The sequence below is a fragment of the Protomyctophum bolini genome (genome assembly GCF_963924005.1).
Source record: "Protomyctophum bolini genome assembly, chromosome: 21".
Classification (NCBI taxonomy): Eukaryota; Metazoa; Chordata; class Actinopteri; order Myctophiformes; family Myctophidae; genus Protomyctophum; species Protomyctophum bolini.
The window spans coordinates 16,525,992-16,670,170 of NC_137882.1; the positions used below are offsets into that span (position 1 = coordinate 16,525,992).

The 144,179-nt window shown below is 42.2% G+C and overlaps 5 protein-coding genes across 7 annotated transcripts in view; all 5 read left to right on the forward strand.

Annotated features, from left to right (window-relative positions):
* Positions 1 to 711, forward strand: part of LOC308336400 (patched domain-containing protein 3-like) — a gene marked incomplete at both ends in the record, with an annotated part of 4,179 nt that extends 3,468 nt beyond the window's left edge. The window contains one exon of the mRNA XM_080793764.1: positions 1 to 711. This exon is cut by the window's left edge and continues 866 nt beyond it. Within this exon, the coding sequence (XP_080649890.1) occupies positions 1 to 711 (711 nt within the window).
* Positions 712 to 6,473: 5,762 nt separating this feature from the next.
* Positions 6,474 to 15,285, forward strand: LOC308336401 (patched domain-containing protein 3-like; the record flags this gene model as incomplete). The annotated part of the gene is made up of 6 exons (XM_080793765.1): positions 6,474 to 7,196; positions 7,438 to 7,559; positions 8,174 to 8,319; positions 9,967 to 11,543; positions 14,683 to 14,803; positions 15,233 to 15,285. The coding sequence occupies 6 exons, from the start codon at positions 6,474 to 6,476 to the stop codon at positions 15,283 to 15,285; spliced, it is 2,742 nt and encodes a 913-aa protein (XP_080649891.1).
* A 101-nt stretch (positions 15,286 to 15,386) lies between these two features.
* On the forward strand, positions 15,387 to 90,905 carry gpr158a (G protein-coupled receptor 158a; the record flags this gene model as incomplete). The annotated part of the gene is made up of 11 exons (XM_080793766.1): positions 15,387 to 16,303; positions 31,322 to 31,427; positions 54,208 to 54,310; positions 58,309 to 58,535; positions 65,821 to 65,889; positions 81,016 to 81,125; positions 81,910 to 82,148; positions 84,119 to 84,257; positions 87,294 to 87,399; positions 87,980 to 88,126; positions 89,004 to 90,905. The coding sequence occupies 11 exons, from the start codon at positions 15,387 to 15,389 to the stop codon at positions 90,843 to 90,845; spliced, it is 4,005 nt and encodes a 1,334-aa protein (XP_080649892.1). The 3' UTR covers positions 90,846 to 90,905.
* Positions 90,906 to 105,965: 15,060 nt separating this feature from the next.
* anxa13 (annexin A13) lies at positions 105,966 to 114,569 on the forward strand. 2 transcript variants are annotated; one of them, XM_080793395.1, is made up of 11 exons: positions 105,966 to 106,056; positions 107,769 to 107,844; positions 107,951 to 108,045; positions 108,544 to 108,714; positions 109,073 to 109,106; positions 110,408 to 110,487; positions 110,830 to 110,898; positions 111,666 to 111,767; positions 111,896 to 111,971; positions 112,454 to 112,566; positions 113,088 to 114,569. In XM_080793395.1, the coding sequence occupies exons 1-11, from the start codon at positions 106,042 to 106,044 to the stop codon at positions 113,205 to 113,207; spliced, it is 951 nt and encodes a 316-aa protein (XP_080649521.1). In that variant the 5' UTR covers positions 105,966 to 106,041; the 3' UTR covers positions 113,208 to 114,569. The 2 variants fall into 2 exon arrangements, with proteins under 2 accessions (XP_080649521.1, XP_080649522.1); XM_080793396.1 differs by having other exon boundaries at positions 108,547 to 108,714.
* Positions 114,570 to 116,557: 1,988 nt separating this feature from the next.
* Positions 116,558 to 124,885, forward strand: LOC308336548 (coiled-coil domain-containing protein 106-like). Of its 2 annotated transcripts, none has more exons than XM_080793942.1 (5): positions 116,558 to 116,695; positions 118,247 to 118,463; positions 120,788 to 121,000; positions 122,407 to 122,613; positions 124,220 to 124,885. In XM_080793942.1, exons 2-5 carry the CDS (start codon positions 118,259 to 118,261, stop codon positions 124,600 to 124,602), a joined length of 1,008 nt encoding a protein of 335 aa, XP_080650068.1. In that variant the 5' UTR covers positions 116,558 to 116,695; positions 118,247 to 118,258; the 3' UTR covers positions 124,603 to 124,885. The 2 variants fall into 2 exon arrangements, with proteins under 2 accessions (XP_080650068.1, XP_080650069.1); XM_080793943.1 differs by having other exon boundaries at positions 120,791 to 121,000.
* Positions 124,886 to 144,179: the final 19,294 nt, after the last annotated feature.

Here is a 144,179-nt window from a genome sequence, read left to right on the forward strand (position 1 = left end):
CAAGACGTGAACTTAACGGGAAACACCGTCCACGCCTCTCGCTTCTTCATCCAGACGATTCACATCACCGAAGCCAAGGTGGAAATTGAAATGTTCAGGGGCCTGAAGGAGGTTGCAGACCGCTGCGCCGCCACGTCTCTGCTGACCTATAACCCGGCGTTCATCTTCTACGACCAGTACGATGTGATCATCAGCAGCACTGTCAAGAACGTGGCCGTGATCACCGCCGTGATGTTCGTCGTTTCCCTGCTGCTAATCCCCAACCCGCTGTGCTCTCTGTGGGTGACGTGCTCCATCGGCTCCGTGATCACGGGCGTGACCGGCTTCATGGCACTGTGGGGCGTCACTCTGGACTCCATATCCATGATCATATTCACCATGTGCATCGGCTTCACCGTAGACTTCTCCGCCCACATGTCCTACGCCTTCGTCTCCAGCAAGAGGCCGAGTCTGGACGAGAAGGTCGTGGAGGCGCTCTCCGACTTGGGCTATCCCATCCTGCAGGGGGCCCTCTCCACCATTTTAGGCGTGGCAGTGTTGTCCACGGCGGAGTTTTACATTTTCAGGACGTTCTTTAAGATCATGTTCTTGGTGATGGTGATCGGGTTGGTCCACGGACTGGCATTCATTCCAGTGATTCTGACTTTATTCACATGCAGCTCGAAGGGCGAAGAAAAAAGAAAACAAGCAGTTTTTAGCATTAGATTTTGAGCAGACATTTGTAAAAATTATTCATGATAGACTTTATGATATTAATGGTAAATATGTTTCCTTTATATTATGTATTTAAATATTGCAATATTTGCATTGGCTGAAACGTTCCATATATTTTTGTAAATAATAATAATAAAAAGTGATATAGGGATTGATATCAAGTCCCATATAAAAGTTGTATCTATTTATGTACAGTATTATTAGCTTTTTCTGCATGAAAATAAAACAATGAATAGAAATAAAGCATTTTTCAATTAACCGTTTCACAGTTGGCTGCCCAGCATTTCATTTATGATCCCCATTACCACAGTAACAATGATTCTTCCGTGTCCACGATACGTATGAGAAAATACATAATTCTCTCACATTCATAACCTCAAACGGTAACGATTAAAATAAATGATTGAGTAAGATACGCCTGGCCCGGGCTAGAGGATGCCCCTGCCATGCATAGTCCACCATCACCATGGGCACCGTTGGAGGTGCGACGTGAGTCACGTGACCGACATCCTAGCAGGAAGACCATCCTTCTGTATGAAATAATGAATGAATGACATTTGTATTGTGTCATGCCACCATTTTGACTCATCCCATATGGGATTATATGACACATTACATAAAAAGATAAAATTGCATTATTTTTATTGACCTTTATTTATTCAGGGAAGATCATTGAGAGCATACTCTCTTCTGCAAGGACAACTTGAGTATAGGCCTACAACATACAAAAAACAAACACAATTTTAAATAACGTGCAATATAGTGAACAATATTAAAAGAAAATTATGAAATAAAAGAGTCGTTCACTGTTCATACGTTGAGTCTCAAGTCAAGTGTAATGTGTGTCTGTGTGCGTGTTATATCACATAGCATACATACAGTACAAATAAGACCCTGTCCTTTCATATTTACACAGCCCCCCTCCTCATTGACCAGGCCATATTGGAAGAGATGTTTCAGTTTCTCAGAGTTATCCAACCACACACATTGTCACGGTATGGACACAGAGGTGTAGGACTCAAATGCAGAACAACCAGGCACATTCAACTGTGAATGTTCAAGAGGCTCAAAACCCACACATGGAACTTCAAATATAATAGAAGAAGACACAATTTACGATGACGAACTGACAAGGGACACTGGGACATATAAAGGACTATAGACACAGGTGAACTGAAACAGACAATCAACACTGAGGTTTGCTAACAAGTAAACAAAACACAGGTGACTGGGGTTACATTAGTACAGGGAGGTGAGGTGACACAAGGCCAGTAAGAGCAAAGAATGCAGACAGGAAACATTACTACAAAATAAGATGCACTTAGAAAACAACAAACTACCAGAATACAAGACCAAAACGGAACAAGAATACAAGTAAAAGTCCCAAAACAAATAAACACATACAAAGTCCAAAGGCAGAGGAGCGGCCCGAGTGGGCCACACATGTATTTTTTGGAAATAGAACTGCCCATTATTGGGCATTAGAAAAATAATGTTGGTGTCAGTGGAGTGTGGCTCTGGGTTGGTTGATCTATCTGTCAAAGGGGTGTGTTTGGTCCGACGTACTAACAGTCCGACAGGCAGTAGTCCGACACCCTACCCAAAACCCAAACCCTAAACATAACCTAGCTCACAGGAAGCCGTGGGTTAGTTTTAACCTTCCATGGGTTAGTGTTAACCTGCCATGGGTTCGTTTTAACCTGCCACACATGTCGGGAGCCACGGGTGAGGTTTAACCCGCCACGGGTTCGTTGTAACCGGCCACGCATGTCGGGAGCAACTGTGTTGTCGGACTAATGCCTGTCGGACTGCATTTCTAACCAACCTCCTGTCAAACAGGTCTCTTCTGCTCTATGTGGGGTTTCAAGGTTCAATCCTGAGTCCCATTTTATGTTTTTGTTTCTATGCAACTATGCCCACCCTTGGGACATAGTGGTGGAAAAAGTACTCAAATGTTTTACTTAAGCAAAAGTATCAATACTGAAATACTCTTGTCTGAGTACTCCCATACATCTTGTTACAGTTGAAGTGACTGTCTGGGAGTACCCTTAAGTATAAAAGTCCGGAATTAAACATTTACTTGAGTAAAAGTAAGTACTAAAAGTAGAATGTACTCATTATGCAGATCAAATAACCGTATCTGTGCCAAACTGTGTGTCTCGTGAAAAGTTATTAAGGTCACCTCAGCCATCCACGAGAAAACAAGGTTTGAATTAAAAAAACATTTATAAATACTTATTTAGGCCTAGCATTTTTAACCTCAGTTTTCATCCACCGCTAGCATCCATAGGCCTCTCATTGTAGAAACAGGGTCCATGATAATCCGCGGTAGGCGTGCACACGCACAGGGTTATTAGTCCTCTTTATGCTCAGAAAGGCATAAAATGCCATCTTTATAGCCTATTAATATGTTAATCAACACCACGCTGATCAACATCGCTGATTGCGGGGCTTGTCCGCTCCCTTCCCTTCCCTATACACATTACAGAGCCAGGACTAATCACTTCTGGGACGGGCGGAAGTTTCCTATGCTTATGTCGCTGATTTGTCTGGCACTGGTGCCACGTTCTGGCCTGGAGGGCTGGCTTCTATATGACGTAATCTTCATGCATGGCTAGCGCCCCCCCCCCCCCCCCCCCCCCATTTTGGGCAGCACACCTATCTAAAATGTTCTAAATGAGACTCACAACCTAAAGCAGGTGTCATGTTGGACTCTGAGCTATCTATTCTTTGGACATTCAGGTGACCAAAGTGGTTCAGTCCTGCATCGACCAACTGAGTCATCAGAGCTAGCAAAGGTCAGGCCAGTCCTTACCCCTGCAGAGTCAGACCAAGAAAAGGTCATCCGTGCTTTTATCTCCTCCTGACTTTACTATTGCAATGCGCTTCATTCATGTATCAGCAAGGGAAAAATACAAAGAAACTAACTGATACAAAACAAATGGTGCTGCCAGACTTTTAAAACATACTAAACTGCTATTAAGTGAGCAAAATCACACAAATCCTTTCCTGTGAGTTTTTGAAGTATTTTTGTCCAACATTCAGTTTAGACATACTGTACGCTGCAGATCATTGATAGGCTCTTTGAATGTATTTTTCCCATAGCCTGTATCTGCTTAAGATTAATAATTAAATAAAATAATGCTGTCCGGCTGGCATTGCAGCCTAGGGTGCCCGGACCACCACGCCAAAGGCCCATGAATTGTCAGGCTCCTGCCCATACTGTATCTGTAAATTTTAACTCCATATGGTCACTGGTCACTGCCTGACGAGATCGTCCATTCAGGACCCTGCTAATGGTTCCAAAGTCTCAGCTTTGTCATGCACTAAGCATGACAGCTTGGGCTTTGGCAGAGCAGCCAGGGTCCCTCAGCTGTGGAACTCCCTGTCTGGGGATCTCAGGTAGGCAAACAGTGTTCTTCTCTTTAAATGAAATCTCAGCTTAAAAGACACTTCTAATGCACAGATTTATTTTTAACTTTATCTTTGTTACTGTAAAGCAAATTGTAACTTTTTTTGGCTTTCAGACATGACAAGTCTATGGACTTTTAATGTTTGTCTAATTCATGCACCACCAAAAATCAGCAAGACTGTAAAAATAAACAGCCCAGCTAAATCGCAGGTCATGAAGTCATTTGGGAGCATAGTCTATGGACTAGTCACTATGGTTTGCTTGATTGAATACTTTATTAGACAGGAATGCAAACTGGAACAGAATACAAGCAGGCTAGTCCCTGAAAGCTGAAGACCTTTCTGTTAGCTTCTGCCTTTTTAAATAATTTCTTCTGCACTGCAATTTAATTATCTTATTTTTCTGTATAATTTTAGCTTACTTTTCTCAAATGTCCTGTTTTCTTTTGCACTTGTATTACCACGGCTCTAATGTTTTGTGTAAATCACTTTGAATTTTCTTCTGTGCTATACAAAAATAACTTGCCTTGCTTTAACTCAGTGGTTCTCAACCCTTTAAGGCCATGACCCGCCAAAATAATCATATTTGAACTCCCCCCACCCCGACGAGCTTGGAATGTGGGAGTTGAGACATTACATTTGCCTTAATTGTTTTATTGACCTGTTATTTTCTTTATGTTTTATTGTCTCTGATGTTTCGATGCTTTGTTGTTTTTATGTTTTTATGATTACTGTTTTATAACCTGTAAAGCACTTTGTAACTATATGTATGGAAAGGTGCTATACAAATCAAATTCATTCATAGCCATGCGTTGCGACGTGTTGTGAGCTTGTTGTGAGCAGTTTTATAGTAGGCATAGTTTATTGTTACTTTTGATGCAGTAATGATTTGATGCAGTCTTTTCCTTTCTTTTCTTTCAAAACAAGCTATGTTTTCAACAGTTTAAAACTGACACTACAGTACGTATATTCCAGTTGGTGATTTACTAATTATTAACATAACAGTAGAGTATAGAGCCTTAATAGTTAAGCAAGATTTATGCAACAGCAATAGTTATGCAAACACATGAATAGACTACATACTTACTGTACATGTGGACTTACACTCTTTAGCATGAAACACTGAGCATTGCTGGTCATTAATGCTTATAGGCACTGTTGACATATTTGAGATGTTGTTGGCATATTGTGTATGGTTTTGCAGTACACAAGAGCTTCTCAAAGTGGGTGCTGTGGCACTCTGGGGTGCCTTAATGACGCAAGTCCAGGGGTGCCTCGGAATAATATTGATAATATATTAATATATTTGGAATTTATCAATGTCCCTTCAGTTTAAACAGACACGCTATAGTAAAACGGACCTGGGTTCAACTGTACTTGGTACGTTCTATTTCATCCTACAGTACACCAAGTCTCTTCACCAAATATAGCAGATATTAACCAGCTCACAACGCGGTATGATGAAGATCGGCTATTTTTTATAAATGTTCTTTTCAGTCTGTCCTATTCACTCCAGTTTTCCTTGTGACTTAACATAAGCTTTATGTAGGATACACACCTTTCCCCCAGAGATACAGTTATTATGACAAAAGGTGCTATAAAGTTTAATGTCATTAAGCGTTGCCATGGATGAAACAGTTATTTACAGGGTTGGGAACCCGAGCCAAAAATGTTTGAGAACCACTGCTGTAGTACACCACCACAACCTTTAAAATATTGCAAAACAACAGCTTTATGGCCTGTTCTGCCTTCCCCAGTCTGTGGAGTTCTGGCAGTAGAAGATTGGATATTAACTGACTTTAGTGTTATGATAAGTAATGTTTCGTTGGCTCATTTTTATCACCTTTTACAGCAAACATAAAGCCATGAGGACAACAGCTTCCCGGTTCCCCTAAGCTTATAATCCTATAGTAACCCTTTGAGTATGAAAGGATGGTTTGTGTGATATATTTACTAAGACTCAGCAATGGGAACACAAGACAATGCTAAGAGTTACTTTGCCTACAAAAGCATACTTGGGTTTGATACTCTGTAAACTGTGGCCAAGATGCTAAATATTGACTTTCCAAGAGTCTTTTGACTCACTAATCTGTAGTAACCCGGCCAAGCCTGTCCGTGAGCACAATTTATGGATATCTGCGAGCAACTATAGGTCATTAAGGAAGTACTTGACCCATACCATGACAAGAATGATATATTCCTGGAACACATCCCAACCTTTATTATTACTGTCAGTCACACCTTTGAGGGAAAACAATATATATAACCTTGTGCATATGGATTTTACAGGCTTCAAAGACACATGCATCAGCCTTAAGAGACCAACAGATTCTGCCAAAGCCTTTAGCATGGGATGTAAACGGACGGACTGCATTGAGAAGCCGCTCTCCCGCCTTTTTGAGAAACTTGGCTGGGCAGTGGGCTCGTACCCTGTCTGGTTTTTCATCGTACCGTTGGTGGTCTCTGCGGGTCTGGGAGGTGGCTTCTACTTTCTTAAAGACAGGGAGGACAACGACATCGAACGGCAGTTCACACCGAGGGAAGGACCCTCAAAGAAAGTTAGAGAATTCGTTGCGGAAAACTTCCCTTATGACGAGTCTTTGTTTTCGAGCCAGAGGCTGTACACAGAGGGCCACTACGCCTCTCTCATCATGGTGTCCACTGATGACTCGAACATACTGACCAAAGAAGCGTTCAAGGACATCATAACACTGGACAATAAGGTCAGTGACATCTCTGTTGTTGTGGACCAACGACATTTGAGCTTCAAGGACTTGTGTGCAAAAACAAACGGAGCGTGTGTTTCAAATGACATTCTGGGAATTATTAACTACAACGCGAGCAAAATAGAGCAAATCAACATTACGTTTCCTTTGTACACCACGGTGGAATCCAAGCAGACATTTTTGGGTTCGGCAATAGGCGGTGTTCGGAAGAATGTCAAAGGCACGGTGGAGTTTGCTAAAGCTGTGAAGCTCATGTATTTTCTGGATAATACCAAAGGCCCCGTTTTGTGGCTGAAAGAATTCCAAGACATATGTTCAAAGGAGGAAGACAATAAGAACATCAAGGTATGTCTGCAAAAATGGAAATTGTTTTATATTAACAATAACATTTTTCCACTGAATGTTCAAAGTTCAGGTTGTGTGGGTGTAATTGAGGTCATAATACCTAAAAGAAAAAAGAAAAATAAATGGAAATTAATGTCATGAAACCTTTAAAATCTCTCTAGAATCTAATTCAATAAGATTCTGAAGACATTCATAGCAGAAATATGTATAAATTACTTTTGCTTTTCATGTGCAACTATAGGTGGCCTACTATACATCCCAGTCCAAACAGGAGGAGATAGATAAACACACCCCAGATGGAATCCCGTTATTTTCCATCACATATGCTCTAGCCATCTCCTTCTCTGTCCTGTCCTGTCTGAGGTAAGACAGGTAACGGTGCAACAGCTAACAGTGAAGTAATCAATGTAATCGATTAAAAGCAGATCTACAAGCTCACAACACACCATGATGAAACTTTTTGAATGACACTGTTGTACGGTGAAATGAAAAATGTCACCGTTGTTAATCACCCTCCTATTTGATGTAGTTGATTATAAAAATAGAATAAAGAATGAATAATTTACATTGATTTGTTGAAATATAAAAGATAAAACAAATTTCATCCCATTAATCAAAAGATGAATCACTGAGAAAAAAATAGATAGTTGCAACCCTATTAGGATGTTACAACATAAGTAGCCTACAGTATATATCATTGATGTCGGGCAGAAACCTCTTATCTCCATATTTCAACTTGTTGTGTTTTTTCGTCCTATGTACGTAGTACTGGCTACAGCGTCACACAAAAGCATACAAAATAGCTGCATGCTGGAGCTATTTCTTTTAGCTATTTTTTTATCTGAATCCTGAAAAGTAACCGTTTTGGACATTCAAGGTTTCCACCCGACAGAGACAATATGAATAATAACGATGCCCAATAATATCTATGCTGACTGTGTCATTTGGTTCTGTCATTGCATGTTATGTTATTTTAGGCTGGACAACGTGAGGAATAAAGTGTGGGTGGCCGCCATCGGTGTCCTCTCCGCGGGTCTGGCTGTACTGTCCTCGTTTGGCCTGATGTTCTACATAGGAGTACCCTTTGTCATCACTGTGGCAAACTCCCCCTTTCTCATACTCGGTAAGATAAGATAAGAAGGCAATGCGTACATTTTATAATGTGCAATGAATGATGTCAAGATCGCCCTCTTTAACTTTAATGCTTAGTACTCTATACTGTACACACCACTGCTGCTCACTTGTGTGGTGCAGGTACAGTAAAGGTAAATCATATTTACCTTCAGTATATCATTGCCACCCGCAACTCATTATTGCATTATAATACGTTGCGGGTGGCATATAATGATGCTCTCAGAATCATGCTGAGGCTTCTGAGGTGGACAAATGCCAGACAGTTCCCACTCTGTCCTCAGGAATCTGATGTACAGTTTTATGTCGAGGCTGAAAGACAGATTGGTCTGTATAGTTGTTAGATGTACCTTTTTATGTTTCTTTGTTGTGTTGTCCCCTGTATTGTCTTTTATATGGATATATTAGAGTCTGAAATACAGATTGATTGATTGTATGCCAGAGCCCAGTAATTGGAGTCAAGAGACCTATTTCCTCGACCCACATTTGCTGTGGGTCATGATACCTGAATTTCCCCGCAGGATCAATAAAGGTTTATCTTATCTCATATGCTATAAAACATACACACTGCTTACATCCTCCAAGAATCAAGACAATACATGGGTTGAATTGGACTACCTACTCTGAGAAATAAATGCAATTATTGACTGCAGTGGTAGAAAAAGTACTCACATGTTTTACTTAAAGGACCACTTCACCACTTTTCAACCTATCTTCATTTAATTGGTCCTCACTCCTCAGTAATAATCATGAAAAAACAGCACATTTTTTTTCTACTCGGTCTGTGTCTCATAGGAGGGCTGTGGGCAGTTCAGAAACCGTCCTCCAGTGACATCATCGATGGGGAATACAAGCTAATAGAAACTGCAGGCTTTCTAGTCCTGAAAATTGCAATGCGAAAATGGAAGCCATCGTTCTCACGATAATGAAAATCTAAACATTTTTGTAAAAGAATCTTGTTTAAAAAACTGCCTAATGATGATGTCACTGGAGGACGGTTTCTGTGTCCACAGCCCTCCTATGAGACACAGATTGAGTAGAAACAAATCGTGCCATTTTATCATGATTATTAGTGAGGACCTATTATATGAAGATAGGTTGAAAAGTGGTGAAGTGGTCCTTTAAGTAAATAAATAAATAACACACACACACACACACACACACACACACACACACACACACACACACACACACACACACACACACACACAATACCGGTGTATATATATATATATATATATATATATATATATATATATTACTGTGTATATTACTCAGTTTAGTCTGTTACAAGTAAAAGCCTGGAATTCAAATGTATTGTTATCAAAATGTACTTAAAGTACCAAAAGTAGAAAGTACTTATTATGCAGAATGTCCCATTTCACAAATTTTCAAATGCAAAAATCTTCAAGCTCACATGAGCTTGTACTGTAGATCGTCTATTTTCAAATGGCCAAAATGTACAGGGCTGAAGCCGTTATATAATATATGTTTTGTAATAATAATCCAAATCTAACTAGCAACTAAAGTTTTCAAATAATTGTAGTGGAGTAAAAGTACAGTACTTGAGTAAATGTACGTGTTTACTTTACATTTAATTATTTAATAATCAGCTCATTGCACATTTTCTCCTCATCAGGAATTGGTGTTGACGATATGTTCATCATGGTGTCCAACTGGCAGCGCACCAAGGTGAAGGACCCGGTGCCCACAAGGATGGCCCACACCTACAAAGAGGCCGCCATGTCCATCACCATCACCACCCTGACCGACGTGCTGGGCTTCTACATCGGCCTCTTGTCCGACTTCCCTTCCGTCCAGTACTTCTGCCTGTACACGAGCACCGCCCTCGTCTTCTGCTACGTCTACAACGTCACCTTCTTCGGAGCCTTCCTGGCACTGAACGGGAGGAGAGAGGCCAGCAACAGGCACTGGCTGACGTGCATGAACGTTCCGTCCGAGAACCCTGACGACTCCTCTAAGATGTACAGCATCTGCTGTGTGGGAGGCGACTACGAACAAGTGACGGGAGCCGAGAAAGAACAGCCAGTGAATCGCTTCTTCAAGAGCTATTACGGCCCAATGTTGACCAAGCCGTGGGCCAAAGCCGTTGTGATCTTGGTATATGTGGGTTACTTGGCTGGAAGTATCTACGGATGCCTTCACCTTGAGCAGGGGACTGACCTTAAAGACTTAGCAGCTGACAATTCCTACGTCATAAAGTACTACGACAATGATAGGTGGTACTTTTCTAACTACGGTCCAAATGTGATGATTATTGTTACAGAGGAGTTCCCATACTGGGACGAAAACAAGAGGTCTGAACTTCAGGCCTGCATGGAAGACTTTAACAAACTGCAGTTTGTGGACAAGACTTTATATACATCCTGGCTTGACTCATATGGGCAATATGGAAAGAATGCAAATCTGGACCTTAACAATGAAACCATTTTCATGGCGAACCTTTCTCACTTTTTTAAATTGGCGCCAGAAATGAAGCAAGACGTCAACGTGGCAACAGGGCGAGCAATTCATGCTTCCCGTGTCTTCATCCAGACGGTTCACATCGCCAACGCCAGTATGGAAATCGAGATGGTCGAAAGTCTCGGAGAGACTACGAAGAGCTGTTCCCGAAGAAACGTGACCGTGAAGGTTTATCACCCGGCGTTCATTTATTACGACCAGTACGCCGTCATCGTGAGCAGTACCGTCCAGAACATCGGGGTCACCACCGGCGCCATGCTGTTAATCTCACTTCTGCTGATCCCCAGCCCGGTGTGCTCGCTGTGGGTGACGGTCTCCATCGGTTCGGTCATCGTGGGGGTCACGGGCTTCATGGCACTGTGGGGGGTCCGTCTGGACTCCATATCCATGATCATTCTGGTCGTTTGCATCGGCTTCACCGTGGACTTCTCCGCTCACATATCCTACAGCTTTGTCTCCAGCAAGGAGCAGAGCGCCGACGAGAGGCTGGTGGACGCTCTCTCTCTGTTGGGCTATCCCATCATGCAGGGGGCTCTGTCCACCATTCTTGGGGTCGTGGTTTTAGCCGCCTCCAAGAATCACATCTTCAGGACTTTTTTCAAAATCATGTTTTTGGTTATGATCTTCGGGCTGGTGCACGGTGTCACTTTTATCCCCGTGTTTCTCACATTGTTCACGTGCACTTCAGAGAAGCGGAAGCTTAAAGAGAGACCAGAAGAAACCCAAGCCCAAGTATTGCCATATGATGTTATGCGAGATAAAATTAAAACTGGGTCCAGTTTTGTATGTTATGACAACAAAGGTTTTATGACTGATCATTTTGGCTACTGGCAACAAAGCATTACTACGCAGCACACTAATTTCTATGTTATACAAAGCAAAATTATGAACTGTGGCAGTGATCCCGATTGTCCATAACATAATAGTTTATTTTGTATTTTGTTTATATTTGACTAAGTTATAATGAATTGCATTTTTATAATGAATGTTACATTTTTACAGTATATGAAATTAAATTCCAAATTCCATTTCCATGTTTTCTTTAAATATTTGTCATGTCATTTTGTCAGCTTTTTCATGTTTGAGCAGCTGAAATATATACAGTATATATTTGCACTTTTATGACGCTGCAAGCTTGTACTGTACATGTGTTGTTTTTGAACATTTTTTGAAGACTCTTGAAAGTGTTGATTTAGAATGCATTTGTAGAATCGGCTTCAGGTCTTAAGGGGTTGAAATAAACCAGTTAAAATATACATGTTCTATTTCACGGTGATCTTATTACCACAATATCTGCAGGTATACAGTACACATAAGGCCCCATTTCTCTAACAAGGGAGAAGCGTTTTAGAATAGGGATGACAGTCAAACCATCATGAGAGTCAATTGAACGTAAAAGTTTACCTGTGGGGCTTTTTACACATAAAGGCATGTGAGAGCTCAATGCCAGTATACATTCTCATGCATGCAGGGCCCTCGGCCATCTCCCAGCTCTGTCACCCTCCTCTGTCACGCCTGTCTTCCTTGACCGCTCCTGGCTGGGCCGAGATGTCTCTAGCCCACACAGCGTGACATGACATGCCCCTATGCACAGGAGAGAGAGAGAGAGAGAGAGAGAGAGAGAGAGAGAGGAAGAGATGGGGAAATGGATAGAGAGGGATCGAGGGTGAGAGATGGAGTGAGAGAGAGGGGGTGTATGGGTGAGGGATAAAGAGGCAGAGAAGAAAACCTGCGAGACGGAACTAATTGGAGAGTGGGGAAAAAAGCACCTACTATTTGGTTGCAGGTCCATCTTTCTCTCTGAAAACCAATTTTTGTAGGCCTTCTCTATATAGAGCACTGGTTCCCAAACAGTGCAACTGTTTTAAGTATATAGTAGTAGTGAAAATAGCTTGTAGATATGTCAAATTAATGTTCTTGTAGTGAATTGAACAGTGTGACAGTGGCCAATCTAGTCACATTATAAATAGTGTCTGTCTCTTTACGATGACACTGATAACACAGAATTGTGCAAGTATCTCTCTCTTTCTCTCTCTAGGTCGTCCTCAGATGGTCGCTTCCAGTCATCCCAGTTCTCCATACATCTGGCCAGTTCGTTGGTACTTTGCGCTCCTGCATCGCTCTTGAGTACGTCCTCGTTGTTTGCAGTAATCACTCACCAGTCCATCAGCTGGGTGAAGCTAATATAAAACTGAATTTGGATCGATACACGTCTGCCCTTGGAAGCAATAAATCATCTCTCACCTTCTAACAGATCAGATGATATTACAAACTGTGTTGGCACGTTATATGCTTTCATACAGAAAGTGGCACACATATTTCTTCTCTCAGAACAATTCAATTTGAATACTTACTTTTTAGGAAATCATTCAATGAATCATGAGATCTATGATTACACAATGATTATTTTGATCCATTAATCCATTTCAGTGCATGCAGTTATGCAGAAATATAGGCTACTTTAAGTACTAAATACTACTACTATACTGCTATAGGCTACTACTACTATACTACTACTCAGGGGTGGAAAGTAACTAAGTACTATACTGTACTTAAGTACAATTTTGAGGTATTTGTACTTTACTTGAGTATTTCCAATATCCAGTACTTCTACTGCTATACTCCACTACATCTCAGAGCCACAATTTGTACTTTTACTTCACTAATTATGTGAAGACTTTCTTATATTGTAGTTGTCAATTACTTTTGATGCAGTAGTGGTCATTTTTTAGTTTATTTTATTTTTTTCCCTTATTTTATAGTATATATTATATAGTAGTATAGTAGTATTATTATTTTTGTATTATACAAAGAACCAGCCCCTATGGTTCTTGCAGGTTAGTTTAGTTTATAGGCTACTCCTGGTTCTACAAGGCACCATTTGGGAAAAGGTGCACCTTTAATAGCTCTAAAGACTTTCCCTATATATGATTATGAAAAAGAACGTGCTATTTATCACCATTTGGGGTTTAAGTGTACAATCAATAATACAGTGAATTCACAAATGTGACAGCAGGGGGGAACTGATTGCTATAATCATTAGGAGGTCAAGCACAATCAATGAAATGTTGTCAACACATAAGTATACCATTCTTTTTTTTCTCCTATCGATTACGATGAATTCCAACATTCCAAATTGCTGATTCTGACTAGCCAATAGCCACATGTGCACATTGACAATGAATGAGAGTGAGTGACTGTGGCCAAAGCAGACATGAAGATCCCTTTAAGCTCCTATAATTAAAGTAAAATCTACAAATCTACTTACTCTTCGTCTCTTTTGATCTTAGATTAGATTCTTCAGATCTCATGGCTTTATTAAGTTAATTGGGAGAAAGAGAGCTTGCAGTGTTCGAATTCGCAAATGCACTGAAGTGAAACGGATCAGTATACAGAACGATTTTTTCTACTCAGAATGTGTCCTACAACCTCCAGTTGCCCCCCCACACCCCCCCCCCCCCCCTGAAAAGCATGAAATTAAATAGAAACATTGTATAGGATTTACGTGTATGTTGGTCAGCAGAATCGATGAGCGGCTCAAGACTCAAGAAACTGCTTGTGCTCATTACATAATGCCTACAGCCATTAGCATATAGGTTATACCGATTTAGCCCATTGACTTGAGCAGTGTAACTATATCTTTTAGTCAATATTGTGCATTTTTCGCGCACAGCATGCAGCTGATGATGTGCATGTATTCCCGAGGAAAGGCATGGCGACATGAGCACCTGCATGTCATGCATGACCCGTCGATGATTCAACAAAATCATATGGAATAAATGGATGGCAAAGCAATATAAGCCTTATAATAACCACAAAGAAATCTCCGAAAGGATTCTTTCTTCTTTTTTAATCACTGCGTGCACGGCAGATTATCGGCTCGGTCTTCTCTTGGCTGCTGTGTTATCTGGAGCGAAGGTTAGGCTTCAGCACTGGACAGCTCCTCTCCTCTCCGCTGCATCTCCAACCAACCGAACCCAACAACAGGCAGCGTATGATTGACACAAGAAACGACCATACGCGAACCGAGGACACTTCAGAAACACGGGATAGTGAGGACGAATGATGTCTTCATGCTTTAGTTACTGCTTGTTGTGACCGGGAAGAAGAGGGCGGGGTGTCTTCGTCGTCCAAGTGTGAAGTATCTAAGCCGGACGCCTTAAAAAAAATCTGATTTCTCCACTCCTTTCTATTCAGTCTACCATAGTACCATGAGTCTATATGTCGCCTGTCGGAGGACGTCAGCCGCGCATTAAACCCTGCCTTGGCTGTTTCTTGGGCTTTTATAGCAAATGGGGGCAGAGCAGAGGAGAAAACAGCTGCAAGAGGAAGGATATACTCACTCAACAAGCAATTAAGTCGGGAAAGGAAATATAAACTAACTGTGTGGTTTGAGACATACATTTTGTCTTATTTTCCAGAACGGACCGTGGTGGAGCTGGATAAGGAGAGGCTATCTACAGGTGATGTGTGAAGTGATGGTATAGACAGGGAGATCTGTCGTTTTGTCAGCGCTATACTATTAAAAAAAAGCAAAAAAAGCAGTAATTCAATTCAAACGTTTTGTGCACGGCGATGGCTCCTGTTTTCAGGTTCTCGTTACTGTTGCAAGTAGGCTTCGTGATCGGATCGAATCATAAATATGCAGCGGTGGAGCGGTCGGCAGACTCGGCGCAAAAACACATCAAAGAGATCAAATCTCAGCCACACATCCTCCACGGCGCTCAGCAGCCACATCTCCTTCGAGGCGCGTTCCGCCGCTCTCCAAAGGAGGCGACGCTACAGGCGCTGCCACAGAAGATAGACGAGCACCTTATTCCGCGGGTGGTCACGGCGTTTCTGCACACGGGGGACTCCAGCACGCTGAAGCACGCCAACTGCTCGCGGAGATACGAGCTCGCGTCCCCGCGCGGCGGGGGCCGAAGGTCGCACGCGACCCCGCACCCGTCCATGGGCAGTGTGCTGGACACGGTGCTGCACGCCACCAACTTCCTCAACATGATCCTGCAGGCCAACAGGTCCAGGGAGCAGAGTCTGCGGCGAGACATCGAGTGGTACCATGCCCTCGTCAGGAGCATCCTGGAGGGCGACGGCAAGATCCACCGGGCGGTGGTGACGTTCAACACGGAGCCGTCCGCCACCGAGCCCTCGGTGCTTCTGCAGGCGACGCGGGCCGGCGGAGAAATAGTGCTGCAGGACCTGTCCTCCGGCGCGGCCCACGACCACCTGAAGAACCGCACGGCGGAGACGCTGTGGTACCACGACGTCAAGGACAAGAAGAGGCAGCACTTCCGCAAGACGGTGCTGAGTCAGGACTTCGAGTCCCTCGACAACTCTCTGAAGAGGGGCGAGAGCTTCATCCCGGACAGGACGCACGTCAGGTGGTCGGCGCCCTACCTGGAGTGCGAGAACGGCAACTTCAACCCACGCTGGCTCTTGACCCTATCGGCTGGTTTCTACGGCCTTAAAGAGAACCTGGAACCAGATTTCAGGTGAGCTCATGCACGCACGCACCCACGCTGCACGCACACGCACGCAGGTACAGACACACACACACACACACGCACACGCACGCACGCACGCGCACACACACACACACACACACACACACACGACACACACACACACACACACACACACACACACACACACACACACACACACACACACACACACACACACACACACACACACACACACACACACACACACATTTTTAGATGGCCATTTGTATTTTAGACATCAGCCTGGAAAATGCTCAGTGGGTTGACACTTCTCTCCCTTCTGACAACAAGGTGCCCTGAGAGTCACCCTTCAGGTGCCGATGATGATGCTAAAAATAACCGCCGATGTTATGTCATCTCCTTATAAGGAAGTGATGCGTGCCCTTTCGTTGCTTTCTTTACAAAGGGTGCCTTAAGCAGCTGTTTACTTGCTGATGTCTGATGTGGTTAAGTTTTAGCAAACCTCTCTGAATGTGGCTAAAGCAGTGGAATTCAACATTTTTCAGACCATTCAAACATTCAACCACTTGTCTTCACCTCATAGTGACCTTTCACTCTGTACTTGGACTGAGCACACGCAACGCATATAGGGCTCAATTTTTGTCACCGCTAAACCCCTTATCCCTAAACTTCTTTGCCTTTTTTACTATTTTGAAAAACATTTTTTAATAGTTCAACTAGCCAATCTGCATTGACACGTTGTGAGCCATGAGCAACACCATGGTCACCAGCGCACGAGCAGGTGTAATAGGCCTACGATATAGGCTGGTGCTATATATGCCATGTTTATATCTGTGGTAGAATAGTCAAGTGTTGAGACTTCATATTGTGAGTGGCATCTTGTCAATGAATATTTAATCCAGATCTCTTGTGCAGCGCGTTCAATGAATCATTAATTGATACACTCGAGGTTACAGTAGCTCAGGAGGTGGCATGGATTACAAAAGATGCTGTAATAAATAACCCTGTTACTGTTGTTGTCATCGGCCTGTTCAGGTTGTTTCAGTTAGAGTATAGGCCTACAGTAGGCTACAAATTCTGCCTTTCAAAAGTGAGATGTAGCCTACTATATAGGATAGCCTATGCTGGTGTAGTTTCAAAACAAAAATGGAAAAAGCACTTTCCATAGATCTGCAGTAGATCAAGATTCGACAAATTTGCCAACAAGAGCAGCAATGTCTCATTTAACCAATTTTCATGAATCTCTTCTTAGTCCATAAGGTCAGTGAGGTGAACTGTTTTGGTATACTGTTTATGGTCCTTATACAGAGCAGGGGTGTAGTGTGTGTGTGTGTGTGTGGGGGACGGACGGACTGTCACTTACTTTTATGGATACGATTAAGCATTGTAAACACCTGTTTCTAAATAGGCTATACATGTCTGCATGTTTTAATAGTGTGTCTGCATGTGTTGCGCACGTTCACGCAAAAGCGTGTGCATGTGCATGGGGCGTCCCCCCGCTTCTAAACGTAGCACTACAACACTGATACAGACTCAGAGTGATCTAATAGTCCATGCTTTTTGAAGAACAACTCCTCTTGATTGAAGTAATTCACTCCCCATTTTCCGCTGTAATCTGAAGACTCACCTCTTCAGAATGACTCCAACCATAGCACCTGACATAGCCTTGAGAAGAGACTTGTGCAAAAGTTAAAATGTAATTCAGAAAGCATCATATTTAGACAGATGCTAGGTTCTTTGTTTACCTGGCATGCTATAGTTTATATTGTTTCAGATTATGTTTTGATATACTTTTCAGACCACTACTACACTGATGACTGCATTTGATGTATGTGCTTACCTTCTCTCTGGATAAAGAGCGTCTAAATGCCAGACTTGTAAATTGTTATGTCACGTGTAATTCTTCACTAAATCAACCATAGATTTAGTCGACTAAAATCTTATTATATTTAGTTGACTAAAACTACACTAAACACTAAGACATTCCAGACGACTAAAATGTGACTAAAACAAAGTAAAAACTATTCAAGAGACTAGGACTAAAACTAAAATGGAAATTCTCTGCCAAAAACAACACTGTTCTTCAGTTCATATAGCAGCTACTGCTGGTAATCAGTGTAGGTGTACAACATGTACTGTAACTGTGCTCCCATGCTGTGTTTTACCCCGTGCATGAACACTCTGATACCATGACATAGTGCAGTGGTTCTCAAACGTTTTTGTGTCATGTCAACCCTGTAAATGACATTTTAATCCATGGCACCCCTGAATGAAATTGTTAGTTTTTAGAACCTTATGTCATATTACGGTAAGTAATATTCTCTCCCTAAGAATAAGATACAGTTTATGTCACAAAGGAAAACCACTTGCATCCTCCAGGCATCCCTATTCTGGGAGGGAACATTCACCAAAAATAGGAGATCTACAAGCTCACATTGATTGTAAATCGGCTATTTTTGGCAAGGGGATTTGGTGTACATTGAAAAAGTATGTTGCAACTAAGGTCTGTTATATCAAATATAGAGGGTCTAAGTGTCACAGTGCAAAGGCAGGAGCTTTTAGGACCCAATTGCAGACAGATAGGCGCAGGCAGATGAGCTTCAATGCAAGGGTTTTAGTCCAAAAAAGTTAAATCATGGATACACAAGGAGCTGAACACTACTGACATAAAGTGACGGAACTAGCAAGGGAACTGAACAAACAGGGGAGTATAAATAGACACAGACTAACTAGGCACAGGTGAAACAAAACTCAAAATCAAGACAGGGATTGGCTGGGGGACTATAGGACACAGGTGGAAAGACTAATCACAATACAGGTTAGACAAGGCAGGTACAGAACTACAGGGGCAGACAGGAAGGCACAAAACAATACTACAAAATAAAAGGTACACAAGTTAAAGGTGAAACTCAAACTGGAACTAAGACACAGGGAAAACACAATACTACAAAAGACAACACAACAGAAGGGTAAAACAATAACAAAAACCAAGAACAGCGTACACAAGAAAACGTCACACGTCACAGACCCTGACACTAAGTGGTTAAACTGAAGTGATATTGATACTGTTCCAAATTCTAACAGTATTCTGAGGCACCCCAGGACTTGTGTCACGGCACCCACTTTGAGAACCCCTGACATAGTGTATGAAGAAGGAAGGCACTGGAGCAGAATCAGACAATTAAAGCCTTTGTGTGTGTGCACTGTAGGCAAATAATGTGAATTTCAATGTCAATACATATACATCAGATGCACTGACAGATACGTTGCCACGTGATTTGTAGTTTTCAAATGCAATGGAGTAAAAACTATAATCTTTGCCTCTGAGATGTAGTGGTAAAAAATTAAAAATACCTCAAACATTGTACTCAAGTATACAGTACTTCAGTAAAATGTATACTTTGTTACTTTAGTTTACACCATCTGTTATTAAAAACGCTGGAGTTTGCTCCAGTGCCTTCTTCCAGTCAGTCCCGCTCCTGAGATAGTCCGGACCAGCCTGAATTTGGCTTGAGGCGTGGTGGAACCCCTTTGATCGTGTCTTGGCCTCCATACAAGTAGCCTACACACTGCCTCCTGAAACTAAGCATGTAGACCAGGGACAAATTAGCAATTGGGCCAGTGGGGCCGTGGCCCAGGGGCCCTTGGCTCTCAGGGGACCTTCAGGGAAATTGGACCGCGTGGTACTGGGTTTGACACCCTGAAAAGGGCTCCTTCATTGGCCATTGATTTTGTTAAATTTAGGTCAAAAAGATGATAAAAACTCGGAAAAACACAAAAATGCCACGCGCTATGGGGCCCTGCAAAAAATACCGGCCCAGGGGCCCTCGTTGGGGTTGATGTAGACGACTATAGAGTCATACTATAGGCTCAGGAGGTCAGTGTGTAGGCTATCCGTCTACATTGTAGACAGATGAGAAGGAGGAAATAGGGAGGGAAACGTTGCCTAATACAGCCGCTCCAGACATCAGTCTGTCTCCGTCTCCCCTCCAGTACAATCAATATGATGATTTATTAATAATGAATGATGTAGAACAACAGCCCTGCTGCTGCAAAGGGACATCTTGATTCTAGCTTATTATTAACCACTTTGAACCCGGTGTCCCACTCCCTATTTTTGGCAAATGTATAATTTGAATTGATTTAATGGAACATTTTCAAAACGTTTCAATAATTTTCAATAATATTCAATTTAATCCGCAGGTCCTTCCCCATCTCCCATGTCCTGTCTCTCTCCACTGTTGCTATCAAATAAAACCTTGAAAATGAAAATAGTGAACATTATATTAGCCTCACAGTGCATTGTGAGCATGTAATGAGCGTCAGCTATTTTGTCTCGCTATTTTCACAGCGCAATATGACAATGACAAAGTATTTAATAGGCTTACGTGAGCGCGTAATGGTTCAGTCACTTCATGTTGAGAGTGATGATATTCCCTGGCCTTCGTGAAGAAGGTTTGCAGTGAAGTATCAGTATGTCTGTAAGTATACGTAATTGTTGTCATCTTAATCGTTTGACTGATGTCGGCATCATACTGTACATGGTTCCATTTTGTTTGCTGAATAGACAGGAGGCTAACAAGCAGCGTGCATCTCTCTATGTCGCCGGTTGCTGCAGGGCTGTAGGAACATGTGTTTTCTGCTGGATCGACCTGTTTCGGTGGAGGTGCAAGAAATCACAACACTCACACTTTCATCCTGTTCTCTCCGTGTGTCTCTCTCCTCAGCCGCACTGGAGTCACAGGGGAGACAGCTCTTAGACAACCAGGACTAAACCAGTGTAGCAGCACTGTGTTTGTGTGTCTGTTAGACAGAGAGATAGATAGAGAGCCTGGGTATGGGAGTGCTTACGTATGTGCCTCTGAGTGGTGTGTTTTTGTGTGTGTGTGTGTGTGTGTGTGTGTGTGTGTGTGTGTGTGTGTGTGTGTTTGCACATACCTGCTGCATATACAGTAGTTCAAAATCAGACCCCGGCACTCATACAGTACAATACCGACCTTCTATAATTGCTTTGAGTCTGAGAATATCTCAGGAAGTCACAGAAGCGAATGAAAGAGGCAAACCAATTAAAGGCCTCTAAAAGGTATAGCCTACATGCAAATATGAGATACCTGCGTGTGTGTGTGTGTGTGTGTGTGTGTGTGTGTGTGTGTGTGTGTGTGTGTGTGTGTGTGTGTGTGTGTGTGTGTGTGTGCGTGCATGCGTGCGTGTGTATCATATCTCCTCAATGGCCAAGTCGCATCTAATTAGTTGGCAGAACTCTGCTCATTTCAGCTTGGCTAAACTTCCTCATTTTGGTCTGCTGTGTGGACAGCCTGCCTGCCTGCCTGCCTGCCTGCCTGCCTGCCTGCCTGCCTGCCTGCCTGCCTGCCAGGGGGGACCTTCACTCACTGTGAGTGGGAGGCCCGGAGCTCCAGGGAGACGCCACCAGCATGAGCATCTGCTTAGAGATGGATGTCGTCCAAAAACATGATAGCAAGGAAACCCCACAATGCTCCAGGCTAGACGCTGTACTGTAATATGCTGAGATGAAAAGAGAGAGGGGGTGTTTAAATAAACAATAATAATAATAATACATTATAATAACACACCAGGAAAATGTATCTGGTTATAGAACAAGGTCTGACCGTCATGAGGCCTGTCACAATTATTAGCCTACATACATAATCGCCTCCCTAGATAATGTATTTCCTGGTAATCACAAGTCATTTTCAAACATTTTCCAAAAATGGCAGAAATAGTAGATCTACATGCTTATAAAGCACCAAACGCCAAGACGGACTGCTCACTGAATGTGTGCAGAGACAAAACACTATAAACGGTTTTACTGTACGTTTTACCTGAAGCAGAGCTTCTACCTCCCAAACTCTGCAAGGATCTTGGTTCTCAAAGTGGGGTCTGGGGACCCCCAGGGGTCCTTAGTCCCCAGCTAAATGATAGTTTGGAACCAAATCGACCCTTATGGGTCTGTAACTCTGAGAGTGTACAAATGCAACCATTTGCGTAGCCTAATGGATATCATGTCACACTGGGGGACCTGGAAATTAAAATGGTACTGAAGTACCACCTCAGAATATATTTGGCTCAAGTACCACCATAATATAATATATTATTGCATTTTAACATGTAAAAAATGCAGGAGCATATACCTGCCCTTTTTGTTCCATTCCTAAGCCAATAATGCTGCTGCTCTGACAAAACTCTGTCTAATAACTAATGAGCACAGCTTCTGATATTTCTAATGTGATTAATCCGTTCTCAATCATTCTATTAACAGCTAGGTGTGCTGCCAATTTCAACCAATTGCTTGGTCAGAAGAACCTGTAGTAATATAAATATTTCATTCCACTTTTGTCTTTTTTTCTCCTTTCTTTTGGGCAACTCAGCCCTCTGTGTTATACCACCAGAGGGGGGCTCAAGTACCACCAGTGGTACTATAAGTACCAGTGGTGGTACTATAAGTACCAGTGGTTGGGAACCTCTGCGTCTAATCAATGAAGTGGCTTGTATTGGATTGAAGTCTGACCTGAAGTGTGCGCGAGGGGTTAAGCGAGCATCTCCGAGGTGCTTACTGCTCTTCCCCTCATTGACGTCACTGGGACACCGCTGCTCGGTGAGGTGGCACATCAATACTACCCGCCTTCAGCCAGTAAATGTCAACATTATAAGAATGCCAAGTGCCTGCCTGCATGTGCTCCTCTGTGTACCACTGTCAACCCATATAATCATCAGACATGATGAACATATCGTCGCTGTCGGTGGAAGAAACCTCCTATCTCCCGTAATTATTCTAACTGTTCGTGATATATTTTTCATAAATTATCGCCCTACTTGCATCGTCACACTAAAGCACAAAAGAAGCCAGATCTGCAAGCTGGAAGCGTGGATGTGAATTGACACGTTTTGAGCTTGTAGATCTGCTACATTTGATACCTTTGAATCAGTTTTGGACATATTAGGTTTCCACCCAACAGAGACGATTTGGTTTTATTAATAACAAACTAAGGTGCTGGTGTGTAATTTGGCCTCCTCTCTTCGGATTTTAATCTCATTATGTCATTAGGTTAATTATCCCAGGGTGGCCTGATGATGATAGAACTGGTCTCAGAATCAATACATGTACAGTGACCGATCAGAGCAAATCAACGGTGTTTCTCCACAGGACAGTCATGACTGAATTGCAGAAAGTGTCTGTGATTACTGACACAATGATTCCTTTGTGGAAAAAGGTTTTGGAATTTCAGAAATAAGTAGTATAGTAGTTTATCGGAGCTATTAATGTTTTGATATTGACATGTTTGCTTTGTAGTATTATGACACCGGGTGCCGGGCATTTGATTGGTTGACATGCACAGGGTGTGCACACTTTCCAGTGTCCCATGATGCCTTGTGTGTCATTCAATTCATTTGAGTGATCTGTGTCGGTGTAAGTCAACCATAATGTTGGAACACAACCTGTACTGAGAGAAGTCTGAAGTTTGATAGCAGACTCTGCTATCAAACTTCAGACTTCCGGTGTGAGGTCTGCCACCCATGAGCGTCATGGCGCATCCCTGGCGTCCATTCCTTAAAAAAGCTTCCTTGAAGCTCCCTAGGAAACTCGGAAGCACATATTACTCACAGGTGTGTAAATTAGTGTGGGCACACACAGCCACAGAGTGAAGGGAACACACGGTTCCTTCCAGTTAGCAGACTGTGCAGACAGAAACACAAAGATACAGACAGAGGATATGGAACAAGGAGCCAAGATGTACTACTAATTCAGCTGGTACGTTCTCGTTGCAGTATTATAACTGAATATTGGTTGGACTTTGTTTGTGTATTATAGGAAACTCCCTTATGCCCCTGTAATGCCAAGGTGGACATTGGAAATAGATTGTAAATTGCCGTTGCAAATAGTATGTGTATGGGAAAATATTTTCAGTGCCTGTAGACTACACCAAGGGTTCCCAGACTTTTCAGGCCACGAAATGTGGCCTGAAAACAATCACATTTGAAATGGGGACCCCAGCCCCACCCTGACAAGCAAATAGCAAAAACTACAAGCTCACAATGGCCTAGAGACGGATGTATGACAGCACAATTTATGCATTTTCAAACACAACAGATGAAAACAGCAGGCTACTGATTGACCAAATCCTCTTATAAAAGGTGCAAAAAGGTTCAAAGCTACTGAACCAAGAGTTTGTATACAGTGAAGTCCTTTTGGAAATGTTGAGATTTAATTGACAGGTAAGCTGAGCTTCAAGCTTGTAGACCTACTGCTTTTTATATATATATATATATATATATATATATATATATATATATATATATATATATTAATACTGAAAAGTAAAAATAAGTAGTTTTGGACATGAGGTTTCCACCCAACAGAGACGTGCTTTTCTTTCTGACCGTTGTTCATGCCTGTAGCATTAGTTTACTGTAAGACTCTTACAGTAAACTAATGCTACAGGCATGAACAACGATCAGAAAGAAAAGCACAATAGTTTTGCAAATACTTTTTAGGACATCTAATGTAATTATAATTTTGTCACGAGCTATTTTGTTATTAATACTTTGAATTGGTTCAAGATATATAAAACCTCACAGACAGACTTAATCCAATTTCACTTGCAAAGCGACCACATTGTGAGCTTGTAGGTCGGCTATTTGTGCTACTTTTGTGCGACTGGCATGTAAAAACATAAGGGACATACAGGGTTTTCCCCGACAGTGACAGTATGTATGCAAAATGGAATTATATTCTGTGTGCCTGTGCGCGTGCGTGTGTGCGTGCATGCGCGTGTTTTCTTTCTGGAGAATTGCCATTGGCATTTGGTTTTCTTTGATGAACAGCGACAGAGCTCAATACAATGTCCTGTGTGTGTGTGTGTGTGTGTGTGTGTGTGTGTGTGTGTGTGTGTGTGTGTGTGGGGGGGGGGGGGGGGGGGGTGGGGGTGTGGGGTTGGCAGCATCCTGCCCAGCAGACTCACATTAAGCATTTGACTCGTGCTGTCAACTTCTTGCAATTTCCATCACATTGGAGACATTGTGGCTTTGGGACCAGTATTTGACATTCCATCTAAACATGTACAGTATTATGTTGTTGCTGTCGGGCAGAAAGAAACCTCTTATCTCCATATTTTTACTTTTTGGGGGGAAATTAGTGCCTACACCTACAGTGTCACACAAATGCATAAAACGTAGTTGAGCTTGTGGATCTTTTGAGCTACTTTTGCTATTTTAAATTTTGAATCCTGAAAAGTTATGGTTTTTGGCATACAGGTTTCCACCCGACAGAGATGATATGCTGCTTGATGATTAGTGGTGGTAGAATGAAGTTCAGTCAGATAACCAATAGATTGCAACCAATATATTATTTATAGAATGTATATATGGTGTGAATATTATACTTGGCTTGGGACGACTTCACCCATTTTCTTCTTCTAAAATTTTTATCCCACGATTTTGTAACCCAGTTTTCTTTTTCACCCAGTGCCAATTATCTAAGGTAGTTTTAGAGACCAGGATTATGGAATGTTTTTGTGAGGGTATCTACCCTAGGGGACACGGGGAGAACATGCAAACTCCACACAGAAAGGCCCTATCGCCAACCCCCGCCTCGGGTATGGGCACTGATGACGCGGAGGAGGGAACACGCCGCCAGTGCCCACAGTGTCCCCAGCGGGAATCGAACCCAGGACCTTCTAGCTGTGAGGCAACAGCACTACCAAATGTGCCACCGTGCCCCCTGACTTCACCCATTTTCAATCTGTTAGGAGGGCTGTGGACACTTCAGAAACCCTACAGTGTACCAGTGACAAATCGCCAAGCTCGTAGATCAGCTATTTTCACTATATCTGGGTCCCAAGGAGACATTTTTCTTTTGGGTCTCGTGCTAAAATCTTTGGGGACCAGTGAACGTATCCACTGTCTGCCTCTCTATTCCAATCATCATATCAAAGAACAGCAAACAGGCTGGTGGTGTTTCGCAATAATGTGTTTTTTCATAGAAATGGGTATTGTAGCCTACTGTAAATATGACAGTTGCATGGATGCAAAGTAGTGCGTAAGTATGTCTGGACAGGCATGCCGGTGGTGTTGTGCATGGCGAGATGTGTGCAAAAGGTGTGGTTTGGTAGTAGAAGGCGCACAAAGGCGGACGGATAAACGGGGTTCTTGGGTGTGTGGCAAGATGATTCTTTTGCATCATTGTTGGTGTATAAAGGCATTCATACTGACATACCGCACTGTAAAAAGCATATTACATGTATGCATAACATTTGCTCTTCATTTATGTGGACTTCAAAGACCGCCGAGGCCACTGTAGTCGCAAGCACGTTTCAGTGAATCCGGTGAATGCCCTTATGTAGGGACACTGAGCAGTAACAATGATGAGTACTGAATGATGAGGAGTTATGTCAGCCAACTTTATTATTCTGGAACATCACTATATAGCTGTGTTTTGTCCCTGACTGGCAGAGAGAGAGAGAGAGAGAGAGAGAGAGAGAGAGAGAGGCCCCTCCTTTTGCTGGCATGGCCTTTCAGACCCACAGAGAAAGGGGGATGAAAGGGGAGAGAGACTCCATTTCCTGGGGGCAGCACTAATAATCTGTGTGATAATCCTGTCTTTGTGCCTGAGGTCCCCGATGATGATGCTCCCATGATGCCTCTGGGGATGTTCCAGTTGCCCGGCTCAAAATGTGCACGCCCGTCTCTCTCTTTTCTACTGGAATCCTCAGTGCCAGTGTGTACTCTGTTACAAGTAGAAGTCCCATATTAAAAATGTACTTGAGTAAAAGTACAAAAGTATCAGCATCAGCCATACAACAGCTTGTAGTCCAAAATGTTGTATCAAACCATGTGACTTCCATTGGAAATGCATGACACTTACATCTTGCTTACATCTAGCATGCATCAATGTTGTATGCTAGATCGAAAGGTGTGAGTGAGGCCTTAGGCCTCACTCACAACAATTTGGACTACAAGCTGTTGTATGGCTTTCGGCTGTGTTTCGACTGCCCCTCTCCCCCTCATACAACATAAACATCTGTTAGGAGGGCTGTGGACACTTCAGAAACCCTACAGTGTACCAGTGACAAATCGCCAAGCTCGTAGATCAGCTATTTTCACTATATGTGGGTCCCAAGGAGACATTTTTCTTTTGGGTCTCGTGCTAAAATCTTTGGGGACCAGTGATGCAAGGGCCCCCCCCCCCCTATCTTATGGAGTAAAGATGAGAAATTATTATTAAAATGTTTTAGAATAGATACTTTTATATTCTGGTATAATCTAAAGCAGCAACAGCATCAAATAGTTACAAGAAAAACACAAAATAGGTCAAAATGGGCTGATTTTTTACAGCCCAAAATGCTTCCATTGGCTTTCATTGCGTTGAATGATTGACAGCTGCCAAGACACGCCTGCTTGGTTTACTTGCCATTGGGGCTAAAATATCTCAGCCCCAGAGCCCAGAGCCAATAGAGGGCTGTGCTCAGCCCTAATGCCCGCCTCAGACCGTGAGGTCATTGGCTATTGACCAATCACAGCACCTGCTCGTGTGTGGTTGTTTATGTTGGCGGAAGTATTTTAAATGAAATAAGTTTATTATTTACTTTATAATCCGTTTTGTCCCGTGTCCGTGGAGGGGAAAATGAAGTTGACTGGGAGCATATCGTCCATTTTGGATCATATAACAAAAGGAAAGGAATAAGGATACGAAGAATACGTTTTGTGAGTTTGAAATTCTTGCTTGGGGCAGACAGCTGACCGCACACCGGACCCACAGAAAGGTAGAGTGGTCTGCTTCATTCATCTCACAAAGTTAAGAAACATAATCGCTGGTTTAATCACATTGAAAGTGGCTCGACCTCTCATTGAGTTGGGAAGAGAGAGAGAGAGAGAGAGAGAGAGAGGCTGTGTTTGTGTGCGTGTGTTAGTGTTGTTTCGGTGCCGTGTGCGTGCGCACGCGCACGTGCGTGCATGTGTGTGTGCCTTGCAAGTTGCTTGTTTCGAAACGGCACCGACGCGCGCGCAACGCAACGCAACTGGCGCAAACGGCCCGTTTGCGCCAGTTGCGCGCGTGCGTGCGTGCATGCGTGCGTGCATGTGTACTGACAGTATAAGAGCAGCTATCTGTACATACAAATACAAACAATGTTCAGTGGAGTGTTTGTTGTGGGCATGCACTTCTGTTGTTGTGGAGCATTTGCTGTAACAAAGTATAGGCCTGTAGTAGTGTCATTGCTGTACTTTGATATCTGGAATATGATGCTATTGCTGCAGGTTGAACTTAGTCGGGTAGCATAGTGTAATAGATTTTAGTATAGATTTAGTACCCATGCAGTAGCACTGCATGGGTACTGGGTTGTTGTGGAATGTGATGCTGATGCTGTTGTTGCTGTAGAGACCAGTATTCTGTGAACATGCTGTAGTATAGGGTGAACAATGGATAGCATGTTTTTGTATTGAGTTGTACTGTAATTCTGCAAACTGTTAATAAATCAATCAATCAATCAGCATATACTATCGTATATTGGCCAATGGCCTGTAGCATAATATTTCTTAGGCAGCCCCTCCAACCAACATCACCAAGAGCCGCTACTGGATGTAACGTATCCACTGACTGCCTCTCTATTCCAATCATCATATCAAAGAACTAGACAGGACCTTCACTTTTCACTTTCATGTGGAGGCCACACACAGTTGAGACCTTTACACACCAGAGGTCATGTATATTTGCATGATTTACAGTATTTGCATGGCAATAATATTTGACACCCTTATCTTACACTAGCTATCCCCACTCCCCAGTCAAAGTGTGTCAATCATTGACGCAACAAGCTACATCGTACAAACTTGACTGAAGTGAATTGTGAAATTACAACAACTAGACGTTCGGGCCGCCGTCACACACTGGCGATAGGCGACTGGCACTCAGCACAATTTGGGCAAATATGGAGATTTTAGATTTGTGTCTGTGGACAACAACACTGCATATTTTGTCATGGGCTATTTTAGTTTTGGATATAAGAGAAGGTGTAATAGTAGTGAGTAACATGAAATGACTGTACAAAAAGGTATTGAGTATGAAGTATGAACATGAACAGTTATCAGCAGTAATTGGGAGCAATGTAATGTGCAGGGGGGTCAATGGTTTCAAAGAACAGAAAGTTCCCAAAGATCCAGGCTCCAGTCCAGCTGTTTACATTTAGACTGGCACTTTAGATGTTACCTAATCGTTACATATTCCCATGTCAACTAAAATCTTATATTTAGTCGACTAAAACATTTCAGAAGACTAAATAAATTAAATTTATTCCAAAGACTATGACTTAAACCAAATTAATATTTTCTGTCAAAATCAACACTGCTGACTGAAGTACTAGTGTTGTGTGCTTTGTCCATCGCTGCATACACACACACGCACGCACACATGCACAATTACATAACAGCAGCATGGAAAATAAACGGACCATTTTTCACAGAGGCAGCGAGCGGTGCGATGGAATACATTGAGGTCCATTGGCCTGGAGGCAAAAACCATAGTAGGAGTTATTAATAACAGTACAGTGCATGGTGTGTTCTACTCACCGCTGGTCCACAGGGACAACGACATACCGGCAATATTTTGGAGTGTGTGTGTGTGTGTGTGTGTGTGTGTGTGTGTGTGTGTGTGTGTGTGTGTGTGCGTGTGTGCGTGTGTGCGTGCGTGTGCGTGCGTGTGTGTGTATGCACAGTATGCATAGTATTAGTGATGGCCAACCGTTAACTGTTAATACATTGGTAACCGGTTAATGGTTAATTGTAAAAAAGGATGGGAGCGCTGGTAGAGTCAAATAGTACATTTTGAGTCCTTCTCCCGTATCATTGCTGTAAATAGCACATCTTAGGAAAAGCAGTGTATTAGTATTTTGTTATGGATAAAATGCAATTTCTTTCCCAAAACATTTCCTTAAAGGTTACTGGTTAATAAACGTTCTCCACATGGCCATCACTACAGAGTATGCGTTGATACATTGAGCTGAGACTATTTTGTCGTAATGCCAATTGGTTCCTCCAGTTCTATGCTGATGTCGGTAGTCTGTGAGGAGACGTGTCCACTCAAGAACATAGAGGTGCTAATTGTTCTCCTCCAATCCGCCATGTCCCTGAGGACAGCAGAGAGGGCTCTTCAGTGACGCTTCCAGTGTATAACTGGTCCCAAATGGACCCATCTGGGATCTTTACACTCCCCGAGTTAAATCAATATGGAAGATTATAATGTACACCTCGGGCAAAATGCATTAAAATTAAACATCACTAGTGTTTTTTAATTAAAGCCTTGTTAATCATCTCTTGTAGGAACATGTAGCCTAATTACTTAGAAGAAGAAAAGAATCACACCCGTGTGATGTGATCGAGGGGTGCTCTTATCATCATGCATCTTCATTATGTATGATGATATTGTCAATGGGAATTTAATCTTTGTGTTAGGACAAAAAAGAAGATTTGCCCGTCCACATATGACGTACATTCTCCATTCATCAATTATCAATGGCATTTAATGTTTGCGTTAGGACAAGAATCGTCACTATAGCTGGAATATAGGAGGGGCTAACTGGTTTAGTGAACAACATTATTTAACTGCACCTTTTTGCATTGTATGTTAAGATCTTCAAATATTGTACAGTGTATTCATTACATATTCACTGTAGCAGCTGTTGTAAAGGAAATGTAATGTTCATGTTGAACTCCTTTATTATAAACTATAAGAACTAGATTGCAGTAATGGTACAATGATTCAGTTTTCAGAGTGCTTATACCGGTCTATCCTATCCATCCATGTATTGTTGTGGGTGTCATGATAGGCTGTGAATCACATTCCCCTGGCCCATGATTCATTGTATAGATATATGTATTTCCCACAGTATTTAACGAACACCTATATGGAATATATATTGTATCCCCTGGATGGAGGCAAAAAACCAAAACATGTCCTCCTCTCTCTCTCTCTCTCTCTCTCTCTCTCTCTCTATCTCTCTCTCTCTCTCTCTCTCTCTCTCTCTCTCGCCCTTGCAGAGGTGTGGTGCGCGTGGACATCAATCTGCAGACTGTCGATATCGACCAGTGCTCTGCCGACGGCTGGTTCGCTGGAACCCATCGATGCAACTTAACCACCATGGAGGTGAGTTTCTCAGCTGTACAACTACAGACGACAGACTGTCGGTCAAGACCAGGGGTCACTCTACCAACCAGGGGTCATACTATACCAACCAGGGGTCCTCCAGGTTTTTCAGGTCAAGGACCTGTATCCATCTGTCTGTCTACCTGTGTCTCTTTTATGCCCATATATGGAGATCTCTGTTCAGACGTGTTCCTTTTATGCCGATATATGGATGGAGATCCCTGATGTCATTATAGTATATGTCGTCGACAGACAGACAGACATTCATCCTACAGTCCAGTTATGAGGCAACACACTGATCCACAGTGATCCAAACCCTAAAACGTGGCATAATTATTTTCAAAATATAATGGGGAAAATGTCCCTGATATGAATTTTAACAAACACACATGAATATTAACAAAACAATACGAGCCTGATATTTCGCAAATCAAGTTTTGATTGCCCCCCCCCCACCCCGCGAACAGGTCCAGCCATGTGGTGTCTGCACCGGAGAGATCTCTGCAGTTCTTATCTTTTTCAGTACACTATATCGTCAAACTGTGCTTGTCTGTGGCCTTGCTTCCAATTGGACCACGTGACGTACAGCTTCTGTAAACACTCTCTTTTAAATAATTGTTGATGCTCTAGTCTAGAGGTCTTGTTCTTAATTACCATCAGATAGTACATTAATATTTCCCCTTGGCGTGCGGTAGCGCAACGATAATTCACTTCTCACACCTCTCCTGTGGCTGCAGGGTGACCTCTTGCCATAGCAGCCTGCCAACACCCAGGGGTGGAAAATTACAGTATAGGCTACTCAAATGTTTTACTTGATTAAAAGTAGCAATATTGCAATGTAGAAATACTCTGTTACAAGTAAAAGTCTGGAATTCAAAATTGACTTGAGTAAAAATACAAAAGTATTGTTATCAAAAAGTACTCAAACTCAAAGTACCAAAAGTACCGGTACCCATGCAGAATGTCTTGCTTCACATGTTTGCAGATGTATAACATGTATAAGAATATTTTGAGAATAGCTGATCTACAAGCTCACAAGGCATAGCACCGCGACACATTGTGAGCTTGTAGATCGGCTATTTTCAAATGGCCAAAATGTATATGCAGTAGGGCTGAGGTGCATGGTTATTGGTTAATGTGTCTTTTCCCCCCACAAAACCTACAAATTAACTAGTAACTATAAAGTTTTCAAATAATTGTAGTGGGGTAAATGTAGGCTTACGATATTTGCCTCGTGAGATGTAGTGGAGTAGAAGTAAAAGTACTGAAAATGGAGTAAATGTACTTCACACCACTGACAGCTTACCTTCTTGGCCAGACAGGTTCTCCTGATACTTGGACCTTCTGTTCTGAGTCCAGTCATTATGGATGGAGGCTGCGGTGGGTCAGACTGCTTCATAATACATGCGATGTAATGGATTGCAGTGATCCGGCTTGAATAATTAATACAGTCTCTTTGTCTGAGCACTTCCACCTCTCCATAGTAGTCAATATATGCCGACAGGGGCGTTTTCTTTCCAGCGTGTTAGCGTTTAGTGTGCCCGTGCCAATGTGATACTTGCATATAGTGTTCTGTGCTGTGTGTGTGTGTGTGTGGGGGGGGGGGGGGGGGTGGGGGGTGGGGGGGGGTTGGGAGTCTTTTGAACAAAACTTGAGCAAAATTGTGGGATGAAAAAATATTTTAATAATATTTTAATATTTATTGATTGATTTCATTTGCACAACAGTTATACTGTAGCCTATATGAATGATATGTTAGTTCTTTCCATGGGAAAGTGGAACATAAAGTAGGCCTACATACTGAGTATAGAAAAGACTATATAGTCATGTGAAATAAGGACTAAAAGTGGAAATGAATAGGACTGACTGCGCTACCATGCCGGGACTGTTGCATTCGGGGGAAGCCCTTTATTTTCAAAGAGGGATCAATTCATCTTGTTTTACTGCTTTCCCAACTACCCCCCCAATTCCAAGTAATTTCTTCAGCAAAACATTTGTGTTGTGTAATAATGGGTCCCTTTGGGGCTATTTGAAATATCCATGTTTGGTCTCGGATAAGAGTATCTGTAATAAGTAGAGGTTGATTTACTTGCCCATCAGTGTTATCTGAAATGGTTGTTCAAAATGGAATTAATGGGCATAATATGCTTCATTTCCAGCATGTTTATTTACCTAGATTTTTTGTATGCTCATAAGCATGTCTACCCTAGAGGCACCAGAATCAAGTGAAAAATAATTTGTATATATATTTTTTCTATTGACTGTATGTTGTTATAGATGACCAGCACTTGTCCCTAGACTAGACTATGTATAGGGAATAATATTCCTAGGTAAATAGGTAAATAAATCTAGTATCTAGGTAAATAAACATGCTGGAAATGAAGGCATCATTTTCAATATGGCTGCTTGGAGATTAAATTGGTAACTATTCAACCACGAAAGGTGGGTTTTGGTGTTGGTCTTTATTCATCATCATCCTCAAGCTCCTCTGGAAGATGTGGATTGTCACATTCCTGTACAGACAGTACCAGTAAGATGCCCTGAGGGTAAGAAACAAGGTTGCGTGCGCTGGTGCTTAATTGGCATGGGGGGGTCAGATTAACAATTATGGAATTAATTCTGTACTGGCCATATATGGAGCGTGTCTTGAGTGTACAGGGTTTGATGAGGTCAGATCAACATATGGAACAGGAAGGACGGGTGTGGTATATGATCAACATACGGAATGTCAGAAACAGGTCAGCTCCATATATGGAGATGTGAGGGTTTGAGGTTGGAGGCCAGATGTGGACTTGCTAGCCGGCTCCATATATGCAGATCTAGGTGATGATCCAGGCTTCTCCATGGCTATCCAGGGTTTGATGAGGTCAGTGTCGTGATCTTCATACATGGGCATATGCCATATATGGTGGCATGACGTGTCACAAGGCGTGATGTCAGGGGGAAGGGTCTCCATGATGTCACATGGTCAGATCCATATATGGAGATCTAAGGGTCTCCATGATGTCACGAGGCGTGATGGATTGGCCACAATATATGGAGGCGTGACCAACGGATGGACGGGAGATGCAGCTTTCATAGTAGTAAACAGGGTAGTCCATATTTTCTGCATGAGCAGCAGAGTGTCTTGCAGTTAAAATGAATGACCTTCAAGAGACTGTCTGGACTCTGGAGCATTATTCATTGTTGACATGAGTGGGACAAATCTATTGTTCTGGTGCCACCCCCAGTTCAGGGCATCTTCTGTTCCCATCCAGATTATGATCTGGTAGTATGATGACATCATCAAGATGTGTTTCACCATGTTAATGATTTTTTTCAGACCGCCAGTTCTAGGAAACACAGAATGGGGCGATTTCTTTTTAATTTTATTTCCAGCTCTAACAGCTCTAAGGTATATTAATGACTTGAGAATGAGTGGTATTCCCCTTTAACAAGTTTGTTTTACATCACCATTACATCATCTAATCATAGCAACATGAGTTAGACTTTAATATATTAGATTAGACTAATAGAGGTTACACGTAAAACATACCTGTATGTATTAAGTTTGAGTCGTTGTATTGTCAGGAGAAAAAGAGATACCATAATGTGCCCTTATTGGCTATTAATGATATCTTGGGTGAGTAAAAGGAACTGATCGGTGCAATGAGATCGAGTTGGTTGGGTATGTACTTTTTTGTCAGGGTAAACATAGTGGTCTCTTATTGGCTCCTCAATGTTGATGATAAGAGCGCCCCTTACTTCACACGGGTGTGATTTTTAATTATTATTTAGTTTTCATCAGTGAAAAAAGGTAGTCGACGATCATGTTTTTGTCATAGTCACTCAAGGCTTTTGACCTGTGTTTTCAGTACGTGCTGTTCTGCAACAATTGAATTTGAGTAAAAATGCAGTGGTGGTTCCATTCCACCCTCGCATCAGGCTCCCAGAGGCCAACCAACCATCTCATATCCTGTTATGCCAGCCAAGCATGCCATGCCATGCCACTCTGCTGGAGGCAGACGCTATGGATGGATGGTTCAATGGGCAGCCGGAGAAGATGAAAACTGAGGATCAGTTGACAGGAGACAAAAAACTAAAGCAGTGTACGGTACACTGTGTACCTTTCCCTTTTCTACCACCGGATGTGCAAGTACTGAAATGTTTACCATTGAGCAAATGGAGCCTGCATGCCTCTTGGACACCACCTGAATGTCTCAACAGAACAGCAGGGAAACAAAATACAACCACCTCAATTCCAATTGTATAAGTTATATTATTGTATTAACATACTCTACCATACAGATTGTATAAGTTATATTATTGTATTAACATATTCTACCATACTAGTCAACGTGACTGCGTGGAAGCCATGCATGCATGCGTGTGTGCGTCAGTCCCACGGCGCGTGCGTGTTTGTGCTTGTGTGTTTATTTCTTTTCTGGTGGTTCGTGTCACTGCGTGAGCGTTTGTCGCGTCACCATTCACCACCAGCCCCCATTGATTATTAAACTACAATTCAGCTCCTTTAATTCTCATGAATGGATGGTGCTACGGTTTATTATTACTCTGAGTCTGTATTACTCCCCTGAGCAACTCAGATTGGTTTTTTTTAGAAAGGGGCATATATTACAGGGAAATTACAGGAAGTTCCATGTGAGGGGAAATAATATAAATCAGCCTGCTTTGGCCAATGCCAGCACTTCAAGCCGTCAAGGACAATATATGGCAATCAATTCTATTATGAACTTCTGGCTGTGCACCAACTACTGTATGCAGTAAACTGAAGCAAAAAGGGTATTTTTCTTGTCTCTGGATGATGAATACTTCATCGACAATTCTGATTAAATCAGTAGGGTGGTCGGTATAGTGGTTAAAAATGTTCCATTGAGTGACGAAAAGATTGCAGATTAAAAATATCCTCGAACAAGACATACGTATATGAAAAATAACGTAAAGTCACTAATGTCATTTTCGCTATCACGCAATTCCAGACGGCAGATTCGTCATACCATGGGAGCCAAATTACACCCGGACGTTTGGTGGAATGCATTGGAGTTATTGAGAGCCCGGACATCTCATGAACAAACACTCTTTCTGAATGACTGAGACCTTTGTAAAGTAAACACTTCTGGAAAAAAACAGAAGACATAAAACACATTATTGTCTGCTTTGTTGCTTTTCGATGTGTACACGTAATTTTATAGAGCTATCTAAAGAGCACAAAATACGTTTCTGAACGTACAAAGTATCACAAGACCAATGTTTCCTGTCTGGCAGCCAAATTTCGCGGTACCACAGAGACAAAAATGATACCTGTCACTGTTTAGATCCTCCAATAAAATGATGTACTGTGTACATCAAAAAGCAAGTTATTGGAAAACAACCTGTGTCTTCTTTTAAATTTCTGAACAGACTATATGACAATCACAATTGTTCCCAAATAATGTTTGTTCACGAGCTGCTCCATTCACTGCCATGTATTCATGGAACTTACGGTGCGAGGTTTGCCTCCCAATAAAGTGTCCATGAAAGTATCATGGCGTATCATGACATCAGCTCTTCCTTCTGTAAATACATTCCTTGGGACAAGACACTGGCCTCTGGATGCATGCGTGCAGCGTGTTTCACAAATGAATCAAAATTACTCACTTGCCTCGCTTGGTGATTAAGGGTTAGATCAATCAAGGCTTTGGCCAAGTTTGCCGACACTGCACTATAAAGCCTAATTATAGTCTGTTGCATAACTGATCCACTCACAGGCGAGTTGCACAGTCATTTCCATGTGAGTGATTGAATACAAAATCTGAAATTACATTAAAGCTAAAAGGATAACGCAAACAAGTCCTGGGGAGTTGTTTCCTACATTGTGGTCGATGTATGTACAGTGTCTACTATATACACTGTATATGTGATTAGACTGCGGTCTAGACAACACCTGCATCGCTGCATGCCTTCCACACTCTCCTATCTACAGTAGCATCAGGGTCTTGAGCTATAGTGTTGTTAGCTAAGCTGCCGCGCCGCAGTGCATGGTGTCTATGCCCTGGGTTCGCTCCCATAGTGTCAGTTTGCTTGCCACTGGTTCCAACCTCCGGGTGGCTGACACAGTGCCCTGCCAGCCTCATTCTTCTCTCTCTGACTTTGTCTGTGACCTGTGGTATGTCCCCATAGAGGACCACATTGCTGATGTGGCCCGTCCATGTGACACCTACTGTAGTGCCATTCGTAACATTCTTGTGTAGACTCCATTCAGGAATCTTGCCTGTTGTGCTGTGAGGGTCCATGCTTCAGCCCGCCCTATATAGTAGTATACTGACTCCACTGTGAGGGTCCATGGTATGGACTCCACTGTGAGGGGTCAATCCATACAGCAGTACTGACTCCACTGTGAGGGTCCATACAGCAGTACTGACTCCACTGTGAGGGTCCATACAGCAGTACTGACTCCACTGTGAGGGTCCATACAGCAGTACTGACTCCACTGTGAGGGTTCATGTCTCACAGCCCCATACAGCAGTACTGACTCCACTGTGAGGGTCCATGTATATACATGTCGTGCGACATGTATAAATGAAGGCGAGTCAGAAGACCGACAATGATCTAGACATCACTTGTCTGTTAATCACTTCAGCCTTACTGTACATTCAGTACAGGTACTTGTATTGTTGTATGATTCAGAAGTTTCAGAACATTTCGGAACAATGGAACAATGCCTAAAACGTTGTGTCCCAAAATAGGGACCACACAGGTTTAAACTAGTAATTAAGCAAGCCTGTAATGCCCAATGGCACATGATTGATTATCATCTTTCACTTTTGTTTATTAAAACTCTTGGCGTTTGCTCCCTCTGGGATTCCCCCTTTAACACGAGAATATGGCTGTGCATGGTGCGTGAAGGCTGAAATCAATTAGCTTATTGCTGGAGAACAAGTGGTGACAGGGCCCAGAGGGGAGCGGAGCGTAGCCAGTGTGTGTAAAGGCAAGTGACTCATGAACCTGACGGATTACTGTACTTCAGCCCGAATACACAACAGGCAGCTACTCCTAAAGGCTGTGCTGCTCATGTAGATTCTCATGGAAGTCGTATACTGTAGTGCTTACTGTAACAAATAAATAATAGCGTTGGTTCTCAAACATAACATGACATAACATGGTGTTGTCGTTGCTTAAGCCCAAGAGGGAGAGTGCGTTTACTTTGTGTGTCTCGTTGTCCAGCACCTGAAACTGTCTGTTATCCTCCCCCTTGTCTATGCTCTGTATCTGTCACTATTTTCTTCGTAACTGGATCACACGGGCTGCAGTTTTAGAATGAAGCGGGCTTTCCACAGCTGGTGAGTCACCAGTGGTGACACACGGCTAGCAATAGAGTTACATGGTTCTGTACATGCGTCGTGAAAACAACGCAGCAAGACTGTAGTGTTTGGCGTGATTGTTTTGTCCACCACCACAGCCCTTTGTGAATCAAGCCGAGTCGATCAGCAGTAGTATGTGGTACTTATAAGCGGCTCGCATCCCAGACAGGTTGCCCCCGTCTTTGGATTCCAAGTGCTCCCTCTACGCTCATTCAAAATAATGCTTACTGCATCTATATCTCCACCCACGACCCCCAGGTTGTTAGAACAAATACAGCAGGCTCTTTATGCAGCCAGGGGAATTTCCCCCTGCTGTTAAAAACATGGCATCACAGCAGTACAGAGGATTCCTGAATGGGACCCATGTCGACCATAGTTTCACATCACAGCCGAGGTAAGCAAGCCAAGCCATGGCCCCCCTTAAACATGCTCATGTATTTGAGACCAAATTGGGTGAGGGGAGGAGGTTTGAAGTGTCTAATTACTAATTAAGAGGCCAAGCCAGAAGGGCCTATTGGTTCCCCGGATTTCCGAAACGGTAGAGAAATGAGAGAGTTACCATGTGGGGGTCTGGAGGAGTCCCCGGGGAGTCCCTGGGGGGGGTCCCCGGGATATCCAGACCCCCAGGAACGCGTCCAGGGGTCCAGGCCGATTCTGGCGAGCCGCCCCACGTCCGAAACGGTTGAGAAATGACAGAGTTACCGTGTGGGGGTCCCTCTACTGTACCCTCTACTGTACAACCGTACTGTAGTACGGTTGTAGTACTGTACAACTGTACTGTGAAAATGCTCACATATATAACCATTATATTCACAAAGCTCCAAGGTGTGAGGGCTGCCGGCTGTATGGGGAAATTAGATCACAGTGCCCGTCTGGCTTTGACTCTTGTGCCCGTCCTCTGTCGGTAACAGGCCTTTCCTTAACCACCATCTCGCTAATTGGCTTGCTGGATAACGCCGGGATTGTGCATTCACACCGAAAAGCTTTGAAGCTATGAACACGTGCTGCCCCCCGGGTGTACTCTCACATCCGCCCTGTCCTATGAACACGTGCTGCCCCCCGGGTGTACTCTCTCACATCCCCCTGTCTTATGAACACGTGCTGCCCCCCGGGTGTACTCTCTCACATCCCCCTGTCTTATGAACACGTGCTGCCCCCCGGGTGTACTCTCACATCCCCCTGTCTTATGAACACGTGCTGCCCCCCGGGTGTACTCTCACATCCCCCTGTCTTATGAACACGTGCTGCCCCCCGGGTGTACTCTCACATCCGCCCTGTCTTATGAACACGTGCTGCCCCCCGGGTGTACTCCCACATCCGCCCTGTCTTATGAACACGTGCTGCCCCCCGGGTGTACTCTCACATCCGCCCTGTCTTATGAACACGTGCTGCCCCCCGGGTGTACTCCCACATCCGCCCTGTCTTATGAACACGTGCTGCCCCCCGAGTGTACTCTCACATCCGTCCTGTCTTATGAACACGTGCTGCCCCCCGGGTGTACTCTCACATCCGCCCTGTCTTATGAACACGTGCTGCCCCCCGGGTGTACTCCCACATCCGCCCTGTCTTATGAACACGTGCTGCCCCCCGGGTGTACTCTCACATCCGTCCTGTCTTATGAACACGTGCTGCCCCCCGGGTGTACTCTCACATCCGCCCTGTCCTATGAACACGTGCTGCCCCCCAGGTGTACTCTCACATCCGTCCTGTCTTATGAACACGTGCTGCCCCCCGGGTGTACTCTCACATCCGCCCTGTCTTATGAACACGTGCTGCCCCCCGGGTGTACTCTCACATCCGTCCTGTCTTATGAACACGTGCTGCCCCCCAGGTGTACTCTCACATCCGCCCTGTCTTATGAACACGTGCTGCCCCCCGGGTGTACTCTCACATCCACCCTGTCTTATGAACACGTGCTGCCCCCCGGGTGTACTCTCACATCCGCCCTGTCTTAGCAGCAGCAGCAACAATAGCAGTGCAGTGGTATAAAGTAACCAAGTACAGCATGTACAGTATACTCAAAGTAGTCCTACATTTACATTTTGTTTTACTTTCTTCAGTATTTACAATTTTCAATACTTTTGCTACTACTACTACTACTAGTGTTTCCTAGTGTAAGGTACTGTTTGCTTGTTTTGTTGTATGTTTTTATGTGGGGACTGCAGATGAATCCGGTGTAATTACATTGCATTTATGTAATGTCTATTAATATGCATTGTCCTGTCTAAATAAACAAATAAACTAAAGTAAAGGAATGAAGCTGTGGTGGTAGTAAAGCTCCTCGTCAGTGTCTACAGTATACAATCATCCCCCAGCACTTCTTATTTCTAGTCCGCTGAGATGAAAGAAAACTCCTGAATTTGCTAGCCTAGCTGACTTCCTAAAGGGGTTTGCAAACGTGAAGCGAGGAACGCAGGCGTGGATCAACACAGGTCTCCTCCAGGTCTGTTGAAGAGGGGCGCAACAACGCAAGCGTAAAAAAAAAAAGCAAAACCGAATCCAGGTCTGGTGAGTGTGCACGTAACGAGCACGTGCAACCAATTCACGGGAAATTCACGTAAATACACTTGCATTGTCGCACCGCAACTTCTCCGAAAACGCAGGTTTCATTGAAAATGAACTATAGGCGCGTTTTATCGCTCCCCGTTTGCAAGGCCCTTTAGGCAGTGGTTCTCAACCGGTGGTCTGGGGACCAGCAGTGGTCCTTAATGGGGTTCCAGGTGGTCCCCTAGCTAAATGATGGAGAGTTGATGTTTGGTTGTGCTCAGGTATTTATTGCTATCTGAAAATTGTTGACTAAATCAACTGTAGATTTAGTCGACTAAAATCTTATGATATTTAATCGACTAAAACTAGAATTAAACTAAAATATGAATACAACTAAATGGCATTGTAGTCAAAAGACTATGACTAAAACTAAATCAGAACTTGTTCAAAATCAACACTAATGGTGTCAAAGGAGCGGCCAGTCGCCTGTTGTTCAGTCTAGAATTGAAAGGACCAGAAGTGCCCTTTCCCCCGAGGAACTCAGGCTGTGCTCATCGGGGGTTAAAAGGTCTGTCATGTGGGAACGGGCTAGAGCAGGGCCCCGTGCCTTCAAAGTCATCAATACAATCTCAAAATCAATTCTAAAACTAATGGGCAACTAATTGAGAGAGAGACGCTAAAATTGGTGTAATGTTCTCTGCTCCTCTGGTCTTGTTTAAGAGCCTGGACTAATTGGAGATATGGGTAGATGGGTTCTTTGTTTAGGCCAGAGTATTATTGCAGTATAGAGTCTGGACAGAGGAATTAAGTGTGGATGACATTTTATAAAATACATTTATCCCTCAAATATCAGTCTAACATCACTGACCATATTTTTACGCTATGTCAACAAGATTGTTTCTTCTTTTTTATTTTTTATTTTCTTATTCTTTTTATTTTTTATTTATCTTTCTTATTCCTCATATAGAGGTTATTTATCCATAGATACATATACACTATGTTGTTTGCTTGTTCACAAATGCAATGTATGTTTTTTGGATAGTATAGTTGTTATTCAGACAGCTGTTTGTCATAGTCATCACAGTTTTCCTCCTCTGTCCCCTGCCAGAAGGCTTCATGCATTCATTTCCTGTCTGTCTGTCTGTGTCTGTGTCTGTGTCTGTGTCTGTGTCTGTGTCTGTGTCTGTGTCTGTGTGTCTCTCTCTCTCTCTCTCTCTCTCTCTCTCTCTCTCTCTCTCTCTCTCTCTCTCTCTCTCTCTCTCTCTCTCTCTCTGCCCGTACTCACGTGCATGCACACATGTCTGCCAAAAGTTTGGTCTCTGGTGTGAGTCAGTCCATCTGACATCAACAACAGCGCCGGACATTTTCGTAAGGGAATAAACACATCACATCAAATCTTGTTTAGTTTGTCAATTGCATAAGCCGAGAGTGGTGCAGTTTATGAAGAGCAATATTGTGTGTGTGTGTGTGTGTGTGTGTGTGTGTGTGTGTGTGTGTGTGTGTGTGTGTGTGTGGTATGAGGATGTGCATATTTATTTGCACTGGTCCTAGAGGCCTGGTGCTTTACTGTTTAGCTTCCCCACCCCAAGGCCATGGTGTTTATCTCACTGGCGCTGTGGCGTTTGGTCTTTGGATGGAACTCAAGCTGTGGCCCACTGGCCTGGCTGGCTGGCTGGCTGGCTAACTGGATAACTGGCTAGCTGGCTGGCTGCCTGGTTGGCTGACTTCATGGCTGACTGCATGGCTGGCTGGCTGCCTGGATGGCTGACTGCATGGCTGACTGCATGGCTGGTTGGCTGGCTGTTTTTTGTAAAAAAATGTCAGGGCTTTTGTTTTGTGGATGATGTGAATGTTAACTCAGAGCGCCATAACCCGCAGTGCCACGGGTTATAATAATTACCCATTGAACGCCAAACTTCAAAGTCTTTGTAGTATAGTGTTTACACTGGTGAAGGGCCTGTATGTGTATGTGAAAAACACTTGAATGATAAAATTGCATATTCATTTCAGGGTCCATGCATGATGACATGAAAATGTCTGAGAACAACTGTTTTAAACAACACTAGAAAGCACTAAACACTAAATAAGAAATTACACTTTAGAAACAAGCCCCAACTAGTCCCAATATTTACAAGCGACTTTACAGCGAACATTGTCTTATCCAGTGCATGTATTGTATACTGTGTGTGATTACAGTACATGCTTTTATCTGGGTACTTTGCGTGTGTGTCTGAGTATGTGAGCTGAGGACTTTTAACTGTTATTTGCCACTTTTGTCACGTTATTACGTGTGTTTATTTTTATGCAGCTAATGAGGCTAAAACGCAGTGTGAAGAATTGTGGGAAAGCTTCGATGTTTTTTTCCACTCCTTGAAAAAACAACAAACAGGCTTATCGTTTTATTTCCCTAGTGTCTTCATGCACAGCCCAACAATAGACATGCACTCACGCACACACGCACGCACGCATGTGTGCACTGTTAAACAGAAGCGGAGAAAGATTAAGACATGGCTATTGGCTAAACACTATTGCTTGGAGGCTACTAATTAACACCAAAGGCCAGTTCTCACACTTTTTGTGGACCCCCAAATTGATATGTATTTGGCCACGGACCCCTGTTGGTGACGCTATAACAGGTCAATGTGAAAAGGGTGGGATATACTCCTCAGCCTAGTAGGAAAGTCTGTGAAAGATTTCACGTAAATTGCACGCGCCGTTCATGATTTGAGGCTTTTCGTTCAAAACGGGCCAATCCTGCAAACATATATTTCTCCCCATGCCTTTGGCCTGGTGGAGACAATAAGTCACAATCAATTATACTACTGTCATTTTTGCTGCTGTGTAATGTTCACAGTTCAATCAGGCAATCAGTTATGATAGTGGTGGAAAGTAAGTAACTATAGCCTGACACTGAATTTTCATTTTGTTTCACTTCAGAACATATATTTTTTAATGGGCGTGGCTACTGGCTAGTGATTCAAGGGCTGGAGCCAGGCAAAATTAACTATGCAATTTTGAGGTACTTTTACTTGACTTGAGTACGGTATTTCCATTACATTCATTAAGTAAATTTTGATGGAAGTAAAGTAAACATTTCAACAATTACCGTACCAAATAGTAGTCCGGGCTGTTAATATGCAAAATCGATTCGGACCACGGGCGTTTATAAGGAACCAAGCCGTTAATTGCTAAAGGCATACACAAAGGCATATGCTAAAGGCATACACTCAATGAAAATATACACTTCACGGAGTATAGACCACTTGGAATTAACAATCGGTTGAGGATTGCCTGCGTATATGGAACGAGTTCAATCTCAACTTTTTGTGTTGCTGAGGACTTCACGGTGTTTTACCGATACTTGTGAGGACCTCTGCTTGAATTCATGGTGAGTGCATGGCGCTGGCACACGCCACACACCAAACATGGAAGATCTGCAAGCTCATAACAGCGATTTACAGCGAACACTGGTCTTATCCAGTGCATGTACTATAATGTGTGTATCTGTGTGTGCGATTACAGTACTGCAAACTCAACACACTGTAATATAAATGAGACTGACTATTGCAAATAACGGCCCATGGGCAGTTATATGGACGAGGCGGTGATTACGCAAAATGGTGTCAGAACCTGGGCCGTTATTAGGTAGTGGGCGGCTATTTGAGTAAGGGCTGTTATTTTGGAAATATACTGGTACTTTTACTTGTATAGAGTATATCTATTTTGTGGCATCACTGCTTTTACTTAAAACATGCATGTGAGTACTTCTCACCATCCTGGCAATGATTATACAGTATATTGCATAACCTTTACGATTATCAAGCGTCTAATTGTATGTATACAGACCTATTGGGGGAAGTCGTTAATAGTCGGCGTGTTGGACTGGAAGACTGCCAGCTTATTTCAAAGGGAGGAAGGGTGGTCATTAAGGGCCTATAATTAGTTGCTGACGCGTCGCTAGTTCCTGGTTTCCCGGGGAGGCGGAAAACATTGCTTGACCACCGAATCAATTACCGCTTTTTATTCCCCTACGTCTGAGTCACAGAGAGGTGAAAGGATAAGAATGGGCTCTATGCACACGGAATGCACTCTTCATACTTTTGGGCCGTTTCCCTAATTCCTTCACATTCAGGTGTTACCAAATACCAATGATACTAATTAAGACATGTTCCATTTATTGTGCAGTGGTTCTCAAACCTTTTAATTTCAAGGACCCCATAACTCTGAGTGTACACATGGAACCAAACGGACCCTTACGGGTGAGTGTACTTAAATGGAACCAAATTTGTACACTCTCAGAGTTACACACACCCGTACAGGGCCATTTGGAACCCACTCAAGGACACTTTGAGACCCACTGGTGTAGCAGAGTGTTTACAGTGAGCCAACATGCTCAATAGCAGCACCCTGACTCTGTTTGACCGGAACAGAGCCTTCATTGGTATTTTAAGCGGCAACACCTTTGAAGGAAGTAGGCAAGAGACCCAAGTTCGTTCCAAAATGGCATGTGTGCATAGAGCCCATCGAGCGAAGTCTGACATCACTGCCGCTAGAGGGCGCTATTATCTCCCCTGGATCCTGGGCCACGGCGTATCATTTTTTTGGTATTGGAAATCCCCATAGAAGAATCTTAGATCGTGTCATATAAGAACTGTGTGTTCCAGAAATAAACAAATCATGCTGGCAATTTTACTCACGATAAAATAGAAAAGTAATCGACCGAATAATCACTAAGAAGATCATTAATACAGTTACACTACACTACAAGCCAGAGAGACTCACTAATAGATATACAGTAGGGGGCCGGGGCAGATGATGAGGAGAGTTGTGTCTATTTCCTTTTGGCTTGGCTGCCATATACTATAGGTGCTCAGTTTCAGTGGTGGGAAAAGTACTCAAATGTTTTACTTAAGTCAAAGTATCAATACTGCAATGTAGAAATACTCTGTAACGGTGTTACGAATCGTATCGTGAGTTGAGTGAATCGTTACGTGCCTACTGAAAAGTGGTAACCAACCACCACCATGGGGCAGTATCACTCTTTCCCCTCTCTATCTCTTTAAATGGCCCTAACTCTCTCCTCCCCTCCCCCCATGTGACTGGCACAATGAATGGCTCATAATCATAATCACCCATCCATACATCCATAATTGATGAATGTGACAGCAATAGATGGCCTGAAATGGATATCATTAAGGGAATTCATAACAGGCTCTGCTTTAAGTATATCACATCCTGCTGCCACTATAAGATTTGTTTTGTTTCAACGTCATCATATTTATTAGAGATGTCCCGATACCTGTATCGGCCCTTATTTGTCATATCAGGGAATATCGGTATCTGTCTAACCACCGATCCGACACAGGGGTAAGGGACATTATGGCAGGTAAATAAAATGTTGGGGCATGTGGAGTTTGCTTTCGAGTTTCCCAAACTGCAAGTGCACATTTGAGTTAGGAGTCTGCTATAAACACAACACGATATATATAGTAGATAGGTATCGGTATTGAGTATCGGTATCGGCTAACACAGAAATGGTGGTAACGGGATCAAAAAAGAAAACGTCTAGTTATTATAAATAATCATTTAGTGTTTCTGCAATACAGTGCATATACTGACGTTATTTTTTTAAACATTGTCAATCAACTATTCTCTAATGAGCACATGCAGAAGCCCAGTCATTTGTTTGTGTTCATCCATTTCAATAGCAAATATATCATAACCTGCCCCTCATGTGTCGCTTTATGCTCTGTCATGTCATGCGGCAAGAGCGGCAGAGAATAGCTAAGCAGAAGAGCATGTGGGTCTCACTATTCTCAGAGAATAGCTAAGCAGAAGAGCATGTGGGTCTCACTATTCTCAGAGAATAGCTAAGCAGAAGAGCATGTGGGTCTCACTATTCTCAGAGAATAGCTAAGCAGAAGAGCATGTGCAGGGTCTCACTATTCTCAGAGAATAGCTAAGCAGAAGAGCATGTGGGTCTCACTATTCTCAGAGAATAGCTAAGCAGAAGAGCATGTGGGTCTCACTATTCTCAACATGAAAGATATGCTGGTGTTCACACTGGCACATTGTTGATTTTGACATACAGTATTTTTTTTCATTTAGTTTTAGTCATACTTTTGTCATCTAAAATGTTTTAGATGGCTAAATGTGTTCAGCCTCTGACAATATTCATCGTCTATTACATGTAATAAATGCTGCATCAGATTAGCATCCATGGGCAATTAGACATACAGTATGGGCAGTTGTGCAAAAATGGAATGTGCAACGTTGCGTTGTTGTTAGCACTGGCCCAGTGCATCAGCGAACTCACTAACACACTTTTTTTTTTTTTTGAACTTTGTTTTTATTTCAGTTTAGGCAACTTCACAGAATTACAGGTATACATTTTTCTTACAACTGATCTTTTTTTTCTTTTTTTTTTCACAACCTCAGCTGCATACTTTCACAGGATGTATAAATGATACACTCATACACACAAACAACTTCACATACTTTTACAAGTACTTCACAAACAAACAAAAAAAAAACAACAAAAAATACAGGTATACAGCGAGACAAAAACGACAGAGCGACGGCAACAATGGGAGGTAAACAATACTGGGAACAGACATACTGGAGATGGAGGAAGGTGTATGGGTACACCAGAAGGTCTGAAGAGAAGTGTATTTGGTTACTCAAGATTCCGAAAGCCTGCTACCTCGACAGTAGAGGCAGTACAGGACTCCATCTTTTACTAAATATGTTTGGTTGAAGCCTCAGGGCATAAGTAATTTGTTCCATCTGGTAGATGTCCCATATTTTTTCCACCCACATACTGTATGTTGGTGGGGCTGGTTTCAGCCATTTAATTGTAATACATTTGATGGCCGCTGTAAGCAGCACATGCAATAAATATATTTTGGCTCTACTCTCCAGACCTTCCGGTACCACTCCCAACAACATTACTGTGGGATCCTCTGGGATGTTTTGACCAAAAACTTCTTCTAGTGCCTCAGACACCTCTCTCCAGAATGGTCTCAATTTGGGGCATGTCCAAAATATATGAGTGTGATTCCCGATATGTGCTCCACAGTCCCTCCAGCATCTATTTGAATGATCTGGACCCATTTTGGCCACTATTTGAGGCGTCCTGAAAAATCTAGATATTACTTTCCATTTAAATTCTCTCCAAGTATTCGAGTTGGTTACCAGGTGCGCTTCACTACATACCTCTTCCCACGTATCCGTTGTTACTTCTATACCTAATTCAGCCTCCCATTTCTCTTTTATATACAGTGTATTATTTGGGCAAAGGTCCAAGAAGACTTGGTAGAATTCCTTGATTACCTTGCCATCGCCAAATTCAAATTTGAGCAACAGCTCCTCAATAGGAGTGGGTTTCATGGCCCTCTCCCAGTCCTTATGTTTTGTTAGAAAGTCTCTCAGTTGCAAATATCTGAAAAAATTTGTCCTTGGGAGCCCGAATTCAGTCCGTATCTGTTCGAATGATTTAAGACCATCCTTATTAACTAATTGGTGTATGCTGGTTAGGCCGAATTCTGTCCAATTCCTGAATCCTACATCCAGTTGAGCTGGTATGAACTCCTTTATGTAACCAATATGTGTTAGCGAGGAGATCTGTTTAGGTAGTCCAAATGAAGTTTTTATTTTTCTCCATATTTTTAAAGTAACTCTAGTCCACTCGCTCATTTGGATCTCTTTCAGTGAGGTATCTAGGAAGGGCACAACGTGGAGTGGTTGCGAACAGAGGCTTTTTTCAATATTTAACCATCTAGTATCCTCAGTTTCCTGGAGCCAAATTGTTAGTGGTTTCAGCTGTGCCGCCCAAAAATAGTGTCTCAGATTTGGGAGTTTTAGTCCTCCAACCTCCTTAGATAACTGTAACGTTTTTAGCCTCACTCTCGGTCGTTTCCCCTGCCATATAAATTTAGAAATAAGTCTGTCCAATTTGTCAAATATGATTTTAGGAATATCTACAGGTAGCATCTGGAAAGGATAGAGTAGCCTGGGGAGAACATTCATACGTATACTCTCAATTCGACCCAATAGAGAGAGGGGAAGTGCCGACCATCGGTTTAAGTCTTCACTAATAGTCAGAATTAATTTTTCGTAGTTGGTCTCATATAATTTGTCTAAAGATAGGGGAATAAAAATCCCTAGGTATTTAATACCCTCCTCAGGCCATCTAAACTCACTCTGGATTTTAACTGTTTGTGGTATTTTACTGCTTATGTCCATAGCCATTGTTTTGTCCACATTTATTTTGTAGCCCGAGTAATACCCATATTCGGAAATTAACGATTTTAGATATGGGATTGTTGTTGCCGGTTCTAACAGATACAGTAGCACATCATCAGCGTATAACGATAGTTTGTGCTGTTCCCCGTCGATTGTTACTCCCTTTATATTGTTATCATCTCTAATCAACTGCGCGAGCGGCTCAATACTGATCGCAAACAGCAGGGGTGATAGCGAGCATCCTTGTCTGCAACCACGTTCCAGTGTGAATCTATCAGAGAGGAAGCCGTTGACCTTGACCGCCGCCTGTGGGCCAGAATATAGAGTTTGTATCCACTTTATGAAGTTGGGGCCGAATTTGAATTTCTTTAACGTTTGAAGTAAGTATTGCCAAGAGACCCTATCAAATGCTTTCTGCGCATCCAGAGATAACAACATCACTTCCTGTTCTTTCACTATAGGGTGAGTCATTATGTTCAGTAGTCTGCGTATGTTATCTCCATAATATCTTCCTGTAATAAACCCAGTCTGGTCGGGGTGGATGATGTTGATGATAATTTTGTTTACTCTTCTGGCCAGAATGGCTGTTAATATGCGCATATCCGTATTCAATAATGAGATGGGTCTGTAAGACTGGCATTTAGTAGGGTCCTTACCCTCTTTGTGTATTACAATTATCGTCGCTTCTCTCCATGAAGGAGCCATATTGCCGCACTTTAGTGCGTGATGATAGGCTTTTAATAATAAAGGAGAGACGATTGCCTTAAAGGTTTTATAGAACTCATTAATGTACCCATCCGGCCCTGGACTCTTATTGTTTTTTAATGTGGAGATTACTTCTAGCACTTCCTCTGCAGTAATTGGACGGTCTAATTCTTTTGAAGCAGTTTCTGATAACTCTGTCAGTTTTATGTTCTCCAAAAAATGTTTCAGTTCTTCATTGTCTGTGCATGTGTCTGTATTTTTATATAATGTTTTATAAAATTCTGCAAATGACTTTGAGATCTCGTCTGGCCTTGTAAGTGTTAAACTATCTGACTTCAATTTCTGTACAATATTAGAAGATTGTTGTTTTTTGAGTCTCAGAGCCAGTAGCCTACTAGCTCTGTTTCCAAACTCATAGTACTTTTGATTAGTGAATCTAAGGTTTCCCTCGATCTTTCCAGAAAGGTGGTTATTAAGGTCTCTTCTTGTTTGTTTGAGCGCATTTAATAGGTTCAGGTTGGATGTTCTTTTATGCTGTTGTTCAAGATCTCTTATTTTATCCTCTAATTCCTTTCGCTTTGCCTCTCTCCTCTTCTTCCTCGCACTAGCATACGAGATAATACAGCCCCTTAAGTAAGCCTTAGCACAGTCCCATAGAATAAGAGGCGATGTGTCATCTGACATGTTTGTTTCAAGGTATTTCTTCAACTCGGAATTTACCAGTGTAATGAAGTCCTCATCATTCAGAAGGGAGGCATTAAGCCTCCACTGTCTTGTTGTAGGTCTATGTCCTATATCCCAGTCCACCGAGATAGGTGCATGATCCGAAATAGTGATTGGAAATATGGTTGTATCGATTATCCTATGTATTTCTGATTTGGGAGTGAAAAAGTAGTCCAATCTTGAATACGACAAATGTCTATTAGAAAAAAAAGTAAAGTCTTTAGCTCCAGGAAATTTACTTCTCCAAATGTCTACTATTCCTGTCTCTGTAGATAAATGTTTCAGCATTTTGCTCATTCTAGAGGGAGGAGTTTTGGGTATAGGATGTTTATCTTTAAACTGTGACATCACACAATTATAGTCGCCACCTTTCAGCAGGATGCCAGAACTATATTGTAACGTCATATTAAATATTGTTCTGATAAATTCAGGGTCATCTTCATTGGGAGCATAAACATTCATAAGTGAAATTTGTATGCCATCAATTGTGCCATTTAGTAAAATGTATCTTCCCTCTGAGTCTTTATGAAGTGAATCTAGCTTAAAATTGACCTGTCTATGTATGAGAATTGCCACCCCTCTTTTCTTTCCTGATTTATGTGAGGAGAAAAACACTTTGTCTGCCCAAGATTTTTTTAATTTTTCATGCTCAGCGTCTGACAAATGTGTTTCCTGTAGAAGTGCTATCTGGCATTTATATTGTTTTAACTGGTTTAGGATTTTCTTTCTTTTCACTGGGTTATGAAGACCCTTGACGTTATAGCTCAATACCTTAATTAAACCTATCATTTAGTCGTGTTAAATTGAGAATATTTGAAATAGACACTGCTGAGAGGCTCCGTAGAGGTGAATGGGATTTAGGTGGAGCATACATGGGAAGGACTGCATTTGAATATAGTCTGATAAGATAAGTGGTCGTGGTTGGAGAGGTGAGAGGCCTAACACACTTTTTTGAATAATGTTTAGTTTTTAATGCTGCAACACTTAAAATATAGAACATGACATTTTAACGGTAATATCATATCGATATCACAATATTTGGCATAAATACAAAGATTTTTTGTCCATGTTGTGCAGCGCTAGTGTGAACGTAGCCATACGGTTGCGTGACGAATTATATGAATCGGGCTTTTAGCCCTGCAAATAAAAAAAGATTAATTTTATGGCCCATGGAAAGCTCCTGCCTGTGCTGCCAAACGGAGATCACGCATACGTACATGCTGTGACTGATGGCAGGTATAGCTGGGAGGCAGGCTGCTCCGTCTGGGGTTGCTTCTCCTGTTCAACACCTCACTCAGCCAACCCCCATCCTGCATCAATCACCACATGCGTTGCAGGCACAGACACACTAACACACACACAACAAGCGCCTGTTGTCTTGTTCACGTGCGTGAGCATATGCTATACTATAGTATGTATGTATGTCCTGTTAGTTACCTGTATATGATGCATCAATGCATGCCGTTCAGACCGCAAATCGCAATCACTCTCACACACACACACACACACACACACACACACACACACACACACACATTACACGCACGCACGCACACCTGCACTTGCACTTGCTTGCTTTCATGCATCCATCTGTCTCAATTAAAAGTGGAGTATAGGTCCAGCTCCCCCCCCCCCACACACACACACACACACACACACACAAGACGTTGACACAAACATGGTCTATCAGAGGTGACATGACATACGTGATGCAAATTACAACACTTGAACTTTACTAGACAGACAAACAGCAGATGGATCAGCTGCACATACCGTACACGCACACACACACACACACACACACACGCACACACACATGCACACACCAGCATTGCCAGATTTTGCGAGAGAAGTCTATGAAAATGAGCCCAAATACAGGAAGCGACTATAACATGAGCATAACAGGGGGACGTTTTTTCATTGATTGATTGATTGATTGAATTTTTATTAAAGGGACACTTCATCCTTTTTGCAAAAGAAAACATATGTTAAGAACACTTTCCTTTCTTTTGTTTTGGTGAGTATAGCGAAAGTGTATTTTGAATTTCTTTACTAAAGACGATCGACTGCGGCTGCTGCGCTATACCGTTGTGAGGGGAAAGGATTGAAAGTAATAAGTATACCATAGCGTTAACGATAACTCCTTGTAACGCTATATGGACCAGAGCTAATTGTGCGAAGCAAGGAGACGAGAGTTCAGTGGGACCAGTGCTCCCGACTGCCTTCGTCAATGATTCATGACCTCTAGTCTGCTGTCACACACAATCACTCACCACTGGAGGGCTGCTGCGGTGTGTGCGTGTGTCACGGTGTGTGTATAAAGAAATCTGTCTGAATAACATGGTTGCCGACTTGTAACCTGGTAATTACCTCGAGCTCTGGAAAGGCAGAGGAAAACTCTCCATGGGTTCTTTGACTTGACGTCACAGGTTGGACTGTTGTGATGACGTGGGTTGGAGAGATTACTTGTGCTTTAATTTCTTAGGCTGCCACTAACGGCAGCAGATCTCACAACCATCCGGTGGTGGAAAAAGTACTACATTTGTTTTTACTTAAGTAAGTAAAGAAACATGTTGGTATCAACATTTACTTTATAGGTACCAAAATAATGTATACAAAAATACAAGCTCACAATGCATCATGATGCGACGCAAAGGCTGAAGTGGTTAACATACTGTATATTTTGTAATAATAATCTAAAACTTCAAAGTAACTAGCAACTAAAGTTTTCCCAAAATAAATGGATCTGAGATGTACTATACCTCAAAATTGTACTTAAGTAGGCTACAGTAGCCTACTTCACTTTTAATTTGTATGTAATAAAAAATAAATAAAGCTGAGAGACAGAGATGAAGCAGGGACCCCCACTACATATTGTATATCATTGTGTTGCAGGTCGTGTTGTTTGACAGTGCTATCATCAGTGTTGTGTTTGTTTTTCCAGACATTTATCCACTTAAACCCTCAATCCTTAGTTGACCCTTTGCTCTGTATGCACTTGTAGATCTGCTATTTTTGGCCAATGTTACCCTCAGAATAGGGATGCTAATGGTTTGGCTTGTGTGGTAAATGTGGAAAAAAGCAATAAAAAGGGTGAGTTGTCTTGTTACCGTTGAGGACCGCCCTGGAAAAAAAAGAAAAAAGATTTGCAGGTTCAAGCCAACACAAACTGTTGAAAGCTTTGAGAGGTCTTTGACAGTTACTTTGTGAAAAAGATGCATTTTGAAGTATTCAAGTAACACTAATTATCTTTGATGTGCCTTTTATTACTCTTCTCTTCGCAGTGCTTGCCTGTCCGGGGCCACGGGTTCGTCTTGGACAAGTACAAGTGCCACTGCAAGAAAGGCTTCTATCACCCCAATAGAGTAGCTGTCAACGGCTTCACACGTAAGTCAATGTGACCAGTCAATCACCTGTTTCACACCTGCCACCCATCCTGAAAATTGAAATTGTGCTCTCTGGTATGTGGTGTATCCCTTCCTTGGGATCCCTATCCCACAGTCTACAGAGATAATGTCATTTATTCTTGGTGACTTTACTCTGGCGTGCAGGAGCTCTTTTCTGTTTATCCATTATGTTTTTCGGCCCCCGCTCCTATATGCACAGCGTTGTGTTTGAGGGCCCTCCTCCTATGCACAGCTTTGTGTGTAGGTGTGTTTGAGCATGCGTTTGTAGCACGTGTTTGTATAGCACGAAATGTGATGATTTGATTGGCTGATGTATGATGAGGATGTATGGTAATACATCCTTCTCCTTCTCCTGGTAATAAGTACGCCCCTCACTTCACATAAGTGTGATGTTTTTAATGGAAGGAGATTGAACTTTGAAGGCATATATAATTTGCATTAATAATATAAGCACATGCTGTTTGGTGACACCGAGTTACCAAGGTTAACCACCCTATTCTCTGCACATTATTATCGAGTGATAAAAATAGATAACATGTGTGATAAACCATTTTATTCTGCAAATACCTCATGCATGCACAGTAACACCTACCTTGGCAGCAACATGCACAAGGTGAAGGCGACACTGGAGGTTCTGCTGTTATGGCAGCTATAGCTCATGGCTGGTTAACAAGCCTGCAATTTACAGTACTTTGTGATTTATTTTTCTAATTGTACACAATTCATTTCTAACTTATTTGCATTTAAAAATGCAATATTGTATAATTATATATAGCTGGTGAGTTACGATCCCAAAGTCAAGTGGAACTTAGAAATATTGACTCATTGCTTCCCCTGTATGTATGAATGAATGAACCATTTGAAAGTTCTTTGAGCACTTGTAAAAGCACTATAAAAATGCAATTCATAATAATAATAATAATTATTGACTACGCTTGGATAGCCTGACTATCTACTAGAATAGTCCAGGTGTAAATCTTCTCTGTCGGGTCCAAAACTGTTATTTTTCAGGATTCAAATTGGAAAGTAGCGAAAGTAGCACATCCATAAGCTCAGAAACGCGATGCTTCCCGCAGCATTTTGAGCTTGTGGGTGGGCGTTAATTTAAGTTGAAATAAGAGGTTTCTGCCCGACAGCGACAATATCAACTGCAATTATGTTACGTTTTTCTATTTGTTATGAGGATGTCTGGGAATAACAAGATGCTGTTTTGATATGGAATTCCATTGATCTTGGATCACCACTGGTCCTGAAATATCAGTATGAAATCCCAGTGGTCTTGTTACTCTCCTCCACTCACAGTAGGTTTGGGCAATTATGAGAAAATATATCAATGTTTAGAACCACACTTAATCTTGCTCATTTGAGATCCGCTCGTAATGCAGACGGCGCATTAGTCCAACAACATGAGGGTTAGGGTTAGTAATGACCAATAATTATGCTGACCCGCTCATGTAGGTTAATCGACAAGCAGGTTTTTCTATATATGAATGTTTTCTTTACATATGAATAGATTATTTATAATTTATGACTAAATTAATTAATCTGATTAGCCACTTAAACATTAGTCAATCTACAAGCTCATATGTTGCAAAAATAGGAAAAAGTAAATTCATCGTAATCAAGGCAAATGTTAATAATAATCATGATATAGATTTTTGAGTGGTGCAACCACTCCAAGGAACAGCAATGTCTGTGTCTTGTGTTCGCCTATGTGTTCACCTATGTATGTATTAATGAGCACGAGTATGACTGACTACCAGTAGGGGCGCTGTTTTCCAGAAACAAAGAGAGAGAGATAGTATTAGTGCTGCACTGTTGCCTGCTAATGAGAGAGAGAGAGAGAGGAGAGGGGGGGGGGGGGGGGAGAGAGAGGGGAGTTGCACCATTCAGTTCACACAGGTGTGATTTTCATGTAAGTCTTATCGCCCGGCACACACATGAGATCTGATTGTTCACACATTGCTCGTCTCACTTTTACACTTGTCTTTACCCTATACAGTGGCTCTCAAAAAGTCAACAACCCCCAAATTGTATTTGGCCACGGACAACCATCTGAAATAGTCTTTGGACCCCCAGAAGAGAAGACTAATGTTATTCCATATAATACATACATATCAAATACATATAATTTAGGGGTCCTTGGCACAAAGTTTGAGTATTACTGATTTAGAAGAGAATTAGTAGAATCAGCCGCAGGTCTAAAGGGGTTAATCAACAACAAGGGGACATCCTTGACAACCTTGTGTGGAGCAAGACACAGCTTCGGCTCACATTCCAAAATTCATATGTTTCGCCATATTTTTGCAAATCATGTGTGAGACGTTAAATTCACCCTTTGTCAGCCTTCTGACTGACTAACCGGGGGGAAAAGAAGGGCAGATTCTTTTTAAAGCTGCACAAAATCCCTGAAAATCTCTGAGACCGCGTGGCTGTTCCCAATGATATGAATGCTCTCAGTCTAAACGCTCTCTATACACCACACCGCACGTTATAGCAGAACATATGGCCATCTCTCACTGGTGTAAAGTAAATAAGTACACTACACAGTAGTACAGTAAAAACCGTAAAAACATTATAGTTATTTTGCAGATTTAGATTATTATTACAAACCACTTAGGCCATATACTATATATTTTGGCCATTTGAAAATAGCAGATCTACAAGCTCACAGTGTGACACAATGTGAGCTTGTGAGCTTGTAGATCGTCTATTTTCAAAATATTTTTGAGGGACGCTAGCCCCTCCTGTACAGGTTTAATGTTTGTGTTTAGTTCAATGTTTGTTTTAAAAATGCCATTGACAATGAAGAGAAAATCTACGTAAACTTGTCCTTGTTTGTTTTGACACCGTTTGTTTTACATCACCATTACATCATCTAATCATAGCAACATGAGTTAGACTTTAGTATATTAGAGTTAGACTAATAGATGTTACACGTAAAACATACCTTTATGTATTAAGTTTGAGTCGTTGTATTGTCCGGGAAAAAAGAAAAGATACCATAATGTGCCCTTATTGGCTATTAATGATATCTTGGGTGAGTAAAAGGTACTGTGATTGGTGCAATGAGGTCGAGTCGGTTGGGTCAGGGTAAAAATAGCTCAAGTGCTCAAGTACATTTTGAATACTGGACTTATACTGCATATTCAGAGTATATCTACATTGCTGTATTGATACTTTTACTCAAGTAAAACATGTGAGTACTCACTGCCATCAAGGTTCTTTACGGTTCTTTATTATTTGTCTCCCGAGGTAGAAATGTGTCTTAGACAAGGGGCCCGCATGCAAGCGTAGCCCTTATGCCCATGTCGCCGCAGAGCAGTGCCATCTCTAGTGCTATTTCTAGTGTGCCTCCAAGCTCCTCCAGTGCACATACCATATAGTCCCACCAGCTTCATCATGTGCCCTTCATTTGTTCCTGTACACCTTTATTCATCCAGGGAAGGATTTTCTAAACTTCACCTATACCCTGAAAGGTGACGTAAATCACAAGTCTCTTTATAGTGGGTATGCGGGTGACATCATCATCAATTCATCATACCCGGAAGTTATGCGGGAACACCTACTGCATGCCCTACTGAGTGGCAAAAACTACTTTCTGGCCTTGACAGCCCATGCATGTTTTCCCTCTCTTGCTACATAATATTCACATGTGACTGTATCATGACACAAATAATAAATTTAATTAATGTGAATTGATCGGACAAAACCAATACGATACATTCCGATACCCATACCAATTATCGCTAAAGCTGACGATACTGAAGCTGGTATCGCTGAGTATGTCATTCTGGTACCATGTGTCATTTATCACATGATGATATTTCAATTGTTTTCCTCCTTTGTATTATGTTTTCACACATGCTTTGGCGAAACTTATGTAACATCTCATGCCAAGAGTTCCCTTGAATTGAATTGACCGTGCGTTGACGTACACTGATTTCCACACTGTGTACATCACAATTTGTCCCCCAGGGATGGGCCGAAAGGGCAAGGCCACAGACAGCGGTCCCAACGCGGACGAGGGCTCGTCCAACGACTGCCTCCCCTGCCAGGAGGGCTGCGCCTACTGCAAGGACGACACTCCCTGCGTGACGAGAGGTGACAATGCCCTGCGCATGGTGGTGCTGTCCTCCCAGTGCCTCTGTATGCTGCTCCTCTTCGTCAGCATGGTGATCGTCTACCACTTTCGCAGGAACAAGGTACTTGGCAATCGATCGCAACGTAGTGGTAGTTAATTTGGGCCATTAAAAAGAGACAACACGTTCATTACAATGCCTTCATGTCTTGTCTTTGAAAACATAGACCAAAAACAGTGTAGTATTCTGAAGCCTTACCTTATTATTGTGTCTACCCTTTTAACATTGTGAATAGCTATCATAGGCAAGAACATACAACAGAGGGCTTTGATGTCCATATGGTGCACTTGCTTGTATATCATCATCATCATCATGGTTTTACCCAAAAATAAGACAAAAGATCTTAAGAACTTCTGTTTCAAACTCTTTCATCCGGTACATTTGCTGTTCTCTGTACCATATGGACATCAAAGCCCTCGGAATAAATTAGCAGGTGGTGGCACACTGTGTGAGGTGACAATAAAGTGCTGGAACACTTCCAAACAGCACGGCCACTATCAGCCTGCAGTGTTGATTTTGACAGCAAATTTTGCTTTTAGTTTTAGTCATAGTCTCTTGAGTAGTTTTCATTTAGTTTTAGTCACATTTTAGTCACCTGGAATGTTTTAGTGTTAGTCTAGTTTTAGTCGACTAAATATCATAAGATTTCAGTCGACTAAATCTACATTTAGAACAATGAAAATGCCATCGTGATTCATCTCCATCCTGTGTACAGGCTGTACAGCAGCTTGCAGTCTGTTCCATAACTGGTTTGCATGGGGGGAAAAAACAACACCATAGCTAATTAGTTATGTAACTTTTGCAACTTGTGGGGATTAGCATACGTTAGCCAACGTTATGCAGTGGTATGTACAGTATAGGCTACTTCACAGCTTTTAAGAGCTCCAAAACTGCAGAATGTTGACATATCGTGGTCTGGGGGGTCGGACTGATGCCTGCTAGTTAAGCTATAGCTTGCATCGTAGTTGTTCCACCGGGGCACCGGCGGTAAATAAATATGAAAAAAAGCGCCGATGCCAAATGAATGGGTAATGTTGTTTGAATACGCCATAGCATATCGTTAGTTCACGTGAGGTAATGTTAACCTTTGCTAGAGACTGTGATATTTTTGGCGATGCAGATTGATAATACATTCAAATAACATTAGTTATTATCATATTTTTCCATAATAAAGGACAAAAAAGGCTTTTTACATCGTCCGCCTTCCGCCCTCTGCGATGTCCCTCTGTTTTAAGTCGGGTCACTCGTGATGTCCCTTCATTTGAAGGGGATCCTAGCCCTCAGCCCTAACCCTCGCTCCAAAGAGAATTGAGAAAACCCTTCCTCCTCACGTGAACGTGCATCAGCAAGGGGAAGGGCTAAGGGCCAGGGAGAAAGGAGGAATTGGAAAGGGCCTCAGTCTTAGTTTTAGTCATCAAAGTTTAGTTTTCATTTCGTTTTCGTAAGTGAAAAAAGGTAGTCGACGAAAATCTTTTCCTCATCCTGCTACCCTAATAGACAGGGGTGCATGAGCACCTGGCCGTTCATTCGTGCTCTATCTCCGACCAAGCCACACTTCCACCACACATCTCTCTATGCAAAATAAAACCTGCACACTCCCACAAAAGACATAGACTACATTGCATTCGCCAAAAATGTCTTCTTTACTGTTTAAATATTACTTTTCTGAAACACGCTATTCTTGCTCAACCTCAACAGCCTACGTCAGAATCGTCATGTTGGCGTCTACTACGCCAACTACGTTCACTTAATGGGGCCAGTCCTTCACAGTGACACACGCGTTAGATGAACCACGCGACCGGGATGGTTTCTACCCCTCAATGTCGTGCCTACTCTACACTGCCATCCCAAGTCCCCTCCCCCTTTCACTGCTCCTGTGTGTGACCTGTGAACTACTCTCTGACTGCACTGTGGCTTGATTTATATGTGCGAGGTTGAAATGTAATGCACATAAATTAATTATAGGTCCAGCAAGCAAATCATGATTGTCTGTTTGTGCTCAATAGGTCACCATCACATTCCGATTTTAGGTGTTGTGTTTTCTATGACATTTATTTGGCCCAGTAGTTTCATATCTATCCTTTTTCCGACCAACACAGAACATGCTAACGGTGTTAGCGCGTTAGCATCCATCTTGCTTTTGATTTATATGTGCGAGGTGGAAATGTAATGCACATAAATTAATTATAGGTCCAGCAAGCAAATCATGATTGTCTGTTTGTGCTCAATAGGTCACCATCACATTCCGATTTTAGGTGTTGTGTTTTGTATGACACTTTGGCCAGTAGTTTCATATCTATCCTTTTTCCTTTGACCAACACAGACCATGCTAACGGTGTTAGCGCGTTAGCATCACACAGCTTACAGCGTCAGTGTTGCATGAATACTTTCAACCATGACAATGCCGACTACTTTTGCTACACACACTTCCCAAGGATTATGGAGATGTCTTTATTTTTTTTTTAAGGTTGAGAAATGAAATAATTATGGTCGTTTCTAATCTCAGCATTTCACAAGAGAAAGACGTGGATGCCTTTCGCTGCTGTTGCCATGTCTCATAGAAACAAGTAAATAGGTCTTTAAAAATAATCCCAAAACAAGCGCATATAACAGGGGTCTGTAACCTATTTTAAATGAAGTGCCATGTTTTTATTTTCTAGATAGTGAGTCAGCCACAAGCTCACATCACAACAATAATCCATGTAATAATCACAATAACAATACTAATAATAATAATCATAATAATCCTGCTACCCTAATAGACAGGGGTACATAAGCACATGGCCGTTTATCCAACAGCTTTCTCCGACCCAACCACACTTTCACCACACATCTCTATATGCAAAATAAATTCGGCACACTCCCAGAATACATATAGGCTACATTTCATTGAAAGAAATGTCTTAATTACTGAATAAATATTACTTTTGTCAACCACGCCATTGTTGCTCAACATCACCAGCCTACGTCAGAATCGTCATGTTGGCGTCTACTACGCCAACTACGTTCACTTATTGGGGCCAGTCCTTCACAGTGACACACGCGTTAGATGAACCACGCGACCGGGATGGTTTCTACCCCTCAATGTCGTGCATTTGCTGCGCCCTTCTAATGCTGCGCCACGCCTACTCTATACTGCTCCATGCGACTCGAACAGCGTCAGCAGCAGCAGCTCCGAGCCTCCGTCAGAAAGGCTGCCCACAGCACTGCACAGCCCCACACCCAAATGAATCGAATGAATGAATAAGGCGCTTATATCGCTATTGCTCAGTGGATGGGACATTTACATTAAAAGCAATCGGATGGACGCGTGGATAACGGCATGGTTGTGTGCAATCGGAGGGAAAGCTTCCATAATCCATATAGCTTCCATGCTAGCTGCTTCAGACACAGGGGAGGGGAGGGAGAAATAGTGCGAAATAGCGCTTATGCAACAATTACCCTAAAACACAAACACCTCAACTCGATGTCATTGTGAATAAGAATTTCGAGCGAAATAATAATTTTTGGAAGGACACTTTCACCCAGTATGAAGCTAAATGTGGAAGCCGTGTGTGTCACACCAAAACGGCTGACCTATAGAATCCTGTAACCAGCCTCTCGCACTGCCTGCGAGTTGGCTCCGTCTAAGGCTCCGTCTTATGAGCAAATTTAGAACTTCCGGTCTGACAGCTAGCAGATTTAAGACATCCGGTTGCTTTCAGAATAAAATAAGATTATTTAATTCGTTAATTAAATAATTTTTACATTACATTATTAGTATTATTATTACATTACAGTTATTGTAAAGACACACATTATGTTTCTGTGTAAAAATAAGTAATTAAATAACATAAAAAAGTTATCTAAATGGATAAATGCTATTCACTGGAGTGCATGGACTTTATAAAGTGGACACTGGACAAAAGACGGCTCCGCCAGGCAACTATCTGGACATACCCACGCGTTTGGGAAGATGTCCTCTACCACCCCACAGTCTCCGCTAAGCGGGAGAGGTGTAAAATTCACAGCAGCAGAGCTTCTACTGGGGTCAATGCAAAAAAATGTACCGTTTCCGGACCCAGAATGGACACTGGACAAAGAGGCCTCCGCGAGGCAACTATCTGGACATACCCACGCGTCCGGGGAGATGTCCTCTACCACCCCACAGTCTCCGCTAAGCGGGAGAGGTGTAAAATTCAGAGCAGCAGACCTTCTATTGGGGTCAACACTCAAAAAAGTGCCGTTTCCAGACCCAGAATGGACACTGGACAAAGAGGCCTCCGCGAGGCAACTATCTGGACATACCCACGCGTCCGGGGAGATGTCCTCTACCACCCCACAGTCTCCGCTAAGCGAGAGAGGTGTAAAATTCAGAGCAGCAGAGCTTCTACTGGGGTCAATGCAAAATAAATTACCGTTTCCGGACCCAGACTGGACACTGGACAAAAGACGGCTCCGCGAGGCAACTATCTGGACATACCCACGCGTCCGGGGAGATGTCCTCTACCACCCCACAGTCTCCGCTAAGCGGGAGAGGTGTAAAATTCAGAGCAGCAGACCTTCTATTGGGGTCAACACTCAAAAAAGTGCCGTTTCCAGACCCAGAATGGACACTGGACAAAGAGGCCTCCGCGAGGCAACTATCTGGACATACCCACGCGTCCGGGGAGATGTCCTCTACCACCCCACAGTCTCCGCTAAGCGAGTAAATGGGTGCTTATATTTCTATGTGAAATGTGGTGATGCTGGCATCACAATAGATGCCAGCATCACGCTGCCTCCGTCTAATAAGCACATTTACAACTTCCTGTTTGGAAACCGAAACAGATGCTTCTGACATTTGCCTGTGCGTGCTTAATCGTTGTACTTCTGAACACATTTCCCAAATCTCAGTGATTTATCCACACATCGCTCTGTGTGTGTGTGTGTGTGTGTGTGTGTGTGTGTGTGTCGCGTCGCCCTCCAGCTGCAATTGCGAGTGTGCGCTGTGTGCAGGGCACACTACTGAGTTTAAAACCACAGCTGAAACATGAAGTGGAGTCTGTCAATTCCCGCAATTTCCTTCTTCCCATATTGCGCTGCAACGACACTAGGATTGAGCCCCCCGAAGGGGGGCGAAATTCTAGTAGTTTTAATCAGCACTGCTATCAGCTCACTTCAGCACCTTGGACAGCGGCCAACAGGCTTTGTGTTACACCCAGTCTATGGTTACACCAAGCTGTCTGTGTGTGTCTGACCCAATAAATACCAGATGCTTTATTTCTGTGTCATGAACCAAAAGGTGCCCAGACCACATGGACTTACAGGATACAACATATAAATCATTGCATCATTGCATCTTTGCATTGGTGTACAATAAAATAAAATATAAACTCTGTTTTTCAAACTCCATTTCAAACGTACAGAACATTCTGTCTTTTCCCCCAAGGAAATGTGCTAAAAAAGAAAATACCTTTCCTAAAACATAATTCAAGTCTGAAAAAACAAGAGTAACCAGGTGCATGCTCACAGGAGATTAAAAAAGTGACTATAGTAAAACATTTATAAAAGGTGCTCACACGGATCAAACAGTATCAAGACATTGAAGGAGGAATACCCTTTCCTAATTAAAAGGCCTTTTAATTAAATAAAGGCTATTCCTTCTTTTACCTTTGAGTGCCCGGATTGTTTGTTTTGTCTATAACTCAAGTCCTTCATAATCACCCAGTCAGAGAGAGAAGGATGAGGCTAGCAGGGCACTGCGTCAGGCACCCAGAACTTGAGGCAAGTAAATTGACCCTATGGGAGCCAACCCAGGGCAAAGCCAGGAGGGGAAAGAAGCGTACCACCTATGTAGACGTGCTGCGGCGTGACACTTGGCTGACAACACTGCAGAGCTCAAGAACCTGATGTTGGATAGGAATTTGTGGAGGGCAGCGATCCAGGAATCCCGAGTTGGTGTGGGCTAGACCTCACTCTCGCAGCAACTAACTAACTACATAATCACCCAAACAAAAGGAAAAGTTAACACAAATAGATGACATTATACAAAATAAAAAATGTCTTAAAAGTCATCATAATATGATGAATCCAGTCAATTATATTATAATGGACAGTAAAACAAAAAATCATCTTCAATTTCCTTCAAATCAATACAAAACACACAACAGTAACATATACACATAACATAAAGCAAGTGCCCTCTTATCTATCCTATACAAATGACCGTGGGAACTTATTCCAATAGACGTGCCTTTGTCTGCTGTTTGAAAGACCTCAAATTGGTTGTCCGTTTCGAGGTCGTTCCACTGTGTGGCTCCTATGCTTGCTTTTATTGCTCGATTATTTATTTTAGATCTATTTCTGTAATGAGATTACTTGCAGGGTGAGTGTATCTTTTGAATGGATGCACAGCTGTCTTGTGCTCAGTGAAAGCTGCCCTCCAGCATCCTGTCAATTAGAGCGAGAAGTGTTATGTATCTGATTATGCGCAGTGGTGGAAAAAGTGGAGGCATGTTTCGATCATCATTGCATGTATCAATACTGCAATCTAAATACGTGGTTGCAAGTGAAATTCGGAAATTCAAAATGAGAACATTCTGCATAATATCAAAGATATTTTGAAAATAGATCGGCTGAAATGGCCAAAATATGTATAGGGTTGAAATGGTTAATGTATGTTTTGTAATAAAAATCTACAAAGTAACTGGTAACTAAATATATAATAAAATCCTCAAGTGTACATAAGTAGCCTACAGTACTTAATGAGTAAATGTATTTAGTTACTTTACACCTCAATGTATGTTATTATGCAAGACATGCATAGAAATAGTCTGACAGGGTGAGCCCTCCATTAAAATGGCCTTGAGGCGACAGCTCAGTTTGTAGTTCATATTCTTGCAAACGACAACAAAGGAAAGGTTGACTGCCTTTTATAACAGTGTGGAATAATACATCAGTTTTGGATTATGATTTAAACACTATAGACCAAACCGTCACTTCAGTTTAACCCATAGAGCTGAGGCCCATTCTACAAATGCCTTCTGAATCAGTAGTTTCCAAAAATGTCAAACAAAATAGCAGATGTACAAGCTAAAAAACAATAGCAGACATAAAAGCAGCAGTGTGTGCCACGCTGCAGTGAGCTTGTATATCTGCTATTATTGAATAGCCAACAAAAAAAATCTAAAATGACAGATGCTTTCTAAATAGGGTTATAGTTGTTTGCTAACTTATGAAATCAAAAACAAAAATAATTTTGTTGTCCGTGTTTATGATTTTTAAAACATCCTATTTTTTGGAACAGAACTGTTTATTACAAAGTGACGTACCACATCAGTAATGAATGCATCGAAAGAAGAACATCTCTCGTCTTTTTGTTTCTCAGGGTATCAGAGCGTCAGGCCTCATCCTCCTGGAAGCCATTTTATGTGGAGCGCTGCTTCTCTACTTCCCGGTAAGCCTGAAACGCGTACTAATTTTCGTGTGTGTGTGTGTGTGTGTGGGTGCGTGCGTGCGTGCGTGCGTGTGTGCATGTGTGCGTGCGTGAGTGCGTGACAATGCATCTACATCAGAATGCATCTACAGTGAGAATGTACAAACATTCCCGTGTAATTTCATCCATGCTCCATCTCTGTGATAACCCAGACATCTTTGACAGCTAATACACCAGATGCTGTTGTGTTTTATGAAGAGTCCAGAGAAAAGAGTTTGTATTAGAGATAGCCCTGCACCTTTGACCCTAGCCTAGAGGAAGCCTTTATGACCAAGTTCATAACCACTCCTACAGTACATACCAATCTAAGAGCTTGTAGGATATACCCACAGACCGGTTGTTAGAGAGTTCCAACAACTTGGGGTGCTCAAAAAGGAGGCAAAAAGGCTGGCAAAGTACTGTGCTGTCTCTACGATAATTGGTGGAGACACTGCTACTTATATCCATAGAGTAGGCTACTGAGTGACATGCTTATTGTATCATGACGACCATGCCATCATTTTGTGGATGTAACCTGCACTAATAGTTGTGTCCTACTGTCCTTGTATATGCTCTCCTTTATGTGGACATACATAAATTGTTTGTGTGTGTGTGTACGCACGTGTGTGCGTGCGTGGGTGTGTATTTGAATGTGCTTGTGGGCCTGTGTTTACATGCTTCAATGCAGCATTATTTTGAATTGTTGACCTTGTCCTTGACTATAGTCAGTTTAGCACATGGCACATGGCACAAAGCTACTAAAATCACGGGATTGTCTTTTCGTGACAGTCAGAGTGTTTGAGGAACCAGATTTTGACAGCTGAGGCTTTTGTGTGATGACAGTTTGGATTTGATTAGGCTGGCAGAGACAAATATCCAAGGGCTTGTTGGTGACCTCCTGCTATTGGCCTACTGTACACTACTAGAGTAGACTAGACACAGATGACGCTATACCATCTGGTCAGAAGGCTTTGGATTTGAGGCCAAACGCCAAGTCATTATCAGCATGCAGTTCTAATTAATGGCCCAACAGATGTCGCTGCTGTTTCCCCTCCTGTTGGCTGCAGAAGCATATTTACTCCAGTCAAGTGAATGAGGTTTTGGCCGGACTTTAACATTGGATTGGACTTTACACTTGATTTTATTAACTTAGTAAGCATTATCATGAATACTTGTTTTCAATCGCTATAGTTTAAAGTTTTTTTTAATTTTTAGCAATTATCATGATATGCGTTTCCGTTTAGTAAATGATGGTCCCATTCATTTTAACCCGCCTAGACCAATAAACAAAATGTTTGTCAAAACATCACTAAACATGGGTATATTTTACCCAATAATATATTATTATATTCCATTCAAAATATTTCTCATCAAAATATATTGAAAGGGGGCACGGTGGCACAGTCGGTAGTGCTGTCGCCTCACAGCTAGAAGGTCCTGGGTTCGATTCCCGCTCGGGACGCTGTGGGTGCTGGCGGCGTGTTTCCTCCTCCGCGTCATCAGTGCCCATACCCGAAGGTGGGGTTGGCGAAAGGGCCTTTCTGTGTGGAGTTTGCATGTTCTCCCCGTGTCCCCTAGGGTAGATACCCTCACAAAAACATGCAGTAATCCTGGTCTCTAAACTGCCTCCCCCTGGCCAGCTGGGGCGCCTGATGGAGGGGAAAGGAACTGGTTGGAATAACGTGTTCCTTCCACGCGCTACGTCCAACCAGGGAAACTCCCCCTGTCAGGTGTAAAGGAGCAACTTGGACACTCAAGCATGAAGGAAGCATGAGTTAAGTCCGTTGCTCTCCCCAGGTTGGCGGAGGGTGTGTAGAGCCCAGGATCACATTAGATGATTGACACAGGGGTGAAAAATGGGTTACAAAATCGTAGGTTAAAAATATATTTAAAAAAACAAAATATATTGAAGTACAGCAATACGTGGCAACTTCACGTATACTCTTCTTCAAGCATATATAAGATATATCCTTACATCCCTATATACTAACATCTGTTCAGCAGGCAATAATTTCACCTTATTCAGATCTTGTAGTGGAGTTTAATGGCCCATGACGTAAATCACCGTCAAGTTCAAGTGCCCGATACGGAGATTGATTAATCTCCGTCAAATTAGTGATATCAAAACCGGTCGCATCGTTCCACAGCCTAGATGCGCTTGTTGCACAATCCTCTGTGTTACACAACATGACACGTCATCGAAAATTTTCCCCCCCTGTTTAGCCGACGACAATGAAAATCTTAAAACATGAATAACTTGCGATCTAAATCATCCCACCGAGAAGGGCTGGGGCGGTGGCGGTGGTCTATTCATAGTCTGGATTTCCGGTGGTGAGGTGACCACCGCTCCGGTGGTGAGCTGACCACCGGAGCTGAAATAACGTTGAGTGGTGCCGGTGGTGAGTAAAAACAGAGAGAAGGGCTGGAGCGGTGGCGGTGGTTTGCTCTTCACTGCGGCTCGTGACATCATGTTGTAGTTCGGTGGTCACCTAACCACCGAAAATCCAGACTATGTATGCCTTAACGCTTTCTTGTTCACCACCACCACCACCACCCCCACCACCCCCACCACCATCACCCTGAAGCATGTCCCACCATCACACCCCCACCACCACCCTTCCAAATCCCCATGTGAGAGGTTGATGCATCTAAATATAGACTCAGAAACATTCCTCCACTCCCACTGCTGCTGCTACAGCCGTTCGCCACTTCTATTTTAAATAATTTCAGTGTTTGTGTGCGTGTGTGTGCGTGTGTGTGTGTGTGTGTGTGTGTGTGTGTGTGTGTGTGTGTGTGTGTGTGTGTGTGTGTGTGTGTGTGTGTGTGTGTGTGTGTGTGTGTGTGTGTGTGTGTGTGTGTGTGTGTGTGTGTGTGTGTGTGTGTGTGTGTCTGTTGGGGTGGGGGGGTATTCTGTTTCCTGACGCAGTAATGCAATTTGTCCCCACCCCTCTTTTTTTCTCCTTTTGCTCCTGAGAATGTCACACACAATAACTTCAGCCAATCCTTTGCTCTAAATTAGGTGTGTGTGTGTGTGTGTGTGTGTGTGTGTGTGTGTGTGTGTGTGTGTGGTGTGCGCGCGTGTGCGTGTGCGAGCGTGCAGTCTGTGCCCAGGGAGCCGGTGTGAAGGGAAAAACAAAATTACAGCAGCAGCAAAAGGCTATTTCGATCCGACCGCAAATGTGAAGACGGCGATAGGGGGGGAGAAAAATAGAATGGGTAGGGGGATTGGGACTGGAGGTGCGGGCGATGATGTGTGGCGGCGGCTTGGGACACACACACATACATTCATACACACGCATACACACGCATACACGCAAACACTGCAAATCTCAATGTGATTCCCCCAAGAATGGCTCCGTTTGTCTGTTGGCAGCATTTCATTGGATGTTTGGATTGTAGCTTGCTAATATTGTAGCTTGCCAATATATATATATATATATATATATAATTATATAATATCTTTTACAGTATACATTGTAAATCTGTGATGTGACAATAACGTTGATTCTGATAATCTGATTCCTACTAGTCTTTGTAACATGCACGGTCACAGTATAGCTTCACTCTTATTGCTCTCTCTTCCATCTCGTTGGGTCCACTCTCAGGCCGTCTCCTGAGCCTCTCCTGTACAGTACAGTACAGTACAGTACAACACAGTATCTGTTACTCATCTGGCTCAGCCTCCCTGTGCCCACAAACCCATCTGAGCGTGTGCCAGGCAGTGGTGGAAAGTAACTATAAGTACATCTATCTCTAAATGCTTCTAACATTACTTCAGGGGGGCCAGTCTCGCAGTGTGCCGCGGGCTCGACCCCCGATCCCGACGGCCTTCACTGCATGTCACCTCCCCATCTCTCTCCCCATACTGTCTATCCCTCTATAAAAAATATAAAATAAAGGCGAAAGCCACAAACAAACATTAAAAAAAACATTACTTCAGGGGAAAGGCACACTCAACTCAGACAGTCTTTCAGGCTTGTGCTGGGTGCAGATTCACAGAAAACTTATAGAAAGAGAATAAAATCTGCACTCTCAGTAGCAGTTAATAATGTTGAATTGAATTGAACAGCAGTCAAGCCAGACAAAAGCGTTTCGGCACGCAGGCCTTTGTTAAACTTCTGACACATTCTTTAAAGTATATTTTGATACCATTACTTTTACTCAATGCAATTTAGAATTTCTGACTTTTACTTAAGTACTTGAGTATTTCTGCATCGTAGTATTGATACTTTTATGTAAAAAAATAAAATAATAACCTGGTGCAGTGCCCAAGTGCCCACTGGCGCCACACATAACCTGGTGCAGTGCCCAGGTGCCCCCCAGCACCACACATAACCTGGTGCAGTGCCCAGGTGTCCCCGGTGCCACACATAACCTGGTGCAGTGCCCAGGTGTCCCCGGTGCCACACATAACCTGGTGCAGTGCCCAGGTGTCCCCGGTGCCACACATAACCTGGTGCAGTGCCCAGGTGTCCCCGGCACCACACATAACCTGGTGCAGTGCCCAGGTGTCCCCGGTGCCACACATAACCTGGTGCAGTGCCCAGGTGCCCCCATCGCCACACATAACCTGGTGCAGTGCCCAGGTGCCCCCATCGCCACACATAACCTGGTGCAGTGCCCAGGTGTCCCCGGCGCCACACATAACCTGGTGCAGTGCCCAGGTGCCCCCGGCGCCACACATAACTTGTTGCAGTGCCCAGGTGCCCCCATCGCCACACATAACCTGGTGCAGTGCCCAGGTGCCCCCATCGCCACACATAACCTGGTGCAGTGCCCAGGTGCCCCCGGCGCCACACATAACCTGGTGCAGTGCCCAGGTGCCCCCATCGCCACACATAACCTGGTGCAGTGCCCAGGTGCCCCCATCGCCACACATAACCTGGTGCAGTGCCCAGGTGCCCCCATCGCCACACATAACCTGGTGCAGTGCCCAGGTGCCCCCATCGCCACACATAACCTGGTGCAGTGCCTGCGCCATGCATGGCAGGCCGAGGTGTCAGCGCACATCAGGGGTCTAATGAGAAGCAGTATGGCCACGCGGAAAATGCTTCCTGACCCAAACAGCCTGCTCTGCCTCCTGTCCAAGGTGTTCTGATACTCTCAATCGGACTTAAATGGATCGTGCGTGCATTTGTGCGTGCGTGCGTGCGTGCGTGCGTGCATGTGCGTTTGTGTGTGGAGTCCTCACCACATTTCCTGCCTGCTCTCCTCCCATGCGTTGAGAGTCACGTGTTGTGACTCTAAACTAAAATATTCAAGATGCATGAATCAAGATCAATCTAGATTGTTTTATCATATCATAGTAAAAACATTAACAAAGAAACAATAAAGAATAGCAGTAATACAGAAACAATGGCAAAGAATAGTAATTTAAGAAAGATAAATAAAACCATATATGTACATTGGTCATAGCACAGAGACAAGGATTGCGAATCAGAGTGCGAATTTATACAAAATAAAAGTACTTAACAGTACCTATACAACCAAAACTATATTAATTACCGTAATTAAAACACGTGCAATCACGTTTAATAGGTCCATATTGCTCTGTGTCTGAACTGACCAAATGATGGTAAGGAGCTGATTTTTAAAGACTTTTGAAGCTCATTCCAAGAAGTTGGGCCATCTACAGAGAAAAAATACCCACTGCAAATACCCACTCTGGGGCTATGGAGCCAGCTGCCATGTGGCAGCATCTGAAACGGTTGGGATGGCTAGGGTCTTTGATAAAAGTAGAAACACAAACACATGCAATTATCTGGGTGCACGGCTCACAAAAACACCAGGCAGTGATGCAAGCAGTCTGAATGCTGTCATTGGTAACAATCTAAAAAGCCTGTAGGACCTTCATGGGCCAAAGCCAAACAGTCACCATAATAGTAAAAGAGGCATTGCTGTGCCTTATACTGTGTTCACTGGCAGATACAGTTTAGACAGTACTTGGTTTTAGACTAGTCATTGGTTAGACCAGTCATTGGTCCTACAACTCAAACCCTCACCCTAACCCTAACCTCCCACGGGGCAGCACACCTAAACCTTAACCCATGTCTAACCAACGACTAAACTAAGTATGCACCCCAGCTACACAGCTTGTAGCGGACACTGACATTGAAACCAGCTCAACTTCATTGTAGCTTTGTAGCTGCTGTAGCTTTGTAGCTGCATGTAGCTTTGCTACAAATGTTGTTGGATGTATCTTTGTATCTTCGTGTTGCTGCGTGGCTTCCATTGAAAAGGAATGGTAGCCTGTATCTTTGTAGCTGCTAGTGGGGATTGCAGCATTACTCACCATATGACCGGTGTGTGCATGTAACGTTTCTTTTATGTGGAATTTTAAATGGCTGACCTGTGGATGGGGATGTGCTCTCTTTCGGTCTTCCTGTAGACTAGATGTTTTCAACCCTTTTCATCAAAGTCCATTATTTATTGTGCATTTGAGCCACAGACCACCATTTGATGACATTTTAGCCTCTCAGACCCACAACATAGAATATTTTGTTAATGTTGGATAAGATTCTGTCTGAGGATATAAACTGGCGCTAAGGAGGACAGGGGAATTATGGGAGGTGATATCGTAGGCCTGTTGAGGCTGAGTCTGGATGTAATTTACACCAGGTCCACCTCAGGGAGGAGGAAGGAGAGGCAGAAAAGCCATTACTTCCCTCTAGCAATGCTGCCCTTCCTTCCCACGAGAGGCCGAGTGTCAGCTTTCATATAGAAATGGATCTGCTGCTGTTAGTACAGTACAGTACAGTTGGCTCCTGCCTCTCACCTATATACGCTGCCTGTATTCACTTCCTGCTCATACCGATACCGACATTATTATGCTACATTGCAGTGTTGCCAGATTTTGTGAGAGAAATAGGCAAACAAGCACAATAAGAAGTGATTACAGGTCACATGAACGCTTTAAATTAAACCTATAGTCTACTACATAGTATAGTATATGTACATCGGATATTTAAAAAATCACACCCGTGTGAAGTAATAATAATAATAAAGCTTTATTTGTATAGCACCTTTTAAGAACCAGTCACAAAGTGCTTTAACAGAGAAACATGTATAAATAGCAAGGAGGCACACAATAGAATAAAATACATTGTCAATAATGCACAAAATCACAACAACAACAACAACAGCATATATACCGTTAATATGTGTGTGTTTGTGTGTGTTAGGTTGAGCACAGGTGGTGAAAAACAACCATGCTGCTTTCGTGCTCAGACGCACCCATCCACACACCCACCCACACACATAGCTCCGTGAGGAAGTGGTTGCACCACTCAAAAATAGCAGATCTAAAAGCTCAAAACCCATCGCAATGCCGTTTCAAATGGACGAAATGTATATAAACTTGGGCTGAAGTGGGAAATGTATGTTTTGTAACAATAATCAAAATCGGCAAACAAACTATAATATATAACTAATATATAAATATAGTGGGGTAAAAGTACAATGTTTGGACCTGAGATGTAGAAGGGTAGAAGTAAAAGTATTGGAAAAAATATATATATCAAAATTGTAGGCTACTTAAGGATTGTATTGCGTAAATGTGCTTACTTTCCGCCACTTCCCAAGACAAGAAATGTCACTTTGCTGAAGGAAAAGTCATGTATCTTTTGCCACTTTGACAGAAGCAATCTGTCGGGTGGAAACATCATTATGTGAACAACCTTTACTTTTCAGGATTCAAAATCTAAAAAGCTTGCACCAGGGGCGAGGCTTCCCTCCCCATCCCCTCCCATATTTCTCAGAGATATAGCTCAGGGGAGATTTCACCCAACGAAAGCCATTTTTGATGCTTTTGTGTGAGGCTGAGAGTAGGGCAATAATTTATGAAAAAACTAAATGTTACAACAAAGTAGAGAAAAGACGAAGTGGAAGTGGAACAGTCCACTTTTTGGTATTATTAGTTTATTTTACCATCTTCTGGTTGTATTGACCTCATTTCACCAGTGATCGATACCTTGTTAGACCCCGACCTTGGTAGGAACGGGGTCCTGCCATGGGGATCAATCAGCTTGTGTATTGATCCCTCTCCACCACATTAACATCTTTATTATCCTCACGTTAGAAGTCAATTACAAAAACCTGTTTGCTCTTTGGTGCTGGCGGTGTTGTTCTAATTAAAGAATCCACCCACTCTACTCAGTGCTTTCTTTCTTGAAACTAAAGTGTAATGTGTTTGAATATCTCCCGTGTGCCCCAAAGCAAATAGCTAATTATCAAGTGCAGTCTAGCACAAAATTGTGTGTGTGTGTGTGTGTGTGTGTGTGTGTGTGTGTGTGTGTGTGTGTGTGTGTGTGTGTGTGTGTGTGTGTGTGTGTGTGTGTGTGTGTGTGTGTGTGTGTGTGTGTGTGTGTGTGTGTGTGTGTGTGTGTGTGTGTGTGTGTGTACCGTGCTTCGACCTAAGTGGGAGGTCTTATTTGGTGGCGGCCCACCGGCCATGATGTCCGCGTGACGCAGACCAAGTGTTTGTGCACAGTGAAAAGGTCAGCGTTTGTGTTGAGGTTGTAGTTATTATACCACTAACGCCATCGCTGTCGACTTATTGCTCTCCTGTGTAGGCACTGCACCAGCCGTGGAGCATGTTACATGGTTTTGAAGGTATTCCTGTGTGTGTTCCTTAATGTAAATGGTATAAAGACACCCAGACAGACGGCTGCACTCAGCACGGCAGTCCTTTGCTGCAGTATGAATGAGAAGGGTCGAACTAACTAACATGCCGCCACGTCTACCTTCTCAACCATAGCAGAATCAGAATCATATTGTCACGTCACAGTTTTACAGTTAAAAAGTGGGTGAAAATCGTTTTTTTGCATATAGTTCCCATTGTGTCATTGTTTCCAAGAAAAACAAAGAAAGGGAAGAAGAGGTCGGGCAGAAAAATAAAGAAAGTTTGAGCGCTTTTGCCACACAAAGTACAGGTAAAGGGTTTTCTGTGTGGGTCTTAGATATTTACAAGCTTTGGCTACAAACTAAAATAAAAAAGTTACACATTGTACACAACATAATATAGATTAAGGTGCGTGAGCATAGCAGCCGCTGTGTACGGTGCATTATGTGGTGTGTTTTTACATGTTAAATAGTCATTCTACTTTGTATTGATACTTTTACTTAAGTAAAACATGTGAGTACTTTTTCCACCACTGACAGTATACCTTGTGTCATGAGCAAGGATAGATAGATAGTGGAGTATACAGTAGGCTGTGGCAGGTGTCAGGGAAGACGTGATGTGACCATTAGTACAATACACACTACGTCCACCTGGGACACTGTCACCTAGCTGTCTGCTTGCCTCTACAATACAGCAAACAAACCCCCAGATGTGTGTGTGTGTGTGTGTGTGTGTGTGTGTGTGTGTGTGTGTGTGTGTGTGTGTGTAGTCACATTAAACCGTGTCTGATTTATACTGTTTACGATGACACTTTGAGTCTCAGAACACGGAATTATTGGAACTACCTGTATATGCCAAAATACAATACAAAAGAACACCTAATTGCTGAACTACTATTCTAAAATCTAAGCTAGAAGTATGAAAACCATTTTCATGTACCAACAACCCTAGTCCTACCAAATCACTTAATCAACCAGCAACAACTGCAATCTTAAAAACTGTTCAATATGAAACTGTCCATAATCAAGTGTGCAAAATCTGCAATGTTCAATCAGCAGTTAACGAGGCAGCCACCACCGAATCCAATCCTCGGGGACTCAGGGAATCATCTACTTCTATCTTCATGGGTCTGTAATCACATAAGCAGAGCGCCAGTATCTCTGTTGCAAGGTTCCTACAGCAGTGCACAGTTTCATACAGAACAGTGCAAAAACGGTGCACACACACCATCCATCCATCCATCTTCAACCGCTTATCCGTAGTCGTGTCGCGGGGGCAACAGCTCCACCAGAGTGTTCCAGACGTCCCTCTCCAACATTAGTGACTTCCTCCTGGGGGATCCCGAGACGTTCCAAGAGTGAGTTGATGTTTCCTCCAACTGCGCATTGTTCTGCCCATGCAGGGTCTCCTCCCAGTGGGACGTACCTCGAGGTCATCCCTAGGGAGACGCCCGAGAGGCATCCTAACCAGATGCCCGAACCACCTAAGCTGGCTCCTTTCCAGGCGAAGAAGCAGCGACTCTACTCCGAGTCTCTCTCGTGTGACTGAACTTCTCACCCTATCTCTAAGGAAGATGCCAGCCACCCGTCGAAGAAAACTAATTTCGGCCGCTTATTCGTGACCTTATTCTTTCGGTCATGACCCACACTTCATGACCATAGGTGAGAGTAGGAACGAAGATTGCTCGGTAGACAGAGAGCTTTGCCTTCTGGCTCAACTCTCTTTTCGTCAGACAGGCGCTCAGCGTGTTGACGTCATTGTCCTGAGGCAAACCAGTTAGATGGACAGCACAGAAATCAAACCAAATCAAACAATCAGACAGCAACGGAAATAATAGGAAATTAGGAAATTATAGCCTACAAACTATAAATACCAATGCAAAGCAAAAAGAAAAACCAGTCATGTCTGACTCAGCACTTTTCAAAACACTATACTCATGCTGTAAGAGAGATGGGGCACGACGACGACGACGTCAAACCGGGCAGCAAGCTCTGCGTGTGTGTGTGTGTGTGTGTGTGTGTGGGTATGCTGATAATGGTCTCCTTGATATCGATGTCCATTAGAAAGGTATTCTATGCCCCCCTCCACACACACACCCCTTCACATACGCACACACACTCTCACACTTGCGATTGTGCAAGAACGGCCGACACCCAAGCCTTTTAGCGTCCCACAGGGGGGGAGGCCGTGCGGCTCGCAGCACTTAGCATTGATTATTAATGAAAGGTTCAAACTAGCAGGGAGGGTGAGGTCAGCATTAAGGTTACTGCAGGTTCATGGGCTCTCCTCCTCTTCCCAGAAAGCCATGCTGTCTGACGGACATATAATGCTGAGAAATATGGTCCAGGCTGTGTGTGTGTGTGTGTGTGTGTGTGTGTGTGTGTGTGTGTGTGTGTGTGTGTGTGTGTGTGTGTGTGTGTGTGTGTGTGTGTGTGTGTGTGTGTGTGTGTGTGTGTGTGTGTGTGTGTGTGTGTGTGTGTGTGTGTGTGTGTGTGTGTGTGTGTGTGTGTGTGTGTGTGTGTGTGTGTGTGTGTGTGTGTGTGTGTGTGTGTGTGTGTGTGCGTGCGAGAAAGTGCGTTGCGTCATGCTTGCGGTTAGTTTGTGTAAGGGTTTGGGGTAGACTAGTGTCGGATTGATGCCGCCGAGAACCACTGCCGTCACTGTGTGTGCCACCCACTCCTGCGGTGCTGAAAATAATGACTCTTCCATCCACCTACAAACAAAAGGGCAGGGTTCCATGGACCCATGCCAGAGATTCTGTTGCTTAGTTTCTTTTTGCAGCTCATCTAAAAGGGTGTAATGAACCATGTTGTCCCCATGGTGCGTGTTTCCTTTTTTTTGCTCCATCCCAGGGGAGACAGTTCTGCGTCAGCTAGTTGCTAGTCTCTTCTGTATGAAGTAACGGTACATAAATTAACCTTGTACTTTATTGCACATCAAAGTGTGCATAAATTGTTTGTTTTTGGATTGCGCCTATATAAATTGTTATAGTTCACCATATGATACTGTATACTGACAATTTGCAGCCAACAAGATGCATTTGCTAACTTGCTCATCCTCCTACTGCATGAATTTATATTCTGTATATCTTCAGCTGCCAACTTATTCATACATTTTTCTTTCCCATTATATTTTCTCTATATATTATGAATATTTTCTATTTTGGTGAAACATACTGTAGATATATCCTACATGTGTGTGTGTGTGTGTGTGTGTGTGTGTGTGTGTGTGGGGGGGGGGGGGGTCCATGTCCATGTCCATGTCCATGTCCATGTCCATGTCCATGTCCATGTCCATGTCCATGTCCATGTCCCTGTCCCTGTCCCTGAACTGAACTCAAACCTACAGTAGCAAGCAGAACAACATCCACATGGCAGCGTCTTCAGCCCTGAGCCTGCGGGAACATATTAATGCCTCGGCTAATCCGATTAACATTAACTATCCCACAGGGGAGATCGCTGCACATCTGCAATAGGCAGATAATCATACGTTGCCTCACATTTGTTTGTTCTTTGTTGTTTATTTCTCTCATCATAGGGATTTTTTCTCTCTCTTTCTTTCTCCGCAATGTTTTGAAAGACTGCCCGTGTTTTGCCGAGGGTTGTTGGGCTTGGCTTCCATTTAAGCACTTTTTAAAGATCTTAAGTGTAAACAGTCATGAGCTGCTTTGTCTCATTGCTAAATATCTCTAGCAATCCACTAGCTATAGCTGAGTACTGTTAGGTCCAATGGTACTGGAGTGGATTTCTTGGTTAAAACCTTTTAATACACGTTTGAAGGGCCATGATAAAGTCATTAAATGTTTGAAAAACATCATGTCATCATGCATGGATGTGCATGAATGGGCGTGCACGGCGAACGTGCACATTGAATTAAGGGTCCCGGTTTGAGACGGTGTGAGAGGAGCTGAATACTGCATGTGGTCACTGTACCTGCATACGGTATATACGGTTGCTCTACCTTTTTCGTTTGTATTTGTACTGTATTATCGATCCAACGGTGGACTGCATGGTTCAGCTGAGGCTACACTAGTCGATCTACTTCAGCGGTGATTCACTACATGGTCAATATCAATAGTGTCTCGTATCTCATTTAGAACATTCATGCTTCCCACTGCTTCTTCCGCTGAATGTTCAGTCCTTTGTAGCATGTGCAACACTCCCTTCTGCTCCACTCGGACACTCCGACACCTCTTGCACATGTAGCCCCGATGGACATTGCTTCTTGCTCCCTGTTTATGTAGAAACCGTTCACTGTAAGCCTAAGCATATTGTAGTTGTTGGACAGAAGCCTTTTTATCCCAATATATTTTACATAAAATGAACATGCACCCTACTTGCTACTTTTGCTATTTCGGCATTTCGGATGAGAGCACCGGTTCTCGAGAACGCAGAAATCAGTCTTAGTGCAATTCTGGACAGCCTGCTCTGAACAGTAAAGTAATTCATCCTGAGTATGTCTATGATTGATTGATTGATTCTTTAGGTCTATGGACTTACAGGACACTTTTTACAGTTTACATAAACAATGACAATAAATGACAATAAACCGACATGATAGTTCGCAAACAATGATCAAGTAAATACTAAACTAACTAAACTACTACTACTACTACTAAACTAACCCAAGATTCTTACAAGGCAGATTACATAATATACAACATAAATAAATTAAATTGCAGTAAACCCGTGTCTCCACTCACTCTGACAGCGCATTGTTCTGTTATTTAGGACTAGAGCATGATGATGCCAGATGTTCTGTAGGTCTGTGGGACAGTGGGAGGCCAGACACAGCTGCACGCCTCATTGTCAATTAAGGTTAAATCCAGCGGATGCCTGGTGTCAATGGTTGGTTACTTTTCATTTGGTACTGTGTATTAATAGCAGGCTGTTGGAGCATAATGTAATACGAAAATGTGGATTTGTGTGTGTGTGTGTGTGTGTGTGTGTGTGTGTGTGTGTGTGTGTGTGTGTGTGTGTGTGTGTGTGTGTGTGTGTGTGTGTGTGTGTGTGTGTGTGTGTGTGTGTGTGTGTGTGTGTGTGTGTGTGTGTGTGTGTGTGTGTGTGTGTGTGTGTGTGTGTGTGTGTGTGTGTGCGCGTGCGTGCGGATAGTTGCGCACTTAAACCTCAATACTTGTACTTGGTCTTTTCTTTTTCCCTCTAAAACCAAATCCCTTCGCTGAAAACAGCTTGTAGATCTGCTATTTCTTTATGCTCTCCTCAGAAAAGGGATGCTAGGTAAGGGGTTCAAGTGGTTAATGTAAAAACAAAAAAAATTCTATCACACAAAGACTTGGTGGCCCCACTGTATTAACTCCGAGGACCCCTGGGGGTCCCGGACCCCCTGTTAAAGACCCCTGGACTAGGCTATAAAACTGTGGTAACTCTGACAGCGGAACAAATGGCCCTGACAAGATTTAGCTGGCACACTGCCTGATCGATCACACCATGAATTAGCGCATGCATACTTTGATTACAGCAGGGACGGACCTACAGTAGGCCTGCAGATGCTTAACTGAAGATGGATGAAGACAGACATCCGCATGCTAGTATACTGTAGGTGCTAAACTGAAGGAACCGGAATTGGAACCACTAACAGAAGGCATTTAATCAAGATGACTTCACACTGTTTTGAGAAGATTTAATGTCCCATTACACCCAGAGAACACATTTACCAGGCAGATGGAAACACACAGCAGGGGCAGCTCTCGCTTTTTATGTCCTTTTCAGAAGCTACCATCTTCTCTAGATCAGTGGTTTCAAATATTTTCATATCAAGGTCCATTAATTTTTCAGCACTTGAGTCATGGGTCACCATTTGATGAGGTTTAGCCTCTCAGACCCAAAACCATAGACTGTAAAAAATATGGACAAAGCGTTCCGCGGGTCTAACATGAACGTAAAATGAAGCCTGTCAGTCCTTGCAATGGAAGTCGCCATCTTTCTAGATCCGTTTGGGCCCAGCTGGCCCATTGGCTGGCTTCGTTGGTTTTTATTTTGACTCGAGTGGGTGGGGGATCCCGTTCATAGACTGTAACGGTAGCCACGTCCCTCAGAACATGCGCGACTTTATGGTCATTATTTTTATAAATGGGACCATCATTTTGACATTAGAAATTAGACTTTAAACTAGTGACTGGAAGCAAAAAGTATTCATGACCATGTTTATTAAGGTAATACAGTCTAGGTGAAGTTGGGCCCAAATACATGGACTTCTATGGGGCTATGGGTTTTTTTTAGCCCAATGACAGCGCCACAACAGGCCATTATATGAACTTTCATTTCCTTAGTGGCTTCACAAAATATCTGTCTGACTGCCCCCCTGCCCAAAACGTATACGATAAGATATTGTCCACAATTCCATGCTGTATTCATGTTGGTAATAGGAGAGCTATACTAGATAACAGGCAAACGTTGATGAAAATAACAATTCTTGACATCAGAATGACATCAGGTTGGTCGTGCCATGTTCCTCATGTCCTCTCCCAGGTGGTGATCCTGTACTTCCAGCCCAGTGTGTTCCGCTGTATCCTGCTCAGATGGGTCAGACTGCTGGGCTTTGCTACCGTCTATGGGACCGTTACACTCAAGTTGTACAGGTATAGACAAATATGCACACTCACGCACGCACACGCACGCACGCGCGCACACACACACACACACACACACACACACACACACACACACACACACACACACACACACACACACACACACACACACACACACACACACACACACACACATACGGGGGCATGTACTGTATACTGTACACCAGTGGTTCTCAAAGTTTATCATGTCAAGGACCCCACAATGATATATGCATCTAGCCACGAAGCCCCCTTCTGAAAATGTTTATGCCAGGTATGCCAGAAGTGTAAATATATTGTTTAACTTTGCATATACTGTTTAAATATCATTCATTAAAGAAAAGGAAAATAAATAAATATATAAATGTATCATCATATAATTGTAGTCGAGTAAAAGTACAATATTTGCCCCTTAGATGTAATGGAGTAGAAGTACAAGTATTGAAAATTGGAAATAATCCAGTAAAGTAAAAAAAACACCTAAAAAGTGTACCTACTTGAGTAAATGTACTTACAGTAGTTACTTTCCAAAAATACATCTTCCCTGGCGTGTGGAAACCTCATTATGTCCAAAGTGTATACAGGAGACAGTTTAAGTACTTTTAAGACCTATTAAATACCTGTAAATGTTTTTCCCCATAAAAACATAAGCCAATTACTGTGTCAAACCAACATAATCAACAAACAAACAAAGAAAATGGCCTGAAAAGGTTGAGAACCACTACTGTATCAATAAAAATGCCTGGTCCGCCCTCTATCCTTTCTAACTTACTGACCATACATGCGCACGCAGGGTGCTGAAGGTGTTCCTGTCACGCTCGGCCCAGAGGATCCCGTACATGACCAGCTGGCACGTGCTGCGCCTGCTGGCCATCATCCTGCTGATCGTGGTGTGGTTCCTGGTGGCCTGGACCTCCGCCGTCTGCCAGAGCCCCGACCGCAATCTGGCCCTCATCCACGTGGGCTACACCCCCGACGGGCTGCAGTTCAGCATGTGTCTGCTGGACCGCTGGGACTACATGATGGGTGTCGGTAAGGCCCACATTTCACTTAGAGAGGTGTACCGATACCAGTGTATAATCCTTCCCTGTACCAGTGGTGTAAATAATACTCAGTAAAAGTAGAAATGCTGCTTCTGTTACAAATAAAAGTCAGGAATTATAAACGCACTTGAGTAATAGTACAAAGGTATTGGCGTCAAAAAGTGCCATTAAGTGTACTTAAAGTGCCAAAAGTAGAAAGTACTGTCTTGCAGCCATACTACCAGTACCAAAAAGAGGTGAATGAGAGCGAGTTGGGCAGACACTTTACATTTGGCAGCACTCTCACCTCCCGCTAAAGACATGAATCCTCTCTCCACTGGTAATGTAGCTCACTCGGACACTCTCCTGGGTTAGGATATTCGAAGGGAAACCTTACCGGAAACTTTGAGCATCTCAAACGCGGAGAACACAACAACATGCTTGCTATCCATGTTCAGAGGACTCTCTCTGTTGCAGCGAGGCCACGCGTAAAAATATCACAATATGTCAGGTTGCCTTTGATGGATGTTCCCCACGTTCCTTTACACAAAGCTAACAAATGTTATTTCCCTGTGTGCGCGGCGGCGTATAATGCATGCCGTTGATGCTATCGCGAGGAGCGCATGCAGCTCAATCAAACCGTGGCAGCCCCTATACGTTCGCACAGACAAGCACCATGAATGTCAAAATAATTGTGACAAATCTTTTGTGGCGAAACACAGGTGTTTATCGCTGTCAGGCTGGGCTGGCCCAGGAGACATTATAAGCCTGAGCTGCCATGAGGGGATTTATGAAGCCTTATTGAAGCTGCCTCTGATCAATGTTCAAAATGGCATCCACAGAATGTCTGTCCACTGTGTCCAGCTACATCACAGGTTTAATGGCTTTTGTTGAATGTTATTTTTCCTGTGTGCCGATGCCATGTATGTTGGGGTGGTTTTTAAACGTTATATGGCCAAGGCATATATCAATAGGCAAAATATCAAGGCATGCCTGCCCTGCACTCATAGCGGGAAAGAATAGCGGATCTACAAGCTAACAACCCGAGTTGTGAGCTTTTTTAGGGTTTTAGATTCAGAATTTTCCTCTGTGTTGACTGCATAGTGTGCACTGTGCACACAAATTATGGATATTGGCAATTTTAAATAATTCATAACTTTTTGTACAGTTGTATTAGGCATACAGTTGTGTGGCTGACTGTCATAAAATGTCATGTCACACACTGATAAAGTGCATAATCTAATCTTGTACACACGGGACCACAATGGAAACAAGCCATGCAGGGCTATTATCATACTTCATATCATATCATATCACATCATATTACTCTACTACAACACTTTATTTACTTTGTAGATTTTCATTATTGTTACAAAACATTAACCACTTCATTTCAGCAATTTGCCTTTGGTTTCACTATAAATAGACAATACTGTATGTAAAATAGGGGAGAAATTGGCAAACATTTGGTGAATCCACAAGTTACACATTGCGATCTGCCATTTTCAGTTTTCACTATTTAGGGAAGTATAGCAGTGGTTCTCAACCAGTGGTCCGGGGACCAATGGTCATTGAGGGGGTTCCGGGTGGTATTACCACTCGGTTGAACCACATGGACCCATATTAGATCAAAGTGATTGGTATACAGTGTAACATCATGAAACCCATTTGGTTTCATTTTATGCTCATAAGAGTACAATTATTGTTAAACATCTGCATTACTGAATTTACAAGAAGTCTACACTACAAGTAGAGATAAGAATGTAGAGAATTGCCTGTCATCTCTCCTATGGTATACCACATCAATGCAGCATGGAAACAAAAATCTCATCCAACGACATCAAAATATTCAAAGTTTTGGGTCTGAGAGGCTAAATCTCATGTTGGTCTGTGGCTCAAACGCCTGAATAAATAATGGACCTTGATTTGAAACAGGTTGATAGTATGCTGGAAGTGGTTAACCCTTAGCTTTCCCCGTAGCGGAGTTCCTGTTCCTGCTGTGGACGGTATACCTGTGCTACGCCGTGAGGACCGTCCCGTCCGTCTTCCACGAGCCTCGCTACCTGACCATCGCTGTCCACAATGAGCTCATCCTGTCGGCCATCTTCTACGTCCTCAGGTAAGTAGTAAGACGTGTGACATCATCATCAAACCAGGAAGTTATGCGGGAACGCCTACTGAGTGCCAAAAAACTACTTTCTGGCCTTGACAGCCCTTACATCCAAACAGGAAAGTCCAAACGGAAGATTTTTTTTATTTTTTTTTAGTTGGACTCCAAGTTGGACCATACCACTCCTGTTGTAGATCTGCTATTTTTATATATATTTCACAGCAAATGTTTTCAACTTTGCTTCTGTGGGATCCCTAGGACAACATATTTTCAGATGGGGGTCGGCGACCAATTTCATTTTTTTTTTTATATACTATCAATACTGTAGGTTTTTCAGAAAACTGTCAAGATTTAGAAGACATTTGTAGAATCTGTTCTCAGGTCTAAATGGGTTGACATGAAACAGATTGAGAAGCACTCATGTAAGGGCCTCGATCAGCCTCAGGTGTACAGCACAAAACGCTAACTATAGCACCATGCAGACTACAAATGAGCTGTTTGAGCTGACACCGCTAAAGACACTCCCAGCTGGAGTCCTTCTAATTGAGAGCTGTGCTCCACCACATTATTCACTAATTACCCACGTCACAATGATTGATGTTTTTTAGTTTTTTTCTTCTCCTTCACAGAGAAGATTGGAGAAGATATTACTGTCAGTAACCAAATAAATTGGTTGTAGCTGAGGTATTTCCAGAGAGAGAGGTATTACCAGACATAGAGAGTGTCTTGGGAGGGTTAGGCGTCAGATTTTCAACCGGTTTTCATTTTGCAATGTGTGTCTATTGTGCCAAAGTCTCTTATTAATGGGGCTTTTCGCGAGCCGTGGTGTGTAAGCCCCAGTGCCTGTAGCAAACCGCCAGCCCAGAGCCCTTATGTACAGTAAATTGGAGCGCTTGTCTGCATCGCCAGTTGATACTGAGGGGTTGCAGCGTGGGACTCACACGGCTGCAGCTTGTTAGAGGCATCCTTCCAGCATCCACTCCTGTTACTCACACAACCTGCTACATAATCCCGCAGTGACCAGTTATAAAGCCCAGACTTCCCTTGATCGCAGCGTGGGTAATGGGTACAGTCTGGCCCGGGGTGAGAGAGGGAATGTGGATGGGAAATTAATAATAACACAAGACGGGGGTGTGCTGCAATAAAGGCATCGACGCCTCCAAAGTGGATCTCTGACATAATGTTTAGGACAGGATCAGTGTGGAACTCCATATTTGGGCAAGACTGATCGATCGGTGGATTGGTGGGAAATAGGTGGATTTCTGAGATTATGAATTCACAAATTCACATACAAAAATAAGAATCCTAATATGTTAAAAAATATTATTTATTTCCTTGGCATACTGGCAGCGTGAATAATGAATGTATAGCACTGGTCAGTTCGAGTAGGTTTGCGAGAATGGACGGACAGTCTTGACCAAATATGGAATTCCACAATGTCACGTCAGAGATTCACAGGGAAACCCACAGCGTTATTAGACCCCTGTTGTAATGTTTCCAGACATTTCCTCCATACCTATATTCATTAATTAGCCATTTGCCAACTTATGTAATGAGGCTGCCGTGTGACATTTACTGTAGGCCTACTGGAATCTGATCTCTGGCGGTTACATTAACGTCTTTATCAGATGCCATCGTTCTCTAGTGAGAGGAGTCTTTGGCAATGGCTGTGAGTACAAGCCTTGTGTGAATTGGTTACAATATTGTTTTAAAATGAAACATTCTTTTCAATTCCAATCAACCTGTAACCTAGTGAGGGAGTGACCAGAGCCATACTTGCATAGACTCCCATTGTAAGAATTGAATGCAGAAGTTCTCCTTCTATCTCAATGAGGAATTCCAATGTTTAGGAACTACATTCAATATTACACCACACTTTGCGGCAAGATCAAAGCGTGACACAACTCTCTCTCTCTCTCTCTCTCTCTCTCTCTCTCTCTCTCTCTCTCTCTCTCTCTCTCTCTCTCTCTCTCTCCCTCTCTCCCTCTCTCTCTGGGTCTGGGAGTGACAAAAAGAACAAGCGGATAAGCCTATACTGATTCGTCAGATGCAGTACTTTCTCTGGGAACGATTCAATATATACAGTATAACGTCTGACCAATCAATGTAAACTACTGTAAAGCCAAATTAAGCTACTGCTGAACATGTTTTCAGATCACTCGAGGGAGTTACTCTTTCCACACAGCGGCTGGTTATGTATGTGATATCACCTGGCATTTGTCGTTGCACTCAGCATCCAAGCCTTTGGCTTGGGCTCTCGCAGCCTGCACATGGTTGGATAACCTCGGGTAATAATGACCAAAAGCCACAATAATAATCGATATTAAAAAGATAAATGCATTAGGGACTCTGTAGCTATCAGATTCAAAGTGTTCACTTGGTGTTTCAGTGAATCAAAGGTTTCAGAACACTCTGTGTAAGCAGAATGATTAATGATCCTGCATAACATTATTCCTATCGCACCCAAACAGGGAATGACATTTGGCATGCAGCAAATAATTGGATGAATATAGCAGCACAATGCGCTGGGCCTATTAGTTGTTGCATTGTTTGGATTGTAATATAATTCATTGCTCCCCTCACCAGTGGTGGAAAGTAACTAAGTACATTTACTTACTGTGCTTTAGTACACTTTTGAGGCAGTTTTACTTTACTGTCAATACTTTTACTTCTACTCAAATATTGTACTTTTACTCAACAACAATTATTTGATAACATTAGTTGCTAGTTACTTTGATAACTTATAATTACAAAACGTGCACTTTGGCTATTGAAAAGTAGCCAGCTATTTTCAAAAGACTTTTACGAATTTTGAAAATTAGTATTTTTACTTTTATGAGTAGATTTTGAATACCAAATCATAACAGAGTATTTTTACATTGTGGTATTGATACTTTTAAAATGTGAGTGCTTCTTCCATCACCGCAAGTAATTGGATAAACCTATGCTAGCAGCACACTGCGCTGCACTGTGCCCATTGGTTTTGCATTATTTTGAATGTAATATAATGCATTGCTCCCTCTTTTCTGTCTCTGTCTCTCTAAGGTTCACCCTGGCTCCCGAGCTCCACCCAGACTGGATGCTGTTACTGTTTTTCGCTCACACGCACCTAACCATAACAGTCACCCTGGGACTACTTCTGGTCCCCAAGGTACACTTCGAAGCCCAGATTCATTGCTCACTCTACGTTGACCTGTCTAGGGAATATGGGAAGTGTGGAAAGCTTATTTTTAGACCGCTATTACAGCATTGTCCAGGAAGGACATTTTAGACTTTTGATGTACTCAGTCATTAGTAATTATGTAAAAGAAAACGTCTTATATTAGCACAGATACTTTAACTTTTGGACCAATATTTACGTGTTGGACACTGAGGATATAACTGTGAGCTTGTCTGATGATAATATTTTGAGCTCAGTGTTGTTTGCTGAAATTACAGTTTCTGCAACCTTAAAGTTGCAGAAACTGTTTGGTAGAGAAATCTGTTTGGTAGAGTATGTTAAGCAGGGGATAATTGTCACCATGCCGGTCGTTGTTGAGAAATAACGTCATTAGGGGAACGCCTTTCTCTTTTCGCCCTCCGAGCAAATAGTGAAAATAGTTTATCTACAATTGAGAGTTTGTAAATGCACTATTTTTGCTATTTTAGAAAAGCCGCTATGGTAATTTATGTTTGACACCCTCTATTTCTTTCTGCAATTACGCCTCTGTTCTTTTTTTTTGCTCTCTCAGTTCTTGTTTTCCGGCACACACATGCGAGACGACATCGCTTCCGAGGCTTACGAGGATGAGCTGGACATGGGCCGCTCCGGCTCCTACCTGAACAGCAGCATCACCTCAGCATGGAGCGAGCACAGCCTGGACCCCGAGGACATCCGGGTACGTTGTCCTCTCAATGTCCCATGTTCCATTGTATAAGCCAGTGGTTCTCAACCTGTTCAGGCGTCGACCCCACAAAATAATCATTAATTGAACACGCCGCCCCCCAACCCCCACCCCACCACACACAACACACACACACACACACACACACACACACACACACCCCCGACGCAGATTGGGAACTACTGGCACGTATAACCTGGTCAAACCACTGTTTTGAATCCCTGTAAGCTGTGGCAAATATACTGAGCCATGGCAGTCTTTTTATTGCAGACGCCAGACGAAATGGGCCATCACAGTTCTGTTAATGGCTGTGGCGTAAGATCTGACAGTCTTTGGGAAAAACGTACCAATGTGAGCAGAGGTTTCTGTTTTGTCTGTTAAGAGCTGAATAAGTCTCTCTCACCAAACAATTTGAGCACCAGATATCAAAGTTGATCATCTAATATCCTGCTCTTTTGAGAGCTGTCACTGTTATCGGATGGACACAGAGATCGACAGCAGTACAATAAATTCAGGACCAAAGCTTTAAGTTTAGAGACTCTTTCAGACATAACGTTAAAACACACACTGTTTGTTTATTTAATGCCACTGTTTGTTTATTTTAAAAGACCATCCTGTCTTTTACATTATATCACCAAGCATGTGATACACCATGGTGCTTTGTTAAACAGCTGTGTGTAGTTGCGTGTTATTATGGTACAACTGCATGTTTTCTGTCATATAGAACATCTGCTTTTTATGTGACTCCATTTTGTTTGGACACCACAATTATTCACGTTTAAAATGAAAATGTGAATGAAGCTTCAATTTCCAGGTCAATAATAGTTTGCTGTGGTGTTTTTATTTTATTTTATTATTATTTTTTCTATAGGAGGAATTGAAGAAACTCTATTCCCAGTTGGAGATATACAAGCGGAAGAAGATGCTTGCCAACAACCCTCATCTTCAGAAGAAGCGGAGCTCCAAGAAGGGTCTGGGTCGGTCTCTGATGAGGCGCATCACCGAGCTCCCCGAGTCGGTGCATCGGCAGTGCAGCCGCGAAGACAAGGAAGCCGAGCACGGCAGCAACCGTAACAGCATGTGTGTGCTGAGGAAGAACCCCTTCGACCCCTCCAACAACCCGGGAAAGCCTGTTAAAGACGAGCCACTGAAGAACAATGTATTTTCCCTGAAGAAGTCTCACAGTAGCTACGACCACGTCCGGGATCAGAGTGAGGCCTCCAATGGCTCTGCGACGTATAAGACAGAGGAGAACACAGCCGAAGCGTCTCTCCTTGATGCACTGATGGGCAAGAAACTTGTGAAGAAGACCAACGAGAAGACGGACGCGACCAGCGAATCGACCGAGTCGGTTCCTTTGGTCTGCAAGTCGGCCAGCGCTCATAACCTCACTGCGGACAAGAAGCCGATCCACCCGAGAACCTCAATGCTGCAGAAGTCCATGAGCGTCATCGCCAGTGCTAAAGAGAAGACACTGGGCTTAACGGGAAAAGCACAGGGTGCGGAGGACAACAACAAGAGGAGTCAGACAAACGGCAAAGATACCCGACCCGGCATGGAGCCGGAGGACGAATGCCCGCCCAAGATGATCATCAGCCAGTCGGTCGAGTACAAACAGACGGCGGCAAAAGGTGGGATCATGAAACAGCAGGTGAGTGGAAGCCAGCCGTCGATCTGCTCCGACACAATCAAGGGAAAGGACACCTATGATCTATCAGAAGTGTGTCCCTGGGAGGTGGAGGACCTCCCGACTCCGTCTGAAAACAGGGTCCAGAAACATGTGTCCATAGCGCCGAAGGAAACCACGATGGTTCATGGAAATGTCACCAAGGGAACAAAACCTCAGCAGCAGAAGCAGAATGTACCCGATCATTCTAAAGAACTCCAGAGGACACTAGAGGTGTGTCCATGGGAAGACACCAATGAGAGTCAAGCCAGTCAAGTAGGAGGTTTGAAGACACAGCCTTGTGTTCAGGTTAACCAAAATACCAAAACTGCCCAGTCCGATCCTGCAAGCTTCACAAGCCGACAGGTTGATGTCTGCCCATGGGACTTTGAAGAGCCCACGTCAAAGACAGCTGAATTTACCCCTTCATCAGATGCCACAAAGATGAGAAAAGGCATCAGTCCTGTGGGTGGGAAAGGGAGAAGTGCTGCAACAGAACCCTTCCTTACAGGAGTCGCAATCCAGGCAGCAGTTTCAAAGGCTGACGTGTGTCCCTGGGATTGCGACACCACATCTCCTCCTCCACACGCCGAGAGAACACCTGGTCCTTCTCAGGGTTCCAAAACCAAGGAATCTCCTTCCAAAAAGAAGTGCACAACACCTTCCTCGAGAACAGTCGAGAAGGACAAGCCTAAAGATGCCGACGAGGAGAGAAGCAGAACGAAAGCCAAGGAAAATAATAGATCTTCTGAGAAACATATGAGCCAGCAGAAAATGGCCCAGGTGTGCCCATGGGACGTAGAGGATCAGGAGATGTCATCAGTGGATAAGAGGAAAAGTCCAAATTTTGAAGCGGCTAAAGTACAGCCGGCTGAGGTGTGTCCGTGGGATTTTGACGGTACAGCAGACAAACGAGCCGCAGACAAAAGTGCTTCAGCAGCAAAACAGAGCAATCAGAATCCCAAAGGGCCGGTGGTAGTTGAGACAAGAAGACCAGATGTTTGTCCCTGGGACTTTGATGATAGCACACAAGGCAAAAAGGCATGACACTTCTTCTTGTATACCTTTTTCCACTTTAAAATCCTCAAATATTGACATTATTATTAGGGTGACTTGGAAGAAGATTAGAAAAGATGATCAATTTCCACAAGTTGCCTTCCTTTCTGATTTTTTGTTTAAACATTGTTGTTAAACTTACAAAAACAAGATCACAGAATCATGATAAGCATTCCAGATTATTACAGATTATTCCTAAAGGTAAAAAAAAAAAAAAAACCTAGCCTATAATTATGCAAGTTTTGATTAACCTTTTCACTTAATGTGCATTGTTACAAATCCTCATTCTGTGTTCAATCAACAGTTTATAATTCTTAGGTTAATTGTCTGAGGTAAAATCAACATCAACTCATCATTAAATACAGAAAACATGTACGGTAAATGGAAAAGCATTGATATGTATATGACATTGCAAAATTAATTTATGACAGATAAAAAGCCAAAGAGTAAGTGACCATCTTCAAAGAATGATGATCCATGTTGAGATAATAAATTACATTTTGTAACTGTCAAGCCAATGCACCGATTACGAGGGACCCGGTCTAATAGCACTTTAGCAAACTCCATGTAAAAAGTACTGAAGATAGGTTGTGTTTCTTTAGCTAGATTTAATCTTGTACATCAACATGTCCACTTACTTTCTTAACCTCATCGCTTGATATCAGAAAAGGATATCGCACATCAAATTAACATTGTGAATTGCTGAGATTATTTCGGTTGTAGCTTTTGTTCGTAGTTCTCAGCTCCATGCGGTCTAATTAATGCTTCCAAGTCTGTATTACTGTATGTGCCTATACCTAACTAGAATTGTCTCTTCTCAGTCTTACTTGTATGTCGTCTCGGGTGAAGCAAGCAGCATCTTTCGTCAACTTTGTGAAGGCGAGCTTAGCTATATATACACGGCAGCATGCACAGAAAGAAGTAACGTGTGTGGTGGTTGGGTTCTACCAATTTTTTTAAACTAAAACATTATATTGCTGACAAATTCTTTGGAATGCTTTGTTTTGTATTTTACTTCGTAAATGACAGCAGCCCATCATTTTAATTTTTTATTCATTCATATTTCAACAGCTCATTCTCTATGGAAAATACAATGTGTGCACTACAATGTGAGTGTCAGAGCTGAATTGTCCCATATAGGCCTACTGTATAGTGTAAAAGGTAATGCTAGCTTTTAGCACAAGCTAGTGGGCCAGCCACTTGCATCAGCATATACATGGATCTAGCATGGCAATATCTTTCTTTTTAGGTTTTCATGTGTAGCAGGGGATGCATTAGGGGGATGATATTGAGTACAAATATGGTCTATTAAAGCTGATGCAAATTGTTGCTTGCATCTTTCAGTGGGATTAACCACTTAAACCCTATTATGGTTGACCAGAGGTCCTCAGGGCTCTACACTAGTGTCTTGTCTGTTATCTGCTCTACATTAAATATCTTCGCAAGAAAATAGCCAATCTATGACACGAGCTTGTAGATATGCCATTTCCTCTGGGTTTGCTGCGGTTTAAGTGGTTGAAGCGTCACTCTTCTCAGTGTATCGCTCTATGTAAAGTACATTTTGTAATAGTCTACATTTCACATGACATTTACAACTCGGTGACAGATAGTTTTAAGGTGGATTTTCTCATAATTTATTTTGATAAAAGAAATTGACCACACTTTTGGGGGAACGTTTTGCAACTAGGATGTTTAATCTCCTTTTGTATAATTTCAACACAGATGAACAAAAAAAAAGAAAAAGTAATGTTATAAAAACAAATTTATGGCGTACAAAATTATTATTTGTGCACCTGTGAGTAAAAAAAGATCAATGTTCAGTAACTTGTATGATCTCTTTTGAGAAATAGATGGCATTTATTAGATCATTAGATGATTGTCACCTGGCTAGAACTGCTATCAAATATATCTATATAAATTATATATTCATAAGTCCTCCTGGTTAATTTTGAATTGAAATGAATATTCCTAGCATGGGTGTTGTTGGTGAATGATACATGTGATACTATGACATCATTTGACGTAAATACTGTATTTTTTCATTGAGACAAAGGAAGAAAGAAAGTGATGTGTAGGGCTATAAGGTATTGCTAATGCTATCTGCTGGCATTTATTTAATTTAAAACAGCACTATGTAACTGTCATTAACTTTCCTCTTCTACACCAGATTTGAACCACCGGCTTGCTCGCTCAGTGGATAAATTGAATCTTGACCATCAGGTCAAAGTTCGTGTCAGAACCTGTGTCAAATTCCAATACCCAAAATCTCGGCCACTTGCTCACTCACACTCGGTCACTCCAGCAAGAAATTGGTGACCTGTCAAAATACGTGACCATCTTGTGGACTTTTTTTAAATACCTGACCTAAATGCCGTGCCGCAAGGTATTTAGGTGCCGCAAGGTATTTAGGCCAGGCTAATAAACAAACTGCACAATGATTTACGTTCGGACATTGACGTTATGTGATGTCACAATTGTCACATATTTCAGCAGGTCACCAATTTCACCATAAGAACGTCATGCTGGAGTGACGAGTGTGAGTGAGCCTGACCCCCTTTTTGAAACTAGATCCTCGCCATTCGCCCTACACACTTCCACTTGGTTTGAGCATAGATATATAAATAATAGAGACGGCGCCGGAATTCCCATCCACTTGCATTGCGTCTATTATTTATATATCTATGCTCAAACCGAGTGGAAGTGTGTAGGGCGAGTGGTGGAGCTACAGTAGTTAAAAAAATGGCCACTTAGTGGGTATTGGACAAAATTACATTGTATTAATTTAAAAAAAGTTATATAGTGAGGTTTTAATGTCTCTCCAGAGACAGTTTCTTAATTATACCTCCATGCTGTAAATCTACATCTGCCACTGAGCTGTGTGGAGCTTGTCTGAAAGATATTATTTCAAACATGGAGAGTATCAGCCTTTAAGAGCGTTTGTCAGCACCTCTGCATCATGAGCTCCTCTGTAAAACAAGAATCCTGTGTCAAGGTGTCACCATGTATGGCTTGATTGATCATAAATGCTCTCCTGGAACTTGTATGATGACGGGTGGAAACCTCATATGTCCAAAACTGTTACTTTTCAGGATTCAAATTTAAGAAATTGCTAAAACGGCACCTCGACAAGCTGCGTGTGGATCTGGAGATAAGAGGTTTCTGCCCGACAGCAACGATATTTATGAGATATGTGAGTGGTGTCATGTGTGGGTGGTTGTGTCATGCCGCCCACATTTACAAGGAACAACATTTCAGTTTTTTGTTATGTTTTAATAATCAGGGAACCTTGTGGGGGGGGGGGGGTTCAGCCACCATTCCAGCCACCATGCCAGTGGGGCCAATTGAAAATCAATATAAGAAAAAGAATACAATTTTAATTTCAAATTATATTCATAAGATAATTATGTTTCTCTCCAGTTCATCCACTTTCAACTTTGTGTCCCAATTCTTATTGTAGATTGCCTGTTTTCTTTTTTAAAGATGGAGTGCCGTATTTTTGGACCTTTTCTGTTTTGTATGTGTCTATGGAGTTAACATTACTTTAATAGACCCCCAGGTGTGGTTAGAATATACAGCTGTTGGTGAGGCTTAAGTTCAGGTGGGTGGTGCTAAGGTATACTAAATAAACTGGTGGGTGTGGCCACATAAAAACTTTCTGTACACTTTTTTGAGTGTAATACCTGATGATCATGTTTCTTGTTTTTTTTTTTTTTTTTTTTTGGGGGGGCGGGGGATTACCGCACTCCATATTTAAGGAATTTCGCAAGAGGCTATGGCTATTTAGTTCAACACAGTGATTAGTGGTGGTTCTCAACCAGTGGCCCTTGAGGGGGTTCCAGGTGGTCCCCTGCTAAATGATGGAGAGTTGGTAACCAAATGGACCCTTATTAGATGTTTAACTTGTGAGAGCGTATCATTTTTATGCTCTCACGAGTTAAATTATTGTTACACATCTACATTACTTGATTTACACGTCTACGAGAATGTAGAAGAATTGTTATTTTGATCAACGTTTTCCTGTTATCTCTCCTATGGTACCAACATCAATACAGCATGGAAATGTGGACAAAATCTTATCCAACATTAACAAAAAACACTGCCTTACAAAATCCCCAAGTCTGAACCATTTAAACCTTCTTTGTTAGTAAAACAGACCTGAGGTAAAACTCTTTTTCCGTCTACATCAAATCTCTTAAAAAAATAGCTGATCTACAAGCTCAACAAGCATTACAACTTGTAATAATAGGCGTGGTTAAGGTCTCTTTGGGGAAAATACTTTCAGATAAAAAGCCCTTTGCTTATTATCACACGAGACCATGCATGTGTGGTTAGAAATCAATCACTCGTGTAGCATTCATTTCAAATTTTACTCAAATAATGTGCATGAAGGTTTCCCATCTAGTCCCGTCTGTGTCCTTTTCTTCTTTTTTTTTCTCATACTAATTGCAAATGACATGCTTGCTGTAGCACTCTTCAATGAAATCAGTCCAAAGTTTACCTGTGAATTATAGTCTATATATGAATGTAGTGTCTTAGTATGTTTTGTGTCTCTGGGAATCACTGCTGTATTTCAGCCGTATATCATCCATGAATTGGTGAAGGTTCTTTGTGAAACTTCTACAATGTGCTGTGCGAATCCAGCCCTCTTGTTATACCGTACCCCTGTTTGACCCATCGTACAGGACAGTGGTTCTCAAAGTGGGGTCCTCCGTGGGGACCCCCCTGCAGGGGCCCTCAGAGAGGTTGGGGTCCCGGACAAAAATGTGTTACCCTGGCTATTTAAAAAAAAAAAACACACAGCAGATATGCAAGCTCCACTCAGCTTGTACGTCAGATATTTCTGTATACTTTCTGGAAAATCTCTATATTTTTTTTACACACATTTTCTCTTCTGGGGGGGGGGGGGGGTAGGTCCCTGGCACAAATAATTTTCAGATGGGGGGGAGGAGGGGGGGGGGGGTATGGTATGGGGGATCCGCAGCCAGATATTTGGGGGTCCTTGGCATAGGTATGATTGAGAACCACTGACATAGGCAATACACTGTCCTGTACGTCGATCTTTGTCCACCGGTTTGACCTTTTTACCATTGGTGTTCTTCCTTAGTTGGCTAATAGCTTCATTAATTTAACCCGACTTCTCTTGTGACCAAACCAAGTCACTGGATGGCATATACTACTACTACTACTATACTACTACTCAATGCTGTAATGTGGTAAACCTTGCTCTTATGTGGCTTCTGCATGAAAATTCAAAAATAGTAAGACCAATGTTATCACTGCCCTTGATAGAACAAAAAAAACTTGATCTTTTATGGACTGTTACCAGTTGTATAGTGAGTGATACTGTAATAACCCAATGTATTATGTGCTTGATATAGCTATAATTGCTATATGACAAGCTTATAGCATCCATATATATGGGATAATTTGGTAGATTTATATTGTGTAATATTGTGATAGCATGTACATAAAGAAGATACCTCCTCTGCAATAAATATTTATATGAAAGTTGAGTGAAATGTGTTATTTAATTACATATCCTGTATACATAACCAGGAAGACGCCCTGAGGGGCGACAAGGGTCCTCGCGTGCACGCATCCGCCTGGGTGACGGCAGACTGCTGGGCTGGCGCTTTGGCATGGAGGGTCAGATTAACAGGAATGAATTATATACTGGCCATATATGGAGCGTGTCTTGAGTGTACAAGGTTTGGGTCAAAAGGGAGACATCGAAGAGGAAGGACGGTTTGGGGTGGATCAACATTATGGAATGTCAGACCAGGTCAGCTCCGTATGGAGATCTAAGGGTTTGAGGTTGGAGGTCAGATGTAGAGTTGCCGGCCGGCTCCATATATGCAGATAGGTGATGATCAAGTCTTCTCCATGTATGGCTATCCAGGGTTTGATGAGGTCAGTGCCATGATCTGGATATATGGAGCGTCGACCATAATATATGGTGGCGTGACGTGTCACGAAGCGTAACGGGCTGCAACCTATAAAGTCCATGTTAATCCATGTAATATAAGACTTTATCCCTCTCTGACACAGAAAAGTTACATTGTTAAATTGGGGGGTGCGTGTCCAAATACATATCATTTTGGGGGGGGGCCTTGGCAGATTTAGTCTTCATATTTATACTGTAATAATACTAGAACGGTTCCCGTGGGGCCTCTACAGCGGTGCCCGTTGGGCACTGGCCTACTTGGAACGATGCAAGTTGGAAATGCATGCCCCACCCAGATATTATGTCTGTCTCCCTTTTATGCCCATATATGGAGTTCTTTGTAAGGCATGCCCAAATATGGAGTATATGCAGCCAATGACTTTGGTTGAAAAGTTTTTAATAGTTCAATATCATCTACTGTTGTAAATTATCTCATGCTGTCTGACTGGCAGCCTCTGGTGGACATTCCCCATCCCCTGCATCCACAATCACACATGTGTTTGCCATTACACCACTCAACTCACTAGCCAATCACAGTCTAGGTGTGCCACATATAACCGTCCCTCACTCATTCCACACTCCTCACTCAGTCTCCAGCCTTCACACAGGCAACATGCAGAACCTGCGCTCACTGAGTACTCCACACACAACCACTCACTTCCTTGCAGCCGTGCGTCCATGACAAACGTAAGCCTTGTTCCCCTATCTCTGTATTGACTTGACATATTCTATGCTATGTTGATCACTCTGCCATAATACTATGATTGTTTACATATGTTTATGTTCTAGTGTATATTTAGTGTATAAGGTTGTAAGTGCTTATCGGTGTTGTGAGGATGAGGGGGTATAGCCTACTTCGAAAATATTCTCCCCATAAAGGGGAACCTGGGCCAAAAAGAACCTCTGTTTTAGACTAGGGCTACTTTGTTCAAATCAATAAATCATAGGTTGATGCACGTTCTCTCTCTCTAGTCTCTCAACATCATGACAGCAGAGCTTTATTTTTAAACCCCAGACCCACGATCGGCATGTCTGAATGAATCATGGCCTTTTATTCTGCGAGGCTATGTGGTGTGGTGGGTGTCTGTGTGGAGGAGGAGAGGAGAGGAGAGGAGAGGAGAGGAGAGGAGAGGAGAGGAGAGGAGAGGAGAGGAGAGGAGAGGAGAGGAGAGGAGAGGAGAGGAGAGGAGAGGAGAATGACGAAGAATGTTCGTCCACTATAGGCCTACCTTTTTTCACTGACAAAAACTGAATGAAAACTAAATAAAAGCTAAGCTATATATAAATAAATAAAAACAATAAATAAAAACAATACTAAAATTAGGGAGGGACGAGTAGAGAAGAGACCTGGTTTAGTCTAGAACTAGGACAATATGACCAAAACTAAATTAAATTGTGTTCAATAGACATTAAATCAAAATTTGCTGTTCAAATGAACAGTGGCTGAGAGGAGAGGAGAGGAGAGAAAGCTCATTGCTTGGCACAGGCTAGCAGCCTCTCATCTTTTTTCAGAGGGCTAGGGGGGTGGTTAGATCAGGGGGCGTGCAGTATCTCACAGCCTGCTCATCATGAGTCATGAGAGAGAGCAGCGTGCGTGACCGAGGTGCACCAGGCTGAAAGCTGCATGTGCATGCTAACACACATAATTGATTGATTTGAAGTTGAGAACCACTGATCTATGTCATCATCTATGACCGATTCTATGACATCCTTTGCCTACAATGAAGAGCTGTACATACTTGGCTACAACTATATGTACTTGGATGACCTGTGGAAATTCAATCCAGAGATGTGTGGAAGCAGGTTAAGCTCAAGGGGGCAGGCCCGAGTTCGATGTATCGAATGTGCTGTTGTATGGTGTGAGATCATCCTCTTTGAAGGATTGTACAGTACACAAATGATGAGCTAAGGATCTTAGACTTAAGTCCTAGTCTGAAGACGTTATCCAAGCTAGCAGTTCTTCAGTATACGGTCTGGAGCAGTGACAGCAGTGGAAACTACCACTGTACCACACAATGCCAGGTGGGAACTGGAAGCCATAACTAACTGAACTCACACTCATGTGAAGTGAGCGGCGCAGCGAGGGCAATATTTATATCAGCCAGATGACGTTTTACGTTGTCATTTGCTGCCCTAAACAAACATGAACGTCCATAGACTATATAGGATCAGGCATAGTGTTTGTTAGGATTAAGGTTAGGTTTAGGCATAGTTTTTATGAGGTTAAGGTTAGGGTTAGGGGGGCACAGTGACACAGCTAGAAGGTCCTGGGTTGGTAAAGGGGCCTTGTGTAGAGGTTGCATGTTCTCCCTGTGTCCCTAAAGGGTATAGGTAATGGTATACTCTCACAAAAGAAAGACAAAAACAAAAAAATGCAGTAGGCTAATCCTGGTCTCTATACTGCCTCCCCATGTGAAGTGAGGGGCGCTTTGTGTTGCCACAAATTTACGTCATATTTAGCGGACATTTGACCGAATTTCTCCTTTCATAGAGCACCGAAGTCTGACGTCACTTTCAGTAGAGGGCGCCAGTACACAGGTTCATGTATTTTTTTATTTGCATTGAAATCCCCATTTTAGGTCGCTTCATATAAGAACTGTGTTTGAAAAATAAACGATCATCCCGGCCTTTCTGTCAGGGGGGTGGCTGTGTGTCGTTAATGATGTCCATTCATATTTAATACAGCCAGTTTCTGGAGAAAATGGAATTCATTTGCCTGCAAAAGCCTTGAAACTACATATGAAAGCAATGTCGCTGCTAATATACGTCACACCCAGCTGTCAACACATTGCGTTCCTGAGATTCCTCGTTGACGTAAGCTCAGCTGGTTGTGACTCGACTTGAAACATTACATTTGTGATTTCTCTTTTTTGGCTGTGTACGATAGTTTTCTTTCAAATACGCTCTCTGGTGGAGCTGTTGCCCCCACGACCCGACTACAGTTAAGCGGTTGAAGATGGATGGAGGAATAGACCACCTGCAAATGAACGAACGAAGACTGGTGGAGTCTAGTGGATCTGGATAATGCTAACCCCAGGACGGTATCATGATTCATTTTATGAAGGCACTGTGAAGGATATCCAAGAAGAAAGAAGGAAAGAATGAAGGATAGATAAGGACCATTAACACACCATAATATGACATACATTTTTCACCAGTGACGCGAAGAGGCTTGTGAGTCACAGCAGCAATATAGATTTGCACACAAGTGTGTGTGTGTGTGTGTGTGTGTGTGTGTGTGTGTGTGTGTGTGTGTGTGTGTGTGTGTGTGTGTGTGTGTGTGTGTGTGTGTGTGTGTGTGTGTGTGTGTGTGTGTGTGTGTGTGTGTGTGTGTGTGCACTGAACGCTAAATTAAGGCTCATTCATTGGAGAAGAGGTTTTCATTTGACGTCATTCATCTTAATCACTTGGTTCAGCGGGTTCTCTCTGCCTCTTCTCTCCACCAGGAAGCAGCTGACGAGCGGCTACGAGGCAGCCTCCCTCAAGAACAAAACGTCATTAAAGACCAGCTGAGATTTTCCCCTGCACTTTTAGGCTATTGAAAATACATTACAATAGATGCCCCCCCCCCAGTACTTTGGTGTTTAAACTTTTAGCATCCCCCTGCCGGTATTTTTTTAATACCGGTAAATAACAAAATAGGGAAAAAAGCAAACAAAAAGGAGTCTAAACTTAATAAGCTATATCGCAGAAAGTACAGGTAAGGCCTCACAGGTGTTACCAATTACTGTACAGTGGTTCTCAAACTTTAGTTTCAAGGACCCCCATACAGTAACTTACGGGTAGGGCCAAATTATCCATTGGGCCGGTGGGGCCGCGGCTCAGGAGCCCTTGGCGCTCAGGGGCCCTTCAAGCTTCAGGCTTAAGCCTTCGTACACACATAAAGAATGTTCTGTGCTCTGCCTGTGTTTCATGGTCGCCCCAATGCTTTTCCAATGGAAGTCACGTGGTTTGACTAAACACTTGTGTTTGATTGGGGGGAGGGGGGTCTATATTGTAGACTACACCATGGATGGCTTTTTCAGGCTGCAACCCGCCCAAGATAATCATAATGTGAACTGAGGAACCCACCCACCCTGACAAGCACTTGGGAATTGTAGGCGTTTACATTTAGTTTGAAGTTGATTCCACAGATAACATAGTGAAAATAGCCGAATTGAGGTGCAGCTATTTTCACAATGTTTGCCTCTTTCCTAACGTAATATTTGACAATTTGGCCAATTTGGTACTAAATATTTTGTCTTAAAAAAGTTATTAAATTGTAACTTTAGAAATGTACACACTGTATGCACATATATGTTAGTTTGTTTACTGTTAAGTGAGAAAACAATGATGCACATTAAGCTGATCTGCTAATCATTGGAATTATTTGGGGACCCCGTAGCTAGTGTTTCGATTGATATAGTAATCTAAAGCATATTGTAGGCTACAGTGCACGTATATGATGTATAGAGGAGATACACACACGTTTAACACAGCATGTAAAACAATACAATAACCAAGCTGTGGCACTTAAGTATACAAACCTTTAAGCATAGATTAATGCTGCTACCTAGTGGTCATAGGCGAGGCTACTGACATTCCATCTTACAAAAGAAGTCACAACAATAGAACTCATTATGTAGCCTATCATTAGTACAACTAATGAAGTACAACTAAAAATGAGGGACGTGGTGGATTGGAAAGTAACTAAGTACCAGCAGTGGTGGAAAGTAAGTAAGTAACATTTTGTGATACTTTTACTATACTGGAGTATTTCCAATGTTCTATACATTTTTTTTCTTCTACTCCACTACATCTCAGAGATAAATATTGTATTATTAATTATGAATTATTTGAAATTTTAAGTTAATAGTTATTTTGTAGTTTTCCACAAGTCACAAAGCAACATGCAGGTCTGCTTCCTAGACCCTCAATGTTTAGTGGTAGGCTACATGTTTTTGTTTTCTTAACTGAAATAATATGCTAGCCTACATGTGAGTTATATTGTTGTGATACTGTATTATTTATTAAACAGGTAGATTTAATGTCAGTAACCTCGTCTATATGACCACTAGGTAGCAGCATTCCTCTATGTTTAGCATGCTGTTGGTAAAGGTTTGTATGAATATGATATCTATACTTGTGTAGTCTGCAGCTGGTAAACAGGAACACCCCTCATACAACCATGACACAATAATACATCTGGAGTTCATACTATGAAAACCTGCTAAACCTGTCAGTCACTCAGTCAGTCTGTCCGTCCGTCACGCCACCATATATGGCCATCAGTCAGTCACGCCTTGTGACATGCACACTCCATGGCCATAACATTGACCTCATCAAACCCTGGATAGCCATACATGGAGAAGACTGGATCATCACGATATGCATATGGCCAGCAACTCTACATCTGACCTCAAACCCTTATATCTCCATATATGGAGCTGAACTGTTCTGACATTCCATATGTTGATCCTTCCCCACCCGTCCTTTCTCTTCCATGTCTCCCTTTTGACTGATACCTTTCCATTGAAACTCTAGACGGGCCCGCCTCAAAGATATTAGCGCAGCCTCGCCCGGCAGCCGGCAAAAAATTAAGGCTCGGCCCTACCTGGGTCCTAACTTGGCTGGCCCGAGGCCCCTCCTGGCCTTACTAATTAGCAAACATTTTACACCCTATACCCGACCCGAAAACGTATATGGGAATTCAAAGGGGGAGGTCGCTTCAGCCAGGGTGTCTTACTGGTAGTTATAGTTGGCTACACATATTTAACTCAAATTGTTATGGAAATGTATTTGAGAGTTTTGGAAAATGGTGCTTTAATAGTTAAGTACTCTATGGTAATTAAAAGAGTGCCGTAATGAATGACGTTTCTCAGATCAAGAATCATACTCATATGTAATATGTTAACCTTGTAATAACAGGTTGGTTAAAAGGGTAATTTTGCACACAAGGGACAGGTGCACAGTGGTGGATAAAGTACTAGTAAAAGTATCAATACTGTAGTGTAGAAGTATAAACTACTCTGTTACAAGTAAAAGTACGTAATTAATTAATTAATTCATTACTTAATTGACTTTAGTAAAAGTACAAAAGTATTGGTATCAAAACTATAGTAAGTATAAAGTTCTCACATAATTGTATAGTGGAGAAAAATATTTATCTCTGAGATGTATTGGAGTAGAAGTAAAAGTATAGACAATTGGAAATTACAGTACAGTACTTGAGTAAATGTACAGTACTTACATTTACTACTACTTACTGCTACTTTACACCAGGTGCATAGGAGCAGGCAGTCAATGCATGAGCCAGGAAAAAGGGGAGATCCCATCATCCCGCACATTCCTTACAGGTTTTTTCGGTCATACTGACCTTTGGGATCTCCTCCTCGTAACAGCTGAAACCAAAAACTCTGATTGTGGTGGTTAACCACAGGAGTCCCACGCACTCCAAACATGGTGTGTGTTTGAGCCATGAGTCGGGGGTCCTAAAGTCACCATGGAGAAAGTTGAGACTGGCTGGCTTCATGAATGCTGTCTTTGTGTGCTCTGGTTCCCATGCTACAGGCCAGACCCTCCTCTTTCATCTGTGTGTGAAATGAAGACCACTCGTATCAGCTGGCCCACATTAGGCCTGCTTATGATGCCATTTAAACCTTTATGCTTAATTGACTGGAGTCCCCCAGGGGCCTATACTACGCCCCCAACTTTTTGCCCCTCTACACTAAATATCTTTGCTGAAAATATTACCAGATATATCTATTTTCACTGTAGGCTGATATGTTCACCCCCAGACTAGGGGCGATAGGGTTAAAGAGTTTAAAACTAACTTGGCACTTCAGACAATTGGTTCTCAAAGTGGGGTCAGGGGACCCCCAAGGGGTTTCGGGGACCCCCCAGGGGTCTCGGGGGTCCCCCCTGCAGCAAAAGTAGTTAATATATACGCTATATCATTTGAACCACTTCAAAAATCGTGAAAATGTGTTTAAATATTTGAATATTGATTTTATTTTTTTATCCAAATCTTACTTACTTAATTCTGGGACCAAACCATTTCAGGTGGGTTCTGCAGCCAAATTCATATCAATTTGGGGGTCCTTGACATGAAAAGGTTTGAGAACCACTACTTGAGACTTGTTCTACTTCGCATTTGCAATTGCATTTGACAATACAAATAATGTGATAAGTTTGATCTGCAAACTGATTGACAGTGTAGTGTGCACACGCACGCGCATGCACGCACACACACGCACACACTCACGCACGCACGCACACACACACACGCACGCACGCACGCACGCACGCACGCACGTCACTCACACACACACACACACACACACACACACACACACACACACACACACACACACAGTGACTATAATTTAACTGTAAGAAAGGGTTGTGAAAATGTTTCTGACTTATGCAAAGCTAGTGGCCTATATACAATATTCAACGAGCTCTTTTAGATGACTCATACTTTTTAGGTACGGTATATCATTATCATTTGGTGGAGGTGGAAACAATAAGGTTATTGGTAAATTGGAATACTTGTCACAGTCACAGACTTTTGTCATTCATTGTACAGTCTAGGACGGTCTTGTATTCTATGTATTGTTCCCTGGTCTAGTTTTCATGGTTCTATGTTTGTTTGCTCCAGCTGTGTCTCATTTTGTAATCAACCCTCATATGTGTATATCAATCTTGTTCCCCATGCAGTCAGTCCTTAATGTCACTGGTATGTCACCCTAACTGCACAGTAATTTAAGATGCAATGTAAGCAATTTAAAAGGAATGAAAAAGGGGAAAACATCTAATTATAGTGTAGGCTGCCAAACGTTAGTAATTAGAGGATCTGCCTACGAGGTAGCCTGCATGGCTGAGATAGACAATAATTCAGACAAACCCATACACAACCTGCTGAATCATCCAGCAGAAGCTGGGGTCAATGCCAATGGTGATGATGACCCCTGCGCTGGATGATTCAGGTTGTTTATGGCTTGTGGGGGACATAATATTATTTGTAAAAAAGAAAAAAGATATAGGCTATATATCTTTGGCATGGACTGGACATGCAAATGAGCTGACAGGCATACCAGAAACACATAAAGAGCTATAGGCCCATAGCCTTATACAACCTTTACAGGTCTGTAAAGTGCACAGATGGAGATCTGGTTCCATTTGTGCACTCTCAGAGAGTTATATGGTGGTCCTTGAAATTGAAAATAAAACAGAGAACCACTGATCTAGTGGACTGTGGTCTGTGGACTCCATATATTCTCCTAATATGCCATGTGCCCTATAGTAAATCAGTGGTGTCTACCGTGTCTAGTACATATTCTGAAAATAAACTGGAGACTGACAAGACCATGTGAGCTCCCCATGACATGAGTCGATCATGATCAAAATGATAACATTATGTTATGTAACTTATTATGGTAGGCCTATGTCCATTTACTCAAATTATACGGACACATTGATGCCCCCGCCCGAGCCCAACAACACAGCTCTTAATCTCCATGCAGTTGATTGAATCATTTACGATAAATCCAACTCCAAGTAGGCTAATCGTAAATGACTCAATCACAACCAGCCCAGGCGGTGCGTGCACCCCTACCAACCGCACCGGTCTACTGCGTGATGACGTCACACACTAGCCCTGCTGTCAGTGTTGCCACGTCTGCTTATTATAAGCGACTTCGAGCTTGTTTTTCTGTGATGCCTAAATATTGGTTTGATTGATTGATTGATTGATTGATTGATTTAAATATTTATTAACAGTTTGCAGAATTACAGTACATTTCAAGCACAACTCAATACAATTAAAGACTGTTAACTGTGAGTGGACGACCCAATAAAGCATTACACTTGTTTACAAGAGGGTTCACCATTGTTTACTTGTTTCCTAAATGCTTTTTAAAACACCAGTGGTTCTCAAACAGTTTCATGTCAAGGACCCCAGCATCCCACATGTTCTCCACAAACCTTGTGACGTGTTGTGAGCTTGTATCTTTTTATTATCGTTTATTGTCAAATATCCAATGCATACCTTAGGTTTAAAGTGCTCGTGTACTGTAGTTTGGGCTTGTTTTCATAGACCTGTCTGCTTATTTATCTCTCAAGATCTCCAGATCTGGCAACAGTGCCTGCTGTAACAGTACAGTCGTCTGCGTCTGACACAGTGCGACTTTCCCTACCTCTCATCCACTGCACTACAACTTGCTGTCTAGAGTCTGTCCGTCTTCTAATCTACAACATCCTAAAATGGGCAACTGTCAAGTAAGGTTACAATTTTATGCATCGTTTTACGCACTATAGCCTAATGAACGCATGTTTGCTGTAAAGGCGACAGATAGGATGAGGATCACATTCTTCTCTTGCTTCTTATCTTATCTTGCGTGCGTCTATTTATAAAACGGCTCCATTTAATAGTGGTAGAAAGCGGTTATGCAGACGACCAGCGAGTTAAGAATGATATAGGTCAATTTTCTGTAGGCTACGTTAAATCGATTTCGAACTAACCATTAGTTCTAAATCGCTTTGATTTTTGTGAAAATGTGTTAGCTATATAGACTAGGTTTAGGCTACTACAGTGATTTCGGGTTTACACTAGACTAGATGACACTGCACTTGCTCAGCAGAGTAACGGCCTGTGTTAATAACGCGAGGACACGGCCAGTCGGCCACTCCTCTGCGGAATTCATCTTAGCTCAGCCCCGTTAGAACTTAGATCTGATGAATGAGCAGAGAGAGAGAGAGAGAGAGAGAGAGAGAGAGAGAGAATTTAATTGAATCGAGAGAGGGGGGTCCCTTGGGCCTATCGAGGAGGAGGGGGGTGTCCTGTCCCCCATTCATCCTAATTCACAAGGCCTCGATCAGTGCACCCCACCAACTTTGTTTAATAGTGCAGTTTTTCTCAAACTGGTCTGGGGGACCCCCATAGAGTTAGGGACCCCCTGGGGTCCTTGAGGATAGAAAGACGAGTTAGTTTAACGACTTTAACACATTGGCTTAGCGTTATATCCTGTGCATGCTGTGAGCTTAGATTTACTATAGGCCTACTATTCAAACATCTCAAGTAGAACATGTTTAAATATAACATTTTAACAACACAAATCTTGTAGCATATAGATGGCCCTGCGGTCGCTGGTCCCGTAGCCAAAAACATGTGAATTTGGGGGTCCCTCGATCCTTGAAATGAAAACGTTTGAGTATCACTGAGCTTAGTGAGCTAATTCACAATAGGCCTCACCAACTTTGTTTAGTTAAGACAGCTGCGAATTCCACTGTGTGTGACTGTGTGTGTGTGTGTGTGTGTGCACATTCTATACTATCCACCACCCTCCCCCATTGTGCACCAGTGCTCCAACTTCATTACATAATACTAACTAGGCTTACACCCACCCCCACTGAACCTGCCTAATCTACACATTGCTGAATTTTGTAACACAACCTTACACTACACAGTAAAATGAACTCCAAGTCAGTACAAATGGACGGGCGCAAGGGGTCCACCGTCGGGTTCATTTGTACACTGTTTTGAGATACAAAAAAATAGATAAATTAACAGTGGATTTTGCATAACGCTCGCTTCAAAAGTCAAAACACACTCAAAAGGTTTAGGCATAGTTTTACTGAGGTTAAGTTTAGGAATAAGGTTAATGTTTAGGCATAGTTTTACTGAGGATACATTTAGGAATAAGGTTAGGGTTAGGCATAGTTTTACTGAGGATTCATTTAGGAATAAGGTTCGGGTTATGCATACCGGTATAGTTTTACTGAGGTTACGTTTAGGTTAGGATTACCTGGTGGCGACAGTTCAGAGGTCGCCGGATTTTACCGGGGGCAAATGTGTTTTGGGGCGAACGTTCTTGTATTCTATAATAGGCCTATGTGTCGGTATCTATGGATGCTATATCAAAGTGTGTAATACTCCAGTAATGTCTTGGAAGTGTTGCAGTTGTGTAACAATCTGTTTTTAATCATCATAGCCCACGATTGTCCCCTATGAGGATTTTGATGTCATGGCTGACATCAAGGCCATTCGTAAAGCCTGCAAAGGACTAGGTGAGTTCAGATAGTTTAGTGTTTGACTTTAAACACTGTCATTACAAACAAGCATATACTGCATAGACATGTATAATATTGTGGATACATCATGTTGCATTTTCAGGAACTGACGAGAAGGCCATCATTGAGGTCCTGGCCAATCGCAGTTCATACCAACGTCAAATAATCAAGCAGGCCTACTTTGACAAGTATGATGATGTGAGTGACTTTCAGATATGCCTAATATGTGTAATAACAAGACTTTTTATAAGCGACATATGATGACATAAGCTTTCACAGAACAAGATGGAACTATTCCTTGTGTCTTAATCTTTGCCAAAAAGGTAATTTTTAAACTAGTATTCAACGTTTTAACCTAATAAGCCTTATTTTACGTCATCATGTGTCACATTGTGAAAATAGCCGATTTCGTGTTGCGAATTAATTGTGAACTTATAGGCTATTTTTGCTATTTTTTTCTTTGCAATTGTGTATCTGCTTGAAATGTTCACAATTCCATTCACAAAATAGGGACCCCAGGGTTTAATGGGGTTAATAAATCACAGTATAAACTCAACACCACCCCCTTCCTTTCTCTTGGTCTCTCTTCTGTGTCTGCTTTTCACATGCATGGCTTTCTCGTCCACTTTCTCTTTTTCTGCCTGTCCTTGTTTCCTTTTCCCCCCTGTCTTCTGTCTCACTTCGCCTGTTGATCAGGAGCTGGTGGACAAGCTGAAGAGTGAGCTGTCGGGGAACTTTGAGAACGCCATCCTGGCCATGTTGGACCCGCCTGTGATCTACGCAGTGAAGGAGCTGAGGAAGGCCATGAAGGGAGCTGGGACAGATGAGGACGTGCTGGTGGAGATCCTGTGCACTGCCACCAACGCTGTCAGTAGCAATTTTGATTGATTGATTGATTGAATACTTTAGTCATAAATGTAAACAGCACGTGGTGCAGTCAGACATTAATGATGGTGACATTCCACATTTTGGTGTAGGAGCCTACAATGAGAATTTTCCCACGTTTGTTCTGAAATTCAATCAACTGCTCACTACTACTGTTTTCATTAATGTTTATTGTTTAGTATATATATATATATATATATATATATATATACACACACACACACACACACACACACACACACACACACACACACACACACACACACACACACACACACACACACACACACACACACACAGGAATGAAATAATAGTTGTTGGTTTTTGCCTTTTACAACAGGACATTGCCATGTTCAAGGAGTGCTATGCTCAGGGTAAGCAAATTACATTAAGCAAATTTGTTGTGTTTTAGGGGAAATGAAACATACATCCTTCGAAATCTTTAATGTAAGAGGAATATCTGATTTGGCACGAAGCTCTTCTGAAGGCTGTTGCTCAAAGGCTCACATGCTCATCTGTCATTACTCATTACCCATTGTCATTCCTTGTATTATGACTCCTCGCCTCAGGGTTTCCTCCGGGTGCCATCTCTATTAATATACAGTATACTCTAAGGTTTTTGCCCCCATACACATGGTCCTGTATTTTTCCTGTCCCACTAGCCGTCCGATAGCCATGTGATGTAAACGTTGAGTTTGTTTAGCCACAGTGACTTAAGTTCCTACTCACCATCATCTCACTGTTAACTGCTGATTGCACTGATAAATAATATCTTTCTTTGAGAAAGCTTTCTCAACCACTATCATGTAGCCCAATAGTATACCTTTTATAATACTTTTTTATAGGCCTATATCTACTAATGTTTGTGTTTACTTTGAACCCATTTACACCTGAGGCCGATTCTAACAGTGTTCTGTAAAATGTCGTTTTTATTTAAAAATATGTGTATATAGCTAAATCTAAAATGATACAGATTCTCTCCCAGATTGAAACGTATTTGACGTATAGGTTAAACAGATCTATGTTGAAAGGTGACCTCTTCAACTACAGTTAAGTATGTTTTAAGAACCAAAAACATATACTTTGCCAGCATTGCACATAGACAATCAATGTTTAAGTATGGCTACACCAAATAAACACCAGCTCAGTGGCCTTGCGGTGAGAATGTCCGCGTCCAATCTTGGGGCCCCACTTAAAATCGGGGGCAGATGATGGAGAGAATGGGAGAAGAAAAGAGGGGAAAAAAGAGAGGGAGAGAGAAAAGAGACTGGAAGGCCGGGGTTCGATCCCCGGCCCGGGTCATACCAAAGACTCATTGCCTCCCTGCTTGGCATTCAGCAAGTGGATTGGGGCTACACCAGGGAGTGTACTACATCAAGCTGCCTCACGCTACATTACTTATTACGGCAAATATACAGCGCACAGTAATATCATCTGTGTGTTCATTTATGATTTTTTTCTTAAAAATGTATACTCTGTTAAAATGGCACTGAGGATTTTACTGTGTTTTATTGAGCTTACTGTATTTTGGATGAGAAGACAGGCGCCAGGGAGGCTACAATTTTAGATGGTGATTCATTAATACTGGATAGGTTTTCCATCCCGTAACATTACACATCTTAAGTTTCCCGGAGTTTTTACATTATGTTTTTTTATTAAATGTCTTGCTTTTCAGTGCATGAGCGTGACCTTGAGGAAGACATCGAAGGAGACACGAGTGGAGATGTCAGAAACCTGCTCATGGCTCTTTTAGAGGTAAATGGCCTCGCCGTTGTTCTGTTCCCGGTATCTGTCATGCAATGTAACTCTATTCCACCTTTGGACGGAAATCAAGCTCGCACTCCTTGGCCTTCGCTCAAGTGCGTGAATGCGCGCCCACACACACACACACACACACGCGCGCACGCACACATACACGCACGCACACACACACACACACACACACACACACACACACACACACACACACACAGGCACGCTGGCTGCATTCCAGACATCCTTTCATTAGTCAAATGGCTAGCCGATACTGTTGCCTGAAGCCAGGCAGAAAGAAGTGTCTCACGTCACCTCACATCCAGTCTCTCTCACGTGTTCCAGGGTACCAGAGATGAAAGCTGGGATGTGGACGAGGAACTGGCCGAAGCAGATGCTACCGCTCTCTTTGAGGTACTGTTATTTATAAAATATACAATCCTCTATACTAACTATACAACCCTCTATACAGTATAGAAGCATCAATATTGATCAAACAACTCAGTCACTATGAGTTTGATCAATATAGATTCTATAGCTTCTATACTGTTACACCACTTTCAACCATAACATGGTTGTCATCACCTACTGTATAGCTACAAGCAGTGGTGGAAGAAGTATTCACATTTTCAAGTTAAAGTATCACTATCACAACGGAAACATATGGTATGGTATTACCAAAATAGTATCAAAGTACCCAAAGTAAAAGTATCATAAGCTATTTCCCAAGATCTTTCTCAAGTATTACTCGGCTAGTAAGTAGTACTCGGCTGTCGGGCAGAAATCAGCTACAGGGTAACTCCAAAATAGAGAACCTTATATATTTTTTTTTAAACAAAGCAATACAACATAAAAATGTGTTAAGAGCACTTTTGAATACTTTTTAACCAACACACAGACATAAAGGGTGTTCAATGGCATTGATTTATGAAAAAAAGGAGTTAGCTGGTTTCTCCCGGACAGCGACTTTTACGAGCTGTAAAAGTATTGAAAATGGTACAGAAGTAGGCCTACAGTAAATAGTTGCTTCCCACCACTGCCTATAGGTTCTCTTTTGGTTTCCTATATTTCCATGGGGTTTGTCATCATTTGTGTTTATGACTTTGCCTTTGTGTTTCATCATTGTCCAATTAAATTATCTTAAAGCTTAACAGAAACGTCTGGTATATATTATACTGTAGGCTGGAGAAGGATGTTTTGGAACAGATGAGAACACTTTCAGCTACGTTCTGGCCAACAGGAACTATCTGCAACTACAAGCCACCTTCAAGATTTATGAGCAGGTACATAAGTGTGGACACTACAGTACAGTACAGTAGCCACTATGTCGCTTCTTGAGTTGACGTGGCTATCTATTGAATTATCATGCAATGAATGTTTGGATTCAATGTTTTTTTATGTTGTGTTTCAGCTCTCTCAAACTGAAATACTGGATGCCATTGAGAATGAGACTTCTGGGACACTGAACAAATGCTATATTGCTATTGGTATGTATTCATTATAAAGAAGAATCTGAATAGTGCACCAAAGTCTAGTTTCTTTTTGGAACACAGTTCTTATAACCCAATACAAAAAACAACGCTGCCCATGACCCCGGGGTAGTGGGAGTGACTAGTGACCAGTACTCTATAGGTCAGGAGATGCAGTATACATGCTTCTCTTACTGTCAAAATAATTGCTCAACATTTTGTGCTTCTGAAATGTTAATTTAATGAAAGATTTTCTACTAGTAGTGAGTGAGTAATTAATTAATAATACTTTCATACGAGCACTGTTCCATTTTATAAGCGTCCATCTTTTCAAATGATAGATGCTTGAAGTTAGATAAAGACACAACTGTTCATCAGAGTGAAACATTGAATGCCAGCCTAAAGATGTGGGGGAGAATAAAGTCGTTTTTTTTTTTTTAGAAACATAGACTTTGCTGTTAGGGTCGATTTCACTAAAGCCTGTTCTTCTTTGCCCACAGTGAGATGTGCCAAGAACCCCCAGCTGTACTTTGCCAGACGTCTGCACGATGCCATGGCAGGAGGAGGCACCGACGAGGACACCCTTATCCGGATCATCGTGTGCCGATCCGAGGTACGCTAAATGTGAAAAGTAGACTTTTGTTCATATACCGATACTAGTATTTATATGCAATTTGCCATTCCTATACCACGTAATTCATCACATATGCAATTTCATTTAAGGTCACATTTTGAATGCATCAGTTGATGTTGCGCTACTGCTTTACACTCTTACTGTGCTATTTACATTATTATTTTACATACATTATTATCTTATTAGCTGCAATTTTTTATTTATTCCTAGATCAGTGGTTCTCAAACCTTTTAATTTCAAGGACCCCCATGACTCTGAGTGTGTACAAATGGAATTATTACCAAGTATCGACCGACCAGTACAAATAATATATAATAATATATATACAAGTTATCGTAACCGGTATGGATGAAATGAAATGGGCGGATAAAATTGGTATTCCTCTAGTGCAAAGAAACTAAAGGTATTTACCGTAATTTTAGGCATCCTATACTGTAAGCTTGATAAATTATATGAGGACTCATATTCATGTTTATCGTTTCATTTTCTCCAACAAACAGTACGATCTGGAGACCATCAAAGACTTGTACTTGGACAAGTATGACGTGTCCCTGAAGGACGCCTTGAGGGACGAGTGCAGTGGGGACTTCAAGCGTCTCCTCTTGGCCATCTGCCACTGAGAGCGAGGAAGACGAGGAGGAGGAGGAGGAGGAGGAGTTGACAGACAGGAGGTGACAGGGAGGGGCGTGAGACAGACAGCAGAGGGAGGGCCTACATTGGACTGCTGATGCATCCCTGTTGGGCAAACTAACACTACTTACTGTACTCTCGGTCCGACTTGTCCACATGCCGTTTGACAACTTTGTGTTGGGTTGGAGTAGGAAGGGTTGGGGCCGTTAAAGTCCATCGTAGTTACGTAGTCTCTTGTCAGTAACATTGTCATCTAGGAGGCGTATAAGAGCAGGGCTTGTTTCATAGGTATGCAGTACAGTATGTTTACAGTAGTTTGTCACAGTCATGCATTGAATTCAGTTTTTAGTTAACTTGCTAACAAGAATCACTTTTGTTTGCCAAGCCTACTACAGATTTACAGGACTGACACTAACGCAGATACAAGTACATACTGATACACAGTTTAAGGGCAGCAGGATGGCTTTAACAAATGTGATAGGATCATAAGAGACATGCTGTACTGTGCAGGCATCATACTTTCACTAGCATATACACAGACCTTGGCTCTTGAAGTTATGTACTGTTAACACATTTTTGGATTACCGCCTTTCTTGGTATAGGCATCTGTAGTTACGCCATGGGAGGCTGTAGCTAGTTGTAGCTAGTTCGGACAGCTAGCATAATCTGACTGACTGTATACATGCTGTGGCTAGATTATGCCTTGTATGTCAAGTTTACTGTATAGAGAAGCAAAATTAAGCTAAGATGTGCACATCCACACCCTGTGTTGGCCAGGTGCTGAGCAGAAATTATTAGACTAATAAAAAAAGCTATGGTCTCCATTTAAAGAAAAGTGAGTGAATGTAGTATTGTATTGCGCCCCAAAGTGAAGTAAACACTACATTTATCTTTTAAATGGAGCCCATCAGTCTGTATAGGGAAGGGCATGATCTGCTGGAAAGTAAAACATAAATGTACTGTATGTTGACAGACATGTGGTGGGTAGGCTACTGATATATTGAAAAGGGACATGGTTTTGAGAGCATACAGGGGAAGGTTTTGTCAGCTAAAATTGATGTTAGTCAGTATCTCCCACCCTCCATGCTCCAACTCTCTGTGACTGAACGACTTTTAACCGTTAATGTGACGTAAAATGCAATTGCTCCTATTAGCTTGAACATATTTGCACGGGGGAGAAAGCTGAAAGTCTGTTATGACAGAGTGCCACTGGTATTATAGAAGATGGAAATGTAATATTGTTTTTTAGCCTTTTAATCACAATCTCTCCATAAGAAAACCATATTTTGTGTTTGTACTAAAGAATCTATTGTTATTGACTTGATGTTAGAATACCATCCTGTCCTGCAAAGTGCAAAGACAAAAGACATGCCTTGACAAATCCACATGCACCTCACAATGTTATATTTTTGTACTTAAAGACTAACAAAGTATTGACTACGGTGTATAATTTAGTTTTGATTATTTTACAATTGTTAGAAGGGACACAAAGGTAGAGTTGGCACCTTAATGTAACATTTACTATTTTGTCCAAAATGTAAAGATATAAAATGTTTGAGAAATGGTCTTAAGTAATGCAAAGCACACTGTGCATGATGTGAAAATGCATGGTACATTATCAGACTTAAATTTACGCTACCCTTCAACTTTTTGTTTATGGCCAAAGTGATTGGATATAAAGGTTTTGTAGAAATTTGTAGCAATTGTAGAAATATAAGACCGTAATTGTCAAATGTTCAATCATATTCTAATCACGTATACATACTTTACATATTTTACATTTTGGACCAGATTAGGCATTTTTACATAGAGGTGCCCATTCTTCCTTAGTGCCCACTCTCACTGTTATAGCGGAGAACCAGCCTGCTGATATTTAAAGTGCAGTTATATATATTTAGCACAAAGATCTATTCCTGTGACTAACGATCCCTTGTGTGTGTGTGTCCCATGGCAGCTGTGTTTTAACATGCTACAAATATCCCCTATTGTAAACATTTGTAAACGGGATGGCCAACTGAAATTAACTCCATTTAAGAGTAGCCCAATAGCAGCAACAACTGGGATATTCAGTTTGGCCTTTTTAGAATTAAAATAATTGGGACCAACATTTGCCTCAGTCAGTATAGCCAAAGAACTGTGTTAAATGCAAATAAAGCAACCTATTAAGTTAAATGTAAATGTCTCCTTTTTTTTTTTTTTTTGTTAAAAGCGACCTAAGGGCCGATTCATACTCCTATTTTACCGCTGTTTCGGCGCTGTAGTGCTGAAATGATTTCGGCTCTTCCGAAATTTTCAGTAGCACCGAAGAGTCGACTTTAGGACGGTACCCGCCCCCCTCAAATGATGTCAAATTGTAGGCTCTACAGAGCCGGACCGACTTTTATTCGGCTCTAAAATAGGAGTATGAATCGGCCCTAATTATCCTCCACTGCAGTTAGAAATAAACACGGCCAGGGTATTGAAACCATGTTGGACTTGGAGATAAGCTATCAATTAATTTATGTCGGTGTGCCTAATGCAGGGTTCTTCAACAGGTGACCCCTAGGGGTCCTCAGATTTACTGCAGGGCAGGGGGCCGCCAAATCTTTGTGATATATTTTTGAGTGGTGCAACCAAGGAACAGCAATGTCCCTTATATGTACCTATGTCTGTACCTATGCCTGGGGACCCACCGGGGACCCCCACACGGAGTTGCATCACTCAGTTCACACAGGTGTGATTTTAGTTTTTACATTAACCACTTAATATGTTCCTATTCTGAGGGAAACTTAGTCAAACATAGCAGAGTGAGCTTGTAGATCGGTTATTGTTTTTAATCAAAAACGGTTTGGTGTAGAGGGGGGGAAAAGCTGATGAAGTAGAGAGTGAAAGGTCAAGTGTAGGCTACTAAATATTGGTTTAAGAAGTGGTTAAATGTCTGAAAATGTACAAATATGAATCCAACATGACATGAATAGTGCGTTGCATTCACAACACACTGTGAGCTTCTAGATGGCTATTCTCAAATGGCCAAAATGTATGTATTAAAGTGTTAGTTTTGTAATAATCAAAATCTACAAAGTTCTAGTAACTAAAGTTTTCAAATAATTGTAGTTGAATAAAAGTACAATATTTTCCTCTGATATGTAATGGATTAGAAATACTCAAGTAAAGTAGGCCTACAGTAAAAATTTAAAAATACTTGAAAATTGTAAATGTACTTATACCGGTAGTTAGTACTTTCCACCTCTGGCTCCGCCCTGCCTTCATCCTGAGACCAATGAACGCGTCACATCGATGGTGCTCTAGCGGCCTCTGGCGCCGTCTTGGGGTAATGCATGTTGTGATTATACAGCCGTGCAGCATTTCCTCCTCAGCTCAGCTGTTCATGTTTTGGCGGAAAGAAGCCATTTTTTACCACAAATGAGGCAGTGTGGGACTCCTACTGAAGAATAAACAGCAGCATACGTTTTACCGACCGGTCTGGACGCAACATAAGGTACGCACTCGCCTTGGTTTTTATTCATTTTGTGTATTTCTTTGCTTATAGACAGTACCTTACTGATTTACTGTCAGCCATCTTGTCAGTAATTATTATCGTCTCCAAGAGATGAAATCATATAACAACGTTATTCTATTAGTTTTACCATGCACACATCGTGCTTAGCGTGTGTAAACGTCGTGTCGACTCGTGTCAATGTCAATATCAAACAGTCAGTTTATTGTGTTTAAGGCTGTGGATCAATTAGCACGTTAATTAATTGCTCCACTGCACCTAGTCTGCATCAGTGCTGCGTCCACGAGCTCACCGTCACCATGGAAACATCAATTAAGTGAAGCTGCGAGTGTTTCTTTAATCTAAAAGCAATGCTTATTATCACCTCCTCATGTAGAGCAGTGGTAAAATAATCATATTTGAAGTTGAACTTGGGACCCCCCACAACAAATAATCATATTTGAACTGGGGACCCCCCAAAATAAATAATCATGTTTGAACTGGGGACCCCCCACTTCGACAAGAACTTGGAATTGTACGAGTTGAGACATTAGCCTACATGTTGTTTGACTTATTGCTTGGCATGAAGAAACACATATACATTGCCAAAGCAAGTGTCAAAAATATAATAAAAACTGTTGAAAATGGGTGAAGTATTATTGGAGGGGGGGTGGGATATGGAAAATATAATAGGGCACAGGCCTACTAGGAACGATGCAAGTTGGAAATGCATGACAACCCAGTTATTATGCCTGTGTCCCTTTTATGCCCATATATGGAGTTCTTTCTCAGGCAAATTCTCTCTTCCTCACTTCCCATATCCCGCGTCCCGCACCGTGACTGCTCCTAGTTACAGTCCTTACCTCCAGGAAGAAACCCTAAATACAAAGTTAATACACCATTGCACATAAAAACAACTGACATATTGAGCCTATGACACACTTCCTTCCAGTAGGCTACCTTCACATTCAGTAGATCCTGTGATCTTTTGTGGCCAGATGTAATTTCTTGCGGTCTAGTAGGACTATAGTAAATAATAAAAAAAAGAAATCGCTATAAAATGTTGCAAAAAAAGACATATTTAGCCCCATGCTCGAATGCCCCCGCCCCCCTGTCAAAAACAGCTAAAATCCCTAAAACAAAAGAAAGCAGCAAATGAAAAAGAATTAACACTTTTACTTTCTCTAATAACAACCTAAAACATGAACCGTGGTTGAAAAAAACTAAAGTTGTCCTTAAATTCCTCACCAAAATGAAATCTTTCATTAAGGACGTTATTTCACAGTTCCACTTCTATACCCAGGATTTGTAAAATTGTGTTCATTTTGACGGGGGACCCTGCAATGCCTGCATATTAATGAACAATACAATCAATGTAATGGAATTAGCAAGCAAGCTAATAGTACATAACATTACATTACACAGGGAAAACGAAGCATAGCATAAGTGAGTGCTCCTAGGCGGATAGTAGTAGGGTCTCACATTTAAGTGGCTAAATATCTGGAAATACTGTATGTGTTGAACTTGAACATTATTGTCCATAATTGCCTGCAGGTGTGTGGAGAGATGTCGTTGTGGCAGCAGGAGCCGTCGGCCTACTCGCCCTGCGTGGAGATCGACTCCAGCTCGGTGAGGCGTAAGGAGAGAGTGAGCTCGCCCCCCTGGCTCAAACAGGAGCACGACGACCTCAGCATCATGAAGTGGGACACCTTTCCCACTGGGAACACGGCCGACGTGGTTCAGGACAACACGCCCAGCAGCGCCATGTCCAGTAAGCACAAATATGCATGCAGTGGTGGAAAGTAACTGAGTAACCGCGATTTCTTGGGTTTAATGCTTGTACCCTCGTGTGCCAAAGCCACGGAATCTCAGGTTTCGTTAATGTCATTTAATCCAGAATTCATAGTATTTTATTTACTGCTCGTTATCTGTTTTTAGCATCCATTGCTAGCCTCCGGTGACACCCATGTTGTGATGTCATCGAATATCCAAAATCTTCCTCGTACACGCACGCGATCTAAAGCATTTCTAGGGCTCGCATTGAGATGAAGGACTATGTTTACAGTTTAATATAACTTCATTCCAACCTCGCGAGTGGATAATTGTTTACATTTTGTGATGACGCTCTGGACTGCAGCTCCGTGAACCACACAACTACTTCGGGTTCAACTAGGCTCAGAGAGCATATAGTTACTGTATGTTAAAGACGGCCTGTCTATTCCAGTTCTCTGGCAACAGAACTCATGAGTTTAGCCACCAGATGGCGGCATGTAATCGGTTAAGTACAATTTTGAGGTATTTGTACTTTACTTGAGTATTTCCAATACTTTCACTTCTACTCCACTACATCTCAGAGGCAAATATTGTACTTTTACTCCACTATATTTATTTGAAAACTTTAGTTACTAGTTACTTTGATTATTATTACAAAACATACCTTAATAAATCAGACCCGTCTGAACTGAGTGGTGCTGTACTGCAGTGGTTCCCAAAGTGGGGTCCGGGGACCCCCAGGGGTACCTGAGGGAGTTCCAGGGGGGACCCATCTATTTTGTTCATGTTCATAAAGTGCTAAAGTGTTTAAAGCAGTGGTTCCCAAACTTTTTCATGTCAAGGACCTCCAAATTGACACTACTTAGCCCGTGGACCCCCATTTGAAAAGATATGCCAGGGACCCCCATAAGAGAAGACGTACACATTTAGACGTCTACATTTAGACGTCTACATTTAGACGTACACATTTAGCGTCTACATTTAGACGTACACATTTAGACGTCTACATTTAGACGTCTACATTTAGACGTCTACATTTAAACGTCTACATTTAGACGTATACATTTATTTGTTATCCGTGTTGCGAGGATGAGGGGGTACCTGGAAAAATATCTACCCCAAAAGGGGTACCTGGTCCAAAAAAGTTTGGGAACCCCTGCTGTACTGTACTCGTGCTGTAGTACTAAACATAATGCATATTGTTGTGACTTGTTGTGATCAAACATTTGACTTCCGCACTCCACGTTAGCAGCGAAGAAAGCTTGACCTGCATAGCAACAGTTGCTAAACTATTTGGATTGGCATTGGAAAATCGCTTTTTGGGGTAGGATTTAGTACAGGGCTAATTGTGTTTCCTTTGCTTGATGTACTGTGTAAACTGAATTGCCTTGTTGTTGAAATCTGCTATTCAAATAACTGCCATAGGAATGCTTTACGCTTCATTACTGGTGAGGGCTTTTACTCTCACTGTATTTATTATGAAAAAATGGGCTGGCCTTCTCTCACAACTCGTGGAGAACAACATTGTTTTCTTTTTTTATAAGGCCCTGTGTGGAAAGCTTCCGTTGTATTTATCTTTTAAATCAAAAAACCACAGGATATCTAATGAGCTCACAGGCATACATTACATTACACTTGACACTCACATGAAAAGTTATCTTTTATGCTCCAGACAAATGGAAGAAAATCCAGTACTCTCTGAAACCTGAGCCTCTATAGAGACATTTAAGGCACTACTTGAGGATGCATCACATATGGGCTGTACCTGTTTTGTGTAGCCCCTGTGTAATTATGGTGGGGTTTTTTCCAGCTCACTATATTTCACCTTATATAAAATGTTGTTGTTGTAAGTTTGTTGTATGTTTTGATCAGGGCGTCCTTTTAAAAGAGAGCATGCTCTCAATGGTCTTCCCTGATTAAAAACCCACTCAGACCTGAAATGCATCTGTGTCACATTAGCTTTAATCATTTTAAACTTTAGCTATTGAAAAATAGCAGATATACAAAGCTCATAGCACAGCTCTCGATACGAACTAGATCTGCTATTTTTTTTTTATCGTGAAAACGTGTGCAGCCAAAGGTCGGCAGCGAAATAATGGAAATAATGCAAGTAATGATAACTCTGGGGGTCCTTGACATGTAATAGTTTGAGAACCACTGATATAGAAACATAGGTTTTTTTTCAGAAAACTGTCATGATTTAGAAGACATTTGTAGAATCTGGTCTCAGATCTCAATGGGATAAATAAAAGTCAATAAATAAATAAATACAAACTAATGCTTTTCATATTGTTCTGTTTGCCCTGCCTTCCCCATCCCCAGCAGCCTCCACCTCGGAGGGCCTGCCCCCCAGGGTGCTGCTGACCATCACCAAGCTGCAGTGCATGCTGGAGAGCAAGCAGGAGCGCATCGCCGCCCTGGAGAGGCAGGTGGACGACCTGATGCAGGACCGCAAGTTCCTCCGCAGCCAGATCGAGAACCTCACCAGCAACCGATCCATGCCCGCTTTTGCACAGCCCACCCCTGTGGTCGAAGGTCAGTGTCACGATTACACATTTAAGTTGACGATTAATTGTCACACAAATAATTGCGATCAACGGTTTAATTGTGGGTTTTTTGCATTGAACATTGGAACGTTACAACTTGTATTTCTGTTGCCTTTTAGGCTTCGTAATCACAAATTGCACGTCAGGGCAGATAAATATGACAAATAACCTAAATATATAAAGAAATCACTGTGTTTCAATCAAGTGTTTAATATATTTTTCTTTCCAATTTATTTTCAAAATAGCAGAAATAGTTAATTTACATTACAAGCTTACAACACGTCACTGTTTCTGCTATTTTTGAAAAATGAAAATCTTTGAAAGGAAAATGTGTGGACAATTTGACATGTTTCAACCATAGACTGTAAAAAATATGGACAAAGCGTTCCCCGGGTCTAACATGAATGTAAAATGAAGCCTGAAATCCCTTGCACTGTAAGTCGCCATCTTTCAAGATCCGTTTGAGCCCAGTTTGGCCATTGGCTGGCCCAGACAACGAGGCGGGACTTCCCCCCTTCTTCTTCTTTGGTTTTTTTTTTGACTCGAGTGGGTGGGGGATCCCGTTCATGAACTGTAACGGTAGCCACGCCCCTCAGAACATGCGCGACTTTATGGTAATTATTTTTATAAATGGGGCCATCATTTTCCAAAAAGAATATTATGACATTAGAAATGAGACTTTAAACTAGTGACTGGAAGCAGAAAAGTATTCATGACCATGTTTATTAAGGTAATACAGTCTAGGTGAAGTTGGGCCCAAATACATGGACTTCTATGGGGCTATGGGTTTTTTTGAGCCCAATGATAGCGCCACAACAGGCCATTATATGAACTTTCATTTCCTTAGTGGCTTCACAAAAAATCTGTCTGACTGCCCCCCTGGTTTCAACATGGAAACGATTGACGATTATGCCAAAATAATTGCAATTATCTCAGATAATTGCGATTAGGCGATTGTGTAATAATTGTGACAGCAGTGTTGATTTTGTCGCTTAAAACTGTGGCCAAAATGTTCGTCGACTGCCTTTTCTCACGACAAAATATAAATCAAAACAAAATTAAAACTAAGCTACGATGACTAAAAAGTACTACATTGACAATTTCGTCAACGGATAAAAAACTAGACTAAAATGTTTGGGAGGGACTAGTGAAGAAGAGATCCAGTAGAACTAAAAGATTTTTATGTTCATTTTAGTTTGTTTGCGCTCGGGTTATCTGAAAATAGAAGTTCTACAAGCTCATAGATTGGCTATTGCTCTGCTATATGCTCTGGTACATTATATTTCAGAAGTGGTTCTCAAACCTTTTCATGACAAGGACCCCCACATTGATATAGCCAAAGCATATAATTAAATGAATTTGTTCAATCTTTCCCCTGTTTCTGTTCATACACAGCCCCTAAAGCCACCAAGGTTCCACACCCGGAGCCTAAGTCTCGTAGGAGAGAGCGGGCTTCCTCCAGCTCCTCCATAAGCAACGGCAGTGACTCGGAGGCGTCTGGCTTCTCCGAGATGTCTGCTGCCTCCAGTGAACACAAGAGGAAGAGACACCACAAGGACAAGAGAAGAGCCAAGAAAGGCAAGGACTACAGCAGGAAGAGAGGTAACGTGGAATGACAAGACACCACACAATGATAATCCAGGTAGTACACTATATACGTCCAAAATGCAGCAGCCAGAGTTTTAACTAGAACTAAGATGAGAGAACATATTACTCCAGTTTTAGCATCACTGCACTAGCTTCCGGTTGTTTTTAGGATTGATTTTAAAATTATTTTACTTGTCTATAAAGCTCTCAATGGCCTCGCACCTTCCTACCTAAATGACTGCCTGCCTAAATATGTCCCAAACCGCCCCCTAAGGTCTTCCACTGCTGGCCTGCTCGCGCTGCCAAAAAAAAAGGCAACTAAAAAATACGGGGAAGCAGCTTTTTGCTTCTATGGGCCGTCGGCATGGAACAAACTCCCACTGTACCTTCGTCAGGCAGCCTCTGTAGACATTTTTAAAGCTCAGCTCAAGACCCACTTCTACAACATTGCTTTTAATTGAGTTTTAATTTGCACGTTCCCACCCTGCCCTGACTGATTTGCTGCATGTGGTGTTTTTATTATTATTTTATTTGTTTTTATTTGTTTTTATTTATTTTTATTTATTTTATGTTCTTATATTAAATTTTGTTCTTTGCCATTGTTTTATCATTTTAACTACTTATGTTTTATTGTATTCTATTTTTGCCCTGTGAAGCACTTTGCGCTACATTTATGTATGAAATAAAGTTTATTATTATTATTATTATTATAATATAGTGGTTAAAGATTTTGATATAACAATGATGCCATTGTGATGTCATGTGAAGCACGACAACAGTGTGTAACATTTCTGTCATGCAAAAGAGGAAAAAAGAAAAAGCAGGTTCACTTTGCTGGCAAAATAATCTCAGACCGAGAACAATAGTGTGTTGGCTGTCCTACACCAACCACACTAGTAATAATACATACAATGTATGTATAAATATAGCACTTAATTTGTTTTGGCTGTTCCCTTCAAGTGTCGCCACAGCGAATCATCTGCCTCCATCTCACGCTGTCCTCTGCCTCTTCCCTCACACCAACTAACTTCATGTCCTCTTTCACTACATCCATACATCTCCTCTTTGGTCTTCCTCTTCTAGACCTCCTGCCTGGCAGTTCCAAACTCAGCATCCTTCTACCTATATACTCACTATCCCTCCTTTGTACAAACCATCTCAGTCTGGCCCATCTCCAAAACATCTAACATGCACTGTCCCTCGGATGTACTCATTCCTGTTTTTCACTTACGGTTGCTTGGATTCCAGCATTTCACCGCTACCTCTATAAGGCAACAGGCTGAATGCTGGTCATATTGGCATATTTGTGTGAATTTAAGCCACTCTTTTGCCATTTGAAAGTAACAGCACACTTCCAGTTCTTACGACCAGATTTACTAGAAATCGGTTTGGGATCCTTAGGATTTTAACGATTCCGGTTCCGTAACGATTCCCTCCTAATGGTCCGACTCCTTGACTATTCCCTTTTAGTTCCTTTTGTACACATCTTCAGTCCGTTTTGTGTCGGTATTTTGTGAAACAAATGTGAACTCATCATTGACAGGCACTTCCTTATGCTACTATTGCGGGATCTCTGTATAAAAGTGGCTACAGTCTTAATTTTTCTTCTATCTGTACTCAGCCACCGGCGTCCAGTATGTTATCCATCGCTACAAACAAGTCCTCTCCGCCTTTATCAAGAAGAAGAGCATGAGCGAGGCCTTCCGCCACTACGGAATTGACCGCAACACCATCGCCAACACAGCGTCCATCGCCGAGCTCCATCTGGCTGGCAAGGACCTGGTCTCTTTGGTGGGCACGTTCCGCCAGGGAGACGAGACTCTGGTAAACTACGCTCAGAGATGCTCCCTGGTCATTGATACAGACGCGGAGCTGGCTAGACAGATAGACCAGATGAAATCCAACGGAGAGCTTCTACCTATCTCTGGGAAAAGGCCCAGGGTACTGCACTCCCACCTTCAGCAGCTAGGTGGAGGTGGTGGAGAAAGCATTTTACTTGGTTAATAATGTGACTCATTTTAACCTTCTCAACCTGTGGTTCGGGGACCCCAACTTTTTTTGGGGGGTGGAAAGGCGTTGTGAGCTTCCAGTTGGGCTATTTTCACAATATTCGTCTGTGGAACAGAGTAAAACTAAATGTAGCCTGGCCCAGCCTGTGTGATTTCTGGTCTAGAGCTGGTCTAGGGCTTTTCTTTTTGAGCCGAATGCGAGCGAAAATAAAAGCCTGGGTACAGAGGCTAAACAAAATGTAATGCCTCAACTTTTTCCAATTCTAAGTGCTTGTCAGGGTGTGTGTGTGTGTGGGGGGGGGGGGGGGGGGGGGGGGGGGGAAAGAGTGTCCCCATTTCAAATAGGATTGTTTTGGAAGGTCGCGGGATGACAAGGTTGACAGCCATTGCTTTTTGGGGGACAAAATCATGCCTTTACATGGACTTCGGACTCATTCACTAACACAAATCTGTGCTTTATATCGAGATAGGTGTTACCGATCATACTAATTAAGGCTCTGTTCCATTTAGTGTACAGTGGTTCTCAAACCTTTTAATTTCAAGGACCCCCCCCCCCCCATAACTCTTGAGTGTAAAATGGACCTGAAACCTGTACAGGGCCATTTTGAACCCACTCAAGAACACATTGAGTTTTTCCAGTGAGCCAACATGCACAATAGAGCTTGCAGATTGGCTATTTCCAGCATGCAACCAAGTGTAAAATCAGTCATTACGACACCATTACGGTCGGACGAAATACTTTTTGTCCCCCACAAATCCAACTGTAGATTTAGTGGAATAAAAACGTATGATATTTATTATTTAGTCGACTAAAATTAGACAAATAAAGGTTCCTAAAATGCCTAAATTAAATTGTACTCAAAAGACATGACTAAACTAAATCTAAATAATTAGTGAATGAGGCCCAGAATGTCTAGTAGTTGTACTTGTTGTACTGCCCAACCCCCGGCACCTAAACTGACCTGAAGTTTCAGGTATCTCATTTTTAAGTAACATTGTTTTTATGTTCGCCTTATTTTGTTATCTCAATGTGATCATGAATGTTGAATGTGTATCTTGGTATCTTTATATTAGCTAATTTTACAGATTTAAAGCCACATTATTATTTAACCTTCCTCTTCTTTTTTTTTAATACTGTTTTTATTAGGCATTTTTGAAAGACAATTTCAGATTTAGACAATGATAATAAGTAATTCAGTTAAATAAAAATGAAAAAAATAACAGGCAATGTAAATGTTCCACATACAGTATAATAAAAAAAGACATAAGTGTAAAACAAAGAAAAACAGTTAAACAATGACAAGTGTGAACAGACAAACAAAACAGACAACAGGACAGACACTCTTGCTCTCAAACTACCAACATGTTGTGAATTAAGTAAATTAGACATTCTTTTTTAAATAATAAAAAATAAAATAAAGAAAAAACACTCAGTTCCTTTTCTTTCAGTTCCTTTTCTTTCTTTCCAATTTTCTATTGTGCTATCTATTGTGTAGGAGGGGTTAGCGTGCACCTATTAAAATATTCAATGAAGGGTTGCCATGTCTGGTAGAACCTATCTTCACTCCCTCTCAATTCAAATTTAATCTTTTCCAATTGTAAGTAATGCATAACATCCTTCATAAGTGAAGTGTGAGTTGGAACCTGTGCTTGTTTCCAATTCAACAGTATCAGTCTGCGAGCCAGTAGAGTCACATATTTTACCATGTTATATTGGAAAGTAGACAGTTTGACCCCGGGCCCTGTGACTCCCATAATTGCTGTTAGTGGATCCGGGTCAAAAGGTTTTTCAACAATGTCTGACAGTGATTTAAATATATTTTGCCAATATGATCTTAGTTTTGTGCAATGCCAGAACATATGAGCTAGAGTGGCCGGCGACTGGCCACATCTGTCGCAGGCTGGATTCACATTTGGATACATTCTGTTGAGTTTTTCCTTTGACAAATGTAATCTGTGTAATATTTTAAACTGTATAAGACCGTGCCTGGCACATACTGAAGAAGAGTGCACAAACTTTTGAGATGTAGACCATTGCTCGTCAGTGATAGATATTCCTAAGTCGTTTTCCCAAGCAGTTTTTAAATACTCCAAGGAGGCATTATTATCTAAACATGAGAGAGAGTTATAAATAATAGAAACACCTCCTTTGAGCAATGGGTCAGGTAGAAATATAGATTCCATTGATGAGTTGGGAGGTATGTTTGGAAATGAATCAGTGTGTTGTGTTAAAAAATGTCGTATCTGTAGAAATCTAAAGAAATGTGATTGGGGTAAATTGAATTTGCGTCGTATTTGTTCAAAGGTCGGAAATAACCCATCAATATAAAGATCTTTGAAGGAGTGAATACCATTTCTATGCCACACTTTAAATAATGAGTCAGAGAGGGACGGTAAAAAAGCATGGTTAGCGACCAGTGGTGCGCGCACAGAGCCCGGGTGCCAACCGAAATGCTTTCGTATTGAGAGCCAAATTTTGAGAGAATGCGAGACTATGGAATCCTTTGGCAACTTAGTATATCTTGAGGCCACTGGGGAAAAGATTAAAGCTGACAACGATGTTGGGGGACAACATTGACCTTCAATAAATGCCCATGTAGGCAATTGATCTTGGAGCCAAAATGAGAGTGCACGTAAATTACACGCCCAGTAATAGAGTTTGAAGTTAGGTAATGCCATTCCGCCATCTGATTTAGGCCTCTGCAAAAAATCCTTCTTTTAACCTTCCTCTTCTACCCGTTTTCGTACATACAGATTTGACAAAATAACATTTTATTAATTAGAACATTTTTACATAGTGCCGCTTTAATTGGAGCGGTTTCTTTTCTATTTATTTGAGGAAGGCAGACAAGGTAGTTAGTGCATGTGCCCACAAGGTGGCAGTGCTCACATGTTAAATGATGTTTACAAATTATGGAAGTCACAGAGTAGCTGGAATTTTAGTCCAAAATGGTGGATTCTTTAATTCTGTTGTTTAGGCACCGTATACACCGTATATGTACACATGTACACATGTTCTTATTATTGTTTGGTAATGTTTTGGTTGGTAATGGTTTTGTTGAATAATTCACTGTACTCGTATTCTGAGAATATTTAAACTGTTCCAAATATATATATATTCTTTTGAGTTTTTAGTTATTCTTTTCTTAACTGCTCTGTTTCAATTGAAAATTTGTTTTGAAACTAAACTCACTGAATTGTTGCTTTTTCATGTTTACCCACCCAGGCCACCCTAGACCATTGTGTAGAATATTGTGTAATTTGTCATGGTCAAACACAATGTTGGGAGGGGTGCTATATAGACATTCTCAACACTATCATGTCAAGGAAAGTTGCACACAAAGCTCAAGTGATGGAAAAATGTTTATCTAGAGGTCAACGATGTTAACTATATGGTATGTAATGAATTGTAGTTAAAATCATATCGTCTTGGGTATGAAACCTCATTATGTCCAAAACTGATATTTTTCAGTATTCAAATACAAAAATAGAAAAAGTTGCAGATCTAAAACGCATTCTGCTACTTTTAATGTGTGACACTATAGTATGAATGATCAAGTAATAATAGCTTGAATTTATATATGAACCCAAGGATGCTTTACATCAAAAACAAAGAACAACAAAACAAAACAACTCTTTGCCATAAGCCTGAGAGATTAGACTAATAGAAAGTAGGGCATTCATTTATGAAAAACAAAGTTAAAATATGGACACGAGGTTTCTGCTCGACAGCAATGATACATAATTGATTTCCATATTAAATGTTGCAGCTCCACAGGTGAAAGTATTGCGGACAGTCTGCTGACCAGGGCTTGTGTAGACAGATGGACAGTCTGCTGACCAGGGCTTGTGTAGACAGATGGGGAGGCTTGTTGAGACCGACATCCCTGCAAAGTCATAGTGGTAAGTGTCAGTGCAAAGTGTTGCTATTTAATTGCATTCTCCATTTATTCAGAATTTGTGCCATGGACCACCATTTGATGACTCAGACCCAATATGGTCTTGTCATTGGATACCATTTTGTCCACAATTCCATGCTGTATTGATGTGGTACAATAGGAGAGATGTCAGGCAAACAATCAGATGACAATTCTTCTACATTACACTAGCTGATAATCGGGCATTTTTTACGCTCAAAGCCCGATCAACATCAAGAATGTTTGATATTTGCTCTATCCCGCTCTGATTATCCTGTAGTGTGTGGTGCTATCAGATTTCAGATTGAAAAAATCAGCTAGGCTAAAAGGATAACGCAACAACATGGGGACTTGTTTACATTGTGGTCCTATATATTCTCATCATGAACATAGCATATTAAAAAGACAGGATAACAAGGAAAAACGGCGGCAGTGAATGACAATCCCTTTCTATGTGAATTTGCCTTTTGGTCAAGTCAATGAAACCACTGATTCACATCAGGTGTCAGGGGGGCATTCCACATTTTGGTGGCAGAGTAGTAGTAGTAAAATGTATGTTCTATATAGATGGCTGGTACCAGATTGTTGTTTAGTATTGTGACTGTGGGCGCCACTCCTTTTGGAGAAGTACTAAGACAGGTATAAGCGTGTTGAGGGCACTGTACTTGAACTTCTGCATCTCTCTTGATATTCTTACCTGCCTCAGACTTTCGTTCTTCTCCGTTGTCTGGTACCAACAACTTGACATTGTTCCTATACGTTCCAAAAAGCGAGATGTGATGGTGGCTTAGTTTGTAAGTTTGTAAATACATCGAAGATGCAAATGTAATCCATCCCTAATGGATGAAGCCTTGGCCTGGAAGAGAGGTCATCAGGTGGTCTCCAACCTTCTTAGAGTGTTTCAACCCTCAACCACTACACTCTCCAATTGGCGGGTCAGCAGTGATTGTCTTATCGAGTCTCTCTTCCTCCCGTTCTCTTGGGAGACTCTGGGGTATTGCTCATTAGGAATATATAGGCCTTTAGTCTCTTGGCCTTAACTACACATACGCAACGCAGAATACTATATTTTCCCTGGTGTTGGGATCTTTTAGGATTTGAAAGATTCCGGTTCCTTTAATGGTTCTCTTTAACGATTCTAATAGGGGATTCCAAATGGACCCTTACAAGTCTGTAACCCAGAGAGTGTACAAATCGAACCAAATAAGGGTCCATTTGGAGGTCCTTATGGGGGTCCTTGAAATGAAGTGCCCACATACCAGCTCTGGCGGTGCGATAAAACCGGTTCCACATGGGATTCTGCTGCCTTGGAAGGAAAACGGGCGTCCCACAGATTTCACAAGGCTGCAGGGCTGCTGTGTGGTCTGAGCACCAGCAGGGGGCGGAGACAAGCAGGCTTTGAGTTTTGTCCTCCCTGCCTTGCCATGCTGTGTGTAGTGGCCAGAGGGGACATGTGCATGCTGGTCCATAGGAGGTGGCCATGCAGTCCTGTGCCTCTTCAAACCTCCCGAGGCAGCATGCATGCATGTCATGTCCATGCTCCTCACCATAACTTGTCACCATGTCTTCTTGAATGTTCTCTCCAGGCTATATCAAACTGGCATTAGTGCTGTAGCTCAGCCCCCCAGTGTGTCTCCCCCCCACCCCCCCAATACTAATCATATTTGAACTGGGGAGTGGGGACCCCACAAAATAATCATATTTGACCTGGGGACCCCACAAAATAATCATATTTGACCTGGGGACCCCACAAAATACCGTAATCATATTTGAACCAAGGAGTTACCACGATATCTGCATGGGAATGGTCTCTCATATGCCGATTTGTAGGTACGGTATATAATACTGTTAACAGCAACTGGGACAAACGGTATAAGATTACTCCCATTGTTCCTCCCCACGCACCGCCTGGCAATGTCCTATACCTGAGCAGAATGGCAGCGCAATCAAGGCAAATCAGTGCTTCACGTCAAGGTGTTAAAAAAACCGCCACGCTCTGATTCCACTGTGATGCACATCTTTGGACGGTTGAGACTGCAAACACCCCCCACCCCACACACACACACACACACACACACACACACACACACACACACACACCCACACACACACACACACACACACACTGCTCTGTCTGTCTGTGAAGGTTGATTGAATAAGGCTACTGATGATGAGGCCATTGTGGCCAATAGGTACGTGGCGTGAATGCTTGACTGGTCCAGTGGATGCCGTCAATGACTGGCCGCTGCCATTGTGGCCAGCCATTGAGCCGTGACTTGCCCAGCTGTGGTGTAGAGCAAACTATCAGCTGCTTAAATGAGTTTACTGGGGATGTAATGGTTGATTAAAGTGTCAAAGGCCTGGTGTGATGTTTCAGAATGATGATCCACGTGATAGCCTATGTGCAAAGAATATCCTGCTATGTCCTAGGCCTAGCACACTGTTTCCCAAACAATTCTTATGGGTCACAACTCATGTAAAAATCCCATTTTCAACAAACCAAAAACAAATCCAAGAAATTCCAAAAATAAAAATAATAATGAAGAAGAAGTATTGCTTTTGGATCTTCTATTTTCACTAGTTTGAGTCCTGAGCAAACATCTAACCTTTCTTTTGGATCTTCTATTTTCACTAGTTTGAGTCCTGAGCAAACAACTAATCTCGACCTGAAAAGTTTGGGACCACTGCCCTGGGCATCTGTTCTAGCATCTGTTATCATTCATGAATACAGATTTTTACTTTATGTATTTTTCATCCAATAGAAATGAGCAATTCTCTGCATTTCTCATTAACATGCAGTGTTACAAGCGTAGCCATAGAGTCAAGTTTTGTTTTAAAATATTTCTGGCTTGTATGCTGCTGTTTTAGCGCCCCACCTGTATTGAATGACAACAGTACAGTTACAGTATGATATTATTTGACAACAATAATCAACCATGAATGGATTAGGAGAACTACCCAATACCAGAGCCCACAGCTCCATATCTGCTGTAGATATATTTCCATAGCTTTATTCAGCGAATATTCAACTTTGATGTACAATGTCAAATAATCTTTTGATATTTTGAATAGTCAAATATTTTAATATTCTGTGAAACCCCTTGTATGCCCATGGAATAGTTTTTGCAAATACAAATCCATGGAGCAGTGCCCTGTAGGCCAGGTGTTGCTATCAACGCTGAGGTGTCAAGCTGTGCTGAATATGGCACCTCAGCTATGGCAGCGCCCAGGGCACCCCTCCGTGGATTCCTCTAGCCATCCTTTCAAAATAACCTTGTATGTATAGTACAGCGCTAACTAATGGGCAAGAAATGACAACATTTGCAATGAGATGAGCCATTTGACTTTGCATGTTGCTCATAATAACAAAGCCTTGGGGGTCTGGAAGGAAGCCACATGTAAATCAGTGTTTTGTATAACTTCAATATATATATATATATATATATTACACGAAAAACATGTGATGAGGCAAGGAAGCTCAACGAGGAGCTATACAGAATACTATTAAAAGCACAGCTTGTGTTGTAGGCCTCGGCTTCGATGTTATGTTAATGATTATTATGTTAGCTTTGTTTGATGTCATTCAGGACACTGCTACGTTGCATTTATAGCTGCCTTTGATGCACAGAAATTGAATTTTCCATGTCCAGCCGGACAGTAACACATTTTAAGAGGCACGGTGTTATCATTCGCATCATGATGTTTGATCACAGCATCCTCTCTGCACCTCTATAAATGTCATGTTAATGTGAAGAGGACATGACAAACAATTTGTGGCAAATATGTCTATCCTGTCTGCAAGTTTCAACACGTGGATATCGTGTCCTGTATGTTAATCCGTCATCAATTCAATTCAGCTGACAAAATCCAAGATAGTAAATCAGATAATCCAGATTTTGACATGCAGTACTAGCACAATCTGGCAATTTGCCTTTTGTTTGTCTTATGAATTCAGTAGTAGCCTAAAAACTTAACTATGTATGACAGTGATGCAGCTTGAACATCAGTTTAATGGCTCCAATCCATTAAACACAAAACGTAACCACTTCCCACTCTTCTAATGTGCTACACCAGGGATCTTCAATGTTTTTCAGGCCAAGCTAGGACCCCTTAGCTGGAAGAGAGATGAAGCAGGGACCCTCCACTACATATATTGTATATCATCTATCTCATAGATAGCTTCAAAGACTTGTTTGACACATTTCACCACTTAAACCGTCAGTACTTGGTTTGCGCCGAGTCCTCTTGCTTTGCCAAAAATCTACAAGCTCACGTGAGCTTGTAGATTTTTGGCTAAAGTTCCCTTCAGAATAACGATGCTAGGCTTCAGGTGGTTAGTGTAAAAAGAGAAATTTAACACACCGTGATCAAGGGGTAGTGGGAGTGATGTCAGGACTTTGTGCTCCATCGAGGGTCTGTGGGAGGGAGGAGAGAAGAGGACATGCTAGGGACGAACCCTGCGATGTGTGAAGGCAACTATACAGACTCACTGGGCAACCCTCTGCACTGTGTAATTACTAGCATCTGTTATCATATTCATAATGGAGGTCAAAGTAAGAGAGAACACACATAGAAGCCCAGGTTGTCTAACCTGTAATGCCAGTAAGACGCCCTGAGGGTGAGAAGCAACCTCGGCATGCACGCATCTGCCTGGATGATGTCAGACTGCTGGGCGAGCGCTGGCGCTTTGGCATGGGGTGGGTCAGATCAACATATGGAATGAATTCTGTACTATACACAGTATGGAGTGTGTCTTGAGTGTACAGGGTCAGCTCCATATATGGAGATCTATGGGTGGCTGTGGGGGCAGTGTCTTGAGTGTAAAGGGTTTGATTAATCTTCAGACCTGTTGAGAATTCTCATATATGGAAGGGTTTGAGGTAAAATGTAGAGTTGCTCCATAGATCTAGGTTATGATGCAGTCTTGCAGTGTCATGATCTTCATATATGGAGACGGACTGACGGTCATATATGGTGGCGATGAAGTGACAGAGCGACGGACAGGTTTGGCAGGTTTTCATAGTAATCTGCGACCTATAAGTCGCAAATACAGAAAGCTCATCACTAGGCCACCATTTCTTCGCTGGGGTTGTTGTTGTTTGTTGTACAGTATATTATTTTGTGTTTATATGTACTGTAGGCTATATCGTGTTGTTGTTTCTGTGACTTGTTAATTATAATTTTTTTGTGTGTGGAGGGGTTTCAGATCATTAGTTAACCCATTCTTAACCCATTCAACGTTTGTAGAATCTGCCTCAGGTCTTAATGAGTTAAGTGGCTCTGTGGGGTTGTCATCATTATGATGATGCTGCATCATGCATTGTAAAGCCTCAGCCTCCAGCACCATTCTCACTGGTTATCACTGGTCTCAGGACCCTGGGTTAGGACACCCCTCGCCCCAAATCTATCTGTGTTTCTTGATGATATGACTGCGATGATTGGCACTTAATGGCCAACCGCCATTTTGTCCTCCCTCCCTTTGCATGCATTTTCTGTGTCATTAACTTTCCGAGCGAGAGAGAGGGAGAGAGCTTACGTCACGTGGGCACATGACTCATTAATTAAAATTGTGCCACCCTCTGCCGCCGCTGCAGAAACACACACAATCATTCAGAGAGCCAAGATCACGCTCATGAATACCGTGAAATGATCAGTTAATACCATAATAATAAGTGCTATAGATAGACAGCACCGGAACCTCCAGGCCAACAGAGTTAAATACCACATCATTTGCGGCTTTGGATGTGCTCACTTTTTTTATTAAAAGCAAAAGATTATTCAACACATTTATTAAATAATTTCATTTGGATTATTATTTTTGTGCACACTAATCACTTGTCCTCTAGTCTAATCCCCCCCGCAACTCCACCCACTGCCTCCTTTTTTACCCCCTTCTATTCCTGAAAGACGTGTCGTGGTTTGTCGCACGTCACCGTACGGCGGAGCCAACGAGACTGATCCATGGATGGAGAAGGGATGACCTAAATCGCGTCATCATCTGCTAGTGTCACAGACCGGTCGTCTTCTCCGTCTTCTGTGTGATACGTCACATACTCTCGTATACACCGTCTGGTGAAAACCTCACATTGCACAGCTTTTGTGACAATTTAAGGAAAATCCGCACTTCCGCAGAATGACCCCTATTGGTGCATGCATGCTTGGAATACAGTAATACAATAATTACGTTTACTACACATATCACTGCTTTTGAATAGATTTGGTGTGCTATATTGATGAGACCCTATTATGTGCAGAATTCTAATCTGCACCCCTGGTATACCCATATACCAACCGGTTTCTGTCCCTCGCTTCGGTCTCCGGTCTGTGAGATTTCAATGTTTCTCCAGCGTAATCTGAAGACTCACTTCTTCAGACTCCAGTTTATCCCCTGGCACTTGCTGTATAGCACTTGACCTAGCCTGGACGACCTTGCAGTCCTTAGATGGTTATGTAAACAGATTCCAGGTCATTTGTAGACCTGGCATCCTATAGTTTATATAGTTTCAATGTAGAGATTATAGATTTTTGGTTTACCGTACTTATGATCCTACATTACTATTTCTATGCATTTGATGTATTACCTCATGTTTTCCGTGCTTTCTGTAAATCGCTCTGCATTAAGAGCGTCTGCTAATATATTTAATTCTATGTAGTATACACCAATGGTTCCCAAACTGGGGGCTCGGGACCCCCCGAGCGGGAGAGCAGTGGGGTCCCCAAATTATTTTGATGATTAGCTTAATGTGCAACATTGTTTTCTCACTCAACAGTAAACAAACCAACATACAGTATAAGTGTATACATCTGCACATTTCTAAAGTGTCAATTTAAGGACTTTAAGACCTTTTTAATATCAAATTGTCAAATATTACGTAAGAGTCAAATATTGTGAAAATAGGCTATCACTATTTATCTGTGGAACCTAGTCATATTTAAATGTAATGCTGAGCCACTGCAATAGATGACTCATCTCACCATCCACTCCCATCCAACCTCAATGTGTTCACACTATGGGTTTTTTTCTACCCGACTATATACGGAGAAGGGCGTTGAGGGAGTGGGGGTTTGTTCGCTTGTTGGGACTCCGGCAGAATACATTATGCCCCCCCCCCCCCCCCCCCTCTTCTTTTAAGCCTCGGAGACTACTACCCAGAAGCCCCCTGTGAAGTTCTTATCAGTGGCAACCAGATGGAAAAGTCATCCGGCAATGTCAATACGTCGTGATTCGTTGATTGACATCGTGGCTAAAAGAGATCTAGAGAGACTGGTGGTAAAAATATATAGATATATATATATATAATCTACGTGACATCTTGTTAATAATGCCTATAATTTGATTTACTAATTACTAGGGCTGTCACCATTATGAATTTTTACTTGACGATGAATTGTCCCTCAGATAATTAACAATTAACGATTTAATTGCGTCGTTGGGAAATTGGAGCATTATGAATACAAATTACATTTCTGTTTTTAGGCTTCGTAAAGAAAACGTGCACAGGGCACATAATTGAATAGATTTATAAAAATATATATATAATGGAAATGGCCACTATGAGCCACAACTTCCACAAGCTCAAAACGCGTCATGACTGCTATGCCCCACAGGCCTCTTTGTTTTACAGCTATGACCGTGCCCTACAAACCACAGACTGAACTGAACTGGCCGCAGTGGCTCAGACTGTGCATCTATAGGGATGACGTGCCATGACGTGTCTGGGCCAGAACAACAATAAAACATGACAATGGCCTATTATTGGACACAGCAGTGTCCTCATGCCTTCTAGCGGCACAGAGCAGCGGACTGAAGCCGCCCTGGTTGTGATCTATTGGTGTTGTCACCATTAATACATTAAGACCTGAGGCCAATTCAACTGCTTTCTAAATCAGTAGTTCTCACCGGATTCAAGCTTTTTCAAAAATAGCAGATCTACAAGCTCGCAGCAGGACACAAAGTGACACCCTGTGAACTTGTATAGCCTATCTGCTATTTTTGCATAACGAGAAAAAGGTCACTGGATATGTTTTCAATCGCTGTGGAACTCTGGAAAGATGTATTAGTCATAATCCAAATATTTAAGTATTACGTTTATATACAAGGAATTTGTCTCGGTGAAGATGGGTGCATTCCACCGAGTCAGGACAGTACAGGAACATTTACACAATATTTACAATCATCTGGTTCTCTGTGAAATGGAATGACAAGGCATGGCGTCAGGGAGCCCCCTCTACCCCCACCACTTAATTTTGACCACAGGGGGATAAATAATCATATTGGACTGCATTGAAATGGCATCGCCATGGCACTGTGGCCTACTTTTAGTTTTGAGTGGGTTATTTTAAGATTCCACATTTTAAAGTCTGCCAGGGGGGCAAAAGGAAAGGTGATGAAACGGAGCAGGGGGATTGTGCGCAAAATCTAAACTGTCCACGTTGAGAAATTGTTTGAAAAATATCATGCAGAAATGAAGTTATAAGTAACGTAGCTGACCTACAGGGCAAGAATGTATACGTTACAAAACCCAGTCAGTATGGAGAAACATATTGGATTTCCACGTTCAACCGGGCGTCCTATGTTGGGCATTTGGAAATGATCAAAAACCTAGCATCTAACAAGCTCACAATGCATCACATCTTGAGCGTATAAAATAGGGCTTGCGTGGCTAAACTTGGGTAGAATAAACAGTGTTACCATAATCCCATGGCCCTTAACTCATATTCTAATATACGTCATAACAATGGGATACTAAACTCATTCATTGTTAGCCAGTAATACTAAATGTAGCATGGCCCATACACAATATATCCATGAATATAATACTTATGTAGAACACAATAGCCATGAATAATGTATAACTCCAACTGTACTTTCCAATTTTCAACAGTTTTATTATATTTTGACACTTGCTTTGGCAATGTCAACATATGTTCTCTCATGCCAATAAAGCTCCTTTGAATTGAATAATGTTACAAATCTGTGAGCCGTTACAATTAGTCGTGTTATTTAGGTCAAACACAATTTGACCTCAGACTCGTTAACTCAATTCTTTACAATGCTTGTACTGGTTTATACTGTAGGTCCAGTACATAATGTGAGTAAAGCGCACAGCTCCGCTGCCCCTAATTGAACTCAGTCGGTAGCTCAACTGATGCACTCCCCTCCCATGCCATGCACACATAAGAGGATGATGAGATATTGTTATTTGTGAGAGCATCCAGCTGCTCTTACCTTTTGTCATGATCAAATTCCCCAAAACAGCGATAGACGTCACGGCCATCAAGCATTTGGGAGCCAGAGTTGCCATGTCTGCTTTTTGGACATGCTTTTTCTGTAAAGTTGCTTGTGAATATTGGTGGTTGCCGATTGCAGTTTAGTTGCTTAACTCCCAGTTTTATGCCAGGGAGCTCCTGTACCAGATTTGTTAATTATTTCAAGACATACAGTATATGTTTTTAAATGGCAGGTCTACAAGCTCACAGCGCGTTGCATTGTGACGTGTTGTGAGCTTGTAGATCTGCTATTTTCTGTTATAGTGCCACCAGGAGGCCGACTCTTTTATATTACTCCTCCAGATTCTGTCCAAAAATCCCGCAAATCGTTACACACTATCTCTATAGTCATGTGTTCAAGACGGATCTGTCCGATATTTCATATTCCATCCTAATTGGCTAACATTGGCTTTTGCAAGTTTGCAGGATTTGCCCGTTTTGAACAAAAAGCCTCAAATCATGAACGCAGTGTGCAATTTACATGAAATCTTTCAGACTTTCCTACTAGGCTGAGGAATATGTCCCACACTTTCCACATTGGCCTGTTATAGCGCCACCAACAGGTGGATTTTTGCAAAACACATTTTTGGAACATAATGCCTCAAATCATCCAATTGCCATCCAAGGCATAAGAAGAAATTGCACCATTTTCACATTGGCCTATTATAGCGCCACCAGGAGGCCACAACCTGATCTGCCCTACCTGTGCCCCGAGGGGCACTTTTTCTATTTTATTTTTATTTTTGGCCTATACCACTGGTTGTTGGATCTAATAAAATGAGATTACGGTAAGAAAAGCGCAGGGATGGAATTGTCCTTTTTAAGTGGCCTACAGTACATAGTCACTTATTTTGGGCTTGTTTCCCTAGACCTGGTTGCTTATTTCTCTCACATAATCTGGCAACACTGACTCAGAGCTGTGGCAAGTCTGTCAACGATGTGGCACCTGCTCACAGACAAAACGCCAGACCACAGGAAAAGCAGCACCACGGAAACAAAATGGAATCCGGAGAGGTGAGCTGCTAGCTGTGGCCATCATCATCGACACTTGTGAGTCAGAGAGGATGGCGGTGGTGGGAGAAGGGAGGGGGGATCGAGGCGGATGCTTCAGGCTCGATTAGGCTCCATCTCCAGAGCTGAACTCATCATCACCCCCGTCATTAGCGCCACATTCACAGCTGCCACTCCAGAGTGTAAGCAGGTGGACACGCAGAAGGCTCGTTGCAGTTCTTTGATGTGCAGTTGGCCTCTAAAAGCTCTGGAAATGCACACACATTTAATAGTACAGTAGGCTACAGCGGTATTGGTCGAGGGTGTCCCCAGATGATAGTGACAATTTAAGAAAAAAACGAATACATTTTTTAAATAGTTAAAAGAAAATAACGCTTTTTTCTTTCTTTTTTTCAAATCTTTGCTTCTGGAGTAGGTTCCTGGCAGAAAATATTTTTGAGATGGGGGTGGGGGAGGGATTGCAGCCAAATCCGTATCATTTTGGCGGTCCTTGACATGAAAAGGAATTTTCTCTATTCTCTATTTTATCTAATTTGCTCTAAATGCAATGCAAACAAGCTAAATATATAATGCTGTCGCATGTTACGACACTACACTACTAAAAGCGGTATTGGGTATGAAAGTTGAGTCAGCTAGACTTGCTGACCACTCAATCAAGATGGCTTTACTAAATTACTGCTGAACTGTAATTTGTATCTGTCTCCACCTGTGTATCGCTTCTTTCGTGTGGACTAGTGTAATGGTTTAGGAGCATGATGGGATTATACTATACAGTGCTATCAGGCATGCACTGACTCCCTTCCTATAGTGTTGATCAATATATGTGCCGTTCCTTTGTTTTCAAGGTTGATTAGGAAGTCACCTCATTCACAACAGAATTAGCCCCATAATGTGGATGTTGAGAGGTGAGGGGTGATATTGATCCCCCCCCCCCCCCCCCCCCCCCCATTTCTCACACACACACACACACACACACACACACACACACACACACACACACATGGAATTACTGTATCAATCAATGCCCCATCATTCAGCCAACGTTTGCCACTTGTCCTTCAAATCAATGTGTCACTAGTTTGCAATCATGTGTCACATACAGACAACCCAACCAAAAGCACTCACATACGTACACATTGAGCTTTGAGTTCAGGCCCCAATATAGTGTATCTGCTTTCCTCTGTCAATGTTGTTTTGTTTCGCCTGGAGCTCAGTCTACAGACACAACACCCCTCTCTCAACCAATTAGATAATATGTGGTGTATTGTGTTTTCATTGCAGCAGAAAATGTACGCTTCACCAGTGTGTGCTGCTGACCCGTTTCACTGTTTTACCGGTTCTGCGGCAGTCATTGTTTCGATGTTCCGCCGCTCTATCTTCTTCCACTTTTGTCCTGCCGTTTGGTGCATCAAACTCTGACGAGCCCTCCATCGTCGCTTTCAGCCATCCTGGTTCTCTATATATCTTGCCAGTTTGTTAGTCATTTGCACTTTTCAATAGCAGTCAACGAGTTAAAGTTTTTACATTAAGCCAGCACTGTTTGCATACTTATTACTTATGTGAGTTGGATCATTTTATCGTTTCACCACCATCAGTAATCCATATACTGTAATCACTATACATAGAATGTCCTGGCATTCTTGTGTGTTTCAGAGAGATCAGATTTGTCACAGTGTCGTGACTAATGTGTGGGATGAGAGGCTGGCAGTGAAACAACTGTCCTAGTTTCCTGTCACAAAACTGCTTACACGTTCACTCCAGATGAACGTTGTCAGATATTCCTTCTACACAGCCGTGGTCTGAGAGAGAGATGAAGCAGGGACACCCCACTACATTGTATAGCTATGTAGCAGATTATACATAGATTTCATAGATCACTTGACTAGTTTGACATGCACTATTTGACAGCACTATGTTGGATTCATGTTAATGTGTGTTTTCAGAAGTAACTTGACCTTTGGCTCTGTACTTGGTGTACTTGGTTACCCCAAGGATACAGTATTTCACAAGGAAAACTGGAGAGAATATTTGTTTCAATTAGGACAGACTGAAAATAACTTTATACTTGGCATTTATCCACTTAAAATCCTCGCATTCCAGTGTTGTGACGCATTGTGAGCTTGGTGAAGAACTAGGGCTCCATTTTCGTCACCGCTAAACCCCTTATCCCTAAACTTCTTTATAGAGCCCATGGTGTACCGTAGGCTGAAAAAGAACGCTCCAATTACAGTTTAACTTTGGTCCATTTTACAAAGTATAGTCTGTGTGGTTAAGCTGAAGCGATATTGTTAAATTCAAAATATTATCAAAGTATTCCGCTACAGTTTAGCTGTGTCCACTCCACTCCCCAAGGTGAGCTGGAGCACCACACACACACACACACACACACACACACACACACACACACACAAACAAACAAACACATATATCGTACTGCCATTATGGCCACCTATAGTGCACCCCTCTCCCTTTAGCTTCCAGGAGCCATTTGTTAAAGCAGCAGACCAGGAAATGAGGTCTGCTTCAGTGGCGGTAACCCAAAGCCTGCAGGGCACGCTCCAGGGAACAGCACTTTAAATGTAAGGCATTGATCACGCCGCCGTCGACATGCCTCTCTGGGACAGGGTAACATTTTAGGGGGTCGGGGGGCGGATAGGGAGTCCTGGTGATGACAGTGTTTTCAGTGTGTGGACAAAGACATCAGATTCATAAGCTGATGGATGAGTCTCTGTGCTGAGGCTGAGACCCTGAACAAAGGGTTTTATGCTTTTGCAGGATTTTGAGGCCCTTTTTCCACAACTGCTGTATTTTTCTCCTTCCACTTAATGATGAGAATAAGAGATGCTGTATGTACTGTGTGCAATTGCGAACAGGTACTGCTGTGCCAAGGCTCAGTAGACTAACAGATAACATACTTGCATGTCGTTGTGTCTATACGTACGAGGGGTCTTCAATGTTTGTCAAGGCACAGACCTCTTGGCTGAGAGACAGATTAATTCCTGATTCATAACAGTGTTGCAGATGAAACCTTTCCATAGATTTAACAGGGTGTTTGTGATAACGGCCAGCTAGCCTCGATACCCAGGCTTTTATTTACGGCCAGCTAACTGGGAATCTGCCCTCAATATGTCAACTGAAGAGACAGGTTACACTACTACAGTGTAGTGTAACCTGTCTCTGGACTTTATGACGTGTGGCACCTAACAGCTATACCACTTTTAAATACCCTTTAGTGAGTATTATTTAAAAGCGGTATTGGGTGCGAAAGTTGAGTCGGACTTGCTGACCAATCAGATGGCTTTACTGATGAACTGTAAATTGTATCTCCTTGTATCTCCTAGTGGTATCGCTTCTTGTCAACCTTTTCAAAAGTTTCTAGTTTACTAAGCAGATATATGTTTTAGTTCACGTGCTTTTGTCATACAGATTTGTCTTTCTCAACATTTTATTTTACCTGGTATTTTTGTTAGGCACTTCGTTGTTTTCTTTGTACTTCTGTGACTGTTTAACTTCTTCTTTGTTGGCTAGGGTTCATGAGTTCTCTGCTTACTCTGATCTCACACCGATTTGAGTGGCTCCGGATAAGAGTAGACTATCTGCTGCTACAGTAAATGCCTAAATAGTCAATTATAACTGGACACGACTACCATTTTTTGTTCCTTTTTTGGATACCGTACATATGGGTATAATTCATTTTCTGCTTCACCCAAGTGATGGCTACTCAGATGATTATGATGAGGAGCCGTAGAGGTTAAATGTCTTGCTCAGAGACACTTTAACACCAGACTGCCTTTCTCTGCCCGCTAATCTATGGCCATGCACCACTAAATCACACATATCAAGCACATCACTCTCCAGTGATAAGCTTTTAATTTAATGCTAGAAACGTCATTTCATTGCAATTAAATGTTAGTTTCTTCAGATCATATTCATAATCTGCCAGAGCTGTTGAGGCAATTAAGGCAGCTGACCAAAGTTGAGAAAAGACTTGCAGAGAGTGCCATGAGTTCCACAATGTTGAGAAACTTGGAAATGCTAATAGATGATATAGATCAGTCTAATAGGCTCTCCTCCTTGGTGCTAAAGTTGCCTCAATGTCAGCTCATAGGGCTCTGTTTCTGTGTGATGGATACATGCCTTTGAGTGTTGTCCTCACAAACTGCTGTGCCATCTGTGTTAGCCTGAAACGGAAATTAACAGCTCCAGTGACACAGCAAGCTGTTTCTGGCAATCAGTCTGAGCCCAATAAACACATTTGAAAAACAACATCAACAAATTGATGCTTTAAATCGGTGGTTCTAAAAGTGGGGGGGTCTAGGGAGCCTCAGGGTTCCTCTGTGAGGGTTCCAAATGGACCCTTACAGGTCTGTGACTCTGAGAGTTATTAGGGGTGTCCTGGAGAATTTTTGAGAATCACTGTTTATAGCTGTTGTACGAGTTTACTATTTTCCCTGCAGTACTAAAGTTATCAAATAATTGTAAGGAGTAAAAGTTACAATATTTGCCTCTGAAATGTAGTGGAGTAGAAGTAAAAGTATTGAAAATTTGACATACTCAAGTAAAGTACTCAAAATTCAATTGTACTTAAGTGAATGTACTTAGTTACTTTCCACCACTGTCAGGAAGGCAGTACAGTAGAAGTTATTCTAAAGATTAGTTTAGTTTTGTGACACACGTATACCTATTCAACTTTATCTACAGCATTTAAGTACATTTCTGAGGTATTCGTACTGGGGCGACAGTGGCTTAGTGGCCGGTAGAACAGCCGGATGGGAACCGCGAGGTACTAGTTCTATCCCAGAGTTAGTATCAAAGTGTCCTGGAGCAAGACTCTGAACCCCTTATTGCTCGAGATGTGCAGGTTGGTGCCTTGCATGGTTTCCTCCGCCATCGGTGTTTGAAGTAATGCACAATCTCTGTAAAGCGCTTTGGATAAAAACGCTATATAAATGCACCATTTACCATTTCACCTGAGTATGTCCAATTTTCAATGTTTCTACTCCACTACATCTCGTAGATTTTAATTATTATTAATTATTAATTTCAAAACATACATTACTATTAATCAATCGCATATTTGAAAATAGTTTGATACATTTTATACAAATTCTGAAATGGGACATTGTGCATAATGAGTGAATTTTTTATACCAATACGGTATCAAAAGTATTACATGACTACCTAATACTTTTACTCAAGCACATTTTAAATATGGGACTTCCACTTGTAACAGAGTATGTCTACATTGCAATATTGATACTTTTAAAGCGAGTATTTTTTTACCCCTCCACCACTGACTGTAAGGGGATACCGCTAAACCATTGTGGAGCGGACCTCAGCAGTGCAAAGTCATGGCTTGTTACACTTTCACCCG

Bases quoted from the DNA above. Each gene is read 5' to 3' on its own strand.
- anxa13 (XM_080793395.1), top strand. The intron at 109,107-110,407 runs GTAAGCAAATTA...CTTGCTTTTCAG, and splicing joins CAAGGAGTGCTATGCTCAGG to TGCATGAGCGTGACCTTGAG. The intron at 111,972-112,453 runs GTATGTATTCAT...CTTTGCCCACAG, and splicing joins CAAATGCTATATTGCTATTG to TGAGATGTGCCAAGAACCCC.
- LOC308336548 (XM_080793942.1), top strand. From the start codon at position 118,259: ATGTCGTTGTGGCAGCAGGAGCCGTCGGCCTACTCGCCCTGCGTGGAG. The intron at 121,001-122,406 runs GTCAGTGTCACG...GTTCATACACAG, and splicing joins GCCCACCCCTGTGGTCGAAG to CCCCTAAAGCCACCAAGGTT. The intron at 122,614-124,219 runs GTAACGTGGAAT...ATCTGTACTCAG, and splicing joins GGACTACAGCAGGAAGAGAG to CCACCGGCGTCCAGTATGTT.